Here is a 111,396-nt window from a genome sequence, read left to right as displayed (position 1 = left end):
TGGTTATTTTGTTATTGTCCTTGTCCATAGCACAACCACTACCTGTTAACAAGATTACAGGTAAACATTTTCAACCGTTGATTAGTTTTTGGAAAAGATGTTTATCCTTTTAAATGACACAATTTATGTCCTTTCAATCTCATAAAGAGATGAGATTCACACCTTTATTTTTTTTGTCAACTCTCTCTCCTCCTTTATCTATCTCTTTCTCTCTCGTAAGATGATACAATTTTACCTCCTTTAAACTGATACACATTTTTCTCTTAGTTTTTATTCCAAATCTACAGTCGTAAAAGCTTGGAGAATCCATACTCTACATATTTAGGAGCAATGAAAACAGCGTTTCCATCCACTAGGGCTAGCCTAGTGGTATGGGTGTGTGTAATAGGGTTTGTCTGAAAAACAACGTTTCTGTTTAGCTAAACGACAATATTTTTATAAAGTCATCTTAGGAGAGAAAATAGAAAGAAAAAAAAAGTTTTAAAGTGAACTTGTATTTAAATGTATAAACAAAAGTATGCATATAAAAATATATTCTTAGTTTAATTTAAAATATGTTATGATCTTAATCTATTAAAATTTAAAGATAAAATATGTTTTTATTTATGTAGTACATAGATAAATGCATTTTAAAAGAATATTGTTCAAGTAAATAAAAATAATTATATTTTATTTTATTTAACTTTAACTAAATCCTAATCGTATATCATTTAATCTTAAGGTGGTGTTTAGTTGGGAGCTTTTCAGCAGATATCTATGTTTCTCAAGTATGACTTTTAGAAACACCATGTTTGTTTCAACGTATTTTCACCAAAAACTCATCTATCCAATTTGTATGGATTTATGAGAAACATAGATATCCGCACTGTTTAGAAACCCAATCTGAAGGTGGAATTTTTTGGAAAACCGGTTATCTGGCTTTTAATGTACTGTTGATTTCATAAAGTTACTTAATTTTTTCAGTAAAGTTTTTCCCCACCAAACAACTTTTTTTTACATTTTTCTACCTATCTCACTTTATTTATCTTTCCAATCATTTATCTATCTATTACATTTCCCTACTATTCCAAAAAAATTTCCTCAACCAAACGCCCCCTAAGAGATGTTAGAGTGCTAAATAATAGTGGAAGTAAGCACCTTCAGAGTGATCTGATTGGCACATCTTTTTTTTTTTAAATAAAAATTTGCTTTTAAGCTAAAAATAAAAAAAATAAAATAAAAAACTAAAAACTATTTGGTGATTGTATAAAGCTATTCCTAGGGTTTTAAAGAGAGGAGATAAAATAATTTGTCATAAGAAGGTAATGGACAATTTAAATGTAAGTTTAGAATAAGAGTAAAATTGTAAAATAAGTATGAAGAATCCAAAAAGCTAACATACATCTTAAAAAAGAATATCCTTATAGGAGCTTTTAACTTTTATCTTTTTTCTTTATTATAATAAGAGTTTTTTTTTATAATAAAAGTTTTTACAAAATTATATTTGGTTAAACTTTTACTTTTAAGGAAAAAAAAGAAGCTGAAAATAATACATATCAAATATCCACTCAATATAACAACATCCTCGCAACAAGAATTAGATATCACTTTCAGGACGTGGTCAACAAATATGAATGATACAGTATTAATTGTTAGCTCTAAATTTCTCTGCATGGGGTTAGCCTGCCACTATATCAACATGTATATCTACAATTCAAAAGCTAGCATATTCTGTGCCTTGTTTTTCTCATTTATCATCATTACGTACGTGCAATCACATCAACCAAGTTGTTACATTCTTAATGATCATTCTTGAACCACAAATCTTCCATGTATTTTTTATATTTTTTATTTTTTATTTGTAGAAATCTTCCATGTATTTTGGTATGCTTGTTCTATATTTGAATCATTTGATCATAAGAAATATATATATATATAGTTCATCAACTAGGCAGAACTAATATGATCTATACCCAGTCCAAGTAAATATTGATGAGATTTTACTCTTATAAAATAGAGGCAAAATATTGATTAGATTTATATATCTCATGAATATTTAGCTTCATATATGACATGATTTAGTGTGCTGATCGTTTAGTACCCTAAACTAAAGGCTAATTAACTAATACATCAAGTTGCATTAGATTTTTGCCATGACAATGACAAGATTAGTTTATCCTGGTTAGCAAACTTCGGTTGCATATATATATATCATTGAAAATAGAAGACTTGATCCATCAAGTGGAGTTTTGAATGTGAACACCGAGATGAGACTATAGAGGTGGCAATAGCCCTCGTGAAACACAAATGGTAACCCACCATGCGTCTTCTATCGTGGAATTCAACTAGGAATCTTCTTTGTCATGCTTTAGAAGATTTTTGCGGCAACCTTTTCCCTCCTCAAAGATTCCAATACCATCTTCTCATCAATATTAATCGAAAGATCAATTTCAAGTAGACCTTGCATGGTGGGTTGGGTGTCCATGTTTGGGACCCTTCCACCACCAGAGGCACTTTAAAATGGAGGGGACTTTGTCACTCCCATGAACATGGATTCTAAAAGTGGTATATCTAATAAACGAAGAGAGAGAGACGCACGAAAACAGTAATATCAAAAACGGTTTTAATTGGGGAAGTGTTATTGTATGACGATTTTGTCAATGGTCCTGCCCTGCCCATTCAGGATATTCTCTGCATGAAGGAGCATATATCCCTGTAAGATAAGAGCACTTATCATTCATTAAATCATGGCTTAATGCAAGTTAGTCTTGCTTCCTGCGCGAGGCTTTTTATAGTTTTCTTCTTCATCAACTTACTACTATTACTTTACTTAATTACATTACATTCATTACATGAAAAATGTCTTCTATACCACCAGTTTCTGCAAGAGTTGTTTTAACTTAAAGGAGTGGTTTTGAGTTCTAGAGTCATTTTTTTTAAGTAGAAGTTACTTTTGAAATAAAATTACAAAAGATTTTAAAAAGTAAAGTTAAAAATTGTTTGATAATTATATAAAGTTGTTTTTGATAACTTTAAAGGAGAGAAGATAAAATAATTTGTTATTGGTATAGATTATTAGCGTAAAAATTTTTTATGAATACAAATTTAGACTAAGAGTAAAACTGTAAAATAAATATGAAGACTTTAAAATGCTGGCATATTTTTTTAAGAGATAGGATATTGTTACTATCAATTAGTGTTACTATCAATGTCATTATCAATTTATTTCACCGCTAGATCAATTATGTTAATTCAGCAGTTATAATATAAATTTTAACTTTTTTTCTTCATTATAAAAAAAAAATTATAATATAAATTTTTATATAATTAAGTTTGGTTAAGCTTATGTTTTTAGAGAGAAAAGAAGTTAAAAACTAGACATGTCAAACAAGCACCTAGTCTGGATAAAATTTGATTGGGAAAATTTTGTCACTTGTGATTCCAACTTACTCAAATCCAGATTAGTCGACACCAATTAGGTCATATACCAAATAATTTACGAGAAAAATGTTTATCTTTTTAAATGATATAATTTATATCTTTTTATTCTCACAAAGAGGTGGGACTCACATCTTTATTTTTTTTGTTGTCAACTCTCTCTCTTCCTTTATCTATATCTTTCTCTCTCTTAAAATGACACAACTTTACCTTCTTTAAAATGACACACACTTTTCTCATAATTTATATATAAAAAAATATCTTTTCCAGTTTGCAGCGGAGATTTGAAAAAATCGATTTTCATTATTTTTTTAAAATTAAAAAAATGCAAAAATTTAAGAAAATATATCTACCTGAAATAGTAATACAATATATCTTTTTAAAAAATTTAGAGAATAAATTTACCAAAAAAATTTCAACAAATAAAGTTGTTAGAAATTTCAAATTATTTATGTTGTTTTAAAAAAGGCTTTTATAAGAGTTATGTTGTAGGATGATTGTGTTATGTTATAGAGATTTGTTTTGCGTGTTGAAGATTTTTTTTGTTGCTGCGGGCCCCACAAAATGTTGTGTGTGTAGGAAACTTTTTGTGGTCATGTTAAATGATAGATGATAAACCCTTTAAAAAATTTCGGTTGATATTTTCTAAGGAAAATCCACTAGAAACCTCAAAATTAATGTATTTTTAATTTGTTGCTCTCCTTCTTCCAAAGTCCTCGGTTACGTGCATCCGACGTCATCGTTCTCCAAGCCCAATACAACATTTCCCTCTTCATTTAGGTATTTTTTGAATTAAAATTGGTTAAATATAACGGTATCTTTGTACATTGTTTTCATGATCTCCAAGAAGAGTTGAAAAGAAATAAAAATGACATTATAACGGGTAATAAAACGAGAATCTGTCTTTGGTTGTCATCGTAATCTTGGTTATCATTGTCCTTACTCTCTTCCTTTTCTCCCTCTGTCTCATCTTCCGATAATCGCCGTCGCAAAAAGATTTATGAATCAGATGTTTCATTATAGTTTTTATAAAAAAATAATGATAGAATAATAATTCTTCTAAGACTAATCTGTTAAAAAAAGAGAGTCATGCGAATGGTACACGTCACTATTTGCGGCGGCTAAATCAGGCTTAAATTTTCGGTGACTTGAAAACTATTTTTTTTAAGCTTTTTCCGGCGACTCGCATCTCTACCAGAAAATCTGTAAAAAATTATAAATATTTGTGGTATTTTTTTATTTTTTATTTGATGGATTTAGATTCCAAAAATTGATGAGTTTCTTAACGTGAGTATAGGTAGGTGTATAATTAATAGGAAATATTACTTTCTTTTTACATAAGATAATTTTTTTCTGTCTCTCTTACTTCGATTTTAGCACCTCATCTTTTTCTTTTTTTTTGTAATGGTGGGACTCACCTATTTTTTTCTACAACATAAGATAACTATCCTAGGTAAAAACAGAAAAATATAACCCATAATTAAAGGGAAAAGCTTTTCTTAATTTATAGGAATCAAAAAATTATCTCCTACTGAAATAAAATGGTAGGACCATCGTTTTATTTTTAAAAAATAATAAATTTGACACACAACTCAATGTATTTTCTGAAAAGACTTCTTCTCACATGTGAATGGAGAAAATTGTCATAATTTTTTTTTAGGTGAAGGAAAGGGCTTAACAGCCCAAAAAACAACTAAACAATATAAATGTCCCTAATGCTAGTAACAACACAAATATCAGCAAAAAATAAACAACTAAGCCCAGGAGGAACATGACTAAACTCCTTCTAAATAGAGTTCTGGCTGGGGCAAATCAAATGGTTGGCAAGCCAATCAGCACATTGATTTCCTTCACGGTGAATGTGTTGAGCCTTGAGATCCCAATCTTTATTCATCCAAGTCCAAATGCGAGTAACAATATGCGACTCTCGGACATCATTACCTTTACTGGTAAGCAGCGTGATCACCGAAGTGGAGTCACTTTCAATAATAAGTTTCCTAAACCCTTTGTTCCAAGCAAATTCCAAACCTTTCAGAATACCCCATAGTTCTGCTGGAAAAGCTGATACAATACCCACATGATAAGCAAAACCCCCTAGCCATTGACCATCAGATCCTCTACATAATCCTCCGCATGCAGCTACTCCTGGAGATCCTTTGGCTGCACCATCTGTATTTAACTTTATCAATCCATGATCTGGTGGCTGCCATGCAATATGTATCTGAGATAACATTCCAGCCTTCTTCTTGTTGCCTTTATCGCCAAAAGCTTGCTTGATATCCAAAGCCATGCATTGCACCTTACGCACAAGAAGAAAATCAGCAGATCCTTCCTTTCCGTGATAAACAACATTTCTATCATTCCACAACTCCCAACAAGTTAAAAGGAAAATTGTATATTAATTTAGACTGCTGGGTCCTGACCTATCGTTACATATGTTAGAAGACATCCAATCCACCCAATCCAAATCAGAGAAAGAAGCCTGCCACCTGGTTGATAGCATTTTATCCCACACTGTTTTTGCCACAACACAATCTCTCAATACGTGAAAGTCTGTCTCATATGCTCTAAGACATCGAGAACAGACAGGATTCGCGTTTGACCATTTCGCAGCCCATGCTCTTGTTGGCAATCTACGGTGCAGACATTTCCACATGAAAATCTTCACTCTCTCTGGACCCTTCCAATGCCAAAGAGCATTCCACACATGATCTGGAGTACTATGATTAACAAGTGGAGTACCTGATAGGCATCCTTAACTGTTATTGAACCATGACCGCCAATACTCCATCTTTCTACATTTGATCCGTCATTTACTGCAGGAGGGAGGAAACCAGTCACTATCTCTAAGATGTTATGCGGCAGGTAAGATTGAAGCATATTCACATCCCAACAGCCATGTGTATCTAGAACTTCATTAGTTTTCCTGGCTAGATCATTCCCACTAAGCTCCTTTATACATATGTAACTTCCAATGCCAAAGAGCATTCCTCACATACCATATTGCCATAATTAATTAACACTCTATGAGGATTTGAGTAACTTCCAATGGTCACTGACATGCTATAAGGATTTCGTCCTATAATTAATATCGGTTTTATTTTTCTTATGTCATATAAGATAAATCTTCTCTCCTACTCTTACAACAAATGATGGGACCCACTTTATTTTTTAAAAGAAAAAAGAAAAAACAGAGCACAGAAATCAAAGTGAGGGTAGGAGATAAAATTTTGTTTGTGTGATATAAGAGAAATAAAACCCAATATTTGCTTAGTTATAGAAGTTTTGATATTATAAAAAAAAATTCAACCTAAAAATTTAAACTGTTAGGAGAGGGTATATTAATAATTTTATAATATATTTCTCTACCATTAAAGATCTAATTTTATTTGGAGTTAATTCAATCTTAAATATCTCTGCGAGTTGACTTCTCTCGATATTTTCACAAGTTTTGACTTTTTGAGCCGGCTATGAGATTAAATCGAACTGCGAGACTAGTCAATGATGAAGATATTTAACCCCTCCCAAAGATGGTACGTGAGGATCGAACTGAGATCATTTTTTTTTCACTTATTCAACTCTCTTGCTACCAACTGAACTATCATATTTTGATTTAATTTCTAATTTTTCATTTTTATTATTGGACAAAGATTCTCTTTACATTAAAAATATGTTCCTTCATTTCCATGTATAATATATTCTCACGATGATTTTGACATATGTAACCATAAAGTGTGATTCCCTGTTTTAATTTATAATGCATAATTAAAAATTTATTAAAATAATTAACAACTAATAAATATTTAATTTCTTATTTTGATACTAAGCATAATAAAAAAAGGAAAATAATTGTCTTATGTTGAGATAATTTATCTTATATAATAGAAACAAAATAATAGGGTCTATTATTTAAAAAATAATAATAAATCCCACTATCTTATCTTTATTATATAAAATAATTATCTTATTCAATATAAGATAAATAGTTTCCATAAAAAAAATGGTGGCCATACGTAAAATAAAATTATTGAAGGTAAAAAAAAGATCGATAGGCAAAGAGCCGGGCGAGACTTGAAAAAGAGATTTTTGTCGAGATTTGATAATTTGATGTCCAAGACGATGATTTTAATTCCCTCTGCCGTAATCATCACGGAGGACTGTATGGTCAAAAAGATGCAGTTAGAAATAATTAGCACCAAATCGCAGCGTAGAGTGCTTTTTATTTCTTTTTAGATTATGGGCTTACACGCAACTTACTTGCGAGTTTTTACATGGACCTATCTAATCAGATTCATAATCCACTTTAAGAAAAACAATATCAAACTCTTGAGATATATAGTCTCATATTGATGGTATGACGTGCAACTAATGTGATCTTTATAAGGCTTTGGACACTCTCATTTTTTTAGCTAGCTTTTGCGTGATGGGATGTGTTAGAGAATAATATAAATCATTAAAAAGACCCTCACTCAACACCTTAAGGTATTGGGTTGAAGTAGTTCTTTATACGGTATCAGAGCTCTTGAATGACTATAAGGTCACAAGTTCGATCCTTACTGCCCCCACTTTAAAGTGAAATCAAAATAAAAAGCATAACCAAAAATTGGGCCTGTGCAATATTCATGCTTCTAACCCAATTGACTCTCGTGTGAGAGGGCGTGTTGAGATATACAATCTCACATTGGTGGTATGATGTGCAACTAATGTGACCTTTATAAGACCTTGAATACTCTCATCCTTTGAGCTAACTTTTGAGGTGATGTATCCCAAGTTTCTTTGCTCAAACTAAATTTACCAACGGAAATAGGATTTTGGTAGTTGTGCATATAAGCATATTAGTGCAAGTGTCATCATGAACTGGATATGGACTAACCTTTTCGTGTCAAAAGGTCCAAAACAAATAAGCAATAAAAAATCACTAGTGGGTTTTATCTTTGCTGCTAGCGAGCGTAAAAACGTGAGCAAAGCACGGAAAGGAGGAGGGATATTTCCAAATGATGGAAACTGGTAGGTTTGTTTTGGTTAAGAACTCCCTCTCTCTTTCTCTATCAAGCGCATTTCACTTATCCAAGCTAAGATTTGCTTCTATGTTAAAATATTATTTTAGAAAAAAATATTTATCATTTCAAATGACACAATTTTATATCATTTTTAATGAAACTACGTTGATTTGGTATTTTTTTATATCTTTTATTTTTTATAAAATTACACGAAAATACCGTACACTTTTTTTACCAGACATTTTTGTCATAGTTTTATTATATTCCACGATCTATTGTTTACCATACACTTTTTTTTCTAATACAAATGAGTGACCTAAAGTTTTTCCGGATGAATAAAAAAATGACAAAAAGAAATTTCAATCATTAAATTTCAAGTCTGTAAAATAAAAATATATTTAACATTAATCGCTCTATATTTTGAGTGCATTTAGATAAGTTTGGAAAATAAGTATTTTTGTGATTTTTTAAAAACATTTAAAAGATTTTTTAATTTATAGGAAATTTACTAATTAAATGATTTTTTTTATAAAATTTGGTCCAAATATTGTAAATTTTTTGAAACATATTTTTCAATTAAAATCACTTTTTTCTTAAGAAAAATTAACCAAACGTGCTGATAATTATCCCTTAAAATGCAATGGATTTTTGGAAAAGGACATAACATAGTCACTTTAGTATTTTGGACTTAGCGAAAATGACTAAACCTGTTCTACCGCTCCCGGAACCTGTCCGTGACACCACTATTTAACTCTCTAGCACTCCTGAAACTTACAGACATATAAAACATATTACAAATATAATTAAAAATTAATTATGTATTTTTACCTAACAACTTAAAACTTTTGGAAAGGTATTGTAAGAAATTTAGACTTTTAAAAAAGTTAATCACGAAACCTTCACGCCCAAAATGAACCTAAAGGTGGATAGAGATTTGAAAGGTAATGTGCAGCAGAAGAGCCTCAAAGAAAACCTTATTTGTTTATAGCAAAGATGCTGCGTCAATTACATCGATCATATTGATATTTGTGTGCTCTATCAAAGATTGATCAACTGCAGATACGAAGTGATGGATATGATGTTTGAATTACTTATGATTCATTTATAGGTGACCCACTCAGTGAACAGCGAAAGCAAAATTGATAGCTTTGGAACGGTAGTTGAAAGATATGCTAGAAATTAAAGTGGTAGAAATTATTTCCACCAAAAAGTGGTAGTAATTTTTTTCGTGGAAATAATTTCTAGCACTTTAATTTCAAGCATATCTTTCAAGTTTCAACTAGCGTTCCAAAGCTATCAGTTTTGCTTTTTCTGTTCACTGGGTCACCTATAAATAAATTAATATATATATATATTCACACAAAAAATTGAAATAGGTCTCACATTTTTTTGAGTGAGTAAAAAAAAAATTGTATCATGTAATATCATACTTTTATTTTTTATGATAAGATCAACTTACACTTGTATAAAAATAATAAGTCTTATATTAAATTTTAATCGTAATTTTTGTATATGTAACTGTTATAATTTATTAAAAATTAATAATTAATTAATAAATATAATCCAATAAATTATACTCATTAAATATACGAAAATGAACAATTAAAATTTGATATAATATTTGTTATTCTTAAGTTGATATAAGTTGATAATCCTCTTTATATATATATAGGTAAAATTATTTTCGCATCCGCTTTACGTACAGTAACAACGGGTGAAAGTATGGTTATGATTTCTTACATTTAATGTTTTGATCCTTTATATGGTTATGATTTCCTGCATTTAATACTTTCAAATATATATATGACAAGTATTTGATTATTGCACGTACAGCTATAGAAATATGACACCCATATATATATATATATAATACAATAAAAAAAAGTGTATATGTATATACACGGGGAAAAAAGCGGAACAAAGCATGTTAATCGTCTTTCAAACTTTCAGACTGTAACATAATATTTAACATTTTTTTTTTATATTTTATACACGTTGCAATGCTAATTAATATGAACCGTTCCTTTGGTAAGGTAAAGTTTTCATTCAAGTATTGACTCACCAAATACCATTCAGGTCTTAATGACAGAGACCGGGTGTCAGTCTGTGATTGAGTCATGCCTACCCCATTTATAAAGGCAGCTAGCTTGTAAGGTAATATCATCCAAGACTAGTCCAAGGGGCTCAACTTTGCATGCAGGGTCCAAAAGTTGGTCTTACAACTTTAAGGGTACATGTATATGCATATTAACCAAGTCATAATGTTAAGATTTAATCCCTTTCAGAACTATTAAAATTCCCCACTTTGAAGATGACTAAACATGAGCGACCAAAATGCTCATGCTGATCCGTGGGAACTAAGCAATATGAATGCAACCGTGAACATAAGTTTGGTTCTTGTGTCAAACCCAAGCTTTTCAACATCATGTTGGGGCATGGGGCGGAATAGCTAGCCCCCATCGGATGAATTCAACTGGTAATTGATTTGATTCCATTTCCGATTCCTTCTTTTTCAACATTTTAATCATCGCTGTTAGCATTGTGTCATGCAAACTTAAACCAACCAACATATCAGTGGATGTGTTTCATATAACATTATTATTACGCACTCATAATTTAAATTATTAATTGACTGCATGCTGCATCTCTTTTATTAAGTTGGCGTAAACTATAGTTGATTTACAAAGAAAATTAACCTTGATTATTCCGGGCAATTATGATTTACTTATTAATAAAGGAATAAATGGTACAATTGAGTAGCTTTTTTTCTTTATAAACAAAGGAGCGGCCCGCCCTAAAGACATTATAAAGCGGAAAAAAAAGGAACGAGGGAGTGATATAGAACTCTAGTAAATGAATTTGGGAAAAGTTCAAAAATCATCATTTTGCTTTGAAGTACTTACCTCTCTATATTTTTTTAATTATGATTTTTTTCATTCAAATTCATCCTTTAAACCATTTGAAATTAAATTAATCTACCTGTTTTATCTTTCTTAAAAGAAGAAAATGGATTTGGGATAAAAAAGAAAATAAGTAAATGAAATAAAAGTTCAAATATGTAGGACACTTACAACACTTATAAAAAGAAAAAATAGATTGAGAACAAAAAAGAAAAAAGAAAAAATAAGCCCAAATATATTAGAAACTTACAACAATAACAAAAAAGATTAAAAGTAAAAAAAAAAATAAAGAAATATAAAAAAGAAGAAGATCAAATGTGTCTAAATAAAGAAGAAGAAAATAAATTGAGGACAAAAAATAATAAAAGAAAAAATAAAACCAAATATGTTGAAAATTTAATACACTAATTTATTTTTATTTATTTATTTATTTATTTTTTTATTTTATTTTCTTCTAACGGTGATAGAAAAGACTAAAAAGTGAAAATAAAATAGAAGAAAAAAAATACCAAACATATCTAAAAACAAGAAAAAAAGAAGAAGAAAAAATTAAATCAAATATGTTGAAAACTTTTCAACAATGATTTCTTTTTTTTTCTATTTCTTTTATTTTTGGCTTTATTTATTTTTTGTCTTTATTTTATTTTTATTTGTGATTTAGACTATTTTATTTTATTTTATTTTAATATATTTGATCTTATACGTCAATTGCCAAATATATAATTTACTAAAATATATATATATATATATATATATATATATATATATATATATATATATATATATATATATTCATCTGTACCTATAAGCCCACATGACTGAGTAAAGATCTATTACGGGATTTGGCACAAAGGCATATACTAAATTAATTAGAAATGCATAATATATGTGATCAGCGGCTCAGAGCTGGAAACCACTCCTCTTAGCCAACAATGGGATAACATTAAACCTTCAAACTAAACCTCAGCCAAATAACCCACTGATAAGTCCATGAAATGGGACTTAAAATATATGGTTTTTATTGTGAAAATGTAAAGAAATATATACTCCATGTGTACTAGATACCCCAAATTGCATTGAGTTGAATGTTACTGATTTAAGTGCTAATGGGCTTTTATTTTATTTTTCAGGCCCACTTGTTGATATTGTCCAAGCAAAGAAAATTAGAAGACAAAGAAGTGGGCTGAATCTTTACAATACAAGTCAGAAGAGTCCAAGGAAAGAATAGAAGAACAAAAGAAGAAAAGAAATGGGCTGGACTTTGTGAGACAAGGCAAACGAGCCCAGTTAAAGAAGAAAGAAAAGAAAGAAAGGAAAGAGAAAGACTCAGAAGCGTGGAACTAAGGCTGAGACTTGCGAACCCTAGCACAGCCCCCGTGTGAGCAAACCCACCTCCATCCAACCACCATCTCAAACCGTCCATCTTGAGTCCCTTTTACAAATCGAACCACCAAGCTTCGTTCCTTGATTTCGGTCAAATCATCAAGCCTTAGTCCTCACCCATGGTCCTGTAAGTGAACGATTCAACTAAAACACTGACCCTAGCCATTTTTTGTTGAAACAGAAAATACCAATACTACTTGTAACTGATTGGGTGAGGTGTAGTTGGTTAGGAGTGTTGGCTGAAGCAATTTTTGGAGTGCGGTCACTACCCCTACAAAGGAATCGCACGGCTGGAAGAAGCGCGTGGATACTTGCTATGGTGTGAGGCCCAAAGCCCGTGCATGCAAAAAGAGGAAAGCTATATAAAGAGGAGGAATAGTGGATGTGAGCATCTTCTTCTTCTCCCTTCGTCTTATGTATTCTTTTCCTTTTATTTTTCTTTACTTTTCTGGTACTGTAATGAAGTTTATTTTTGGATTAAACATGTCAGTACAACACTGAGGCTATTCCAGTGATTAGGACCCGTGTTGTATTTTTACGCTTTCTGCACTTTAATTCCCTATAATTCTTAATTTCGTTTGCTGTTTGTAGCTCAACCCTTATGGGTATGAGCCAAACCTTTTAAGGTTGGGTATAGATACCCGAACCTCAGTAATGGATGATTGTCAATTATGTTTGTTAAACTTTGATTCTCAGTTGTTTAATACCATGCTTTGTAATTAAATATTCTGTCATTGAGGCCTGATGGTAGATATTATGTGAGGAAGTAGTCATTGAGAGGTGACTAATTCCGGAAATGTATTAAGCACATGAACTTGATTATGAGAACATTCAAGGGTTGTCACTCAGAGATGAGGGCAACCACCATGTAATTTTGGACTTGAAATGCATGAGTCCTTACTTCATTTAGCACAAAGATGTGTAAATGATTGTTTGGGATAAAATGGTTTTAAGATATTAAAATCAACAAGAAGTGTTCCGTTAACTAGGAATTAATTTTAATATTATGTAATTGACAATTACTCCATTGCTGTGGGAAAGGTAACCGAAGCCAACCTATTTTTCCAACTATTTTCACGAACAACATTTTTTTATTTCTCTGATTTTTAAATTTTTCAATCATCATTCTGATTTTACAAGTTGTTTTTGTTATCTAAAGATTCTTTTTACATCAGATACTTAAATTGTTTTCCTACTATTTTATTTTATCACTTAGCCCAAGAAATCAATTCTGAAAATCCTAAAAAAAATAAAGTTACTAGTCAGTAATATTTTAATTTAGTCTTGTGATTACTTTGCTTTTTTTTTTTTCTCTTTTTAGATTAGATTCAGTTTTAGCAATTGCAAATTTTAGTCAAGTTAAAAACGCCAAAGATCCTTGTGGGAACGATATTAGGGTCTCAAATACACCCTAAATTACTTGTTGTCGCGTATACTTGCGCGCATACTTGCATAACTGTTAGCAAGGCAACACCCACCATGAGGCATCCTGGAGGTGGAAGCATGCTTCGAGGACCTCACTAGTAAACCAATCAAAAGACTTTACAATCTAACCGCCATACAAAGGCAGTCATATGAACTTATAAGCAGGTCATACCACATATTATAGGTAAATAAAGATGCTGATATGATAATCTATCTCATATATAATCTATCTCTTTAATGACATCTTTCAGAAAAAATAAATAAGAAAATATTACTATTTAAAAGAAAATATTTTTCAAATTAAATTATCATTATTTAACTAGAAAACTTAAAATATAAAACCAAAGATCACGTATTTAATAGGGGCGTGTAGGGGTGAAAGTGGGCTGGGCCGAGCTTTGCCTCGAAAACCCCAAGTCTATGCCAAAATTTTTAATTTGGCCTGGCCTGAGCCTAATACGAGTCTAATTGTTAGCCTCACTTGACCCGTTAGCCTGTTAATTTTTAACTTTCAAGCAGAACCATTAATCAACTTCACAAAATACTCAAATTCTGTTGCTAAAACAAAAATCACAATTTAAACGTCCGAACAGAACAATGAATCACAACAAAACTAATCACAATCTGCATTTAAGTCACTTTCAAAAACAAAATGCTCAAACTAAATAACATATATTTCATCAGATCCAACAAACAAATCTATACTATGTAAATTAAAATAACTACATAAATCCAACAAACACATCATGATGCTTGTAGTAGCCAAAAACTTATTTTCATCTTCTCTCCCTACAAATACAATTCCAAGATTACATAAGTTGGCAAACAATTCGTAAATGTAGAAAACAAAAAACAAGAATAAAGAATAGAAACAAAAAAAAAATAAGATTAAGAAACAAAAAATCTTTTAATAGATTTATATAGGCAATCTCACATGTTGAGATGTTGGTTTTTCCTACATAAAAAATAAAGTCAAATTCCTATTAAAATTTAATCGAATATAATTAAATTATAAAATAATTTCAATTAATTAAATTTATACCTTTTGTTTTTTCTTCAAGTCATATCTATTACGTAGCCAATCTTCGTCGTATATTAAAGCTTGGATGATATCTTCAGCCAAATTAGAACGATAAGCATTAATAACTCTTCTTCCAGCACTAAATGTTGATTCTGAAGATACTGCAAAGATTGGTACAGATTTCACGCAACTCTCAAAGATAGTATTGGTGAGGGAACGAACCTAAAGCCCTTCCACCACGTACTTAGCTCACACGCACCAACTGAACTATTACCATTTGGTACTGCTATGAAGAATATTATTATTATTTTATTTAAAATAAATAATATGATATAGGCCGGCATGTAGGCTTATAGGCCCAGCATGTAAAAAAAAGTCTATCACCTATTTTCTAAATAGGCTTCTTTAAAAGCCCGAGCCTATTTTATTTGACTATATGTAATATGTCAAGTCCGACTTGATATAGGCTAGGTCGTAGGCTCTTGTAGGCCGGGCCGGCTCACTTTCACCCCTAGGGGCGTGTATAGAGCGCTTCACTTCGATTTTTAATTAAAAACCGAACCAAATCGATTTTTAATGTTTTAAAATTGGTTTTATTTTTTTCGAACGAGTTTGAAACCAATTTCAAAGCCGATTTATGGTTTAAAATCAGTTTTGATTTAAAATCTGTTAAAAAATAATTTTAAATTGAAACCGATTTATGATTTAAAACTAGTTTTGATTTAAAATCGATCTAAAATTCAAAATCGATTTTGTACTGGGTTTAAAATTTAAAATTGGTTTTGTAACCTGTTATGAATTAGCTTTAAATCAAAAATAATTTTTTCTTCTATGGAAAATTTATGTTTTTATGTGGAAATTGTATATTATGAGAAGACCCGTTTATGTGTATAAATAATATAAAATAGAAGAGAAAAAAGGTCATATATATATATATATAGGAAATTAATAATGTTAATATTATTTAACAAAGTATTCAGAAGATACTTGCTCCATTTCTCAGTTTGTTTTCAAAATAATTTTAAAAAATCAATTTTTATGAATCATGAATTGATATATATATATATATCCAGAAGAATTAAAAGCGGTTTGATTTCAAAACCATTTAAAAAACAAATTTTTATGAATCGAATTTATTTGATTTGATTAATTTAAATGACTTGCACACCCCTAGTTTTTAAATTTGAAAGAACCATATCTAAAAAAAATAAAAAAAGTATCCTAATTAAAGCACCATGGCACTGAAGCATCGTATTGGCCTACAAAATATATAGTACGGATTTGGACCACAACTGTTGCTGTTAATTTGCCACTTGTACTCAGTGCACATGTAGTGTTGGCGTCACTCTTTACAAATCAATCCTCTGCTGCATATGACCTTTATTTTCATAACATTATTTCTGAGGATGCTCCCTAAGACTAGAAAAGAAGAGATGGAAAGTATCAACTTTCAACTTTTAGCGAAATGTTATATATTTTTTACTATATTTGGCCAGAAGAAAATGCATAACACCAAACCAATAGTGAAAGCCGAATCTGTTCTTATTAAATGTATTTTGAAAGAAAGAGCTAATGAATAAATGAAAACTCTAATCATGCTTGAAACACTTATATACTAATTAATATTAAGTTAAAGTAATAGCACAATTCAACTGGTTATCCACACAGAGCTCAAAAACAAAATTCCTCCAGTCAGCGGAGAAGAAAGTGGCGAAGACGAGTCAAACGAGTCGACCCAAGAAGGAGCTGGTGTGAAGTGAAGATTCTCTCATGCACACAAAATCTGAAGTTTAGCTGTCAGGTGTGTACTTATTCGACCCAAAAGGATATATAGGAAGTCCGTGGAAACGCAATTAAGACCCCAACTGGCTTGGTCAGGGTGGTATCCGACCGGTTCATGCAGGCCGGGTCAGACCCAGTTTTGGTCTTGGCCTTATTTTGCTCGACCCTGCTTTTGTCATGTAATGCAATTAGTAAAGCATGGCTGTCAGATACATTATATCATGACTGCATTTTTATTTTACTTTTGAAAAAGAACAAATGGAAGATGTATCATACATCCATCTATCTATGCCTTTTCTTTTCCCTTTTAATTTTAGAAGGATGGTGGTCGCATTTCAAAAGAGAGAGAGAGAGAGAGGCATCATGTCTGTTAAAAAGCTAGGCGAGGAGGCTCATTTCAGCAACCAATCCGCATATTCTGCTTTGGGAGTGTGGGAACCTCAGTGGAAACACTTCATTACCTTTAATCCATTTAATTATAGTGGAAGCAGTGACTGCAAAATTTCTGCATACATATATGCACGGCTTTGTGAATATTTTAAAGTGAGTACTAGAAAAAGAAGCTAGAACAAGACTATAATATATTTTAAAGATTGGTCATCATATAATAAAAAAAAAAAAATGCATATATACTATACTTTGTAGTTTGTAATAACTTATTATTGAATTGGAAAAAAAGAAAAGAAAAAGTAGAGGACTGTGTAGGGTGGGGGAGTATGGTGGGGTTAAGGCTTTCATGGGGATGAGAACGCATGGGGTATCCACCACTCCACTCGTGCGCGCTATCTATCAATGGCGGCTCGGCTATTGCTCAATTATCATCATTAATGGCATGGTGTCAAAACTGAACCTGTACATGGTAGTAAGCCATTAGAATCGGTCTAATTAACGGTGAAGAATTTAAATAGGTTATATTAGATTATATATTTAATTCACACTAGTATATTAAAAAAAAAAAAAACATCCCTCACTATAGTTTTTTTTTTTTTTAACAAATTGAAGCTTTTAACACAAGTGCGGTGCGGGGTGTCTTGTCAGCGAAGGAGGGTGGAATAACAAAGAATGTGGGAGACAAGCAAAAACACACGAAGGCTATCAACAGTTTGACAAAACGTCTTTTTAGGGTGATTGTGGGTCATACCTATTTCTTCTATACTCTATTCCTTTCCCCACTCTCGCTCTCTCTCTTCACTATATTTATATCCTCACTCTTACACCTTCTCTTCATCACTTTTCTCCCTTTTTCCCACTAACCAAGACTACTAGCTAGCTAGCTAGCGTGTTAGGTACTAGTTCTTCACCAATGGCTGATTCAGGCTCAGCCTCTTCCAGGAGAATGTGGTGCTCCTTCCCCGAACGACTTCAGCTGCATGTGGCCATGTTGGCCCTGCAGTTTGGTTATGCTGGATTCCATGTGGTCTCAAGAGCTGCCCTTAACATGGGCGTTAGCAAACTTGTTTTCCCAGTTTACCGGAATATAATTGCTCTTCTCCTTTTACTTCCTTTTGCCTACTTCTTGGAAAAGTCAGTGCTCCTCCTCTAACAAATCAATTAATATAATATTGCCATTTCCATATATATAGTTAGTTGTACACATAAGTGTACAACATCAACATGGTTGTAAATCTTTCCAGTTATAGTACTCCTACCTTAATTAATTGATTGTCCATCTCTCTCTCAGCAACAGTTTGTTTTCCACTGTTTGTTTTTTTCTTTTGTCCAGGAAGGAGAGGCCTGCCATTACTCTAAATTTACTCCTACAGTTCTTTCTTCTGGCACTTGTCGGGTATGTACAATTTTTACACCACTTACAATTTAATTAGGTAATTGAAAAGAAAAGAAACGATAAACTAGAGGGAAACATCATATCACTGTTTTGTCTTTTTCAACAAAAATAAATAAATAAATAATAAAAGTAATTGAGAACCATAGGCTGATCAGGCTATTTTGCATTACACAGGATTACAGCCAACCAGGGCTTCTACTTGCTTGGCTTGGACAACACAACCCCAACCTTTGCATCAGCGATACAGAACTCTGTCCCAGCCATTACATTTCTCATGGCAGCCATACTCAGGCAAGTCCTTAATTAATTAATTAATTAAATGTGGTTCACTTATTGCATCACCCAACACAACAGGCACACAAATACAAAACATTTATATATAAACATACATTTACAATATTACAATTACAATTTCAGGATAGAGCAAGTGCGTCTGAACCGAAAGGATGGGGTAGCCAAGGTGGCGGGAACGTTATTCTGTGTAGCAGGGGCAACTGTAATTACACTATACAAGGGTCCAACGATATACAGCCCAATTCCACCTCTGAATTCAAACAACATCACAGCACAAGTATTTGGGTCAATCTCATCATCATCATCATCATCACTGGGAGATGCAAAGGAAAAGAACTGGACCCTTGGATGCCTCTACCTTATTGGGCATTGCTTGTCCTGGTCTGGTTGGCTCGTCTTGCAAGCACCAGTCCTGAAGAAGTACCCAGCTCGCCTCTCTGTCACTTCCTATACATGTTTCTTTGGTCTCATCCAATTCCTTGTTATTGCTTTGATCGTTGAAAGAGATGCTCAAGCTTGGATTTTCCACTCTGGTGGAGAAGTTTTCACTATTTTATACGCGGTTAGTATAGTAATTAACTATGTCTACTCATAATCCTGTCTTTGTAAAAACTTTTGCAGTTGCAGTAAAAGTTTATAAAAATTATTTGTATTTCTACTAAAATGATTTTAGAGTAAAATCTAAAGCGCGTAAAGAATAACTAATTTAATATGCAAAAATCTCTCTAGATGTTTCGAGTCTAACCTGAACAAAGATATATAATCGCTTTTTAAATTAGCTTAATTTTATACTGATAAAGAAATTTGTCTATATATATAAGTTGTATGTATGTGTTTAGTTGGGATATGATATATTGATATGTATTACTAAAATGGTTATGCGATAATGTTTTGTTTTGGAGATATATGGTGGTTGAGCCATATGTGCGTCTGTCTATATATGTATGTATATATATTGACAATGAAATGAGAGATAATTAAGTTAATAAGCTTTTTTTTAATTTTTAATTTTAAAATTGTAATATACATTATTGCAGGGAGTGGTGGCATCTGGAATAGCCTTCGCTGTACAGATATGGTGCATTGACAGAGGTGGCCCTGTGTTTGTTGCCGTATATCAGCCTGTTCAGACTCTTGCTGTCGCTATTATGGCTTCCTTTGCTTTAGGCGAAGAGTTCTACTTGGGCGGGTAATTAATTGGTCTTATCCTCTTCATTTTCTCTCTTTAATTTTCTTCATTCATTTTAGTTGTTTAATCTCCTTTGTTCATAGCATCGATCTGCAGATTTCTTTATCGAATCGACTCCTATAAAAACACACAATAATTTAATTTTCTATGCATGATAACATTGACAGTCCACCTTAATTATTGAGTGAGAAATGACGACGACCAAAAGCATCCAACAGTTGCAGGGTATACTTTTGGTTCACGATTATATTTTGAAAACGACAAATGAAATCCACCAAACAATAAGTAAGCTAGAGCTAAGGTAAAGTTGGGACCTTTCGGCGACGAAATACGAACGAACAGCTTTTAATAATTCCACGTTCCAGAGGGAGAGGGTTAATAATAAAGTTTAAAAAGTTATTATAGGATAGGATATTGAATGGAAGGTGCATATATGTACGTGTCTTGGTGTTTTATTCATCTTGTGATGTTATTATAGGATCATTGGGGCAGCATTGATCGTTGTGGGACTGTACCTAGTCTTGTGGGGTAAAAACGAAGAGAAGAAGTTTGCAAAGGAACAGCTTGCAATTGCATCCGCACCGGAGCATAGCAGCGTCAGCGTCAGGTCCTCAAGCCATGCCAAAGGATCACTTACTCAGCCTCTTCTCCCTTCATCAACCGAAAATGTCTGATCAAGAAAACCCTAACTTCAAGCTGGCACTCTATTTTCTCGGAGAGAGGGGAAAAAAATGAAACCAGTTATACATTACTACGTACTACTTTATGTCAGAAAGCTTGTGTGTATGTATGAAGAAGGGGTTTTCATCTTGTTCTTTTTTCTTTTCTTTTTTGGGTTAATTCAAATGCTTTCTTACTAGGATATTTAGAATGAGTTTTTTTTTTTTTTTTGTTATGGGAATGATTACAATGATGGATGTCACTTAAAAGTGGGGTTAGAGCCCGAAATCCCATGTGCTTTATATGTTAATTAATGGTTTGATTTACAAAAGAATATTATTTAAGCTATATGGTCACTGTCTCGAACGCAATGGAAGAGATCATTATTATGACATAGAAGGGAAGGTCATAGAGACCCACATAATTTCCCATAGGTGAATTCTTAACTTTTTTTTTTTTTTTTTTTGGGTACATAATTCTTAACTTGTTTCAAAAGCTGTCTAAGCATGAGGATTTTGATAAGTCATAATTGTCACACAAACGGAATCATCATTTCGGTCGGATTTAATCAATATCGCTAAGTTCTCATCATTACGTAGATTTTATCGACGATCACTTGATGAGGTGCATGCTGGTATAATCCAAAGCACTGAAGTACAAATAACCGAACCCACTTGTGTGTAGGTGTTAGAACGAATCTGCAAAATAGAATGATGAATTGAAGCATATATGTATGATGTGCATTAGCAATGGCCGACAGTATGAGACTGATTTTCTAGCAAGTTAAATCACATTTATCCTTGACTTGTTACAATTAAGTTTATAAATAGAAAGTTTGCATCTAATTACATTGTCTCCATTATGTCCATAGCATATAAGAAGACACGTAGAAACCTGACAAGCTAGCAGCTAAGGGCAAGGAAATAATACATGTTGGTTTAGAAGATACATCCGTGAGGCTACAAGCCAACAGCATGTCATCGTTAATACTTGTGAGGACAAGGACAAATTGACAAAGTTTCGGGTATAATTTAACTTTACTATGATATATATTCAATTAACTGATCCCTATACATCATTAAAGGGTATGAATCATTAGGATCCATTATCATATATATTGTGTTAATCCCGTTTCTTGAAAGCTTACTTTATTGACATTATCCGTCGATAATGCTTTTCCTTTTTTGATGATGCAAACGGCATCCCTTACTTTATTTTGCTCTTTTTCGACCCTTCTTTTTATCCATTGCTTTTGTAGCTGTGTCAAACTAGCAATGGTGTGAATGCGGGGACGGCCTAGGGGAAACGTATTAAAATATCTCTCCTTTTCTCAACCAAAAACACAAATATTTATAGCTCTCCTCTTTTTATATTTGAATTACCAAGGTAAGTGTAATTCACGTTTAGAAGGAAATGTCTGACATAATTATCAATTTAGTAATAATGAGAATTAATGATTAATTAAGGTTGTAGGATATAACTCAAAATTAGTCTCAAGCTTTTTATACACAATTTTTTTATAAATAATTATATCTGAATAAACCCTATAAATTAGTATACTAATTAAAAAAAATACTCAGACTTGTATACATTGAATAAAATATATATTTTTGACCAAACAAATAAATGATGCTTTGTTTACTTTCTACCAGCTGGAAAAAAAAAATAGTTCAAGACTCCACAACGTTATCAAATCATGTACTAAAGGAATTTAAAATACCTCATGTGCTTGAAGTATAATTTAAAACATGATAATTATTCTAGTGTGCTTGAAATTAAATATAATTAGTTTGTAAGAAAATGAGTTGAAATGTTAACAAATATTCAGAATGGCATAACCATTAACTATACACTATTGAAGATATTTCATATTTTATATAAAAGTGATTGTTTTAAAAGTATTTTTCAAAGGAAAAAAAGTGACACGTCACACTAGTATTAATACGAAACAATAGTTTTATGAAAAAAAAATCGATATTGTATATTTTGTTTTTTCCCCCTATGAAATATTGCTTGGACACCAAAATTTTATACCTGTGAATCTGTGATTATAATTACACTTGTTTGCAACTCTTAAAAGATAAAAAGAAACATTAAATAAATCATTACAATAACAAATTAATGACCGCAAAATAAGTTATTAATTAACTATTAGAAACGATTAAAATAAGTATAAAATTAATGGGGAAGGAAAATAACACTGTCTTTTTATTAGGAGCCTCTGACACATTTTTTTAAAAAATTTCAAACAAGAAGTTACTTTTAAGCTAAAGTTAAAAAAAAAATTAAAAAATAAAATACTAAATTATTTGGTGATTATATAAAAGAGGGAAGATAAAATAATTGTTATTAGGATGGACTATTGGAGCAAATGATAGAATTTATAAATATAAGTTTATAATAAAGGTAAAACTGTAAAATAAATATAAGAACTCCAAAAAACTGATATATATTTTTTAAAAAACTTATCCCAGGAGTTTTTAACTTTTAAATTTTTTTTTTGTTATAAAAAAACTCTTTTATAATAAAAGTTTTTATAAAATAAAAAAATTAAAATAACCGGACGCTACTATGTGAAACGCATGAATCGGCTTATTCAGGCCCTAAAAGCATTGAGCTCAATAAAGATTAGCCTGACTCAATGAAATTTGAGGGCCGATGAGTTAACCCACTGACCTTGAACCAATTATGTGGAAAACATAGGCCAGTTTCGTTTGCCAATTTCGAAACTGGACTCACTAGACAATGTGATTTGAGCCCAGTCCGTGAAAGTACGTAAGCAAAATGCGCCAACTGAGCATGCTAAGCTTAAATTGACAACTCTGCTTTTTACGTTAATGGATGACAAAAAATAAATAAATTATATTCACGGATCCCTTTAGGGAGTGTTTGGTAGAGGAAAAAAAAAAATTATCCGAGAATCACGATTTTCAGAAATATGATAAGAAAATGAGTTTTATGGGAATGTTACTAAAAAGTTGTTTGGTAGACTAACATATCCCCGAAAATATTGGGTTAATTTTCTTGATGCTATGTTTAGTTGTATTGAATTTTTCCTTACCATAGAAATCCTAAAATACCACCTCATGGATGGTATTCCTGGATGATTTTTTCAAAACAATTTACACACAAAATAAAATTCCGGAAAAATTAGATTCCCTGAAATTTTTTAAAAATCTTGTACCAAACGTGGATAAATAAGATTATCATTTTCAGTTTCCCGAAAATCTTAAAAAAATTCTTGTACCAAACGGCACCTTAGAAATAAATGCATTTTTCCTTACCAAAGAAAAAAAATTCCTATACGGGACGGATCATTCTAAAAAAAAAATCATAGGCAAAGAGTATCTAATAGCATGTTTGGTTTAAGAAATATTTTAGAAAAAGGTGAACTTTATACATATTTGAAAACATGAGACAAAGTAAAAATAAAATAGTATTTTTGTATTTTTTTGATAACAAAAAACAAAAACAGGAAGTTTTTTCTTAAATCAAATAATTCTAAAATTGTGGAAGATTAAAATTTTAAATGTAAGTAAGTAGGATTCCAAAGATGATCTCTCTAGTCCAAACCTAGATATTTGCACCCAAATACTTCACCTACTAAAAATAGTTTACAATAATTTTATCTTTTACTTGCAGAATTTCTTTCTCACCCTTTACGATGGAACTCTTTCAAGTGCTTGCTTGATACTTAAAAATTTCTCTTCCTTCTCAATTTATAGATAAACTTTAGCACAATTTTTCCAAGCCTAGATGAAAAAGAAAATAAACTAGGTGCAGGACTTTTGACCAAAATTATCTTGAACTATATGTATATCTAGAGCTAGTGGTGTAGTCACACTTATGCCCGCAGGTGCCTTGGCACCTGCTTGGTTTTAAATTCTTTTACTTATTATATATAAATATAATTAATTATAATTAACAAAGATTCAATTTATAATTTGGCACCACTTAAATAAATAATTATATTTATGTTTTTCGATCAGAAAATAAAATTCAATACCCAAACTTTTTTACCTAACCCATAAATTACGATCACTTTCAAAGTCCTAATTTGTGACTTACAAGTGCAATCAGATTTCTCTCAACCTTGTGTCTTGCTCCTTTTTTCGTTTGATTTGTTGCACAACTTGCTTGCTCCTGTGAGGCTTTGACTGAAATAGCAATGGCTGTGGTTGGCTACTTGGCTTGGGGTTTGGGCGCTTGCCTCTGCAATTTGTATATCTATTCAAAATGTGTTTGGTGTTTTGTGCTTTTAAGAAGGTGCTTGTGCTTTTTCTTTTTACTGAAAAAATTAGTGTCTTTTTATATGTTTGTTTTGATATATAATTATTGACAATTGTTCATTTCAATTTTCAATGTTATGTGACATTATTTAATATATAATTTAAATAAGTATGCTAGAATTTATAATAATTTTTTTTAGATTAATTTGTGTAATTACGATAAATATTTTCATAATTTGATATGTTCAAATTTTTTGACACCACCTAAACTTTTAGTCTGGCTCCGCCACAGTCTAGAGCTATGTGTATCTTAAGTCATGTATAGCCTACATTTAATTAAGGAGGAATAAAATACCTCGAACAAGACTAGGGGATGACAGATACATACTGTAGCATAAGGTCTATGTATGATATACTGACACTTCAAAAAATCAAACTTGTTGTATCCGACACACTTTAACACGCGTTACATAAACTTAAAAATTGATTTAAAGGTTATGTTGCGTTTTTAGTTTCAACTATTAGATTCGTTGGATTACGATTATTATTTATTGAATTTAATATAAATATTTATGATATCTAATATTTATTTGTAAAATTGATGAATATTATAAATTTAGCTTTATTTTTTTGTTAAATTATTAAATATTAAATATAACATAAATTACATAAATTAAAATTATTATTTAATATTAAAATATATTCTAATCTATCAAATCTAATATTTTTTAAAATTAATGTATGAAAATATTATTTCAATATCGGTACAACATGCACGCAGTCTTCGTTTATTGACTTTCTTTCATTGTGAATCGACAACTTATGTTGCACTGACACCGATACGGGATACGACACGACACGACACTCCGACACGTTAATTTTAAAAAATGTTAAATTCCGACACGCTGGACACGTTTTGATATTATATAATATTTTTAATTTTTGTAGTGTATATTATATTTAATATTCAATAATTTAACAAAAAAATAAAGCTAAACTTATAATACCTATCAATTTTGCAAAGAAACATAAGATATCTCCAATATTTATATTAAACTCAATAAAATAGTAATCGTAATTCAATGAATCTAATAGTTAGAACTCAAAATACAACACGTAACCTTTGAACTTTTTTTTTGAATATTTGCAATGAGTATTGGAGGGTCGAAAAGTATCGGATATGACACGTCAGAGATTTTAAAGTGTGTGTGCTTCATAGTTGATAACTATGTACACGATCTTAAGAGCTTCAATTCTAATTGGAACATGAATTTCGTATACTGTACGAAATACAGAGCCATTCACAGAAATTAAAAGAAAATGGCAAGGCGGTTTTCTTTAGACTTTTTTTCACAGATTGATTGATTAATGACTTTTCTTTTGTTACTTTGTTGATTCCCATGTTTCTTACATTCATTGCTTCTGCATAAAGTGCATATAACGTACGTCGAAATGTCTCGTTTAATCTTGATTTATTTACGAGTTTTATTAAGGGTTTTATAAGAGTTATATTGTAGGAAAAGTAATTGTGTAATGTTATAGAGATTCGTTTTGCGTGCCGTATTTTTCTTTTTTCTTCAAAAAATGTGGGTCCCACAAAATGTTATGTGTGTAGGAAAGTTTGTTGTGTCATGTTAAATGACAAATGCAAATCCCTTTTATTAATCTCGTGCGGTAAAAGGAAAACTCTTTCATGTTATAGAGACAATTATATGTGGAATTTTCTACTTATAAAATAAACAATAATAATAATATAGAAATTAATATATGTGTAGAGAGAAAAATACTCTCCTATAACATAAGAGTATTTTTTTTTTATACAAAATCTTGGTTTTTTTTTGTTAAGCAAAATCTTGGTTTGTTTATTTCCGTAATACTTGCAAAATCGTACATTTTATTTTCAGTGATTACAAATATCAATTCAAAATAAAATATTAATTATAAAATTATTACGACAAGATTTAAATTTTTTTTAGTATATAAGCCCCAATAATTGCTGTTCTACTGAAACTTTCACCCATGATCTTCATATTTATTTCATTTTGCATGTTCTCTTTCAATTCTTGAGAGTCGATTACCAGTATAACAAGAGATTTTTTAAAAACTGATTTTGGTATATGCTTAAATTTGAGTTAACTATAAATTTTTTTAAATATATACATCACCTCAATTATGTGAGTTATTAATATCTCTCACTTTAATTACATTATTAATATTATAGGTGAAATGATACACATTAGATTAAACAGGAAAAAAAGAGTAAGAAAATCTCTTACTCTATCTGCACCCAATAATTTTTCAAGAAAAAATAAGAGAAAACAGACATGTGATCTGACTAATATTTTTATTAAGTATGCTTAAAGAAATATTAAGTAATATTTTGGATCGTGATTGATAGATGAATTTATTTTTGTGGTCCCTCCTGTTTCGTTAAGATTGTTGTTTTAGGTAGATGCTGCTGACATTTGTCATCCTAGAAAAAGAATTAGGTAGTTTTGTTTTTGTTTTTTTTTTTATGCTTTTGTTAGTTTTTGTTTTGTTTTGTTTTATTTTATAATTTGCTGGTTTGTTTTTTCAGTTTCATGTATAAAAAAAGAAGAAGTAATATTTAGCAATAGTAGCAGGAGTATTTATTCCTTTCCTAAAAATAAGAAAAGATGGGACTTAAATGTCAATAATCATAAAAGGGTAAGTAAAATAAAAGAAGTCAATTTTATTTTTTTTAAATTTAGTAAAAAAATTGGTCAAAATTTTTGTCCCGTTGGCAATGGGTTACTTTCGAGACTTCAATCTCATCTCAGGTTAAGTTGACACACCGTTGACGGTTAGGTGTTAGCTAATGAGTGTTGGGTCAAAATTATCACTCTCTAGTCTTTTTTTTTTTTTTTTTTCAATTTACTTACTGGTGATTGGGTCTCCAGCAGTAATCTGATCATCATGACATGGTTTATGAAATTGAGGTTCAGGAAGCGGCGCGTGGCTCGAGCATATTCGAATATTCCTACACTCGCCATGCCAATTAATCTGCTTTCCTAATAGATCTTCTCTATGAGTATGAGTATGACTATATACAATTGTATCTTATTGTAGTGGTAACTAGCATTCGAATCAACAGAAAAAGAGATGGGGTTGATTTGGCATAGAGGGTTTGTTGGTGCTTTTCTGCTTATAGTCTTGGTTTTTCTTTTTAGCACTGGAGAGTTACGTTTCTGTATTGGTGGAAAGACCAGTACTTTTATGAGAAATGATTACTTGTCGTTGGATATGCCAATAGACAGTGATGTGTTCCGTGTGCCTCCTGGTTACAATGCTCCTCAGCAGGTAAGCCCATTTTTTAATCACTCTTTAAAAAGATAAGAGAGATAAAGAGAATAAGTAACCAAGTTCTAATTTCTCTTGAGGATGTGGATTTGGAAAGGTGCATATAACACAAGGAGATCATGTGGGGAAGGGTGTGATCATCTCTTGGATTACCCCAGATGAACCCGGCTCAAGTACCGTGATTTATTGGGCGGAAGACAGCAAATTCAAATGGCAAGCATATGGGTTTTTTCTTACCTACAAATACTTCAATTACACCTCTGGTTATATTCATCACTGCACTATTCAGAATCTGGAGGTGCGTGTCTCACTTCACTTGTCCTCCTCAATCTCACTTTTCTTAACTTAACAGCAGCCATTGGGTAATAGTAACTTATTCTCATTGCAAAGACAGCTTGACACCAAATATTACTATGAGGTTGGAATAGGGAATACCACTCGACAATTCTGGTTTAAAACTCCTCCTCCTGTTGGCCCTGATGTTCCTTATACATTTGGTCTCATTGGTAATTAACACTTCCTCCTGAAATGATTTTCGTTATCTGCTTCTATGCTTAACTAGCTTAACGTGCTGTGGCTATGAAATTTGTTAATTTGATGCATGACTCTACTAATTTTTTGCTGGAGAAACCTCTCATTATTGATCTTGAATTGTGTATACTTGATAATCTTACGTTCGCCTCCTTATAGGCTTCAAGGTGAAATGTACTCTAATATTCCTTGAAATGGATTATTGATCATGAAAGTGCACAAAGTTTACATACAAATGTAATTCTTTGTCAGAATGGAATCTTACTCTCTCAACCATAACATTATCGAGCAGGGGATTTAGGCCAAACTTATAATTCCAACAAGACGCTTACCCATTATGAATTAAGCCCAGCGAAAGGCCAGACAATACTGTATGTGGGGGATCTCTCTTATGCTGATGACTATCCATTTCATGACAACACGAGGTGGGATACCTGGGGAAGGTTCACTGAGAGAATTGCTGCCTATCAACCTTGGATTTGGACTGCAGGAAATCATGAAATTGATTTTGCTCCGGAACTTGTATGTGTTTAATACCTGAGTACTTGACTATGTTGTTTTCAAGTTGGACTTTCTGTGACTTGTTATTTGAATTGCTTTATTTCTATATATTGGAGGGCTCTTTTTTGATATTTATACACACTTGTGCAAAGTCTTTAATAATTAGACTTAAAACTACAGAGTTTTACTGCAGGGAGAAACTAGACCATTCAAGCCTTATACTTCTCGTTATCATGTACCGTACAAAGTATCAGATAGTACATCTCCATTGTGGTACTCTATCAAGAGAGCTTCAGCATACATCATTGTTATGTCTTCTTACTCAGCTTTTGGTAATATCTTTTGTTTTCAAAATTTCCTACTAGCTTTTGAATATCTGTTGTGCAATATTTGTCAAATAAATAGACAGTTTTGAATAGTGACTATAAAGAACCATTTCAACCCAAAAATTTAAAGGTGAGGTTATATTAATAGTTTTATATATTTCTAATAGTGACATTCTCTAATTTTTGTCAATTTGCATGATGCATAGTTTCTCCACAAACAGCTTAAGAAGGGAGAGGTTGTTTCTACCCAAACGGATAAACCTTTATAAAGGAATAATGAAATCAGGGATATTTTTTTCTTTAATGACTGCTGATAATTACTAGCAAAATGCGCTCATATATTTTAAGTTCATGTCAGATTGACTAAATATATCCCATAAGCCAAATAATTAACCCGGGGTCTATACCCCACCTCTCGAGTTGATATCTTTAGTCCTGTGAATATACTTGAATTAGTGTTTGTGGTTTATGCTATGTACGAAAATATGCTCATTATGCACAACTCAGGATCACAGATGCTCTCATGCACAAAGTAATTATATAGATTTGTGAAGATACAGATTTTCATTTTCTTGTTTTTCCCAAGGTAAATACACTCCTCAATACAAATGGCTTGAAAAGGAGTTACCCAAGGTGAACAGGACTGAAACACCATGGCTGATTGTTCTCATGCATTGTCCAATATATAGTAGTTATGTGACTCACTACATGGAAGGGGAGACCGTGAGAGTAATGTATGAGAAGTGGTTTGTGGAGTATAAAGTGGATGTTGTATTTGCTGGTCATGTTCACGCTTATGAACGATCTGTAAGTTATAAATTTCTTATTGTCCTTTACATCGTATTAGTTATATCACAAGCATGTGTATCACTGCATCTTCATGATCTTTCACAGAAGTTGAATGCTACCCTAGTTATATATGTTTTCTAGCTCTAGCAATACATCAAATGAAGTTGTCAAAGCAGAGTATTCAACAGCATAGCTCTCCTGCACTTTATCTTTATCAGTAAATGACAATCTGAGGCTCTGAGCAAATTGAATTCATGAAGGATGATATATGGAGATTGAAAACAATAATTTATGTAACCCCCTCCACCCCCTGTAGTTTTGTGTGTGGGGAACTTGCTTTCACCATTTCTTTGCTTTTGTTAATGTCTCCTCTCGGTTGACAGAATACGCAATGATTAGGAAAAAGGGATCCAAAGCAAAAGTTGAGACAATTATGGGTTAAAGTTGCTTTTTATGGCTTAAGAAGTTTGAGGAAATACACGACTACTTTCTTTTACTTACATAAGGAACAAACTCTTAAAACCACATACACTTTTGTTGCAGGAACACGACTACTTTCTTTTACTTACATAAGGAACAAACTCTTAAAACCACATACACTTTTGTTGCAGGAACGTGTATCAAATATTGCATATGATATTGTAAATGGGCTGTGCAGACCCATTAATGACCAATCTGCCCCAGTTTACATAACAATTGGAGATGGAGGAAATTTAGAAGGACTGGCTACTGAGTAAGTATATATATATATATATATATATATATTTTGTTTGTTGAAATAACTGAGTAAGTATATTAACTAGATATAGCATTGATCTCTATAACCTTATTATTATTATTATAGGTTTTCAGCATTTTAAATTTGTCTGCACTAGTTGACATCACAGTAAATTGTCTTTCAATGCTGCAGCATGACAGAGCCCCAGCCCAGCTACTCAGCATACCGAGAAGCCAGTTTCGGCCATGGGACTTTTGATATAAAGAACAGAACTCATGCCCACTTTAGTTGGAATCGTAATCAAGATGGATATGCGGTGGAGGCTGATTTTATATGGTTGCACAACAGATACTGGAGTCCCCCAGAAGAATCATCATCTCTTGCTATAAAATAATCGAGACAAGTAGTGTGGAATTAGTTGATGACGTGTAAACTACCTAGAATGTGTAATTAGTTGATGACGTGTAAACTACCTATGTATTACAATGCCCTAGGAATGGTTGGGACCATTTTATAGTTTGTCATATATATTAGTTTCTTCCCACGTAAATTTTTATATTCTGTCATAATTCAATGCAATTTTATTGTAGAATATAAATAAATGATACTAAATTAAAGAATAGACGATGTATACTATTTTCCACTTTCGGTTGAATTATGTGCTCAACATTTTCAAATATAGAAACCTAACAACTACTGCACCTAAAAAAAATCCTCTAGTTCCTTTTTAATATAATCCAAACAATCATTATCATTTTGATAAAATCTTTACCAATCTTAAAGCAATTGTCACTATACATTTTTTTTTTTTAGTTTATACCACCATACTTTGCCACAAGGTTTTTTTTAATAAATTTGAAGATTTTGTTCCCTTAAAATTTTATTTTGTGCAAATTTCGTGCAAGATTCACATTATTTATCTTTTGATTTAAGATTACTTTTTTTATTAAGATTTATTTTTTTCAAAAAATTATTTGTGATATACACTTAAATTTGATAACTACTTTGTATAAATTTTTTTTATAACTAATAGCTTTATAAATAAAAAACAATGCTAAAAGTGTTAGGCAAATTTTTTTTCAAACAATACTTGTTATTATTTTCCCCCCACGTGTCAACCCTTAAGATAGGATGACCAATTAATAACTTCAACCTACGTCATATTTCTTCACCCCAAGGATCTATTATATGTTGTTCATATTCTGCGAATTTTCAAGACATAATTCAAAATCATTTCATGAATATTGACAGTGCGTTCAAAGTGATCCTCATGATATTCTAAATCATCGTGCTCTATATAAACCAGGGGTGGTCATGAAGGTATTTTGTCAATCAAACTGTAAACTATGCACATAATTGGTTGTACAGTTGTCAAATATCTACAGTTGAAGATTAGTAGAGAAGAATTGAGTAATTTTTTTTGGGGAAAGTCACCAAATGGATCCATATACCTGATGCAGTAGGGCAATCTCTGAGAAAAAAAGTATTAGCTTATTACACTGTACTCTCCTGCTCTAGGATATGATCCATAATATTTTGCTTGTTTTGTTATTTTTGAAAGACATTGAAAAACTGTCCTTCATAAAATATAAAATATATGTATTTTATTAAATAAATAATGGAGTTAAAATATAAGCATGGTACTTAATAAAATAAGAAATGTAAGTATAATTTTTCAAACAGAAAGAATGTTTGAGCGTAATAAATATTAACTTCAGAAGAGTTTAGTATAATTACTTAAAGGGTTCCAAGTCCTCAGTTTAGCTCCCATTGGGCTTCTGATTTTTCATGTCTTCTTGTAATTTCTCACTATCTTTCAATAATTTGTCTAGTTTTTCCAATCAAATTAATTCTCTGATTACAAGAGTCTTCTTTTATAAAAAAAAATTATTTGTGATATACTTGAACTTGATAATCAGAATTTTATAAATAAAAATATTAGGAGAATTACTTTTAAAGAATTCTATTCTCCCATCGCTATCAACCTTGTCAATTACTCCCCACATTGTCTGTATTGATTTTTCTCCAATGGCCAACCCATAGGAGTGAAAGACAAATTAATAACGTTCACCATCATATTTTTTCACCCAAGAATCTGTTATATATATATATATATATATATGCTGTTCCCATTCTGCAAATTTTCAAGACATAATTCAGAATCAATTTATAATGAGCATTGGCAGGATGTTTACATCCTCGTGATATTTTCAAATCATCGTGCTGAATATGAAACTGCAGTTGCTCATGAATGTATCTTGTCAACGTGAATTACGCACACAATTGGTGACACAGTTGTCAAACATCTACTGTTTGAGATCAGTGGAGACAAATTGAGTAATTTCTTGAGGAATCACCAAATGAATCCATTTACTTGATGCAGTATGCCAATACTGTTTGTCAAACATCAAACTAAGAATTATGCACGTACATATCAAAAAACAAAAAAGAATTATGCACGTACTGGTGGCACAGTTGTCAAATATCTACTGTTGGAGATATGTGGAGAAGAACTGAGTAATTTTTTTGCGTAGTCACCAAATGAATCCATATATATAGTTGATGAAGTAGGGCAATCTTTGAGAAAAAAAATATTATCTAAGGTATTGTCCATGATACTTTCCTTGTGTTATTTAAACTGTTCTTGAAAGTATCCTACGTAAAGAATGGAAAGTATGTGCATTATCTTAAATAACAATGGTGTTAAAATATAAGCATGGTACTAATAATTAAACATGTAAGTCTATCATTTCAAGTAAAAACATATTGAGTGTAATAAACATTAACTTAAAAAAATTAATATAATTACCATTAAAAAGTTACAAATTAAAATGTTTCACTTAACAACAAAAGCATTGTCAAGAAAATAAATTCAGAACAAGACCCAAATATTTTTAAGCTTGATTTCACTTTTGAACCTCTATTTTGCTCAATATGCAATTTTATTTTCTTAATAATTTCCTGTTGCAATCGAATCTTATAATTTTTTCAATTAAAATTGAGGTCCCTCATTAACAAAAATAAATGAAATGACCAACAATATATATATATATATATATATATATATATATATGCATGCGAATTTAATCCATGTGAGTGCATTATTTTGTAATATTTTATATATATCATTTCATAGTTAAATTATTTATATCAAGAGATTTAATTAAATTAAAGTCACCAATGAATTTATTAAAGTATCAACACACTTGACTGTATAATAAAGGGACCTAATTTTTTTAATTAAAAAAATTAGGAAATTTAATTATTAAAAAAACCAAAGTCTTATATTAAGTATTGACAACCAATTCCTAAACAGCTACAATGAAGTTTTTGGCAACCTGTTTTGGCCAGTTGGTATTGATATAAGATTGCAAATTGCTTAAAAAGTAAGTATAAAACAACTTATATTAAGGATTAATTTAATTTGTAAATGAAATTTTATAATTTAAAAACTTTTTAAATAGAAATTGTTTTACTCTTAACGTCTGCACAACTCGTATATATGTGTGCAGAAATTCACACTAAGTCTTAGATTGAATTTAATTTTAATTACTAATTTTTAAATATTATTTTATTATTTAAAAACTTGAGATTAGGTATTTAGTGAGGTTAAATCTATCGCTGCTTTCCTCTGAGATAGGGCCAATAATTATCCATAAACTCAAATCTGAAAAATCAAAAGACACTTTTCTCCAAAACATTCTTAAAACAAAATAGTTTTATTTTTAAAATATTTTAAACAAAAATTGATTTACAACTCAACATAAATTTTTAAAAATAAGTTCGAGGTTAACCAAATTGATCAACATCTTTTTTTAAAAAATAAAATGTGCTTGAGGTAGTTATTATAGTAAAAAATAATCAAGGTCATGTTTATTCATTGTTTTGGGAAGTTATTTGTTTTTTTTTTTTTTTTTTTTTTTAAAAAAAGATATGGTTTTTAGAATAAAAAATGGGAGAACATAACAAAAAAGGGAGAAAAAAGAGAGAGGAGAATATCTAAAAGATGATGTTCTGATTCTGTTTTTTTTTGTGTTTTTATTCCATAAAAAATGAAAAATATGAAGAATAACTTGTTTTGATTAAAAAATTGTAATTCTCCCAAATCAAAACTCTAACCTGTTTCAGAACTGTTCTCTGTGAAGAAGATGAACATTCTCCCCTTCTTTGGCTCTGATTTCCCTGGCTTGTTTCGTTGGCTTTGATCGATCGAATTCCATAGTCTTTGTTCCCAGTTTGACATAGCTGATTTTCCATCACGTGACCATCGCATGCCCTAGCTGATTTTCCTTTCCCCCTTCTTTCTTTCTTTCCTTTTCTCTGATTTCCCTATTCTATTCACTCTCGCCTGTTTCTTTCTCCACCTTGATCGACTTTCACAAGTCTTTGTAGTGTAACTGAGTTCCCCTGTTCTCCCTCTTTGCCTTAATTAATCAACTTTCACAGTCTTCGTGGCCTAGCTGATTTTCCCACACATGCCCTAGCTAGCTGATTTTCCCTCACCTAACAGACAGTGCAGTGCCCTAATCTGAAATGATTGCCAGGTGGCTCGTTCTTGTCTTCGTGGCTCAATTTCAGGTTCCTTTATTTTATTTTATTTTTTTATATTAATTTCATTTCTCATTTCTCAAGGTTTGTGTGTATATCTCTATTTTTATTTTAGAGAGTATAATGACTTGAAAATTGATTTTAGAATAAGAGAATCGTCAAGTCAAATTCTGAATGACGGCTTAGATTCAACAAACTTAGAATGGAATCTTTACCTGCCTGAAAAGGAAAAAATATTTTAATAGATGACCCCATTGATTTACTAAATGGATCAAATCATGATAATTTTTAAAAAGAAAATATCCTAAACCAAACATAGGCAATAGGCATAAGACTTTTCCAATAATACACTCCATGCAACATTATTATACATAACATTACAAGTGCTTAATTTATTCATTATCAACACAACTGCACATAGGCAGCACGACTTATTTATAACTGCACGAAAGATACTTTACGAGCACTAGCACCATTTCTCAACACTATTAAGTAGCGAGGGCATTGACTACCACAACTCACGTAATATTACATATAATAATATTATTATTACTATAGAAGAACCACGTTAAAGTGCTATAGTAACTTCAGCACCGTGATCTTCTGAAGACTTAAAAACACACTATAATAACTATATATCTATATAATAGTTATATTGGAATAGATGCTCTCATCATGCCTAGCTATTTCTAGCTAGTCGTAACTGTGCATCATATTTGAAACGTGGGTAGCCCTCGAATACACACTATATATATGCATAATATATATATATATATATATATATATATATATATATATATATTATGCATATATATAGTACTAGATAACAGGTCCATGTATCATTAGAATCCTTTGTGACTTTCCCTTGATATCCATAGTGATGAGTGATTACATGCACCATGGAGTCTGCATAGGGTCCCAGACAGCCGCATCTGGTGGCAAGTTATCCGTTGCATAAACCCCAGCATCTGGTGGCAATGGCAAGTTACCAGTTGCATAAACCCCAGCCTCTGGCACGTTACCAGTTGCATAAACACCAGCATCTGCAGTTATGGGAAAATCTAGGGACATGTCAGTTTCTGCCCAGATGGAATCATCTAAAATTGGCAAGCCCTCATTCATGGAATCTTCTAAAATTGAAAAGTGATCATTCATGGAATCATCTAAAATTGGCAAGCCATCATTCATTGTCCCCCAAAATGGACAAAACTCCTCTTCCTTCTCCATGGGCTTTGCATAGGTTTCAATTGGCATGGGGTTGATTTCCAAGGGAAGAGACATGATGGAGTCACTGGTGTATATTGGTGCAACTCCAACTTGTTGAGAAGCCATGGAAACTGGTGGGTTGGTATTGAAAGTAGAAATATTGGTCATGTTTAAGTTGGGTTGAATCTGAGGCTGAGGATGAGGCTGGTTTAGGTTTTCTATTTGGACAATCTGATCAGGGCTAACAGAAGATGGTGGTGGTGGACATTGAGATTTTTCAGACACAGGGAGTTCTGGTAGATTGAGCTTAGCATCTGAGCCATAAAGCTTGCGTGCAGCAGCATCATAAGCCAAGGCAGCCTCATAGGAGGTCTCAAAAGTCCCAAGCCAGAGGCGAGCACCACGATTGGGTTCACGGATTTCAGCAACCCATTTTCCCCAAGTTCTCTGTCTCACACCTTTGTAGGTGCAACTTGCGTTTTCGGGGCCTCCTTTACCCCTCATACAACCCTTTCTGGAGCTGGCCTGTGCTGATTTCTTCAACTGCTTTTTCTCCTCAGTTCCCATGCCTGGTTTCTGCATTGTGATGTGTTAATTTGGTAGCACACTTATCAATAACGAGGGGGGGTTACAAAAGAAGAGATAAGCTAGCTCTTGGGCTTAGTGAGGGAATGAGGTCCATGGATATATATATTCTCTATTTATATTGCCAAAACAAGGCAAATAAATGAGAGTAAATACTCAAAAACGAGTCCCTGAAACGTGGCCTTTAGTGGTATTAAGCTGCTACTTGGCACGATGAACCAGACAGATAGTGTCCCTTATGAACCTCTTTGTTGATTTCTCTTATACACACTTGGCCTGCGCTTTTGTTGGCATAACAGCTCAGGTGGCAAACGGGCAAGAGCAAACAAAATTCTAAACTCAATTTTCCTTTTTTGATATTTTCCTTTTTGTGAAAGAATTTTTGTGATAGATGAAATGAATGTAGAACAAAAGTATATAAGATGAGACAAAAAGAGTAAAAGAAAATTAAAGCTGTGAGTCAGAGAAAGCGGTTGTTTGGATAATGATCTTTATATATATATATATATATATATATACATTGCTTTTTCCTTCATATGGATAATTTACATTTTGGAGTAATAGTGTTATTTTACCATTGGGTGTAGGCGGCGTCATTTGGAGTAAACGATTGAAGATAAGTGCGTGCGGGGGTTCCAAAACTGGGCACGTGACAATTAGCAACGAAGCATTCATCCGTGGGAAGAAAAAATCTCATGTGTTTCAAGTGAAGGACTTGGGAATCAGTAAATAGTAAAAAGGCAAAACCAGATCCAATGGATTAAGACACTAGAAGTACCAAATGGAACCTAGTTATGAGAGTTTTACCCAAATTAATTGATCGGCATTGTGCACCCTCTTTATTATTGGACACGTAATTCATTGCCCTACTGTTAGGTAGTGTGCCCTTGTCTTTGATGTTTGATGGGTAAAGAAAGAAAAGAGACCAAGGTTCCTCCAAGCCCCAGTTAGGAACACCCCTCCGAGAAGTCTAAATATAAAGAACCGTGCAGAACATCCTCAAAACAGAAAACAACTCATCATATGGATCTATGAATAACGTTACTATAATTGAATGAAAGTGCCAATATTGAAAAGCCAGATAATTTAGAACAAAACAAATACAAGCACCTCGGCTTAACAGAGGCCTATTGTATTCTGAACTATTGTTACAGGTTTTCTAGACTACCGTCAGCAACAACCTAGCTCCCCGAGTTGACCAAGAACTAAAGCCCCTTATAACAATTTTAAAAGGACAAAGTTTTATCTTACAGCAACAAAGCATGCTAATATACAGTGGCGCCAAACTGACCCTATTGCACAAAGTTCATAACACTATTTGTTTCCATTTTAAATTTTAGTTTTCCCATTTCTAAAAAATAGCAGATCAAAAATTGATAACATAAAATCATAGATCTAGAGCCACGGCAAATGTAGTGGCCAATGATTAGAAATTTTGGGCGAATTTTGATCACTCATTTAAATATTACAAAATTCAAACCAACTGGGATCAAAAGCTGTTTGTATAATCCTCATGTATATACTCAATTTGCATAAAGGAGACTGTATCTGTAACTATGAGAGGTCACTAATGATAATATCTTCCCAGGGAAGACAACACGTACTGGAAATTTTTCAGTGCAGTTGACTTTTTGTAAAGACACTTTACCTTCTCAGTGTCATCTCTAATCAGTAATCACATTTGTTGTCAAAGCCATATTATTTTTCCTTGCATCATCAGTTGCATGCTGTATGGCATTTCTAACTAGCATCTGGATAGGCAAAAAGAAAAATCCGAAGCAAGGGTGAATCGCACAATAATTACTAAAGATAAGAATATGCAACACTGGCAGTTAATATTCCAGACATAATATATGTAAAAGTGAACTCAATTTTCTAAATTATTCAGTTTATCACCAATCTAAATGGGTAAAAAATACTCCATCATAACAGTATAATGCACCAATATTATCACTTATGGATCAAATTATTCTAAAGCATCACTAGATCATAAAACAATAGATTACAAATTTACTTGTCATGAGGGAAAGCAGATTAGTTAACATTTCGTGAATATTCTATTCTCTCGCCCAGACAGTCAATATCGACGAGGAAAGAGGAGCAGAACGTTTCATATAATTTTCTAGCTCTTTTGACAGAACACTAGAAAATGTTTCTTCAATAAAATATACATAGTGAATATATAGTACAACTTATAGGCTTAGGAATGTACAAAGTCGGGTTAATCGTGCAATTTTGAGGTCAAAATTCCCATTGCATTCATCATCATTGTCTCCATCCTCGTCTCCATAGATCATTAAATCCCCTCCATCTTCATTGCCTGCCATAGGAAGGACAAGGGATCCATCAAAGTCCCTCTTATAAGAGCTATTCTTCCTTGGCTTTTACCTTGTGATTGTGACTCATCAAGAATTGTTTCGTAGCCATCCTTGCTAATCAAAATGTTTCTGCATGGGTTGTGCATCAATTGTGTTTTCTACCAGAAGATTCATAATTTAAGAACACAATTGGAATTTCGGAATTCATGACTATCATATACATTAATTGGATAAGTGATACTAACATTTATCCATAATGCGAAACGATGCTTTGATCTATGAAAGCCTTCTAGATAATTGAAATCTTTTCTCCGCCTCTATTACTTTTTTAATATGTTCTATATAGCACATAGGAGATATAAATGCACCATTTTCATCATGTAAATGCTACCATCAAGTAGTTACACAACTTTTATAAATTTTCATACTTTTCATTAAAATTATTCTTTCAGCCCTTTCATTAAATCACACACATTTTCTTTATACATGAATCAAATAAAGCCTTACATCCTCCCACAGTCCCACTTGACTTGGGTGATGTGGTAAAATATAATGCTATGATTTAATGAAAATCAATTATAAAGTGCAGAAATAAGGCTAAACTTTCATACATTAATTGCTTCATAATTCATAATAAGGAATAAAATCAATAAGAATCATGGTGATTCTACACATCCATTTGGATGAGATTTTTTTCTTCCCAAAATGCTACCTTTTTTAAAAATAAAAGTGCTGTTTAGATGCAACTTTTTAAAAAATAAAAATTAGAAAAGATAGTACTTCTTTTAAAAGTCAAGAGTTTTGACTTATAATAAAGTCAAAATTCTTTATTTAAAAGAGTTTTTATTTGTTTTTTTTAGGGATATTCTCACCCATTTGAATGAGACCGATTGCCTTCATGGCGTACAACATGAAAGTTTTTGTCACTCACCCCAAATTATTTCACCTATAGTTCGAACAAGAGACCTTTCGATTTTTATTTAAATATAAAATAATTTTGGCTTTAAAAAAATAAATCCTTTCAAAAAACAATCAATAGAAAGATTTTTTGCAAATCTCATTCGAAAGCCCTTCCTCATTGAACCTATCTTTCATACTATTTGAGTATACAAACATATAAATAAGTTAAGAAGCACCCTTTGATTTTAATAAAAATTACTTTTGGGCGAAAACAAAGTCCATGGGCACTTGTACTACATAACAATGAGCAAAGCTTTCAAAATCTCCATTTTGGGCTGCCCGTAGTGTTCAGAGAGCCTGCTTCTGTTGACATGAGACAATATAGCCCCCAGGATCACATGATTCAATGAAACGATATGACTTTGGCTGAAATTACGTGAAATTACGTGTGTTGGAGAACGCATTACAGTGCTTCATTGAAGTTGAAAATATTGATATCCTCCCCAGTCTAAAACAATAATAATAATATGATACGATCCAGTCCAAGCCTACTCAGGTATATAAAAGGGACAAGCACAGGAGGAATTGGGCTTCAACTAAAGGTGATCAGGGCCCAAATATCACTGAAGCAAAGGATGGTGACTCAGCAAATTCTGTTGCAACAAACTGAGTGCGCGCAAGGGAGTAAAGGGAAGGCTGAGGAGAGAGGGAGGGGGATCGAACAAAAAAGAGGAGAATTGAGACCTTGGGAGAGAGTGGAGCCTCTCCAATTGCTTCACATTATCTTTCTTTTCCTGCACTTTTTTGATTTACATTGTTGTGTTGTTTCCTGTTTGAAAGAGGAGCTTAATTGATCCTGATGGACAATTTGCCTCTGAGGATGAATTAGAAGTGTAATTGGAGCTTATCATTTTCAGTTATAATACAGATATGGACGTATTTCCTTCATAGAGCTGTGTTTCGTTTCTGATTTGAGTTGATTTACTGTTGATTGTGGTTGGTCTGTATCAATTCGTTGTTGGTCTGTATCATAATAATAACGAAATCATAAAATACTTATAAGATTAATTATATTCAGACAAAGCTTTCGTACACGCACAAAGTTTACAAATATACAAAAAAAAAAAAAAGTTTACAAATATACCAATCGCTGATACTTCCAACACCGACAAAAGAGATTGAAGTCACAACTCACAGAGTCACAGACACTAAAATTGTCTTCAACCTTCCGTTCACATCACATACATGTAACCAAATGATGCAGATGCACTTTACATCAAATATAAGAGCATGAGAATATATATACTTGGTTTTGGCTGCTCAACCTCACAATGGATTGAGCATAATCTAAATTAGGCAAAACTATGATGCTTGGTTTTGTTTGTCGGCTCAACCTCACAATGGATTGAAAATAATGAAAATTATGACGGGTGACATTAGGCCACAGATTAGAACAACTGCCTTAAAAGGAAGGACTATCACAATCCGGTATGGATTGCAAATTTCGCCATGGTCACTCATGGATCACTTATGCCTCACAAAAGTGGACGAAGACCATAAAGATCAAGATAGCTTGCCAATAAAGAATTTATAAATGAACAGGCATTCAAAAAAACTTTACACCCATGATCAAACCATACACTAATCCAATATTTGGCAACAAAGGCTTAACGTAAACGTGCTTCTTTCCCCAATTGACTCTGGATATTTGATAGTTCTCCATCAACTTTTGAGAAAATCCTTCAAGGAAAAGGGTGGAGGCCCATCCTACAAAGAGTAATGAAAGAATCAGATTGAACACGTGGTAATTTGTGCATAATATAGGAGTTACAGCTCCTTTCACACTAATGTCAATGTTGTGTGTTCTCATCTAAAAAGAGATGACCAATCCAAGGGTTTCTCAGTTAGAAATTGTGTCAAATCTTAAATTAGGTAAGCTATGCCCATTACCTTGCCGGCCTCTTGACTTAAGCACTGTCGTACCACTGTAGCCTGCTGTATTAGCCTCTCCATTGCTGTGTAACTCGGAAGTTTCAAGTGTGCTGGCAATCACCACCATAAAAAAAAAAAAACATATTTAATATGGTAGATACAAGTATAAAGATTTGCAATGAAATACATTAAAAACAAGGAAACATGCAGAAATCAAGTTAACCAACCAAGAATAGCTCGGTTCAAACTATCCGCAACCTGTTGCCGATAATCTAAGCTAAGCAAATGAAACATCGGGGATTTCTCTGGTTCCTTATAAGCAAGAAGAGCCATAAAGTCCTGCAACATTGGCAGCTTAATATTTATTCAATCTTAAGCATGTAAAAAAACACCTACACATATATTAACAACACCTTTATCCCAGATATATATATCACAAAAAAATAATGCAAGACTCAAACATACTTCGAGTTTTTCCATATATTTGGGCTCCTTTCCAAAAGGGCTCAACTTGGTCTGAGCAAACTCCAAAGCTTCTGTGCTGCCAATAAAATGAGATTCTATGAAAGCAGGAAGTTTACAGCATGTTCTCTTGGAGACAAAACTAATCTCTGCTCACCATTTCCTAGAGCAAACAAGCTCGACAAAATGAAGGCTTAGAAGATCAAACTCCAAATCCTTATTGTTCTCTAGAATATCCTGCGCCAGCTGTTCAGTTAGCTCAATAGCCTTAAGCGCATTTCCCTCGAGTGCAAAGTGAAAAATTCCTGAAAAATGAAATTTACCACGAAGGGGGTCTTTACAACTTATAATATTTTCCCAAAAAAAAAAGACAAATAACTTAATAGATATCAGGGGCATTTTCCCTGCACCCTCTGCCAACAGTTTGCAGACAAGTGGAGGAAATATAAAAAAAGTCAAGAGAAGCCTAATTGATATCTTCTAGTAAAAAATATTTGGAAGGAAAAAAGAATAATAAGAATTCAAATGTGTTTAAGACAAAAGTCAGCTGCCATTTCAAAGAGCAGAAGATGTTCTAGTATTAGAGCAAACAATGATACATGTTCTAGAATTAGAGCAAACAATGATACAACATCCTTCTATTAGGGGTTGACTAATCCAATGTGCATTTGTACATGATACAAAATTTTCCCATAATAGTTATAAACGAACATTTGATGCACACTAATCTTCCTGGGGAGCAAGCAAACAAAATATGATTAGGAACCAACCAAAAGTCATTAATTAACTTATACACTGAAAGATAACATAAAACCTACTTTTTCTTTTCTCCATGCCTTCCAAATAATCAGCTGGCTGCTTCATCCCAGTGCAAGCAATGAATGACTCTACTGATTCTTTGTAACAATTATGTATAAGATATGACAGAACAATATTGTGGATGTCATTATCATTTATAGCCTGCAAATTCAAGAGGCCAATAAAAATTACAGAACTTAGTCACATTTATTATGGCAATATAATTAATATAACCAGGAAAAAAACAATAATTGTCAATAGAAACCCAGTAGAGCATACTAAATGCGTTCAATCTCAGCTTAATAATGTTTTCTCTTTATTTTTATTTTTTGTTCAAAAAAAATTTGAGGAAGAAAGTGCAAACACCACTACCAAAAAGCATATTCTCAAGTTTTAAATCACTATTTACAATGTATGAAGACTAACAAACTTGCAATACCTCAGAAGGAATGAATTGAAATTGAATAAAACGAAGTAACTTAATGAGCTACGCCATAGCGAGAGCGCAGGAATAATATCATATTTCATGTTTTCAACCCCTCTTTAGTTCAATTTTCAGTATCAGAAGTTAGGGTTGGGGAAGAATATCTTTCAGTCAATAATTAATTGAAATATTTGCCATGGCGGGTCAAGGGTTTCGGATACAAAAATCACTTGACGGTGGCTACGAGTGATAGAAACCAATTGGGATACAAAGTATGTCACTGGAACCCTAACTATTCATTAAAAAAAATGTAATTAAATATTCAGAGTAAGAAAAGGGCAACAACGACGACGACGACGACAACAACATATTATCCACCGGCTAAATACTCATTAAAAATCTCCACCCCAATCTACAAGATAGGTCTTAACAGTAAGGAGTAGAGAAGAAGAATTGTAGTACAACAAGTAAAACAAAAAAAGGATATAAACATACAATGTTTTCGTATTGACGAGGATCGAGGTCCATGATTTGGTAGAAGACTGAGAGAAGGGCAATAATCAGATGCGGATACAACTAAAGGCGCCGCCAGTTAACAGTTTGCGCTGCCGTGGCTACAAAATGATCCGGTCCGATCCCTCCATTGCGATTGACAGCCAATTCCAATTCCAATTCCAATTCCACCGCCCAAGCACTTAACTCGTCTTGGCCGTAGGGTTGAAAGCGGGGGCTGGGCGAGCTTAGTGAAGTTTATGTAAAAAAAGTTAATTTCACATTGCCCAAAAAGTATTATTATTATCTTTTTTTTGGTAAATCCCAGAAGTATAATATAAATCTAAGTGTTAGTTTAATATTACTCATTTATAACAAAAATCAAATGATTTGGCCTAATTCATTAGCATTTAATCAATTTTATAAAATACTCAAATTCTGTTGTTAAAACAAAAATCACAATTTTAAAGTTTAAACAAAGGCTTTAATGTTTCTAAAGTGAATGTAGATAAGTTATTTACATTCGCTCCCAAAATGTTTTTGTTTTGAGTTAAAAAATTAAAAAATTATGATAAAAAATACTATTATAACCCTGAAATAAATTATAATTACAAAAATATCTTGATTTTCGTCTCAAAACGACATCGTTTTGGGCTCAATATAGATAAGTTACCTACATTGACGGTAGAAAAAGTGAACCCTTAAACAAAATCATGAATTACAACTACTTATCACAATCTGTATTTAAATTACTTTTAGAAGCAAAATATCCAAACTAAATCAATAAGTCCATATTATGTAAATTAAAATAACTTCATGAATCCAACAAATATATCATGATGCTTGTAATAGCCAAAAATTTTGGGAGAGTGACCAAAGTGCCATGCTTGGACAAAAAAATTACCAGACTACCACGCCAACAGTAAATTTTGTCAAAATACCACGCGACATAATCCACGCCACAGTAAGTTTGTCAAAATACCACGCGGCATAATTCGCTACACAGTGTAGCGAATTATGCATGCAAGTAATTCGCTATACAGTATAGCGAAAAATGCCAGATCAGAATGTACAGAACCAAAAATGCCACATGTCAAATTTTGAGAAATTTGCTACATAGGGTAGCGAATTTCTCAAAATTTGACATGTGACATTTTTGGTTCTGACGTGACATATTTCGCTACACAGTGTAGCGAATTATTGGCATTTTGGCAAAATTTACTGTTGGCGTGGCAATCTGGTAATTTTTTTGTCCAAACGTGACAAAATAGTCACTGTTCCAAAATTTTCTCATCATTTTCTCTCTCGTGCAAGTACAATTCTTCGACAAACAATTTGTAATTGTGGAAAACAAAAGAACAAAATTAAAAACAAAAATTTTTTTTATACCTTTTATTTTTTCTTCAAGCAATATTTATTACGTAGCTAATCTCCACCGTATATTAAAATTTGGATGGTATATTCAACCAAGTTAAAACGAAAAGCATCAATAACTCTTCCTCTAACATTAAATGTTGATTCTGATACTAGTGTAAAAATTGGTATAAATCATGTCACTCCCAAAAGTAGTATTGGTACAGGATCAAATCTAGGTCATTCCACCACCTACTCAGCTCACATACACCAACTGAATTATCACCATTTGATATTACTATAAATATTATTTAATTTAATTTAAAATATATAATACGATATAAGCCGGCACTATAGGTTTATAAGTCCCGTATATAAAAAAAAATTATTACCTATTTTTTAAATAGAATTTTTTAAAAATCTAAATTTATTATATTTGATTATATATAATAAGTTGAATCTGATATGATATAAATTAAGTCGTACTATAAACTGATATGCCACTTACACCCCTAGTCTTGGATACTCCTGTGCTGCTGCGAGTGATGCAGTAATTAATTTTGTGTAAATAGTTTAATTAGTCTCTAAAAGAGCAATAGGTCCATCATATTAGATTATTAGTACATAAAAGGTCTCCTAAAGTGCAATCTCTCCGTCTAAATAATGATCACCTCGTTATCCGTGGCACATTGAGGGCCAATGCTGTTTGAAATTGACACATACAAATCGTAAAATAGAAAAGAGAACCGGAACATAAAAATATCACCTTTGAAAAATCACATGGGCAGTATAAATGGTAGAAGACCACCCTAGATCAAGATGTTAGGATAAGATCACCTTTGATCTTATTCTTCAACTAATGAAGACCAAGTCTTTAGGAAGAGTTTGTTAATATCTTGTATCTGTATAGTTTGGTTAAGATAGTTTGTTTGTTCTCCATATAGTATTGTTACGATAGTATTAGTATTGTTACGATAGTTTGTTATCGTTTGTTTCAGTTTGTTATCGTTTGTATATATAATTGGCTATCTGCCACAAAGCAATACAACACTTATCATTCAATCCTTTCATACTTTTCTATATGGTATCAGTTTAACAGTAACGATCCAATTTCCCATGGCTGATTCAGATTCTTCCGCTGCCAATGACAACCACTGTGGTAAGCTATACCATGATGTCTCTAAATGTTACCAACTTCATGGCAAACCACCCTATGGTCGGGGTAGAGGACGTGGCAAACCCTATGACAAAAGGAACTACACAATTAGTTCTCCTGCACCACAAACCGCAGTTGCCATACCTACGTTTTCCAACCCGAATTTCGTTCCAAATCTGACTCCTGAGATTCTTCAGCAGATTGCCAACATGGTTGTCTCTCCCTCTACACCCTCTGCTAATACTACAACACTTTCTGGTAAGCACATTCCAAATTACACCTGGTTAGTGGATAGTGGTGCTTCTCAACACATGACTGGGAATCTTCAATTAATCTCGAATGTTGAATCCATTCCACCTACTTCCATAGGCTTACCAGATGGTGATCAACTCGTATCAGTTCAACGAGGAATTTTTCAGTTGACATCCAATATTATTCTTCAGGATGTGTTATATGTTCCACAATTAAAATGCAATCTTATCTCAGTTGCTCAATTACTTGCTGATACAAATTGCATTATTTCTTTTACTCACACTGGATGTGAATTGCAGGACCCCACAACGAGGATCAAGATTGGACTGGGTAGATTGCAGGCTGGTGTTTATGTGCATGACTCCTTAAATAAAAGATCCTCCCTTACTGCATGTACTGCTCAAAAACAACAGACTGCAGATATTTGGCATCGTCGCTTGGGTCATCCGTCGTTTCAGTCCTTGCATTTTCTCCCTTTTGTTACAATGAATAAACATAAGGAAATTTCTTCTTCAGTATGCGATATTTGCCTTAGAGCACAACAAACTCGCACTGTATTTCCTGTTAGCATTAATAAAACTACTTCATGTTTTGATCTTATTCATTGTGACATATGGGGTCCATATCAAACTGCTTCTTTAACTGGTGCAAGATATTTTTTAACTATTGTGGATGATTTTAGCCGAAATGTCTGGGTTTATTTAATGAAGACTAAAACTGAAACGTTCCAATACTTATCTCAGTTTCTCTTGATGGTTCGTACTCAGTTCAATGCCAATGTCAAAATAATACGATCCGACAATGGTTCAGAGTTCTGTGCTACTAATCTTCGTAAGGTTTACTCAGACATGGGGATTATACACCAAACATCATGTGTGGACACACCACAACAAAATGGACGAGTCGAACGGAAACACAGACACATTTTGAATGTAGCACGGGCACTACGCTTTCAAGCTCATCTTCCCATTGAATTTTGGGGAGAATGTGTTCTCACTGCTGTTCATCTAATCAACAGGACCCCGACACCTCTTCTTCAAGGACAGACTCCATTTGAACGCCTTTTTAATCGTACACCAAACTACGATCACATTCGTGTCTTCGGATGCCTTTGTTATGCTCATCCACGTCCCAAATTGTCAGACAAGTTTGCTGCAAGGTCAGTCCGATGCCTGTTTCTGGGATACCCTTTTGGCAAGAAAGGATGGAGGCTTTATAACCTTGATACACAGACCATATTTGTCTCTAAAGATGTGGTATTTGAAGAAACCATCTTTCCCTATGAAACCCAAACAGAAACTCCTACCAACATTGAAGTTTCCCAACTGATGCAGTCTCATGTTGAAGCAGAACCAACACCGGCTGCACACGACACATCTTCTTCCACTCAATCAGTTGATTGCGAAATTGCACCACATCCTACAACTCCTGCAGATGTTAACCAACGCTCTTTACCTTTGGTTGCACACTATGAACAGTCCATACTACCAGGAACTGTTACATCAGATAATCTAGTCGACCAACATGAACAGTCTCAAATACCATCAACTACTGCATCAGAAACTTTGGGTCGTGGTCATCGTTCTCGCCATCCTCCCAAATATCTCAAGGATTATACATGCACCAATGTCATAGCATATAATCCAGCAGCCTCTTCTACCTCCTCCAGTCTATCCTCAGGTATTCCTTATCCCATTGCTAACTTTGTTTCTTGTTCTAAATTTTCTCCCGAACATCAACAGTTTCTTGCTGCCATTTCTTCTGGAGTCGAACCTAAATCATTCAAAGAAGCTGTCACAGATGAACGATGGCGTTTAGCAATGCGAAAGGAAATTGATGCACTTGAGCAAAACAAAACATGGGAGCTTACTTCTTTGCCACCTGGTAAACGTGCAATCCCTTGTAAGTGGGTCTACCGCATCAAATACAATTCAGATGGTACTGTGGAGCGATTCAAAGCACGGCTGGTAATTGCTGGTAATAATCAAATACCTGGCGAAGATTACTTTGACACATATGCTCCTGTAGCAAAGATGGTTAGTGTGAGGACACTTCTGGCAGTAGCAGTTGCCAAGAAGTGGAAATTATACCAGTTAGATGTTACAAACGCCTTCTTACACGGAGATCTTAAAGAGGAAGTTTATATGCGAGTTCCTCAAGGCTTCCAGCATCACAAACCCCATCAAGTATGCCGCTTATATAAATCACTCTATGGATTGCGACAGTCCCCCATAAATTGGTTTGCTAAGTTGCGGTCATCTCTTGAGTCCTACGGTTTTACTCAATCTAAGGCTGATTATACTCTATTCACCTTACACAAGAATGGTCACTTCATCGCTCTTCTCATCTATGTTGATGATATTATCTTAACTGGGGATGATGCAACCACATGCAATGCTGTCAAAACTTTTCTCCACTCATGCTTCCATATCAAAGATTTGGGGATTTTAAAATATTTTCTTGGAATAGAAATGGCTCACAGTTCTTCTGGTCTCTTTCTAAGCCAACGAAAATATGCTCTCGACATATTGGAAGATACTGGCCTCCTTGCATGCAAACCTTGTGACTTTTCTCTTGAAACAAATCATAAACTTGCTATTACAGAAAGTCCCACTTTCTCGGATCCAGCAAGGTACAGAAGGCTCATAGGACGTCTAGTTTATCTGACTATTACCAGACCCGAGTTAAGCTACTCCGTCCATGTTTTATCGCAATTCATGCAGAATCCCACCGAAGCTCAATATGAAGCTGTTTTACGTATTTTGCGATACATAAAAGCTAACCCCGGTCAAGGATTACTGCTTCAATCAGAAAATGACCTTCTTCGAGCTTATTCTGATTCCGATTGGGCTAGCTGTCCACTTACCAGGCGATCAGTCACAGGCTATTTTATTATGTTAGGCACTTCCCCTATCTCTTGGAAAACAAAGAAACAGCCTACAGTGTCACGCTCCTCTGCAGAGGCTGAATATCGCGCAATGGCAGCAGCCACAGCTGAGTTATTATGGATCAAATCGTTCTTAAACTCTCTTGATGTTCCCCATTCACAGCCAATGCTTTTACATTGTGATAACCAATCTGCTATGCAAATAGCTGCTAATCCAGTGTTCCACGAACGCACCAAGCATATAGAAATCGATTGTCATTTTGTGCGAGATCATGTTTTACGAAATACAATCGCTACTTCTTATGTTCGTTCCGATCAGCAGATTGCAGACATTTTTACCAAAGCCCTTGGCATGAAGCAATTCGGTTTTCTTCGCAGCAAGTTGGGCATTTCTTCATTACATGCTCCAACTTGAGGGGGAGTGTTAGGATAAGATCACCTTTGATCTTATTCTTCAACTAATGAAGACCAAGTCTTTAGGAAGAGTTTGTTAATATCTTGTATCTGTATAGTTTGGTTAAGATAGTTTGTTTGTTCTCCATATAGTATTGTTACGATAGTATTAGTATTGTTACGATAGTTTGTTATCGTTTGTTTCAGTTTGTTGTCATTTGTATATATAATTGGCTATCTGCCACAAAGCAATACAACACTTATCATTCAATCCTTTCATACTTTTCTATACAAGACCACTTTAAATTTTTCCCTAGTTTTGCTGCAGTTCTTAGCCAAATCAATAAAAATAGCCAATAATTCATCATTAATTTTCAAAATATTGAACATAATCAACTCGACTTTTCCTATTCTACTTTCTTCACGCTTACCTAATGATCGAATTAGTAGCGGGAACTATAAATGCCAGCAACACGTGGGCAAAGGATGTTATGCTTGCGCGCAGCAAACAATTTCTTTTATATTGAAGAGATTATTCATGCGCCACACGAAATAGCGTGGTGACTATAATTTTTCTTTCACAAAAATATTTTTGCTCAGAATATAAGTTATTTATATTTATTTTTAAAATAAAATTATTTTGAAATTAAAAAATTATAATTATAAAGACTAAAATAATTTTAAAATAAATTAAAATTATAAAAATATTATAATTTTCATCTCAAAACGATATCGTATTAGACTTACTGCAGCAGATAACTTATATGTAATAATTACCGCAGCAAAAAAACGGATCCTTTTTTATAATAATTACTTTTATTCCGAAACGGATGGTCGAAAACATAAAAAACAAAAATTCATTTTCCTTTTTCCCCCATTTCCCTTGAATTAGACGCACGAAAGGAAGAGAGAGTTGATGGGTGGTGGTCGTAAAAAAAATAAATTATCGACAGCATCAAAAATCATCCAGTGGTTGTTGCATGTGCAAGTTCGGTGGGTAAAAGTCACCATGCCCATTGTCAAAGGTAAGCAGTTATACTCTGTAACTGGTAGTCTGTGAATCTTAATAATAAATTGACTAAAATCACTGTCTGTTTGTAGGATGATGAGTTGAATTGTCAATATTTTGCTTGGCTTTATAACTGAACCGACTGCATTGTAGCTCCTACAAATGAAAAAGAAATTTGATGGATGAATCTTATTTGCACGATTTGAAGTTTGCAAAGTGAAGTTAGAAGTCTAAAATTATGTGTAATAACAATGTGTATTCTTATGATGATGGTTTTTATGATAATGTGAGGGGTAGGTTTTGTTGTTGTTGTTGAAATAGGTACAACGGTATTATTAATAAGACATGTCTACTGGACTTTTCAATGTTTTTTTTGGATAGTAAAGTGCTTTTGTAATGACATTGAGAAAAATGGATTTGGTGCCCTATTGTTCCTGTACTTTGTGTAACAACATAAATGAAAGTGTGTTTGGATTTGGTGTCCCATTTTGATTTTGTATACTATGGTTCAAGTCTGTTTATCCTTTGTTTGGTTCATGGGATTTTGGCTCCTCCTTTTCCTTGGACAATAGAGCAAGAGACCTATGTAAAGCCAAAATAGTATGTTTGTTGATTGTTTCTTGGTAATATGATAATTGATAAAAGATTTTTGCTGGAGTTTAAAGACATATTATTAGCAATAAAGATTTAAGGATATATAATACATCCAATTAGCATTTTAGGATTTTTGAAGCTAAAACTAAATCCCAGTTTACTATGAAAATAGAACCTAATTTAAAACGTCACACATTCAAAGTTTAAGAGTAGATAAACCATTACAACAAAACTTATTTGCACTATTTCTGCAGAACCTATGCAATGCTCCATACCAGATGTGGGCTACATAATAAACCAGAGTTTACAAAAGCAAACTTACATAAGAACCTATGCAAAAGACCCTATAGAAGCAAATGTTCATAACAACGCATGCAGAAAGTTTGCCATTTTGGAAAATCAAACCTTGAGAACAACACATGTAGAAATGGGCCAATGGCACAAGGAATATGCTATTTTCATAGATACAAGACATGCAAAACAACACTTACACACCAGACCCAGACCCGGGTAACACAAAACTTGCACGCTTGTAAGAGACCTAAACCAGACTTGCATACTTATAATAGTCCTAAACTAGACTTGAACACTTATACCAGACCTAAATCAGACATCCAAAAATGACATGATATGAAGAATTGCCTTGTAGACTTAATATCTCCAACCAAACCATTTCCGCATGTTTACACAAATACAGAACTATATTTCTAGCTTACATGAATATCCATGTCAAAATAAGAACAGAATAAGAGCATAAGTGGCTTAGCAAAATGGAACTGCCTTCATTGCAACCATATTTGGTCTTACAAGTATCTAACAGATCTTCATCAAAACCATTTACAAAAAATTAAACTAGTATGGTATCCATGTAATATATATATAAGGCTAGATACATTATAAAAAATACTGTCTTATATTCTTCTTTGGTTAAGCAGGTCTGAGTCCTGGTATTGGAATTAACCTCATGAACCTTGATGCTGTAGTTGGGCTTACTGATTGCATTGTTTCTATATTAACAGATTCACGGGTAGCAGAACTAATTTTGCTGGTATTGGCAACTTAAGCTTCATGTCCCTTTCAATTTGCAGCTCTCTATTGTGGTTGTCTTAAACGTACAGGCTTAATTGGTGGTGGCCTTAAACCTTCAAGCCTAGTTGGTGGTGGCCTCCAACTAACAGGCAATGCATTGCATATGGTGAAATCAATTGCAGTTAATTGAACCAAATAGTGCCTCTAACAAGGTTAGCCTGCAATACAATACAAAAACATATTTAGTTACATGTCTGTTAAAAGAAATGTTCCACAATAGAGAAGCATCTTTTGAAGAAGATGATGTACCTTCACAAACCTTACTTAGCATCAACGGAACGGAACGGATTTTTGGGGATGAAAACAGGTTTGATTTTCAAAATTTTAGGACGTGTATGACAACCATTTTATTTTCTAGCACTATTTCTGAAAAGAAACAATTCTTTTCTATTTCTGTGCCTTGGAACAGTTTCTGAGAAAAAAAAATGTGTTTGATAACATGTTCTATTTTTGTTTTGAGAATGAGAATTATGTTTGATAACACAACAAATAATATAATAAAAAATAATTCCTATTAAATATAAGAAATTTCGGATCATCACTTTCTTTTCCATATGGTATGGTTGTGGTGGTGGTGGTGGTGGTTGTGACGGAAGTTGCTGCGGCGATGGCAGTGGTAATGGTGGCGGTGGCGGTAATGGTAGGGATGGTGGTGGTGGAGGTGACAGCAGTGGCTGCGACAATGGTGGTGGCGGTTGTGGTTGGTGGCGGCGACAATGGTAGCAGTGGCATGGTGATGGTGGTTGTGAGGCCATCATGGTGGTGGTGGTGGTGGTAGTGGTATGTAGGTGACAGTGGTGATGATGGTGGCGATGGTGGTGGCGGCAGCGATGGCGTGGTGATGGTAGTGGCGGGGGTGGTGGCGGCAGCGATGATGGTGACAGTAGTGGCTGCGACAATGGTAGTGGTGATTTGTGGTGGTGGTGGTGGCGTAGTGATGGCGATGGTGGTGACGGCAGTGGTTGCGATGATGGTGGTGGAGATTGATGACAGTAGTGGTGGTGACGGTGATAGTGGTGGTGGTGGTAGTTGTGGTGGTGGTGACAGTGACATGGTGGTAGTGATGGGTGGAGGTGGTGGTGATGGTGGCGGTGGCATCGTGGTGGTGGGGGTGGTGACGACGGCACTAGTGGTACGACGGTGGCGGCGATCGTGTCGAGATAATGGTGGTGATGGTGGTGGTGGTAGAGGTGGAGAGTGATTGAGAGAAATAAGTGTTTCTCATTTTGTGCCCGAGAACAAAAAAATAGAAATTTTTTGATTCTTTTTTTCTGTTTTCCAACACAAAAATTAAATCAGTTCATCCCGGGAACAAAAAAATAAATCGATTTTACCAAACGAGTTTTCTATCCAATTCTATTCCCGAGAATAAAAATTAAAAAAAAAAAAAAATTTCCGGCAAGGTAGTTATGCACATCCTATTGTGTTTTGCTTGAAATCTGAGTGAGGGGTTTTAGGTCATCCTTTGTTGGAAAAATTTGGTGGGGAAATGGGAGAGGGAAAATAAAATGTTATCTTTGACCTTACATTTACAAAACATGTGTCTAATAGGGAATTAATATTCTGATGTTAAAATTTCACATTAACTCATATGTAAAATAAGTGAAGGAGAAGCAGCAGGAAATTCAGTAAACATGTGCATTTAATGTGACATTTGACGTGTATCTGACTTTTATTAATGTGGGTACTAATTGCATTATATATCCACGCATTACCGATTTGAATTTTGTAGATGTGAAAAATGGTCACGTGATCATATTATTTATTTGATCATAATTATTTATGAATTTTCTAGTTCTCATGTTAAATGAGAATTGAGATATTATGTTGTAAAAACAAAAAAATATGTGAGACCCATATGTTAGAAAAAATTATGTGTAAGTCTCGTGTTAGCATAGAAAAATCAAAAAATGTATAAAAAGATTTCAGTTCTCATTTTAAACGACAATTATAAAACTCATCGTTTATTTAAAAATTATATATATATATATATATATATATATATATATATATATATATATATTTAATTGTGATCAAATAACATAATTAATAATGATCACTTTTTTCCACCAGTCCCACGGATTACACTTCTAAGAAATTCGAGAACAATTTTTAATCATTCAAAAACTATGACCAAGCCACGTATCTCACTTGTACAAAATTATTTACTCAGTTAATTTTAGTTGGTTGGATGATCCATATTGAAAAGGCAGGTAGCTTGACCTCGCTTATCCCTGTTTTTTAGGAATCCAAACTCGCTTTCCCCAAAAACCATGAATTGTTTGCGTACCCTTTTACAATTGGTGGCTCTGATTTTCCTTTTCACTCTTTTGTCTTTGGCCTCTGCCTCCGACACCTCTGAAGTCTTCGAAAGCTGGTGCAAGGAACATGGCAAAACATACTCTTCCGAAGAAGAGAAACGCTACAGGTTCAAAGTGTTCGAGGACAACTATGCCTTTGTCGCCCAACACAATCAAATTGGAAATTCTAGTTACACCCTCTCCCTCAACGCTTTCGCCGATCTCACCCACCATGAATTCAAGGCCTCTCGTCTCGGTTTGTCCCCTTCCTTGCTTAGATTCAACCGTGTCCAGGATCAACAACCCGATCACCATTTGAATGTTCCTTCTGAGTTTGATTGGAGAAAGAGCGGCGCGGTTACTCCGGTCAAAGACCAAGGAAGCTGTGGTATTTGCTATCTACTATTTTCCCTTTTTATTAAAAAAATGATTTTACTTCCTTAATATTGATAATTAATAGAATAAATATCTCTATTTTTTTAGCAAAGATAAATATCTCTCTTGAATCTTGATACTTTATTACCGAGTTCAATAAATGATCAGTATCCGCCTCTGCCTTTTACAATGTTGACATCAAACTGAAAGAGAAGAAGGAAAAAAAAAAATATGTTTGCATTTTTTGTGCTAAAAGGTCTGACTTGAATGTTAGACAATATTGATCTAGCTTTTGGAGTGGTAAACTCAAGTCCATAATGGCAAAAACTTTTTTCCCTGACCCATCTCAAATTGGACTAGTCGCGAAGTGATGTACCGATTGGAATATCTCAAAATAAAAATAAAAATGGTAGACAATGTTTTAGTGTTAGAAGAAGAAGGTGTGTGTCCCAGGTTATGCTGGGTTGTTAGGACTTATAAGTACTAATACTAGTACTATATGCATAAATACACGAACGATTGACAAATTACTATAATCTGATCAGCTGATTCTAATTACCTAAACTTGTAATTATCAATGTAATTTGTGATGGTAGAGAGTAAATATATATGTACACGAGATGGAATTCAGTTAGTGATAACCCTAAATGTATATTATGTAGGTGCTTGTTGGTCGTTCTCTGCTACAGGTGCTATTGAAGGTATAAATAAGATTGTCACTGGGTCTCTTGTAAGCCTTTCTGAACAAGAACTGGTAGATTGTGATAGAACCTACAACAGCGGTTGTGATGGGGGTCTCATGACCTATGCTTACCAATTTGTCATTGATAACAATGGGATTGACACTGAGGAAGATTATCCATATCAAGGTCGTGATAGTTCTTGCGATAAGAACAAGGTATTTGCATGTTTTTCTACCATTCCCCCTAAAAAATGTTGAATTGTTAAGTTTTGTAGTCTATCAAAATGCTTGTAAATTATCTTGTCATTCCTTTTTTCTCCTTTCTGTTTATTGGTTTTGCCAAGATCAGTAAGTTTGTCTGTATTCACTTTTTTCCTACACCTATTCTACAGTTAAGAAGGCATGTTGTTACAATTGATGGTTACACTGATGTGCCACCAAGTAACGAGAAAAAACTACTAAAGGCTGTTGCATCCCAGCCTGTGAGCGTGGGCATATGTGGTAGTGATAGAGCTTTCCAGTTATACTCAAAGGTTGGTCCCAGTGGTCAATATTAACATAGGTTCGCCAATTATTGATTGCAATAAGATGCTGATCTTATTTCTGTATCAGGGTATCTTTACCGGGCCATGTTCAACTTCTTTGGATCATGCAGTGTTGATTGTAGGATATGGTTCAGAAAATGGTGTAGATTATTGGATTGTAAAGAACTCATGGGGATCATCTTGGGGAATGAATGGTTACATACACATGATACGAAACAGTGGCAATTCCCAAGGACTATGTGGAATCAACATGTTAGCTTCATATCCTACCAAGACCAGTCCTAACCCTCCTACCCCACCTCCCCCAGGTCCTACAAAATGTAGTCTGTTTACTTACTGTTCAGAAGGGGAAACATGTTGCTGTGCTAGGCGCCTTCTTGGAATATGCTTTTCATGGAAATGCTGTGGGTTAACTTCTGCTGTGTGTTGTAAGGACAAGCGCTACTGTTGCCCCCAAGATTATCCTGTTTGTGATACAAGAAGGGGCCAATGTCTTAAGGTTTATATGAACTGCTTCCTTCCTATACGTGTCATAAATAAATGATCTAATGGTGTGTAAACTGAGTAATGGATTTGTCGACATATATGTTCTAATCAAATCTATTTGATTATGCATGAGTTTTAAAATCAACAATTTTAAGCTGCTTACCATGTTGCTGGCTGCATTTTTTTGTTTATGCTTACTGACTGTCTATATTCTTCCAGAGAATTGCAAATGGAACGACAACAATGGCATCTGAGAAAGAGGGCTCTTTCCGTAAGCCAAGAGGATGGGAATCTCATTAAGGTTTTATGTTTTACGTCATCCATTTGTATTATTCAGCCATTCTAGTTGCTCTCCTGTTTGTATTACTAGTATCCGTTTACGGTTCAAAAGCAAACAAATTTTGACGAATGGATTATATTCATTATGGTATGGGGATATTGATAGGGTAGGGAATGTGCGTACAATCCGAGTGTAATACTGCAGAGTACACATCTATGTTTTGGTATGTATTCTTGCCCACAGGCCACAGCTTTATTAGCATAAAGTTGTTAATACGAGAATGTGACTTATGAAGACAATTCTTGTAATAACTTGCTTCTTAAGTTCGTGGGACTAGAGACAAGGACAAGAATGTGGTATATACTGCCCCAAGAAACAGCCCCGAGGCCTCTCCTAGAGCCTGTTCTGTCTCAAGTTAGATTACAATTGCAGATGATGTGTTGTGATTTTCAAGATTGGTGAAAATGGGATGAATAATTGTGTTCATTTCGGTTGTTTATGGCATACTTGGATTAATAGTTTACATATTGTTGGATGATGAAATATGTGAAATAGTGGTGTTTATTAAGGAGACAGGTGGTGGCAAATTATTGTGCCCAAATAATAGGTAGACAGTCAAAAGAAGTGTGTCTGCACGCAGTTAGAAAAATAAGGATTTCAAGAATTATCTGTAAGGTTTAATTCTTTATTTATCGAAGGATTTACTTGATCATGGATAAGGGTCATTTTTCAAGGTTGATGGGCCCATTACCTGGCTTCAAAACAAAGACCCCAAACCCCAGTTTGTAGTGAACTACTTGAATTTTGAAGAAAAAAAATTATGGATAATTTCAATTTTAAAAATAATACTGATTTAATGAAATCTTCAAACAAATTATCGAAATAATGTAGTCAATTGCGCATATGGTAGGTGCGCGCTCCTAGTTTTGCATACAAGGATAATGTCCAACTACAACTACTACATGGCAACCCACTATGAGTTGCGTATCATCCTTGTGTGCAACTAATTATGTGCGCAACTAGTTGCATGGTATATTAAGGTCAAACCAACCCCACCTCTTTCATTTCACAACGTCTACCATGTCTCTAAATTTTTTCTCTTGGAGCTCTCTCTCGAGTAAGTCATCTAACCCTCTATCTAATTTTTTCAGTTATAGTAATAGGTATATAGACTAGGATATTGATAATTATGTATAATATGATAGTGATAATTAAGTATAATTAGGGTAGTGATCAATATGTAAAATACGGCATTGATAAATATATGTAGGCAGGGTAATAATGATTATTTTTAGGTAAAATAGTGTTAATTATATTTATGATGTGTAGTAATAACAAATAGTATTTAGTAATTAATACAAAGTGAAAATAATTAGTTAATAATTTATATATTTATCAGAAGTTTAATTACTAAAATAAATATCTTTTGGTAGATTAATTTTGAATTAGGGACATGGTTTTCTCCATTTTCCTCTTCATTATCGAATCATTCTTCTGAGCACTTTTATGATGATGGTTTCCATCAAGGTTGCATTGTCATGATTAGGGGTGATAAATGAGCTAGGGGCCTTTGGCTCGGCTCGTGAAGGCCTAAGCTTACATGCCTAATATTGATTGTTGGAATCAGGCTTGAACTTGTATAAAAGCTCGTTTAGTAAAGAGGCCTCAGACTCCAATTTAAAAGCTCGGCCTTGGAGCTTCTCAGACTGGCCTAGTATATTAATTTTTATTTATATTTTTTATACTATTTGTAATAGCCTTCTCTCTTCTCTCAATCCATTTCACCCTTATTTTATTAGTTAAACAGACTTTTTGAATGATTTTGTTCTATATTATGTTGTTTGGATATACGTTGAATTTATGAATATTTATGGAATTACTAGTGTTGTTGATTGTATATTCTATTTGGATAAATTTTTGTTGTCTTATTTTTTTTAACAAGCTAACAGGCTAAATCAAGCTTTTATTTTTTGTAAATAAGGCAGACCACAGGTCGATAATTATATTCATAACAGGTAACAGACTTAGTAAGGCCGACACATTTAAACACAGGCTTAATCTTTTAAGACCAAAGCTTAGCTCGACCCGTTAACATGATCCCAGAGAATACACTTTATTAAGGTGGCACACGCAGAGGAAAAATATGTCGCAGGCCGCATAGAACGACAGCTAGACGAGGATTCTAAAGGTCCTACGAGCACAGTATGGTGATGTGGAAGCCTAATAACATCTCGAAGATGGTTGCCGATCACTTGACTCAAGCCAAATTTATTGGGACAGTGGCCAAAGTGTCACTATTAGATAAAAAAACACACCAAAATGTCACGCCAACAGTAAATTTTCTCAAAATGCCACGTGGCATATTTCGCTACACTGTGTAGCGAAATATGTGTACAAATAATTCGCTACACGGTGTAGCGAAATATGCCGCATCAGAATGCACAGAACCAAAAAAGCCACATGTCAGACAGAGAGAATTTCGTTATACTGTGTAGGAAATTCTCCCTGTTTGACACGTGGCATTTTTTGTTCTGATGTGGCATATTTCGCTATATCGTGTAGCGAATTATTGCACACATATTTCGCTACACAATGTAGCAAAATATGCCACGTGACATTTTGACAAAATTTACTGTTAGCATGATATTTTGGTGTTTTTTTTTTTCTCAATAGTGACACTTTGACCGCTGTTCCGAATTTATTCGTGTGGCCCCCATGATTGAACTAATTACATTAATTAGTTGCACACATACCTAATGCGCAACTCACGGGAACTTGTTAACTGTCATGTACGCAACTAATTACGCACTAGACATGTCCGCAACCGGATGTATTAGTTCGATAAAATGTTAGTTTTCCATCAAATGGGTAAACTTTTTTTTAATTGCAATTATATGGTTTTTTTTCTCCCTTAATTTCGTTCTCAAATAATATGATTGCCAATAGATTTTGCTCGAGAATTTGAGTGTTAAACTAAAAACTTTTCCATTAGGTAAAACCATAATTTGCAAGAGAGTATAATTCAAACATGTCAATTTAAACTAAAAATGAACAATTTTGTGAAGAACAAGAATGCTAAATGTCACAAAGCCTATCGTGACTTCTGTACGAATAGTTTTAATGGAAACGTTTATTTCCAAGATGTACATCTTCCACTTTTTACTTGCCAAGATTTCCATCCTCATTTTATTTTATCAGGACCACCGATTATATGGAGTACGTGAAGCAATTTTCGTACCAAGGAGCATTACTTTTTTAAGAAATCAATCACAGCTAACCAAGCAGAACATGTTTGCCAGACGCACAAGCATTTGCTTATATTTTTTATATACAACTAAAATCAATAACGCATGAACGCAGGTGCATCGTGTAATCTGATAGGAATCCTGCTATAAGAGTTTATCCTAGGAAGCAATCCTGAAGAGGCCGAACAGAATTCAATTGATAACTTAAGTATTGACGGGAAGGATGCAGAAGTAAGAGCAATATCTGAGTGACCCGGCATCTAGAAATTGGGATTTGGTATTGGATGTTGGGAAGGACTAAGCTAACTGCTCTTGATCTACCTTTCTTTTTTCTGTTTCTATACGTTCATTCTTCATTACCTATAACCTGTCTCCGTTTGTATCGCAATCTTCGGTATTGCTAAATTGCTACTTTTTTAGGGTTATTAATGCAAGAATCATTCGGTTTACTTTTTGATTCTCATATTTTCCTTGATTGATATCTATCATAATCCCTGCCCCCAAAAAAAGAAATAGCAAAGGCTCTTGTGCCTTTTTCATGTGTCCACATTCTTGACAGAAAATATCAACTGTTTATGTTACTTGCCTGATGCAAGCTTTTGCAGAAACATGCCTCAGTTGTAATCAGACATGAGTAACCAAAACAATAGAAACCGTCAAAACCCTTATACAGCGTCCGATAAAATCAGGTGAAAAAGCCAGATCTGTATTGTATCTAATGGCCACAATGATAACTCATCCCACAGTCAAACACTTGCTCCAATCAGCCAGTGAAAACTAAGCAAAATATGCGTCCCAGATGATTTGGTTCCAGTAGCTCCAGTTATTTTTATTTTTATTTTTATTTAAAATGTTCATGAGCCTATCCCTCAAACTGAAACGAGTTATTTCTGCATTCAATCTTTAAACTAAAAATTGTCTCAATATTCCAATACTTGCAATTGCAGAACTGCAAAATCCAAATAAATTTGGCAAAGCCAAAGCCAATTAGCATTCATAACAATTTACATTTACTGAGAATACCAGTGATTTAATGAGGTAGTATCAACAAGTATTAGGTCTAACCCCATTTACTAGCCATAAACATCAGCAACACAGGACTTGGGAAAGAAATCTCAATCTTAGTGTATGCATTTGTTCTAAAGCAGATTATGCAGCTGACTGTCAGTGTCAGGTAGCGATATTACACAGAATCAATGTTTTCAGCAAGCTGATTTAAAATTGATAGGGTGGAAAATAGGATCCTATTAGTATGTGCCCACTGCCCAGTACAACTAATGAATTGATTTAACTCACAAGGTTCATTCCATAAAGCCACTTCACGGTGTCAATCATGATAAACATTCTCAATTAGTTTGTTGTTTGGTTCCAAGGAAAGCGCTAATACCATTTACAGTAAGGGCAATTTTAGTTCCCAAGAACAATATGGAGGAGGAGTTTGACGACCAAAAACACATACAATAAGTTGCAGAAATCATTTTATAAGTCTGATATAAAATTAGAAATTCTAACTAGTCTTTTAAATTATGCGCTTATGAATTCTTACTTATTTGGTTTAAAGGTTCAGAAACAGAAGATGCCCCACAAGACTAAAAGTGAATAATAACTATTAAGGTAGTGATAGTCCCGGGTCATGCCAATTAAGATAGGCGCAAAAAGGAACATCTTTTAGCTTGAGTTGATTTTCTAAAAGGGTTCAGATTCGCAAACCAAGAGAAAGAGGAGCATTCGCAAATTGTATCTACTATCAAGTATCAGAGTATATAAAATGTATCACAAAATCAAATAACTAGAAGCATATGAAAATGCTTACACCTTGCGTGTTGTTTCTGATATGGAATCCCAAAGGCATTGCATTTGCATTTGCATTTGCATCAAGAAGAGGAAGAAGAAGAAGAAGAAGAAGGGAAGACATCTTTGACAGCAGAGGCAGCAGTGAGGTAATTAAGCGTATTCCTTAAGGTTTCCTTCTCCCTCATCAATCTGGCTGCAGTGTCCTCTAATTCAAGAAGAGCTTGTTGCTCTCTCGGTGCACCCTCGAAAGTGCTTCCAACAAAGAACGAAAACGGCGTCGGGAACAAGTTCCTCCTCAAATCCCCAACCTCCTTCTCCGGTTTCCCACCCAACCGATTCGATAACCGAATAACGTCCTTCATGTAGGTCTCCACCTCGTTGGCCAAACCGTCCAGGTCGAGCTCCTTCGAAGGAGAAGGCCTATCCTCGAGCCACGTCACCTCAGCCACCAGGTACGGCTTCGTCCGAACCACGTTCGTCACGCGGAACCGCTCCTGCCCTTTGCAGATTAAGAAGAACCGGTCATCCACGAGCCGTTCGTGCTTGATGACTTCTCCCACGCAGCCCACGTCGGCGGTTCCCGAAACGGCGTCGCTGTAGAGAACCCCGAAGCGTAGATCCGTGTGGAGGAGAGTGTGCATCATTATCCGGTAACGGAACTCGAAGATCTGGAGAGGAAGGATTGCGCCGGGGAAGAGGACCAGAGGGAGAGGGAAGAGAGGGAGTTCGACGACGTCGTCGGACTTGGGGGAGTTGGTGTGGTGCTTCTCCGAGAATGAGGAGGCGGAGCATCGGAGGATGGAATTGGACTTCCGGCGGTGGTGGAGAACACGAAGATGCTGCGGTGTTGTTGATGATAGGAATTTAGGGTTTAAGAAGAGTGTATTTGGGTTTAAAGAAGGGTTGTGATTGTGAGGTAGAGATGAAGTTGAAGGTGAAGGGATGATCTGTGGGAATGCCATTTCCAATATGAAATTTTAGAGTATAGTATTGGAAACCATTTAATTTTGTGTTGTTAATTTAATAAGCGTGCGATTGTGTTGCTGCTGACTTCACACTCCGAATGGCGAGCGAAGCTACTGAAATGAAATCTGTGTCCAATATCAAATACACGGAAATGGTGATTTTGGGTGATTTTTAATCACAAGCGGGAGAGTATGTGGATGAGATAAAGACTAAAGAGGATTAAGCACAAAGAGAGAAGAAATATGGTTCGTGGTTCTGGATATTCCACGTGAGAATCCTATTTTATGGACAATGGAGATCGAGCTTGATATCAAGCCCAAATACATCATCCTCTTCGGCCCAACGGCCCAAATAAAATTTGACCTAAACCGAACCTTTCAATCAAATTATTAAATAATAACTAGGTCGGTCATACAAAGCAGTCATTGTCTCTGACGAAGGGCAATGCGTCACGAATATATGGACAACGCAACAAAGGCGTGTCGGCCAAATTTTTTTTTTTTAACATTTTGTGGATAAAGACAGACATATGACCAAGTTTTCAGTAATTGGAAAATCCTATATATAAGACGGAGGGAGGCGACTTGATTGATAGATATAGTTAAGACTTAAGCGAAGCGAGAAAAGATTTGAAGTTAGAGGGAGAAAGAGAAGAATGGCTGAGATCGAGGGACAAGTTATCGGTATCCACACGGTGGAGGCATGGAACGAACAGATCCAGAAGGGAAATGAATCCAACAAACTCGTTAGTACCCCCAAACTTCACCTTCATTTTTATTTTATTTTTTTTCTTCTGTTATTATATCGATCCGGGTTTATTAGGGTTTTCAAATTCCTTTATCGTTTCCTGCCTTTCAAGGGGCCAATTTTTGTGACCAACCTCAACTCTGGATTCCTTTGTACATAGAGATAGATTTGTTAATTTTGCGAACCGTTTTGGGGTTATCTCTCTTAAATTGTGAGGCTAAGTTATTTTGTCAAATTTTCCTAATTAATCAACACAGAATTATCAGGTTTTTCCTGAAATTTGTGGAGAAGTGCTAGACTGCTACTCTTTACTCTTTCTTGGAAATTAGCATGGTGGATGCTTTTCAGATTTTTCTAAATGAGATGAGGACGTAGCTAATAGTATGGTCCATCATGGATAAGATAATTCCTAGATTATCTATTCCTACGAAATCGGTGCTGGTCGGTTGAACATGGTACCAGCATGAAGATCGTTGTCCCTCTGATATTTTCATCCCCTATTAGTCAATGTATAAATTTGATTCTTGCCCTGTTTTCTCCTGTCTCTGGATTCTTAATTAATATGCATGTTTGGCTTTTTAAAATCCGATCACATTTTGCAACATGTTCATTTTGTATCCAAATTGCAACGTTTGAGAACACCTTCATCTTTTTTTTATGGTGATCTAACATCAGTATTTACTTGGCACTTTTCTTAGTGGCATTGTTTTGAAATCTTCAATTAGCCTGAAGTTACACCATTGTTCTTAAAAATTTTAGCTGCCTCGTTTTGTGATTTAGTCTGTTATTGACGATCGAAGCATTGTTGGCATGATTTATGATTCTCTATAACTGTTAATCAATACTGAAAGGAAATTACATTAATAGATTGTGGTGGATTTTACTGCTTCTTGGTGCGGCCCGTGCCGATTCATTTCCCCAATTCTAGCAGAGATAGCTAAAAAGCTGCCAAATGTCACCTTCCTCAAGGTGGATGTGGATGAGTTGAAGGTGAGCATATCTAAATCTACCGGGATGATATTATTTTATGAGTAAATACCCTTTTTAGTCCCTAACAAAAATCACGGTCTCCACTTTAGTCTCTTACAAAAATAAATTAGTCAGTTAGTCCCTAACAAATTCGAAGAGACAAAAGTGGGGATCATGTTTTTTTGTTAGGGATAAAAAATGGTCTTTACTCTTATTTTATTTTTATTTCCAAATCCTAAAGTGTATGAAGATTATTTCTTTAACTAAGAATCCTGCATTCACCGTGATTCCTTCAGACTGTTTCTGAGGAGTGGGGTGTTGAGTCTATGCCAACCTTCCTGTTCTTGAAAGAAGGCAAGCTAGTGGACAAGGTTGTGGGTGCTAAGAAGGAAGAGCTGCAACTGACAATAGCAAAGCATGCAACTGCAACTGCTGCTGCTTGAAGTATCATTTGAATATGTTGAGAATAGATTGCTGTTTTTGAGTCAGTTTGCAGTTTACTGTTTTTGAGTGAGTTTGCTTTATTTCGGTATTGGGTTTAGATGGGAATAGATCATTCTCAGGTTAAAATTTTACATGAATTTTAACGTAAAGGATCCTTTCCCGAGTTTGGATTGAGTCAGATTGTATTATTTCAGTATGGGATTGGACTAGGGTGTATATATAAATAAGATCGTTGAACTATTGTTAATGAAACGAGCAATATGATAAGCAACTAACTTGCATTAGCAAGTGGTTACTATATATATGAAAATATTTAGCGTTGTGCGTCTTAATTTTATCATCCCGTGGCATTGCTAACTGCTATTCATTGTTCAAAATCAGCAGCAGGGTATAATGGCGGCACACTGATTTAAAGTTAGAATCTACTGCTGCAAAATAAAAAGATTGTTTTTGGAATTTTATGAATGGAAAGCAACCCCTCGCTTCTTCGACAAACCCATCCGTGATTGTTTCCTTCGATGGGTCGTGTACTAACATATTGAGAGAATAAATCACAAATCATATGGGGTCATATTTTAATAAGTTGGGGGCGATAGCGTGCATTTAAAACTGACCAAAGACTCAGAACTAGTGATAATTATTGGAATGAACCTGAAGAATTTCATAATTTATATCAAGTGGTGGGCTATGGATTGTATATATTCGGGTGATATGTGATTGTGATTGTTATTAACAAATCACAGGCTGACGCCTAGAAAAAGGTTGAAGAATCATAATTGGCAGCACGATGGCATTGGATTATAGTGGAAATTTCGACACGAACGATGGATAGAAGCAACATGACTGCAGCACAATAGATTATATATCACATGAAAACATTTGGGTTATATGAAATGATGGTCTAGCTGGGGAAAATGTTATTTCTTTAAATAACAATGATCATTGCCAATTAAGCATGCCTCTTGCTAAATATAAACTTCCCAATCACAAGTACTCTCTTCACTGTATGGTCAGTCGCTGAAGTGGAGGCTATACACAAGTACTCTCTTCCTGACAAGATGACTGGTGAGCAAAACAGTTGCCGAGCATGCAACTGCTGCTGCACGAGTCTAGGAATATCATTCATATGGGGTCATCAATGAGGATCGCGTGGATAAATGGTTGCTTTCACATATTGCTTAAACCGCTTTAACTGGTAATGATTGAAACTAGTGACATTTTGATGATTGAATGGCAACTACAAACATACGTGCATGTACCTATGTACATACATTTTATAAATAAATGAACGAAAGAACCTCTCTTAAGATTGTAATTTTCTTTCTTCCAAGTAGATACATTGTCATGTTGAAAATAAATACACAAATCATCGTGGCAACATCTTTTGTGTCAATCACGGTGGTCCATTTTGAGGCAAGATCAAGAAGAGAAAGAGACCATAGAATTAGGGATAAACACATCTAACCCTGAAGGGATGAATTTCCACGTACCAACTGAAGTTGATTTATTGCGAAGTTATGATAACTTATTGCTTCAAAGCTACCCTCGTTTCAAGCAATGCCAACTAAAGCCAGAGAATTCACAAGTGGACGTACAATGTCTTGTTCCCGTTCTTTAATTCTTTGAATTCACTAGCTGCTGGAGTATGTACCATTCTCTTTACTAGAGATATTTTCCAAGGATTTCCTCCTAATTCTTCTAACACCACTATCAAGTTCTTTGTTGGCTTTAGCCAGGACCTTGGAATGTGATACCTGCGAAATTCCAACAGCAAACGGGTAAATATGTATATTCTTCATTATTGGCCTCTGATATAGAATAATACATAGTGGCATTGGATCTAGGACATTTTACCAAAAAAAGTCGTGTCATCATCATGACACACACACACACACATATATATATATATAGAGAGAGAGAGAGAGAGAGAGAAATGCAGATGCTACTTGACACAACCAAAGGCAAATATTTCACACACACACACACATATATATAGAGAGTAATGCTACTTGACACATTTAAAGGCAAATATTCAAAATAACACACCCCTCCGCACAATATTTTATCACTTTGCACATGACATTGAGATCTGACAGACTGTAAAAGTTCAATGGCTCTCTGATTGTACCATTTTCCTAGAAATAAAGAAGTAAGGTTGAAGTTAAATCTTTTAGAGAAAAGCAGTACCATTGCTGAGTGGGTTGTCCACAACCAAGTTGGCATTCTACAGGCCGGAATGTCCCAGAATAGCTGCAAGAATTACAGTCACCCTTTGCATGAGCCATCCAATATCTTCCTATGCTCTGCCCGTTTATCCATACTTGACCCTTTCCCATACTTCCCAGGTCCAAAGCCAATGGTTCGTTTCCCTCAGGTGCGTTGAAATAAGCCTGGAGGTTCCAAGTTGATGGTAAGCATCTAGTTAAATACTGCAGCATATCTTGTTATTAGCCAGTAGTAACTGCTCTTACCTTGTGCCATTTCAATTCCGACCTGCTTTGTGTAGCCAGTGACTCTTGGACCCAATCAACAGATGAGACACCATTTGGAGAAGCCAAATTCATAGCCTCTCCTTTTAGGCCAACCTGTTGGAGAAGATACAGTAATTAGAAAAGAATTTCTCGTCATATTAATTGAAACTTATGAACACATAAATTTTTGTGTATTTTTCTGTGAGCGTTGTACCTGATATGACCATTTATTCCACGTCAAATCTTTCTGTCCGTGGTCAAGACCATGGAGCAAAACTGGACCAGTGATCCCTGTATTCCACGTTTCATAATGCCGGCCAACATTCTTCCGATGAAAAATGGAAAAAGGAAAGAGCAAAATCAATCAGTGACTAACGACTTATTTGCCAAGCAAATTGAAACACTTGAAGTAGCACAAGCAGCAAGGCACTAAGTACTAACTGGTAATCCGACGGTCATGCTGAGAAGCGCAATTTTATTTGTTCCAGCGTGTAGGTTGATAGGCCCATTAAATGTGCAAGTTCTCTGTTCTCTTGTCCCAAAGGCTGACCCTGTAAGAGCAATCATTTATCTTCATTCACCTCAAAATCAATCAATATAAGAACTACCATGTTTAACTGCATATCTTCGTACCTGAAAATTGCCCATTAACAAACACATGAACGGCATGCCCAGCAGACTGCACGCTAATGCTGGGTTTGTATCCTCCTCGAATAAATGATTCTGATGAACTTATGTCAACACTGCGGCATGGCAACAAGAAATCAGTTAAGGTTTCAAATGCTGAACGTAGGATAATAGAATCTATCCCACAAAGAATTTAAATTTGAAAGATGTCAAAAATGGCCAAGTTCAGGAACTTCTTGCAAACTAAAACAAGCAAATTTCTTCTGCTAGAATCTGCATACTGTTACAAACTTACAAAAGCCATTGAGGAATTTACTGTTTTGTCATTGTACAAATAACCCGAACGAATTCTAAAATATTTCATAGCTGTTTGAAAATCTAGGAGATAACCTTTATATCGAGCAACTTACTTGGTTATGTACCATAGATAGTCACTGGTGTCTCTGGTAACGTTCAGCTGTTCTAAGAGTCCAGCAGCTGTAATCCTTGAACTTTCGGCCATAGAAGATAGATCTTCATCATAGGTCTCCCATGAGAACAACTTAGAACTGATGGGAAGCATTTTTACCTGTGAAGTTTGAACTCTCACCTTCATGAAGACATAACACTCCAATCAATTACTTGATGCAAAGGGCAAGGCTGATAAGAAATAAATACTGATGGACAACAAAATTTTACATCACATTTATTTGACATAGCGCAAAAGGTCCCTTGAAATATTCTTACTTTTGCAGTATTAAATACAGAAGTTCTGCAATCAGGAAGGATGCTTATGGACCAAGGAGGCAAGTCATAGGGCCTGTTATTGAACATCACCCTCGCACCAGATTGTGCATGATAGTTTGCTAGAAAAGCTGCACATGTTCCTGTCCCTGACGAGAATACATGAGCCTGGAAAATCATAAAGCACATAGAGAAAAGAAGGTAATTGTTACCACAAAGACTAGTTTATCATAAACAAGCACGAAACTAGAAGAGGGTAATTGCTTCATCTGGGAGACAACTCACCTGCTGAAAAGTTCCTAATGATGTAACAGTAGGATCCGAAGAAACCAAAGCATGCTCACATTGCTTGATAGCTTTATGAAGCTCCTTCAAATGACTATATTTTGGTTGCCTGATCAAGCCTAAACACAGTGAAGTGCTCAATTGCAACATGCTCGTATACGTTAGGATGGAACAATATATAACATTAAACTATCTTAAGGCCACAACAGGTGGAAACAAAATCCAGTCTCAATTCACCCTTGCGCGCGTGTCTAATGGGGAAAAGAGAGAGGTCATATTCATCTATACTTTAACTGGAGAATTATGAGGCATTATTTCATGGGCTTGGTTGTCGTTTAAAAACATGAATTCACAGCTTAGTAAACTATATCTGTACTGCTCCAGTTAGATGACTAGTTAATAATGGAGGAAACAAAATAATGAATCTTCTCATTATCAGCATGTTTTTCTCACCATATTCATCAATTGGAGCGTCATAGTCATAGCTTGTAGTGATGAACGGGCCTCCAGCAGATCGTCCAAAGTTAGTCCCTCCATGGTACTATCATTTTTCAATAATCACAGGTGAAAATTCAGATTTTAAAGTAAGGCAACAAGAAGAACCACCAAGCCTTGTCCCACTAGTGAGGTTATTTGTTGTTAAATTGGGAAATAAACCATAGAAGGTGACTAACCATGTAATAATTCACATATGAGCCACCCTTTTGTATGAAACGAGCAACTGCAAATGCTAGATCCTGAACTGGTCGCTGGTGAATTGGGCCACCAAATTCTGTAAACCTTATGATCATGGGGAGTAGAAAAAAGATTTTAGAACAAAAGGGTAAAGAAATTAAAGAGCCGTATCTAAAGCTACAGAACCAACTTCAAACATGATACAATATATAGCTTACCAGCCACTCCAAGACTCAGTCCACAGGTTAGGCTTGTATGGTTTATTTGGAGAGAAATCATCACAGTAAAAACCGTTGCATGAATTTATCTGTAGTGGGAATTCGATGGATCATATTCAACCCTTAATAAAAATACAGTGATGATGAACTTAAAGAAAGAACTTGAGACCAAACAAAATCTGTTGTTGAAGTCAATCCCCGTGAAGTGTGACAACTGAAGCAAATGAATCAACCAAGAGAATGAGAGGGCTCACCACAGGATCTGGGGCATCATTTTCCTTGCACATCACCCAGGGGACTCCTGTACCCAATCCAACAGCCATACTTGCAGCCCAGTTTATGTATGCATGACCAGCAGTTCCCATTGCCCCGCTCTCAGGTCCGAACTCGTTCTCAATCTAGAAAACACAACAGAAGTGGAGTTAAAAAAAAAAAAGGTTAAGATTTCATCTTGAAGTAGTGATTATTAGTATGAATGCGCAAGTGCCAGATCCACTCCAAGGTTTTACACTCTAGGTTTTTGAGTATTTATTCGGTTATGCCATATATTGAAAGGAACTGTATACCTGAGAAAGAATAATTGGACCACCCTGAGATTGAAACAACTTTTCACCCTTCATCATCTGGACAATTTTCTGGGTGAAACCTTGCATTGCCGCCTGAAAATAAAAACAGCAATGTCAGATTATTCAAGACTTGAGTCAACAGGGAAAAATCATGTCAATGAAATTAAAAGTTAAACCTTGAAAGGCTCATTATCCGTTCTGAAGCTTATGCCAGGAACATACTTCAACCAAACAGGAATTCCTCTACAGCAACAAAAAATGTGATTGTGAATCACAATAAGCCTACATACTAAGCAGCTAAACAAGAAATCTTGCGGATATAAACGAAAATGGTATATATTCAACAACAACAAAAAATGGAAGCTGCATGTACCCAAAGTTCCACTCAGCGCATACATAAGGTCCAATGCGAAGATTGGCATAAAGCCCCACCTTCTGCACTGTCTTAATGAACCGCACTAGATCATATCTTCCTTCAAAATTGTACTGCAACCCATCATCAGAAAAATAATAAAGAACCCAAAAAATAAAAAAATAAAAAATAAAAAAGAATCTTTATTTTTTTATAATGAGATTGGTTCATGGAGATAAAGGAAGATCCAATGCAGTACATTGCCAGGAGATGGTTCATGAACATCCCAGAAGACATAAGTGTCTATGACATCAAGACCTCCGTGTTTTGCCTTCCCAATTAGATCCTCCCACATCTACATGTTACAGAAATCACACATTTGTAACAAACAACAAAAGAAGAAGCTTGAAACACAAATCTAGAGGGAATGGCTAAAAAGTGAAGAAAATGGAAGACATACCTCAGGGGTGCTTCTGGGATAGTGAATTGAACCGGAGATGAGGACTCTCCTTTGGCCATTGATGAGAAGGGCCTTTCTATCGTAGGTTACGTTGCAATGGATAAGCTCAGAACCCATGAACAAGACCATGAAAAACAATACTAAAAGCTTAGAAAGTGAATTGATTTCCATGTCTCTTCAATTAACCTCAATTCTGTAGCTAGCTGAGTGGAGGGAAATATTTTGAAAACAAGAACAACCTTATATGTTGCCTATGCATCTGAAACTAAAACACTCGACAGCAGCTCCCATTGTGCTACTACTGTTCTCCAGTGGCTACTTTAATAATTATTGTTGTCTGTTTCGGGAAGTGTATATTCATTGGAATTCATTTTATTTTTGTTCTTATTTTTCTTTGGGAAGCCCATTGGCATTGCTGATGCTCATGCTACCAAAGGACGTTGCTACTATTTTAATTTGAAGAAGATCATCATGCTTTGCGAGTCCAATTCCCTTTACAGTTTGCCTTTGGAGCTGATTTCTTCCTTTTCTTAATTATTTTTATATTTTTCTAATATTGTTTAATTTATTTTAAATATATGTGATTGCAATGAACTTTTTTTTTTTTTCAACAAATTCATATATATTTTAATAAATGTATACGCATTCTACAGTACAAAAAGTCTCTCATTACTCTCTTTCTTTGAAAAGGTCATCCTTTTATATCGTGTGCTTGCGGAGTGTGGACCCGTACCCCTGCCCTCTGTGCGCTAGCTTCGTTTGCATGTCTCCCTCCCACATAGCCTCACTTTGTGTTGTGGACATTTGTACTAGTTCTGAAATATCTACTTTTTTTTATCGAGGAGCTGTAAAAAAACAAAATTTCTATCTTGTGAAGTAAATCAAAAAATATTTAACTTTTATTGATTTGGATCATTAAATTGTACATGAGGTTGGAACATATTAAACATGTCGTCGACCGGATGACACTACCGCTAAATCTTTGAAAAGTGGTATATGCACCAAAAAAGTTTATTATAAACTCCTCACAAAACTTAAATATAATTTTGAACGATTATGTTTTCTTATAATTGAGGTTATTTAGGATGGGTTTCCAAGAAAAATATTTTATATGTCTTATTTATTTTAGAAATATTTTTTATAAAAGTTAAAGATATTTAAAAAAAAAAAATAGTTTTGACTTCTGTTTTTTTTTAGAAACAGGAACAGACTTTTTCTGAGAATTTTTTTTTAAAAAAAAAATAATTTTTTGAGAAAGAAAAAATATACATCTAAAGGGACTCTTAATAGCTAGCTTCATTGATCATTATGTAATTACCTTAAATAATGAGATATTTAAAATGGGGAAAAATAGAATTTTGAATAAATTATTTAAGGAATATTCAATATTTCTATTAAGTCTTTACAAAAATATAAGAATTTGAGCATCTGGCAAAAATGCTTGAAGAATGACAATAGTACTATCTAAAACAAAGAATATTCTTATAATTAGAAAGAATAATAATAATAATAATAATAATAATAACCCTTGTCATATCTCATGAAGTGTTTGACTTTTAGCTTCTTCCAAAATTAAATACTTCTTACAAGGATTACTGTCCTAATAACGGGCGTTAGGTCAAATTAAGCCTATAACTTTATTTTTAATTTGTAAGGGTGGTCGATGTAAGATTATTTATTTTAAGATTTAAACCTTTATTTATTTAAAAATATAATTCCTTGTCGCTGTGCCTAATTCCTAAACTCTTATTGTTCAGCGAGATTGATTACAAGAGAACATAATTCCTAAATCTGTTTAGCCTGGTTTTTTTTATCTTAAAAATTACTTTAAAATTAATGTTAAAAATAAGTTATTAAAAATTAAGTTAGAATAAAACTGAATTTGTTTGATATTTAATCCATATGTCGTTTATTGAAAATTTGGTCCATAATGTTTGAGTTACCTTGATGATATTCGGGGTTAAAATTTATGAGAATAAATATTGTATATTGAGGCAATGTTAGCACTTCTATCTCATAAAATAACCCTCTACGTTTAAACATTTGTTCATCGAAAAATTAACGATGGAGATTAATAAAATGAATGAGGTTAGAAAATTATCCCGGAGTAAGAGGTCGTCACCGGAGCAGAAGTTCATATTTGAAAACAATAAATGTATATCTTGTTGTCATTAATTATTATTATTATTATTATTATTATTATTATTATTATTATTATGTAAATTAACGTCCAAAATCTCATGGATAATATGATATGGAAAACTTGCCAGGAGACACCGTGTTTATCGCCGTTTGTCTCCCAGGATTGCTTCGAAGTTTATGAATCCTTGTTCCTGCAACTTTTAGATGTTACTTACCGTTTACGTCGGGGCGAAACGTTTAATTCCTTAGATTAGATGAGATGGGTCAAGGTGAGTGCATCATTATTCTCCCCTATATTATGCCACATAGGATACTTATGATTATAAATTTAATAGCCGTAGGGCCATTCAAACCAGAAGATAACAATGTATCATCACCTACTCCACCCACTTTTTTTTTTCCCCCTTTCTCCAATATTTCGGTAAAAGAAAGTGCACCACCACTTGTTCATTGATTTTGTGTGTGTGTTTTTTTAAAGCTCACCACAAAATAGAGAGACAGAAACAAATGATAAAAAAAATATAGGCGCGCTTGTATAATTTTTTTTTTTTTTAAAAAAAAAGTCTATAATATAATTTATCTAAAATTCTATAAAGAGCTTGAGAGATTATAATCTAAATTGAAATAATTTAAATTTAAATTATTTCAATTTGAAAGAACTAATTACTTATTATAAAGAATTTGAACAATTTTAATGAAAAATATTTTTTCTTAAATAAATAAAGGCAAGCAAACCCTTCAAAAATCAGAAGAGTTCGCAAAAATACATAGCACCCTTAACACTCTAAATAATTTTTTTTTAATCCTTTCCAAAAGAAGAAGGTAGAATTATAAGTGTAATTTGGTTATTCCAAGGCTTTTGGTGGAAAAGGAATAACCCAAATAAGTTGAAAGAGGTAAACGAATTTAGTTTATTTCATCAATAGAATATTCAGAAGATATGCTATTTAAGAATTTATTTTTGAATTGTTTGAGTGAGTACAGATGCATTATATTGTTTTAAGGAGAGAAAATAATTAAATAATTAATAAAACATATCTAGTTCAGTTGTCAAGTTGGGGATGTAGCTCAGATGGTAGAGCGCTCGCTTAGCATGCGAGAGGTACGGGGATCGATACCCCGCATCTCCATTTGTTTTTTTTATAAATTCCTAATGTTTTTCGGGTATTAGGTTGTCCATTGATAAAATGAAAGGCCAGATACCATAGGCCCAGAGAGTTTATTGAAAATGGAAAAAATGTATGTGAGGCCTATCTGGTTGTCAAGTATCTCCTAGACTAGTAGTAATCACTTCGAGCCATTCGCACATCCTCTCATAAAACAAAACCCACGCACAAGTTAAATTGTCAAGGAAGAAGAAGCCAATAATATGGTCAGCAAAAATATCCCCCAATGTACGAATTGGACTGGGTAAGGTTGTAAAAGTGGGCTCCATGGTTCTGGGCCCATTGTTACTTTAAAACAGTGGGCTATGCAAATGACATTGGACATGCTGACATGGTGGTAGAGTCAACAGGTATTGAACATTGAAGCGTCGGGGTTTTGAATAATGGCTTTGTTTATGCCTATAGCCCTATTGTTCTATTATTAGCGCTAACGCGACATAAACCAAATGTGTAACAAAATGTGTACCTGGCGTGAAATGTTCAATGTATGCTGTTAGCAATTTTAAGGGACAGTAAAAATATCATTTCAACCTTATATGCGAATTAATAGTTTTATATTAATAATTTTATATAATACATAGGTTCTATTTGAAGTTTTATAATATTTAATTATTTATTAATAGAATTAATGCGGTGATAATTAAATTTATGACCAAATGGTCACTCAGGTTCTGAGCCATAAAAAAAATCAATTCAACTAAAAAATTTAAAAATTTAATATTTTTACTTTTACTGCAGAAAGTGAATGGGTCCTACTAATATTTTCTCTATTTTTTTTATAATGGTATACAATCATTTTTATATAACTGTGGAAGAATAAATATTTGTGCCGCAAGAGTATAAATATGATCCCTAAAGTTTAAATTATTATATAAAGATTAATTAATAATTTTATATTATATTTCTTCACCCAAATCAATCTAAATTTTCGAGGAGACACAATTATAATTTGTTCTTTTAGATCAATCCAAATGTTATCCACCTCACCCCCTCCCCCCCTCCAAATAAAAACAAAGAAGAACACGCCACAAACACACTAACAAAAAATTAATATAAGGCTTAACCAAAAAAGTCAATAATGTATAACTTCTTGTTGTATACATTTATATATGTTCAGTCCGAATCATTTAGATTGGTTGAGATATTTCTTCTTATTTTCTTCCAACGATGGTGGAAGATGGTGGATGGAAATTCCTATTCCTCCTCATGTGTTGTTATATATATATATATATATATATATATATATGAAGAATATCTTCTCTTACACACATTATAAATATGTGCATCCCATTGAAAAAAGAGAGAAAAAAATATAACTAGACCCACATATTTATTGTGCGCTTAGGAGAAAAAATTCTTTTCATTTAACATGAAAAGTCTTTAACCCATTATTAAAATGCCTCCTTTTTTGGGTTGCTTAATACAGCTGAACCAGATTTTATATTCACGTAACCCATGGGATCCATAAAATATAATGTGAACGTCTTTAGATTCTTAGGGGACTAATTATTGGATAATACTTGACCTACAGGACAACAAATTGAAGATTGGTGGTTGCATTTATTTCTTTTAGCCTTGCTCTCTTGTCATGTACATACATAAGGTAAGCATGAATATTATTAGATCAAATAAATAAGATATCTGATTGACATGAAAATGACGTGTTTGTCGAGTGATTATGCTTCTTCTTTTTTAAATAAAAGATTATGGGTTTTTTTGTTATTAATTAAGTCTTTATATATAAAAATTAAGAGTTTTAGAAGATCACCAGGATCTTTGATAGCAAAAGACAAGTTACTCCCTTTATTATATGATTTGTTTAAAGAAATTTACAATTCAAGTACCTTCGGCTGTGAGAAATAGGAATATTTATTCTTGTTTTGACAGTATTAGTGGAACAAATGAGTCCAAAATAATCAGCACAGAAACTCAAAAGGGTCAGATTTGCCAACTGCATGCAACGACATGTACATCTTCATTAATTAATTGGGTCACATTTTTATTTTATTTTTTTTAATAGCCACCCGAGTTACCTTTTTTTAGGTGAATTGAACTTTGCATATCTCCATAAATTTAAACTTTTTGAGCCGATTGTAAAGAATCAATTAAATCAAAAACCTTAAGATATTAAGTGAGAACTTATTTAATGGTTTATATTATTCTCTAACACATTTTCTCAAATTATAAAATCTATCTCAAATTGAATTTAGTCAGGTCATGAGACTTATCCCGAATTAGAATTTAGTCACAGTTAAAATTCTTCGTCCCTTTTCAAAAGATATATCTTATGAGAATCAAACTTAAATATAATTTTCTCCGTGCCTAGTCAACCTGTGTTGCTGGATTTATAGGCTCTAAACAGAGTTTAGAGATTTCAGTAATGTCCTATGTATTTCATAGGCCTTTAAACTAAATAAATGGTCCTATAAAATTGGGGTATAGAACAAGATCTTTCCTAAATCCTTGTCTATTGATCATGCTTCCCTTTCTTCTCTTTCTATTATAGGGAAGCAGTTTCATGAATCGGCCCTAAGGCATGATTCTGAAGAAGGATGAGAAAGCGGACATGCTGGTGAAGTTTTATTAAAAAAGATTCTCTCTGTCAAAGATCATTACTTTGGCAAAGAAGAGCTACACCCATTGGGTTGGGTTATCATTTTTTTGGTGGAACTAATAAATAAGATTTCCTTATAAAGCCAAACACTAGTATGATCAATCACTTGGCCAGTACGTTCTCATAAAAATTAGGCAAAGTTGCCCACTAAGTTTTGGAATTCATGAGTAACCTTCACGTAGTCACATGGATAAAGTTTGCAAGTTGATGAAACATTCAAGAACGATGAAACAGACAGCTAAAACTCCTTTAACAACATACTTTAGTAGACCTAAGTGAATAAAAATTACGGTAGATGTTGATTTCCATGGCACAAATGGCCCTACATTTTATGCGTATATTCTACCATCCATCATATATAAAAACTATGTGAGTGTGACAAAAATCGACCCAATACAAATCACTTGGCTTATTATTAGGATTAAATCAGTAGCTGAAGGATTCAAAAAGCTTGCACTATTATCCAATTTGGTAATGGTTCGTGATGTGGCCATAATTGGTGGTTGATTGTATTCCGTTCATGGCTTTATTTCATTTTATTTTTTATATAAATGATAATATTGAGGTTGGAACTTATAATTTCATTCAAATTTAAATGAACATTAAAAGAAAAAAAACAAATCTAAATGAACAAAGCAGTGAAATTGAGCTCCGTGCCCTCGTTTTTGAGACCCTAGTTCCTTTGGTAGTGCCATAAAGCTCTGCGACTGCTAGGATCGTGATTCGTAATCGTATAATGACAGGAGGAGAATAACGGTCTATAATTAATTAAGGGACACCAGGTGATTGCTTGGATGGGCATATATTACAACATCACTAGGCATGGAAAGGAGCTTTGACTTAAACAGGCACAGCTTATCTTTTTAATTAATGCAACGCGTGATACTTGATGTAAGTATTTTTGAAAGTTTACCCTAACAATTCTAAAAACTTGAAGGTTTATTACATATTAAGTTTTAAAAGGTCAAGGTGTGTCACGTTTAATTGAAATCAAATAAAAGTAGTCTATAAATCATATTATATATATTAACAGACCAATCAATTTTAAAAGTGTTTTTCAAATGACTAAAATACAACTTATTTAACTAAGCTTTTTGAAATGTTTTAGCTTACTTTATTTTTTTTAACCAAGTCAGATCAATGATTAAACATTGCCAAATTGTAAGCTCTTGACAAACCATCTGCCTATAATTCTATGCGTACCTACACGCATGCTTTTGTTTCTCGCACATGGAAATACTCTTCAATCTCTACCATCTGAACACTTCTTAAAATGGCAATAATATCCACACCCACCCGCACGCTACAAATATTTTTAATGCCCGGCATGATTTGGGACGGGTTATAGTCCTTTACTTTCACAAGATGAGTTGAGTAGGTTCTAAGTCATCCCCTCTTTTCCTTTTTATATGTTTGCACTCTTACGTCTATAACACACGTGTATATAGAAAATATATTCACATATATTAGTATAGTATATTTGGAATTATTTTGCATAATATCTTATTTCACTGAATTGATTTTTTTTTTTTGGTAAATTCACTAAATTGATTTTATTCTACAGTCATTATGATTTTCTTATTAAAGCTAGTTACGTTAGTGTATATACTAATTAATTGAGCGGGAGTGGGTAGATAATATATAATATAGCTTTTTGGAAATTTATGCGAATTTGATATGAATTTTTATCACAAAAGTTCGTAAGGACTGCGTGGTAAAATAAGAGTTTTTTTTTAATGAAGTTTTTGAGTGGAAAGGAAATGTGTAGGAGGGCAGGATTGCACTCCATCTCTTGTTTAGTATGAGTTTGTTGATGGAAAGGGGCCGTCAAAGAGAACATTCTCGGTACGTCTTACTATTTTTTATAATTTGCCTCTTTCATAGAAAGGAAGTGAATATAGATTACACAGAAAAACAAGAAAGGAAGTGACAAAATGCATTACTTTTGTGAAACCAAACAAAAAAAGATAGTCTTTTCCCTTAAATAATACTAAGCAATGAGAGATATAACTCCTCCATGTTTCTCCTTTTCTTTTATATATTCTATCACATTCATTTCTTTTTCTTTTCCTCCATGATACCAAATAGATCTTAAGAGTTCCTGTTGAGTTGGGGAAATCGAACACCACAAATATAGAAGAAAAAAAAATCAGCACTCACTCACACACACAAAAATCAGAACTTGATAATTTGATAAAAAAAGATTTCAGTTTCTTACTTAGTAATGACTTTTTATTAATTATTAATTTTTTATTATGAAAAAGCAATCACAATAAGTAATGATACCAGTACTCGTAGTTGGTCGTTGTGGTTTTAATTCGTGCAATGTTAATTGTGAATTGAGTAACGAAGAAGATCAGGTGACCATAGTATACTATATATGCTCCTATGCCAGGTTGGAAAGAAAACAAAGAACGAGGGGCATATTTTTTTCATGTATATGGTGATTTATCCCCTCCGGCTTCATAAAATTGTAATTACTTGATAAATAAAAGTATAAAACTTTCCCTTTTGATCATAACCCTACGCCCACGAATCTAAAACTACTTTGGGTTAAATGATGCTTTTCTTTTTTGTTAAAAAAAATGTAGTTAGGGTAATTTCATATATATATATATATATATATATATGCAATTTGATCTCGTACAAACATGAGTCCTTACACAAAAGGTAACACTAAGCATACACAGCATATACTTGCATAAATAATATATCTGTAAGATTGACATACTAATAATAATAATAGGACGATGCATAATAAATTTTACAAACAAATGTCGAGACAATAACCACACAAGGATTGTTCGTATAGGTCACTTGGAACTGAGCTGTAAATGTGATGAAAAGCATTAAACAATGGTTTCTTAGCTATCTCCTTATGTTCCGGCTGCTTTAGATATTTCTTTTTTTAAACCTTTCTAAAGCCTATGTGGCCGAACCCCTTGAGTCACGACTCACCATGGGACTCTAGAAAAAGCAGGCCTACCTTAATAAACAATTAAAAAGAAAAATGTAAAAAGTGGGAGAAAACCTAATCTCAGTAAGGAATATTTGGCATTATGGGAAGAAAAAGAAGCTGATTCCTCTCTGTACTTTGTCACGTTAATATAACTTGTTTGTTGCATGGCACTTGCTGCTTGAGGGGCTTTGTGTTCAAAGTGGCATTTTCCAATTACTTTGCAGAGAGGGACACACAAGTTTAGTCACAAAAATAGGATGCTTTAACTTAAAAGATAGATTCTAACTAAAAGAAAAGACATTGCATGTAACGAGTATCATGGAAAAGATACAGATATTAATTAGGGAAAACTATTTCTCCTTTGAAAAGAATATAAGTTTATTTCATTTCACCCTTTATTATTATTATGTACTCTGAAAAATAAATAGTTATAATATTAGTTGTTGTTTTTTTCTTTTCAGAAACTTTAACTTTGTCGGATATTGCGGAGAGAAAAAAAAAATAACTTTCGGATTATAACTATGTACTCCCTTAAGTACATAATTATAAAGGATGAAAAGACATAAACTTATATCCTTTAAAAAGAGACACACTAAACCCTATTAATTAACTTACAACTAATAAAAAATAAACAAATATTGTAATGTTTCGAGAGAGAACGCGCGCGTGTATGCACATGCAAAGACCTGAGACCTAACTAAAGTCCTCCCAGCCCATGGCAATTTTTAGATTAAATCAGTAAAAGAAAAAGTGAAAAAGAAAGCTCCCTGTCGTATTTATAAACACTAGGCAGCATTAAGCACGAGTCTTAATTAGAATTTGTCTATTACTCTTGCATTTTCATAATTTAATGGAAAATAATAATGCACGATGAATTAACTGTCAAATATGAAAAAAGACAACGTGGACATGGCATTTTAAAATGATAGTAAGTTGTTGTTGAGCTGAAGTTATTGAATATTATGAGCGGTAAAAGACATAAGTTTAAAGTTATGTCCAAATCAGATCGAATTGCACCTTTGCAACTTTTTCATGGAAACTAATCCGCTTATTACATTTTTTTTTATAATAATTTAAACAGAAATTTTTTTGTGCAACTGCATATTAGTTATCTGCATTTACTTTCACGATGTCGTTTTTGGATTGAAAGATTAAAAAATTATAATTATAAAGACTATAAAAACCCTTAATAAATTCAAATTACAAAAATATCATGATTTTCACTCCAAAACAACGTCGTATTGAACTTACCGCAGATAACTTATCTGCAATAACTGCAGAAAAAATGAACTCTAATTTAAAATTCTCTTAATAATTTTCTTAATTACGTAATGAAAGTACTGAATTTTTTATATTTTCAAAATACTTAACAAAAATTCTTTTTTATTTAATACGCTCCCTGTTTCATTTTATGTGCCATTTTGGTAAAAATAATTTGGTCCATTATAAGCGACTTACTTACATACCAATAAAACATTAATTGTTATTTTACTAGTCCTACTCTAATATAGTAGAGAAGATAGTACGACAACATAAAGTGAAATAATTAAATGCTAGAGATTAAATAAAGGTCATTTAGTAAAAGATTTTCATAATGAAAACTTTGTTTTATGTTTCTTAATTATATTATCTTGCACCAAAATGGCACTTAAAATAAATTAGAGGGAAGAATTTTTTTCATTAAGTTTTAAAGTAATATTTGAAAAATATTTTAAGAATATATAACATTTTTTTTTTATAATAAACAAAATAGAGTAGCTATTCGCTATATTAAACCATATATAATGTATAATGGACAATTTTTTATTTTTTTAGGAATTGAAATTCAAATGTGAGTAGAAATTCTCATATTAATTAAAAATAATCAAGTGAATATTATATAAGTACAAAAGATCAATTAATCTATAGTCTTAAAATTTGAGGTTAAGATATGTTGTCAGCTCACATGTTGTGATTTGACATTTGACTTACGGGTGAATGTATCCTTTGTAAAGAATTTTGTGTTATTTTGAGATATTATAGCGAATAATTTAAATAACTTTTTGTAACACCCCGTATATATCCGGTAATGTTATCATATCATCATATTAAGATGTGCTTAATTAAAAATGCAGAATATCTTTTTCTTTTCAATTATGACATCATTAATCATTACTAACTTGCTTACTTACTCAATTAATAAAACATTGCCTGTATGTAAATTGCAAAAGACAGCTAACTGAAATACCTCATTAATTAAACAACATAAATATGTCTCTAGTCACGGAACTACAACACGTAGACCGGACAAACTAACAGTTTATACAACTCCACCCAAAAGTACTAACAGCAAGTGGCATGGACAAACCCCATGCTCACACAAATAAGGCAACAAGCCCAACATAGTCTCAACAACAACATCATAATAAAATAAAGCTAAAAGCATAACATCAGCAGATAGATCCAGCATTCAACATGTCAACATATAAACAGCAATAATCATCAACTAAGCTCTGGCCTCCTGCCACCAAAGGCATCAGCCCCCAAATTACCTGAACCTGAAATAAGCGTCCCCAAACGTGGGGTGAGATCTCTAAACAAGAAATCTCAGTAAGGCAAGGGGTCCTCAAGGATCTTCCACCCCAAGCTCACTTACATGTGCAATATAAGTTCCAAAAGCAGTTTAACAATATCATTTTCAAAATAGTGCAATGCAACAGATAATCATGTCATGTGTGCCAATTCTATTCTACTGATCAGAGAAATGCAGGATACGTCTATTACCCACACAATATGCAAGACGCTACTTGCACCCACCCACGGGCTCACCATCTTGTATGACGCTACATATTCAGGCTTACCGACTAAGTGGAAACAACACATACATATTATAAGCATTGCACATATCAGCTCAAAAGCATTCCAAAATATCCAAAGCATGTAACACAGCATGCATATAAACCATTCCCCCATGGGGTATGGTGGAACCACAACATGGCTAAACCGAAGACACGAAAGCTTACCTTGCAAGCTAACTATCCAAGCCAAGAGTCCTCACAAGCTCAAGGCCCACAAACAGCACAATCACAATCTGTTTATAATAGAAATATCATCAATAACCATACTTTAAAGGTTCATTTCATTATGACAACATTTCCTTATTCGATTGCATCGTTTCTAGTTCATAATTATCAAGTATTAAGTCCCATAATTAAAGGCATCATTGTTTTCCAACAGTAATACAACCTTCCTAGGCCATCATGCCCAAAAGGGGACTAACCCACGCATAAAATTGGTTTCTGGTCATTTTCACAGGTGGTAATCAATTACCAAGGATATGATAATCGATTACTGAACTAGGTAACCGATTACCAAAAACAGGGTAATAGATTACTGAACTAGGTAACCGATTACCAAAAAAAGGTAATCGATTACCACACGGGCAAAACAGAATTCTGCAGAATTTTTCTGCACAATCCGAAGCAAAACTGTCTCCCATTGATCCAAGGTTCAGTTTTGACCCAAAACAGAAGTTCATTAACACTCAATAACCCTAGATTAACAACCTTAAGCTTGAATGATTAAGGTTATCTCATTTCATAACATAAACAAGCTATTTTCAAGAAAATTTAAAGGGAAGTTCAAGGTATACCAATGGGGTCCAAACTCAGCAACAAAGAAGGCTCTTAGAGCTCTCCAACAAGGCTCAAAGATGCTGACTTTAAGGAACCACAAAAATACAACACAAGGTGGGTTCTTTCTCTTCAAAGATCACACTTTGAAGCACCAAATGCCATGACAATGGCCTTTCCAAGAAAAACTCACCAACTCAGCCCACAAAACCCCACAAACCAGTGGCCAAAACTCAGAACAAGGTCCCCTACTAGCACCCAAGGCAAGCCCTCACTCACACAAGGTAATAAGGTATAGAGAAACAAGGAATAAAAAAGGTTTCTTGAAGCTTTTGCTATGGAGGAAGAAGGTGGCAAAGGAGAAACTGACCAGTAGCCAAAGGAGGTCCAAAAACTCACCTAGGAGGTTTGCATTCTGACCTAGGGCATTGTGCCCCTAGCTTATATAGGCTCACTTAAGTTAAAACACACAGTAATAGCATTAATAGCTACGCTTATTATTTTAATCTCAAACTTAGGATTCTGAACCTAGCCATTTTTCTAGTATTTTTCTTATTTTTATATTATTTTTCGCAACACTTTTTCGGTACGCGTTTTAACACTGAAAGTATTAGTTCCGATACCAATTCTCATTATTTTGACTTCAAACTTGTTTTACAAGTCCTATATATTATTCTAGGAATATTCATGTACTTAATATAATTTTCGGGGATACTTCATCGGTACGCATTTATACCGAGTAGCAAAACCGGTATCTGCACTTTTCGTCCGAAAAGCGACTTTCAACATTAATACTCACTTACTATAATTATTAGAGCCTCATAATAATTATTAAGGTCAATTATGAAATTATTTTCTAATTTCACATAATTAATTAATTAACTTCCTTAATTAACGGTGCGAGTTCTTACACTTTTTAAATCTTAGTTTATAGTTTACATTTTGTAAACATGGATGCATTAATTGTCTATCCCAAGAAGTGATGGGTAAGTCACCATTAAATGCACAATTTATAAACAATCTATATCCACCAGCTTGTTTGCAATTCTCGGCTCTCAGGTTGCACTTTTTGCGCTGGAACGATTTTGCCATATGAAATAATTAAAATAAAGTTGATTTTGATATTTTTCTTGTTCATATGTCATACATTTGAACTTCGGAGAATATATAGGTGTTCCGACCTCCCAGTTAGATATCCTAACGTGACTTACTATGTATAAGGTTGGAATATCTCTCTCACTTTTTTCCTGCACAACAATCGTTGCATGCTGACAATGGCTGCATAATGTCTTGCCCAGGCAAGGCCATGCTCTGTTGATCTGGCTCGCTCTCCCACACCTATAAGCCTAGCCCTAACTACTAATACACTATTTTTACCATCGAAGATCGCATACTGTACACTTACTGTATGAGTTGTTATGCTGCTAATTTAGAGAGCCACAATAGCCGTAATACACATTCCTCCCTTTATATATAGTACGTCTCTGAGAAACTCTATAGTGCCTTGGTATATACCATTGCCCTTAAGAGTACTCTTGTATCAAGATATACTTAATCCTCCATGGGACACGTACTGATTCTCTATCACCACAAACAGTTCAATATGATATTGTTTGATGGTTGTTATCTTGAAAGAATGTCATATTCTAGTAGAGCCAATGAATACTTAGAGTATTTATTTATCGGTAGTTCAATTAGTTGGCCCAAAGTTTTTTTTTTTTTTTTAAACAATAGAAGTTTAAGTGGGGTTAGACACTGGTATCCCAAAGCTATTCTTTTGATATGTGTCATTGTACTTGTAATTAATTAATTAATAATTTACAATTATACTAAAATATACAATTTCCTTGAAATGTAAGATAAATGGAAACAATTTAGTTTGTATCACAATCTAAGTCTGCCTATTATATACTGCACCCCGTAAATCCTTGAACGATTAGTGGGCATTTTATTTATTTATTGTTCTATAATATGATGGAACTGCACATATATCACAACCTTTGCTTCTTAATTATATTCTTAAAATCAATACTTCTTGATTGATTATAAAGTGTGCAATGTGGATAACAAAGGCGCATGATTCATCTTTTTACTATTAGCGTGAAAGGGAGAGATTATGTGCAGTTGCTTTAAACATCAATGCTGCATCAGATTAAAAATGCTGAACACAATATTTAAAATATTAGAAGATTACCACTCTACACTTCTGTTATTAATATATTCTGCATAAAAAAATTTAAAATATTTTTAACCATTTCATATTATGTATTTCAATCAATTTGAAAAATAAACAACACATAATTTTACCATTTATTATTATTTATGATTATTATTATTATTTTGAATATTTCACGTATTCATTTCTTCTCCATTTAAGATATGTTAATTATTATTTTTCACTTTATTTACCGTTGACTTTGTTTATTCTGCAACGTTTTATTCATTAAAAGTAGTTTTTAATTTTTTATCCATTCCTTTTTATTGGTAAATCTTAACTAGAATTATTATTATACATGTAATAAAAAATCTTCTTGCATAAGCTTAATTACCTTAAATTGTGTGAGAGAGATTTAAATTTAACATAAAAAATGAGAGACTAATCATATTTAAAAATAAATAGAGAATTCAAAAAATGAATAATTATTTTGAAAAAAAGAAAGATATAATGTTCAGGTGTTATTTCTTTTCTTTTCTTTTCTTTTTTCGGCCCGGGGTAATTCGAAGGGTAATATAGAAATGAATATGTCGGTTGGTACGATAAATATAAAAATTCAGCAATTATTTGAAAATAATATATATATATATATATATATATATATATATATATATATTTATTTATTTATTTAAAAAAAGTAGTTACTCCAGAACATGGGCTGAATGCAGAGGAAAACAATTATGAACACAGAAAATAAGTAGAGTTATATGAAATCTGCAAACTGGCCACTCGCAGAAAATGACTAAGAGGATCTGCTTGTTCCTTTCAATGCTAAAAGGTCACAAGATCTTTACGAAAGATTTTGAGATAGATTTTACCCTTGTTTATTTCTGACCAAAAGATAAGATGAAAAGGAACATGTTGCCCTTTGGTAAACATATTGTAATAACGAGCAGTGTATAACGTAACTGAGCATTTGACGAGATACGACAACAGATAAATTTAGTCAGTGACCCAGGGGACTCTGATACCAGTTGTTAATATATAATTTGTTATATATATGACTCAATTATTGACCTACAATTTGTTTCTAGTAGCTTTTATATACTGTATAGGAAGGAAATCTCGCTGCAATAATGAGAGGACCAGATTCAGCAGCATATTGTATTTGTGTGGTATGAAAGATCGTTGCATATATTTCCTATCGACATGACAAGACTCATAGTATGTTTTCAGCAGAAAGGGAATGAAAATGCCAATTTTGTGTATGCTATTCTCCGAGCAAAGCCTGGCCCGGCGGAATATATATGTATATGTTCTCATCATGAACATTATAGACTTTTTTTTAAAAGGAACGGAAAAAAAAAAAGACAGACAGACAATCAAACAAATAAGGTTAACATTTGTGTGGTTTTAATGTTTGTGGGGTTAATATTACTGTGTTTAAAAAGGATTAACATTTCTTATATTATAAGAGATAAAATTATTTTTGATATACACATAAAGATGTATGAAACCTATATAAAATCATATAAAGAAAAAAGCTCCACGTACTTTTATATATATATAAAAGATAATTTTATTTTCAAAAATATTAAGTCCTATTTAAAATTATCTTACATTATCACACAAGATGGTACATGTGATTAAGGAGCTTGTCCTTAGGTTTGTCTTCTCCATGTGTGTGGGTTTGAGACTCCATTAAGCGACTTAAAGCCCTGTGTTGGTAGAGTACTATTATGTTCAAGGAGATCCACTGAACCTGAAGCCTACAACTATCTTAAAGGGACATTTGTTACGGTAGGAATTTTTTTTGTCCGGAAATCTCGATTTTTAAAAATTTAATTTTTATATCTAGTTTATGATAATATCTAAAAATTAAAAATTTTAAAAAATTTAAGCTTTTCGAAAATCCAAAAAAATGCCAGCGTATCAAAACTCGCCCCAAAGTAATCCTTTGCCAGACATTTGGGGGGTGTTTGGTTCAAGTTTCTGGAGAGAATTACCGGTAATCCTTCTTTGGTAAATGTAATTACCACGTTTGGTAGAAGGAATAAATTACGATTCCCGGATATCCAAAGATTACCGGTAATTTGATTTATAAAGAAAAGTCACTATTCATATTACCAAAAATAATATGGTAATTCGGAATACCAATCAGAATACCAATTAAAGGGAAAACACAACAATAAATTTTGAGACAAAAATAACCCAATACACATAAAAATCTAGACCCAATCTATCAATTACAAAAGTAAAAATAGTTTGGGGTTATTTTTATAAAATAACCTCATATTCCAAGTCATATTTCGTTCTAAACCAAACATGGAATCAGTAATTTTTACCCAGTATTCCCGGTAATATTTTGGCGAACCAAACACATCTTTCGTAAGATTCCAAGTAAACTCAATTTCTACTGAATTTCCATTAATCATGATTCCCGGTCACCAAAAAATTCCTCCTGTACCAAACACACCCTTGAAGTCCTGGGCATGTCTCTGGCAGCAATATAGAGTACTTTTCCTTACTGCCAGTTTTAGTTATCAAAAAAAATAATTGTCTTACACTGTTCGTCTAGTCTTATCATTGTTGGGAAGAAAGAATTTTACAATGTTTCAGATTTCCAGAATACTCCAAAATTTCAAATATATATTTACGAGTTCAGTATTTCTTATATTGTAAGAGATAATTTTATCTTCTATATATATATAATAAAAGTGTGTAGAGTTCATGTTAAGTCGAGAAAAGAGAAAAAATATATAAATTTCACAAACTTTTATATGTTGTAAGAGAAAAAATTATAGGGTTTTATAATAGTTATGTTGTAGGAAAAGTGATTGTGTAATGTTATAGAGATTCGTTTTGCGTGCTGTAATTTTTTTTTCCTTCAAAAAGTGTGGATCCCACAAAATGTTATGTTTGTAGGAAAGTTTGTTGTGTCATGTTAAATGACAAATGCAAACTCTAAAATTATATCATATAATATGAAAGACATTACACCCTATATTTATAAGGGTTGAAACTTATTAATAAAACCTAATCATGTGTATTTTTTTTAATTTTTTTTAACTAAGGAGGGAAAACCCCCGAGTATTCATATGTATTTACATTAACTTAAATTATACTTCAACAAATATTTTATAATTAAAATCTTACTGAATTTTTTAAAATGAATTTTTTTCAAAAAAGTTAGTCAAACCAAACATGCACTCTTCCCTCTATTTTGTAATTATTTCTGGCAATAAGAGATAAAGGCAATTGTGAACATGTAATCGCCTGTAAATTCTAAACATTAAATGAGTTAAAAAAATTAAGTTATAAAATAGTAATAAATTAAATAAAAATCTATGTTAGGGTAGAGTATAGGAACTTTCGTAGAACTATTAAAATCGGACAGTACGTTCTCTCTCTCTATATATATATATTTGGATTTCAGAGAAGGCTGGGCAATGCATTAGATAGAGGCTGTTTTTTCATTTTATTTCCGTGCGTGGTAAGTTGGAATTGGTATAGAAAAATAGTTGGATGAGTCTGGGTTTGGTTAGCACGCAATTGAGATTAAATTGGAATTTCCAATGCGTAATGCAGAGTAAATTAATATAATCTCCAAACATCCCCTTGCTCATTGAGATTGTCGCGTGCGTAGAGCTTTAATTAAAATAATATAGTCCATATATATTAAATAAAGTCTATAACTACGTACCTCCATGCAATCTAGGCCTTAGATTCTATGATTTTCTAAATTTGGGACCCTTGAGAGTTGGGGATAGCTAAGTTTCATTTGAAATGGGAACATAATTCAGTGATTATGACCTTATGATTAATATACAGCTAGCATATAGCAGACATGTACATCTGCTTATGTTGAGTGTTGATGATTGCTACAAGTGCCTAATTAAACTAACAATAATAAAAGAGAGGCAAAAAGAAATAGCCTAGAAGAGCAGAGAGAGAGAGAGAGAATATGCGTTTGGTTTTTTGCTTTGCATTTGCACCCGAACTTGACAAGGATCGTCTCTGCGCCCACGTGAACAATCCTTCGATTGTGTCCCCACACAGATCCTCCGTATCCATACGTGGACCCTCCCACCCCTTCTCATAAGGACAGCCCCTTAGATAATCACAGCCTCTACTCTACCCTTTCTCTACTCGATCAAAAAAATCTTTCTTTTAATTTCTCCCTTAATTTTTCATTTAATTGACTAATTAATTCGATTAAGTTAGATATATAAGATTATACAAAAATATAAAAGTTTTCTGCTGCTGCGTACTTATATGTTTCGGTTTGGTCCTTTGTAAGGCTAGAATTTGAGCAGAGGACGTAAAAAGAAGGACCCAATAAATGCAGTATTCCACAATCAGGCACGTGTCTGGTCACTCCTCTCACGTGAAGATCCACGTGCCTTTACTCTGGGCTTCAGTTTCTCGTGGTTGTCTGTCCGTCCGTCCTATAAATTGAGAGCCGGTATCTTAAATCCTAACTCACAGTAATGACTCTGACTCACGTTGATCACAATTCACAGCACTCACGCACTTTCTTTTTCATGCCATGACATGACACCCTTCTCTTTCTTTTCTTTCTGAGATTCTCCTCCTATACAGTACTAGATAGGCAATAGATAAAGAGTACCCTTATTGTTAGATCGACTCTTTTACATTTCTTTCTGTATACGTGTTCTTACACACATCCACTACTAAATTGCAAGCAGAGATTTAAAAAAAGCAAAAAGAAAGGTATAGCCCTAGCTAGGGGAAGAAGGAGTGTGATGAGAAATTAAAAAGAAGAAAGTGAGAGAAGCAGAGGACACACTGCAGGGAGAATCTTTTATGTTTGTGCATGTTGCGTACAAAATCTTTAAAGCGAAATCCTGCTTACGTTAATCCACGACTCCCCACACCACAACACTGCTCCAAGATTTTGTTCTCTTTCTCTTGAGCTTCCCAACATTCTTCGATTCCCTCATTCACTTTCCTTATCCAATATATATAACTCATCATCGTAATCGTAGTACAGTACCATGCATCTCTATTTCTATATTTATTAAATTAATTAAGATTCAATGGCCATCAACAACAACAAGCTTCTTCTATTAACATTCGCCGTATGCCGTTTAATAGTAACGGTTGGGTTAACGGTGGTGGTCCCAACGGAGCTGCTCCGTGTAGGACTTGACGGTCAACTCAGCGTTGACACGTCAGAACTCGAAGCGGCTTCGGAAGATTTCGGCAAGTTAAGCAGAGGAGAGCCTTCGGCGGTTCTACACCCTGTTTCGGCGAAGGACGTGGCACGGCTGGTGCAAGCGGCGTATGAGTCAACTTCCGGCGGGTTCGCGGTGTCGGCGAGAGGTCACGGACATTCAATAAATGGACAAGCCCTGCTGCCCCTGATGATAAAAGAGAAAAAATGGATGAAAGGGGTTGTTATTGAAATGGGGAAATTAGGTGGTGACGGTGACGGTGACGGTGACGGTGACGGACCAGCTCGCGTGCGGGAGAAAGAAATGTATGTTGATGTGTGGGGTGGGGAATTGTGGATAGATGTGTTGAGGGCCACACTGGATTATGGGCTCGCACCTATGTCTTGGACCGATTACTTGTATTTGTCCGTGGGTGGAACCCTATCCAACGCTGGGATTAGTGGACAAACCTTCAATCACGGTCCTCAGATCAACAATGTTTATGAGCTCGACGTCGTTACAGGTTCACCCCTTATAACATTAATTATATATTCACATATATATTTATTCATATTTCTCAATTTAATTAGTCATGGATTATTAATTCATTTCTCTTGACCATATATTCTTCATTGTTAAAATTATTTAATGTTAATTTGTGCTGACTAATATTGTTCTTCCCGGCCAAAAGAATATTAAAGTTCTCTAATTTCATGGCATTGTGCATGTACAAATCAAATTACTGATCATTTGTCTTTAGTGTCGTTAATTAATTAGTTATTATGCCGATGTGTACTTGTGTGACAACAGGAAAGGGTGAGCTGTTGACGTGTTCAGAAGATCGTAACTCGGAGCTGTTCCATGCTGTTCTTGGTGGTCTTGGACAATTTGGAATCATCACGAGGGCTAGAATTGCTCTCGAACCGGCTCCTCACAGAGTATGTATCTCTCTCTCTCTCTCCTAATACGTACTTTATTTGTCTCCTTTTCTTACACACGCATATACAGTGAATTCGTCCTTTCTTTCTTTGTAAGCCACTAGTTTCACAATCTTGGGATTCTTGTCCTCCCTCATACTTATATTTTGTCATTAACTATAATATTACTCACTTCAATAAATAATTATGACATATTAAATCTTGTATATATATATATGAATTTAATGTTTCTAAAATGAATGTAGATAAGTTATTTACATTCGCCGTTAAAACAATGTCATTTTGAGTTGAAAAATTAAAAAATTATAATGAAAAAAACTATTATAACTCTGAAATAAATTATAATTACAAAAATTCCCCTCAAAACGACGTTGTTTTGGGCACAATATAGATAAATTATCTACATTGACCGTAAAAAAAGCAAACCATATATATATATATAGATTAATATTTCTCATATTATAATAAATAAAATTATTTTTTATACATACATAAAAAATACGTGAAATTTATAAAAAAAAAATTCTCTTCTTTTTATATAAATCTACAGGAATTCTACATACTTTTTTTTTATATGAAATAAAATTATCTTATACATGATAAATATTTTTTTGTATAGATATACATGATAAATATTAATTTCATATATATAAATATATATATATATTATGATATTAATACAAAAAATATTTTCTAATGCATACGCTATAATATTTTTTAAAAGCAAATAAGTGTAAATAAACAGCGGAAAATAAGTGGGTTCAAGATGGTTTCCATTGGTTGATAGGTGTGGTTCATGATACGCCTTTTTCTAGGAAATCTTTTTTCGCGTCAGCGACAAAACCTAAAAAGGGTCGTTTTCGAGGGAATGGTTTGGGTACTCTTCTTCTAATAATATAAAGCTGGCAATCTTGTTTACGTGTTTCCTTCCTGGCCCACTCTCAATTTTATTTAATTTCTGTTAACAGACTCGGTTAACGAAAATTATGACTTGTGACTGACTCATGAGTTACAACAGTAACCTATCGTCTATTTAATATTAAAATTTCATTACTGTTAGATATATAATATATAGAGAGATCAAAACATTGGAAATTAAAGAAAAATATAGATAAAAGTGTGAATTTAAATGAAATAAATTTTTTTTTAGAGTAAAGTATTTTTTAGGTTCTCAACAAAAATTACGGGATTCAGTTTAATCTCTTAAAAAAAAAAGTTTACTTGTGATTTTTCTAAAATTCAAAATAGATTCAGTTAGTTGAAATTGTGATCCTTTTAAAATTCAAAGAAGATTCACGTTAGTTCCTCGACAAGACTAATATGAACCTATTTTAAATTTCAGAGAAACTACAACTTAGACTTTTTTTTTTTTCTAAGAGATAAATTAGATCCGGTGATATTTTTTGATGATCCAAAATGTTGTTTACTCTTTTTTGTATTTAAGAAAAAAGAATACCGAGTCGAGGAATTCTGTTGTGCCAAAAAAAATCCATAATATATCATCAATATTCAACAGGTTCGTTGGATAAGAGTTCTGTACTCCAACTTTTCAACCTTTTGTAAGGACCAGGAGTTTCTCATCTCTCTGCATGGGAAACCAGCGAGCCAGAAGTTCGACTATGTTGAGGGTTTTGTGATAGTGGATGAAGGGCTTATCAATAATTGGAGATCATCCTTCTTTTCACCTAGTAACCCTGTTAAAATCAGTTCCCTAAATGCTGATGGAGGTGTTTTATACTGCTTGGAGATTACCAAAAATTACCACCAAGGGAATGATGATTCTGTTGATGAGGTACACACCCAACCCCTTGTTTGTATTGTGTGGCAGTCACTTAAAGTTCCTTCAATTATTACTATTAATATATTATTTGTTAGACCCCTTGGTGCATTAAGACACTGAAATATTGATGTTACATTAATTTTTCTCAAGTAAATGTTACGTTATTTTATTTTATTTTTGGTAAACAAATGTTACCTTATTTAGTGTATTAAAAAGTATACTCAAGTTTGAAACATTAAGTTTGCACAAGAATCATTCTACCAATAGCTAGCTAGTGATGTATGTGTCTTCAAAATTATGGCATGTGCAAGCAGTATTTGATCGAATAATAAATTATATATTTAGTTCGTGTTTAGATTAGCTTACTTTAAGGGCTAAAATTAAAAACTTTTTAAGATAATTAAAAAAACAAATATTTGTCTAAAAAAATCATTTTCTAAACATATTACAAGATATATCATCTCTCTTATATAAGTCATTTAACTAATTAAGAATGTGAAAATGTGCATAATTTAAACAATTCGAAAAAGTTATATTATTAGGATCCATAATTTTATCGATCTAAATTCTAATGACTTGTATAGATATGTGTGAGAGAGAGAGAATAATTAGGTCATCTGACTTCGTCGTCCAGTTTGTGACTTTTGCAATACATATAGGCCTCCAGAGATCTGATAGGATATATAGGGAAACATGAAAGAATAAAATGGCATTGATTTGCTTAACTGATTGATAGAAAGCTGTTTAACGATGCACAAAATAAAGCAGAATATTTAATACCAGCTGTTTTACCCCATTAAACTTTAACATTTAATTATTAGTTAGACTAGTCCCTCTATCTTAACGTTCTACCTTTAAAGGAACTAGTCACATTCTGAAACATAGTTAATTGTGCATTTAAGTAAGATTAATTTTATCAAAATAATACTTTTACATATATCAAATCTCACAACTACTTTTGTATCATTGTGCTGATATGATTCTTTGTTTTTGCTCAAATTTTGAAAATCACATTTCCATTTGAATTCTATCACCAACTAAATCTTTTATTTTATTTTTTTGTTTATAATGTAAACCTTGCTTCTCCCTGCATCGTTGTCCTCGTATATGATTATTCTCTGTAAAATAGACCAGTTTGTAGTTGCACAAGAGAAAGCAATAAAACATACACAAGGAAACATGAGGAAGATCTTGTGTAATCTACCATCTCGATTCAATCGCAAGACCGAAGGCAACCTTTAGAATAGTTTATTAGAGATTTTAATTAGTTTAAACTATACTATACTATCGGTCCACCAAATTATTCTCTTAATTCTTGCCAAGGCTAACTACTTAAAATAATGGGGTTCTTCCTGCTGACAAAAGCAGCGTCTACCTTAGTTAGCTAGCTAACAGCTTTCATTATCATTTATAGCTATTTAATTTGCATGTGACTGTGCGTATTTTAAATATAATACATTATAATTTCTTGGTGGCTTTGACTGTTCTGCATTGCTTTTACATTGGCAACGATGATAAAGACAGTATGAAAGATTTTAATAGTTTGAACTTCTTTATGCTGCAGGAAATACAGGCTCTATTGAAAAAGTTAGAGTTTATACCAACATCGATCTTCACAACGGATCTGCCTTATATGGATTTTCTGGACCGTGTACATAAGGCAGAGCTCAAACTTAGATCCAAGGGTTTATGGGACGTCCCGCATCCATGGCTCAACCTTTTTGTTCCAAAATCAAGGATTGCAGACTTCGACAAGGGTGTGTTCAAGGGCATTCTGGGGAATAAAACAAGTGGGCCTATCCTCATCTACCCTATGAACAAAAACAAGTAAGTTTATTTGAGTCCTTGCCAATTGCCATCCTATATATTGTTTCACTTATCATATTCATGCATGTCCTACCTTGTCTTATATATATAGAATAAAACAACTGTGATGCTTGCAGTCATGCATAGATCCCCCTCATAAGCGACATGTTTGTTGCTGACAACGTCTCATTGGGTGTCAGTGTTAAGGTCCATTATCCCCCATCTTTCTTTTCCCACTTTATTAATTGAGTTATAGGAAATTAAGAAGAAAGAATGAAAGAAGGACCCTACGAAAGAGAGGAAAACTTAATACATATATTCCACAACGAATATTGCCAATAATTATGGAACTTATAATAATGTGTAAAGATTCTCAACAACTGATTGACAGGTAGAATTGTTGTCGGAAAAGATTAGGGAATAGAACCTCTGTGTGTGTGTATATATATATATATATATATATATGAGTTTGTATTAATCCCAATGATTAATAGAAAAATGAGTTTCTTTCTAATTAAGTTAATTATAATAATTATCCAGGTCCTCAATAATTCCTGAATTGACTGACATTTGTTTTGAAATAAAGAAGATAAAGATCACGACGTCGTAGAGTAATCAAGAACTAAAGATTAACCGTAGCTAAAACTAAAGAGTGCTTACCCCAAAATCGAAAATGTGGAAAGAACAACTATAGCGATGTGCATGTAGTAGGAAGAGGATGAAGACACGAGGGTTGTAGACCACGCAGCAGATGAAAATCTGCATTAAAGCCAGCTAGGAAGTGCTACGCTCTTTTTCTTTGTTCGACCAGAAGCAAACAAAAACGGATGGCCACGATCATCCAACTGGGAAGATTCTGCTGTCAGAAGATCTTCGATGGGGACCCACTCCTACAATTGTTGTTGGGATGACCTGTTCTGTCCTGTCCTGTTTTATAACCTAGTTCCATAGACACCGCCGTATGTACACCCAATCCTCGTCCTGGTCAATACGCATAAGTATATCATGATTCCATCCATCTATCTATTTTTTTCACTATCTGTATAAAAAATATCTAAATTCATGTAATGATAATGAATTCATAAACAAAAATAAAAAATAAAATCCAAGTACATAAAAGAATAATGAAATTCCAGTATTCCATCCACCTTGGCCTCCATCGGTCTCTGACAAGTCAAACCATTGTTAACAACGTAGAAAGTAAAGCCCAGCGACTACTGTCTGTCTACTAGTACCATGTTGCATCATTGCATGCATGAAAAGAAAAATCCAAAACATGTTTTTGCTGATGGGCGTGGTGATGTGATAATTGTGGTAGGTGGGACCATCGGAGCTCGGTGGTGACACCAGACGAGGAGGTGTTTTACCTGGTGGCATTTCTGAGATCAGCTTTGGATACTGAGACAGTGGAGTACCTGACTAATCAGAACCGTCAGATTCTGAGATTCTGTCATGATTCGGAGATCAAGGTGAAACAGTACCTGCCCCATTACACAACACAACAGGAGTGGATGGACCACTTTGGAGATAAGTGGACCCAATTCTATGCCAGGAAGATGCAATTCGACCCCCGCCGAATCTTAGCCACAGGCCAGCGAATATTTCAATTTGAGCCTTCCAACACCAACACCAACGATGATATGACAAAAAAACTGGAAATAGATAAACAGGGGAACGGAATGTTGTTAAGTAGTTAGTTTAGGGCGTAAACAATAAACGGTGTTGTACTATCATGGTTTTGAATTACAAAGCAGAAAAAGAAAAAGGAATTACAGGGAGGGTTTTTCTTTTCTTTTTTCTTTTTTCTTTTTTAACGGTATGGTTGGTTGAGGGGGTAGCTATCTGAGTGAGATTACAGGGGTGAAAATGTTGATGGAGTTGGGTTATAGGTGGGACTCAATCTCAGGGAATGGTGGGGCCTGCCGAGGGGAAAATGCCAATATGCACATGACATGTCGCAGAGTGGCGCCCGTGATCCCGACCGACCGTCTGATTTGGTTGTTATGTCCACAAACACGCAGCTGTTTCCAGTTTCTCTCTCTCTCTCTGAATATTCAGCATTTTCACTATCTGTGCCTTTTAAAAGAATGAAGAAGGCTTTCCGCTTTTATTACCCATCCAAATTCCTTGTACATAAATTCTTCCAGATATATTAGAATTCTCTGTCTTTTACTCTTTTAGCTAAGAGAAACGAGTATTGTATATCAGAACATTTAATATGGAAACCGGGACGTCCCACTATGTAAATTTCATATAACATTTACTGAATGATAATATTTTACCTATGTATTTTCACAATATTTAATTACATTGACTCTTCATAAAACAAAGTCTTCCGTATTTATTAATAATGATAATAAGTTAATCACAATGAAGGGAACCTTTTGTTTTATTTTTATTTTTTTTTTGGTGGTAAGGGAACAGTTTTTTGTTTATGAAATTTAAGGATGTCTTCGAAAGTTCGGAACAGTGATCATTTTGTCAAGTCTCGCCAAATTATTTACTAGATTATCACGCCAACAGTAAAAAATTTCGGAATGCCACGTTCCATAATTCGCTACACTGTGCAGCGAAATATGTTTGTAAATAATTCGCTATACAGTGTAGCGAATTATGCCATATCAGGCTACACAGTCAGCAGTAATAACACGTGTCAAGCAGGCAGTAATACAAGCATAATTCGCTACACAGTGTAGCAAATTACTGCCCGCTTGACACGTGTCATTTTTGCTGACTGTGCAGTCTGACATGACATAATTTGCTACACTGTGTAGCGAATTATTTGCAAACATATTTCGCTGCACATTGTAGCAAATTATACCGCGCGGCATTCCGGAAATTTTTACTGTTAACGTGACAGCCTGATAAATAATTTACTGAAGTGTGACAAAATGGTCACTATTCCAGAAAGTTCAATCCCACCCGGGCCACCTCTATGCACTTGATGGGTCTTATTTATCGGCATATTCATTAGAGCTGTCAGCTAGCTAACGAATCATCATAAAACTTCAAGGGCCCGTAATCAAAGCTCAATGATCCATTTATTCATCAGGAAATACCAGTTTATTCTAGATTATAATTGGGAAAATGTCATACAAAAGTTCATAATATAAACTAAAATAATGATTTATGCATAAAACATTGAAAGTGTTATTATATGTAAACTTGTTTTTCTTTTTTCTTTTCAAAAATAAAAAATTCTAGCACAATACAACACAAACAATGATGTCATGGCTTCAAAAAAAAAAAAAAAATAGAATTTCTAAATGTTTATACACAGCCATACTGTTGGTATACTATTTTAAGAGGAGAACGAATAACGGAACCCAATTCGTACCAAATACGGGATAGCAAGTGGGGATTTGTAAAAATACCACCATCTTCAGCTGACAGCTCCGCTTGTCTTGATCGAAAACTAGAACAAAGCTTACATACCAAAGGGACATGCATGAGAATGATGGGACTCGGGTATTAACAGATGTAGCATAGTTCTCCTATATGGTTGTCGATTGTCAGACCAAAGGAATTTACTAAATTACTAGGTTATATGTATTCACATTTTACATCAGCAGAATCCAAAACCATGCACTCTGTACGCAATCAAGACAAGTTGGGCAGCTAAATAAAACAGTGGTTCACCACAATCATATTAAGTTGCAGAAGCAGATTGGATAGAAAAGCAAATGAAGAATTCAGCTGTATCCTTTTCCTCGCCAGAACGACCGGACAGCCCATTCCCAGCTACCTTGCCCAGAGTAGCCAATTTAAAATCAATTATGTTGTCCTATTGGAGAGTGTTCTAAAGACCCGTACAATGGGGAGCCAAGGCAACAATGTGGACGCTCAGTACACTAACCCAGTCATTCTTAATATGATCGGTGCTTCCACAGCAGTGGTAAACCATTCCTGCAGCTGGAATCCCATCGCAATCCCAGTTTAAGGAGTAAGCAACAGAGACAACTAAACGATGCCTTCTCTTGTTAATTACAGACTACTCTATGCTTTATGAGAACTATAAAAGGGCCGACCCAGTTCAAATACCCACTTCGTGAGTGTCTGGGGAAGGGAATACTCTAGGCAGTCTTTCCCCTGCTTTTTGCAGAGAGGCTGATTCGGACCCGCGACCTGACACACCACGACAAGCAAGCTTACCGCTGAGCCAAGCCGGCCCTTCCACCTTAACCAGAACAAAAAATGGCATGGATCAAACACCAGCACAGTAATGTCAAACTTACCTACAGGAATTATCTGCATTAATTAGAATCACCTTCCACTTCAAGCTGCTTCCCAAATTTTGTTAATGCAAGTGAATATATAGTTTTTCTACTCACTGATGTTCTGCCGGCAACCAATTTGACAGCCTAAATATACAACAGCGGTCAGAATTAATGAACAAATGCATTGAAATTAAGAAGTTATTAAACGTTGAAAAGTTAAAATACTGGAATAAAGAAGAAAAAGATTTAGATCATGTGTAATGCATTGAGAATGAAGACGGAAAAGGTTCCATAACTGAACGAGATTTTTTCACAAATATGATGAGGCAACATCAATTAAATGGAAGAAAAAAATGGAGGACCACTTTAGCTCAAAATGATTATTTGCCCATTGTATGGACATAAACTTTTCTCTCTTGCCACTTTTCTTTTAACTTTAAACCTGGATAAATTAATGATCACTTTTGCAAAGCCATGCAGAACCACGTGTCCAAATCCACATCCATTTTCATCAGCTTGACCAGCTTAAATCATGGACAATCCATGATTGGTTTTTTATCTATACCAAGCTTCAGCGCAAACTAAATTTGAAGGTGTCCAAATATAAGGAAGCTATTACCGTGGAAAGACTATTGCCACTTGCAATCAATTCTCTTAGTTCACTCTCAAGCTCAACGTCTGATGGAGGTTCAACTTTAGAATTTGCTTGCCCTTCAATCAATATGGTAAGTTCTCCCTTTGGCTGACGAATCGAAAATACTTCCTTGGCTTCACCAAGAGTACCACGCCAAAACTACAGAAGCAATATCCTCTAGGTCAGTAAAAAAAAAAGAACCTAAGAGAACAAGATATACTGCATATCGATTGAGCACACTGTTAACGAAATTCAACAGAACAGAAGCATTCTGATGGGTTGCTAATAACTTGCATAACTGTGCGCTCAAGAAGCCACAAACACAAAGTCACACATCCTCAGCCTTGCCCCTCATAATACTACACAGTGTGTTTAAGTTAAGGCCAACATCAGATATAAAAATAGCAATTTCAAATCCTGGAATCAGGCATACTGCAGTAACCGTAGTTAAGGAATAGTAAAAAAATTTAGCAAGACATAAAAAGAAATATTTTTTCATGAGAAAAATAGTTAGCTCACATGCATGGCAAGGAAGAAGGCTATAACAAGACACCATTACTATGATAAACTTTATTTAATTTATCCCATTGTTGTGACATATAAAAAGGAAAAAAAAAAAACTAATGGCCTCTTAATTCTTATTAACACAGATTAAGTGAAAAGTAGTTATAGAATTAACAGCCTCAAAATAACCATAATAGAAATAAGATAATTAACCAATGTAAAGTAAGTTTTAAACTGCTGAATACTGACTTGTGATTGTGAGGGATAAGTGCTAAACTTACCTCTTCATGTAACTTAGTTATTTCCCGAGCAATAACACATCGCCTGCAATACCATCAAATTGAAGAGTCAACCAACCAATGACTCAAAAAAAAAAAAAAAAAAAAACTCAGAAAAGATCTATGAATCAGCCAAAAAACGCCAATAAACCGGATAACATAATATGGATTCTCAGTTTTGGGGCATTAGTACATAGGATGAATCAAAATTCATGCCAGAGTTGAATGATAAAATAAACAAACAAGTTATGGACTTATGGTACAGAAACTCAATGATTAATATATCACAACACAAAAAAAAAAAAATCAATGGATTTTCCAACTGCAAGATTTAAAAGTGGGAGACAAGAAGGATACTGATTAGAAGAAAAGGTTTACAAGCATATAGTACTTTTATTCGTCAAACTAAGCATTATAAGTTATAACATCGTGGTTTAGCCAAACTCTCAGTACCTTGCATTACCAAAAATTGAAATACTCTCTTCTAGAAACTGAGAGAGCTTGTGAGGAGGAACATAAAATATTTGTGTTGTTGTTTGATCCGCTGAAACCATGAGTCTTTTTCTTCTTGATCCCGAATGTTTTGGAAGGAAACCAACTACAGAAATATAAGTTGTGACAGTCATGTTAGGTCCCAAAATACCATAAATGCCAAAGTTTCCAAAGAAGCCAGTTAATTACCAAATGTAAATTCATCAGTAGGTAAACCCGAGGCAGAAAGAGCTGATACCAAAGCACAGGGCCCAGGGATTGGAACAACAGGGATATTTTCATTAACACATAATTTGGCCTGCATTAATATTTGATAAGCTTTATGATGAAAATTATAAATAATAATAAAATAATCTACAAATAGAAATGTTGACAAGAATAAATAAGCATAGCAACAGCATACTTACCAATTCCATACCAGGATCACTGATGCCTGGCGTTCCAGCATCACTTATAAGTGCCACAATCTCACCCTGCTTCAACCTCTTCAACACAACCTGTTCCCTTTGTGATTCATTGAATCTGTGATAACTCATCTGAAGATCTAGAGAAGAGTATTAGAATTATAAGTTGATTGGTTGCAAGATGGGGGGAAAAAGAAGAAGCTTACAAGGGGTGTTTTGATATTATAGTGATGAAGCAACTTCCCAGAGTGCCTCGTGTCCTCTGAGAGTATAACATCTGCTGAGTTCAGCACGCGGATAGCCCTGCGCATCCACAAACAACAAACAAAGTGTGCTAATTGTTAAACAGTAAACAAACAAGTGAAGAAGAGGATTAGGAAAATATAAATGTACCATACCTGAAGGTGATATCTTCGAGGTTTCCAATTGGTGTTCCTACTAGATAAAGACCAGGTTTCAGAGATTGCGAGCGACGATTATCCACTTCGTGTCCCTACGAGTGGAAACTCAAACACAGTGAGTATTGCAAGAAATGAAATGGAATGAATTAACCCTAGGCATTGCGTCGAAATGAAATTTACAGATTGTTGAGGAAGATGGACGCCGGAGCTGGAGCAGAATGATAGAAGGGAAAAGGTAAGTTGCTTTCGAATGGGAATGCAAATTCCACTGTTACCACCGAAATGGAACGGAACTGGTGCGGCCACAGAAATCGCCATCCAAGGCAATCGCCGAATCAACATTTTTCCTTCTTCGAAAATCGAAACACTCCCAACTCAACACAGATACCTTCCATCAAGGCCCAATGGTGCACCGCAACATCGTTCCCATTTTTATTTTATTTTTTCTTAAACGGGTAAAAGCCCAGGCTGTGTACCAAAAAAAAAAGCCCAGGTTCCCATCTCTTGTATTATTCGTTTTTAGTGACCAACATACGTCTATAAAGAATTGCAATATTTATTCATACTATAACGCAAAAATATACCATAATACCTTTTGTGTTGTGAATTATTTTACCTTCAATAAAATTGAAATATATGAAGGAATATGAGTTACTGGATTTTTCTATTTTTCTACCTTCAACAATATTTTGTAACCTGTTTCAGTTGGAAAGAAAAATCTAGAGATTTATGTTATCCCTTGAGTTACTTTTGTTCGGTACTTATACCATTTTGTTCGGTACTTTAACAATATAAGAAAGTACAATTCTTTTAGTGCCGTCGTATACCTTATTTTTTCAGCAAATGAAACGTATCACTAGTGTTAATATCAATACCAATGCCGATATTTTTATGTTAAAACTGCCTTACTAAAATGTATCATATTTCTTTAACAAATAGTTAGGTCAGTGAAATTATTTTTATCACGATTTTTCTAATTTTATTGAGTGTGCCTAAATCATTTGTTTTGGATGAATAATATGTTCTAATCATTTTCGTAATCATGTGTATACTGCAATAGGCATTAGTGGAATCATCTAATATGCACTTTTATTTGAATTTTTATAATCCATAAGCTTTTGGAGAGAATATACTAGCCAAATTGTTGAATATGAGGATAGATATAGAATGATGGCCACATAGGTTGTTGACTAAACAAGTTTTAGAGATTTCAAAAGTATTTTAAAACTCTGATAGATATGAATTTTGGTTACCAGGCCATCAATTCGAGTGATTATTTAGATCGGTCATGCACTTAACTCGGTTTAGTCTGGTTGACCCGATCGAGTCTCAGTGGGTTAAACGACACTCGGTTGACTCTTTTTTTTGGAAAATTGACCCATTATTTTTAAGTCTGCTTCTTATTCAAACAAAAGGGGGGGGGAGGGAAGTCTTAAGTAAGCTGGACCTGCATCATGAGCTTGAAATTGAAACAAGATTGTATAAACAATTTGATTTTTCAACTTAGAAAAATAAAAAAGAAACAAAGCTCTGGTTGGGAGCCAATTTTTTATCACTCCCCAGTTGTACATTCATACTTTTCTTCCTATTAATATATTTTGTAATTGAAAAAGGCCTATATTTTATGAAAGTATTTGGATAATTGGTATTGTCGTTGTTTTCATCATTTATGCTTTTATACTTATAAAGAAATATCCATAGTGCAGTAATTTTTATATCACATTTGCTCTGTATCGTTTCAAAGTGCATAAAATCTTAGAGATGATGATCTTATTTTGTCTCACTTTTTTACTAGCTTATGATGGCCGTTGATTTCCAAGATCCACTTTTAACATTGATTCACAGATTTCTTATACCTCTCTGATGGGGTTAGACTCAGGAGAGATGATGAAATGCGCCAATTTTACATAATCTAGTTAATATTAGTCTTTTATTTTTATGCATTTAGTTAATAACTTAATATTATTCTTTTATTTTTATGCATTCCAATTACCTTTATGGAGATTTGATTAAAAAATTGTAAATTATGCAAACTGTTAAGATAAAAAATATAATGCTGTCATTTTTTGTTGCACATAGAGATAACATTATTCTTTCATTTATACCATTTATTACCATTCACTTTCTTCGTATTATTATAAGTAATATATTTATATTTTTAAAATATGTCAATAGTATATCTGGTTGAACCAATAATCAGTGACTCAATATCTCGACTGAGTCGATGACCGATCCGAGTTTTAAAACACTGGATTTGAATAGAGTTTGTACGCTTTTTTTTGGAAACATTTTAATGGTTCATCGTTTCACGACTAGTCCGATTCTGGGCGGGATCAGGATTAAGGCTTTAAATTTGTCTAGAATGTGATACTCGGGAGGATTGAACACATGTTTTCACAATCACTTATTCAGCTCTCATGCACTAACTAAACTACCATCATTTGGTTGTTTGTACTTTTTTTGAGCTTGAGCGTTTTTGTCCTCCCAACAATCTCGCTTAGTCGTTATTTTGGGTCAATATCATTAGGGGTGTTCGCGGTCTGAATTGGATCGGTTTTGGAAGCAAAAATCATCTGATCCAATCCTTTCGGTTTGATCATATAATCATCCATTTGGTTTGAATTTTTTTTCAAATCCAATCCAATTTTTTCCGGTTTGGATTGGATCGTTTTTCGATTTTTTCATGATTATTGTGCAAATAACATCTTTTGTATATATTGGCTGTGTAAATTTATTTATTTTTTTAAATCAAAAGCATCGATAAACAATAATTTTTTTTTTTTAACAATGAGATATGAAACACTACATAGATGAAATTTTGTTGATGAGATGTGGCTAGATTTTTTTTTTGGGTTTAGTTGATGGGTTAATGGATCTTGGATTTAGAAATTTTTTGGCTATGATTGAAAAAGACCCAAGTAGGTAGAGGGAAATTAATATGTTGGTTCGGTTTAGATTGGATCGATTTTCATCAACCAATCCGAAAACCGATCCAATCCAATTAAAATTTGCAAAAAAAAAAATCGATTTTCGATTTTTCGGTTCGGTCATCGTGGTTTGAATCGGTTGATGAACACCCCTAAATATCATGGTTTGGGCTATAGAAGTATTTTAGATTGTAAATAACATCTTGATTTTTTATTTTTTTTATTTTCTTTAATTTTTTTTACTAATAACACATGGATCTTTTCATACAAACCCATGATCCCATGAATATGTAACTGCATTTCAATGTTTTTTGCGTTGTTTAGTTAGATAGTTATTCTCCATATTGTTTAGTTGGGTAGTTATTTTCCATATTGTTTAGTTAGGTAGTTACTTTCCATTTTTTTTTACTATTTCTGTTTCAGTTGTAATTTTATTTAAAGACCCATTATGAATGAAAAGATATCAGAAAATTGCTCCATTTAATTTATTTTTTCTCCTTTCCTTAGTCTTATTCTTTTTGCTAAAAAGGAACCTAACATCTTTCCTCTGTGATCTTGATCACATTGCACTCTTATAGTTGCCTATATTTATATGAATACCCTTGGGTATGCATATTTTTTATACTGTTCTTCATCTTGATATACATACTAATTTAAACGTTTGGAGTCTTCGCATATGCAACACCCTATTTTGTCCTTACAGCCTTAGAGAGAATTTTATAGCAACATTCATAAACCATCCATCAAGAGGACCATAAACAACACCAGCAAACAGTTCACATAATATCGCCTATTTTATAATAAAATCTTTTAAAACTACTATCATGTAATAGTCTTTGTGGTGAGAAATAAGTGAGTGCCCTAAAACCAATCCTTTAAAAAAAACCTCTATTTGCCTTTCAAATTCTCAAACATATCACGAATATAATAATAAATATTAAGGAATAACATTTATGCTTCCATGGCAGAAAGAAAATTGCCACAGAGAGTAAATGAAAGAGAGAGAAACTGATTAAATGATGGACCTATTCCATTTTCACTATCGGAACCAGACTTTTTTTTTCTGCCACAGATTTAGAAATGATATTCCCCAAATATTACTAAGGTAACTTATTCAATAAATACCAGTTAAGTAACTTATTTCTGTGTTGATTTGGCCACCCATTAAAGAAGTGGGAGACAACACTTTTTTTTAATTATAATTGCAAACTTCAAGCAAATGTGAAACTTTTACTACATTTATTGTCGGAAACTTCGAATGTACATGTCGTGATTAGGGATGATAGTTTTTAACACAATACGAGAAATTCATGATCAGATGAACTCGTTTTGAATTTGTGTTGTGTTCGTATTGGCAAAAACAGTCACCAAAAAATAATGTCGTATTACATATTAACCTCCAAACATGAAATTGACTCGCACTAATCTTTTTACAGTTTATTTGTATCTAATTCGCATAATAAGCTATGCACTTTGAGGTTGGCATGTTGTTAGTGTTGTGTCGTATCATGTCAATCCATATAATAAGTGACACACTTTGAGATTGGTGAGTTATTAATATCATATCGTGTCAACATGCAAAATAAATGGATTGTGTTCATGTAGAAGGTTTTAACTTATTTTTTAATTTGTATCATATTTGTATTGATTATAGGGGCATGTTATATTTACAAACTTTTTTGTTTACAAACTCTTACAAACTATACTTAGTACGACCAATCATACTTTAATCATGCAGTGTATGACCGGTCTACTTAGTGTAATTTGTAAAAAAAGTTTGTAAACGAATCATATCCCTTAATTATATTTGTGTTAAATTCATATCGTATCGTGTCAATCCGAATTTTCATCCCTAACAATGATGGTGTAAAATTGTAATTAGGAGCCCTAGAGATCCAATCTTACAAACAAATTACTATTGTCTATCATCCTTTCGTTGAAATAAAAGATTTCCATATAAATGAAATTCCAAGACGGGTACAAAAACTAATAACGAAATGTGGGAAGAAGCTTAGGGAATCCCAATTCAATTTGAAGATCACCAAACTATTTTTTTAATCGTGAATCATAAATTGTATGAATCGTAAAATTCAGAAAGATATTGAAAAATAACTTAAAATATATCATATAAATTATATTTAATGCACAATGAAATAATTTTAAACTAGGAACTATAAATTGGAAAAATAATTTAACATATGTCTAAAAAAACAAAATCATAAGTGATAATTCATAATTGAACTATATAAAGTGACTACATGAAGTTCATGTTTCTAAAGAACAAAAACATAGCAATGATATAATGAAATAAGGTGCATTTAGAGTGAATAAGAGACTATATGAAACCTCTAATGAAACAACTAAATAAAATGCATAGAGTGAGTGGTTTTGCATAATAAATGTTTTGGTTGAGGTAAGGTTATCTCTATGATAGTGAGATAACACCCATACACAAAGAGATAGTCTGGAAGATCTAACATTAGCCAGCCTCAACGACATTGTTTGTGCAGAGGAGAGCAGTTCTTGAAGAGGATCAAACACGAGGAGATAATGCATAGATCTGCGCAACAAGAGATAAATATAAAACGATGATGATCCGTCGCAGCTCAAACCGCAAAGGGCTAAATGCTTTCGCGGATCGAATTGCTCCTACAAGGCCCACATTCAAAGCCTTAACTATGAAGAAAAGACCCCAAGTCAACAAAGGGTGCTTCTACAAACTTTCTGACCAAGCAAACGCAACCTCTGCAATACCTTATATCAAGACCACCCACAAGGACCAAAGAAAAAAACGTGTCACCTCACAACTTGCAAGCTGGTCATCTCTCCACCAAGTTGGACATCTCTCTACCATAAATATGAATGTGTTAACCCAAACGTACTCATCTTCTTCAACAATAATAAATCTGCTTACATAAAATCTGACTTGAGCGTCGAGTGTCTTGCAGGTACACACTCTCCTTATTTCAGTGAAGACCCATAGGTTAAAACTGCACCAAACTATTTGTGTAGAAGAAAATCACATGATCAACCTAGATAATAATAATTATGATGATCAGTGATAATTCATAATTGAACTATATAAAGTGACTAAATGAAGCTCATGTTTCTAAAGAACAAAAACATAGCAATGATATAATGAAATAAGGTGCATTTAGAGTGAATAAGTGACTGTATGAAACCTCTAATGAAACAACTAAATAAAATGCATAGAGTGAGTGATTGTATGAAACCTTATTTTAGAAGAATGAAAACATGACAACGAAATAATCAATTAAAACACATTCAATTATGTTTCTTTAGTTCCTTTTGATATAACAACTTAAGTTTATTAGGTTTTTCAATTTCTTTTATGCCAATTAATGAAATATATAAGAAAAAATATCGAATCATTGAATCATATTGGTAATATAGAATCACAGTGATCCATACATGTACCATATAATCAAAGTAATCTCTAATTTTTCATATAATACGAAGGGATTTCCATTTGTCATTTAACATTATGGCACGCAAAACGAATCTCTATAACATTACACAATCATTTTTCCTACAACATAGCTTTTATAAAACCATAATACGAATAGTTGACTTGATAAATTAATCATACAATTTAAATAGTGAATTGTACTATTTCTATAACTACGGAGGGAAGTGTTGCTCTATATATCTGGAGAGTCCATACCGTTTGAAAAGAAACAAGACTGAAGGAACTTCTACGATTCCATCTCAAACACTCAATGGCATTGCACAATTGCATATAAACTTAATTATGATATATATATATATATATATATTCTGCACATAACACAGTTCCTCGAGAATCCTGTAAAGCAGCCATCCAAATAGCATGAATACCATAATCTTCTTATAAAGTGCCGTTTGATACACGGATTTTTTGCGGAATCTCGAGAAACTGAAATTTTTGAAATTTTAAATTTTCAGATATTATCGTAAATTAAATGTAAAAATCATATTTTTGAAAATCAAGATTTCCGGACAAATAAAAATTTATCCTGTGCCAAACGTCCCCAAATGAATTCGTGCGTTGCGAGATATAAGTTGGAGATAATTTTATTTTATTTTTTATTTTTGAAAATAGAGATATAACTCTTTTACAGTTATACATCGCTATCTCTGGTTGTCAATATGGATACAAATAATAATAATTAAAAAAAAAGATCAAGTGCCAATAAAGATAACAAAACAGCGGCGGTAAACATAAAGTAGATACGTGAAAGCGATATTAAATCTTTATATCAAAATAAGTGTGAATATTAAAATCCACTATAAAATATGAATCTTGCATCG

The 111,396-nt window shown here is 33.5% G+C and overlaps 9 protein-coding genes and 1 non-coding gene across 17 annotated transcripts; 5 read left to right on the top strand and 5 right to left on the bottom strand.

Moving 5' to 3' along the window:
* Positions 1–18,180: 18,180 nt before the first annotated feature.
* Positions 18,181–31,858, top strand: LOC133295878 (purple acid phosphatase-like). Of its 6 annotated transcripts, XM_061494752.1 has the most exons (12): positions 18,181–18,452; positions 18,652–18,714; positions 18,889–19,005; positions 19,132–19,591; positions 28,288–28,407; positions 28,505–28,705; positions 28,802–28,913; positions 29,231–29,460; positions 29,633–29,771; positions 30,352–30,572; positions 31,166–31,287; positions 31,465–31,857. In XM_061494752.1, the coding sequence occupies exons 1-12, from the start codon at positions 18,232–18,234 to the stop codon at positions 31,664–31,666; spliced, it is 2,208 nt and encodes a 735-aa protein (XP_061350736.1). In that variant the 5' UTR covers positions 18,181–18,231; the 3' UTR covers positions 31,667–31,857. The 6 variants fall into 6 exon arrangements, with proteins under 6 accessions (XP_061350736.1, XP_061350738.1, XP_061350740.1 ...); XM_061494757.1 differs by lacking the exons at positions 18,181–18,452; positions 18,652–18,714; positions 18,889–19,005; positions 19,132–19,591; positions 28,802–28,913 and having other exon boundaries at positions 28,068–28,407; positions 29,263–29,460; positions 29,688–29,771; positions 30,387–30,572; positions 31,465–31,858; XM_061494753.1 differs by lacking the exons at positions 18,181–18,452; positions 18,652–18,714; positions 18,889–19,005; positions 19,132–19,591; positions 28,802–28,913 and having other exon boundaries at positions 28,068–28,407; positions 28,505–28,730; positions 29,219–29,460; positions 31,465–31,856.
* Positions 31,859–36,708: 4,850 nt separating this feature from the next.
* On the bottom strand, positions 36,709–37,608 carry LOC133295846 (ethylene-responsive transcription factor CRF3-like). Its single transcript, XM_061494707.1, has one exon. It carries the CDS (start codon positions 37,606–37,608, stop codon positions 36,709–36,711), a length of 900 nt encoding a protein of 299 aa, XP_061350691.1.
* A 4,304-nt stretch (positions 37,609–41,912) lies between these two features.
* On the bottom strand, positions 41,913–45,189 carry LOC133295921 (uncharacterized). Its single transcript, XM_061494847.1, has 7 exons — positions 44,941–45,189; positions 44,042–44,183; positions 43,381–43,528; positions 43,227–43,302; positions 42,989–43,100; positions 42,780–42,871; positions 41,913–42,596 (listed from the first exon to the last, which is right to left on the bottom strand). Exons 1-7 carry the CDS (start codon positions 44,971–44,973, stop codon positions 42,552–42,554), a joined length of 648 nt encoding a protein of 215 aa, XP_061350831.1. The 5' UTR covers positions 44,974–45,189; the 3' UTR covers positions 41,913–42,551.
* Positions 45,190–55,833: 10,644 nt separating this feature from the next.
* On the top strand, positions 55,834–59,030 carry LOC133295856 (zingipain-2). Its single transcript, XM_061494720.1, has 5 exons — positions 55,834–56,358; positions 57,008–57,243; positions 57,420–57,560; positions 57,640–58,071; positions 58,278–59,030. The coding sequence occupies exons 1-5, from the start codon at positions 55,944–55,946 to the stop codon at positions 58,356–58,358; spliced, it is 1,305 nt and encodes a 434-aa protein (XP_061350704.1). The 5' UTR covers positions 55,834–55,943; the 3' UTR covers positions 58,359–59,030.
* A 4,220-nt stretch (positions 59,031–63,250) lies between these two features.
* Positions 63,251–64,516, bottom strand: LOC133295927 (uncharacterized). Its single transcript, XM_061494856.1, has one exon. It carries the CDS (start codon positions 64,337–64,339, stop codon positions 63,458–63,460), a length of 882 nt encoding a protein of 293 aa, XP_061350840.1. The 5' UTR covers positions 64,340–64,516; the 3' UTR covers positions 63,251–63,457.
* A 386-nt stretch (positions 64,517–64,902) lies between these two features.
* Positions 64,903–66,843, top strand: LOC133295862 (thioredoxin H-type-like). Its single transcript, XM_061494727.1, has 3 exons — positions 64,903–65,088; positions 65,958–66,080; positions 66,356–66,843. The coding sequence occupies exons 1-3, from the start codon at positions 64,999–65,001 to the stop codon at positions 66,500–66,502; spliced, it is 360 nt and encodes a 119-aa protein (XP_061350711.1). The 5' UTR covers positions 64,903–64,998; the 3' UTR covers positions 66,503–66,843.
* Positions 66,844–68,082: 1,239 nt separating this feature from the next.
* LOC133295845 (beta-galactosidase 5-like) lies at positions 68,083–73,051 on the bottom strand. The gene is made up of 18 exons (XM_061494706.1): positions 72,881–73,051; positions 72,680–72,775; positions 72,442–72,554; positions 72,245–72,311; positions 72,069–72,161; positions 71,757–71,900; positions 71,503–71,591; positions 71,284–71,389; positions 71,063–71,150; positions 70,610–70,728; positions 70,328–70,492; positions 70,012–70,190; positions 69,608–69,717; positions 69,416–69,525; positions 69,189–69,299; positions 68,975–69,088; positions 68,691–68,893; positions 68,083–68,257 (listed from the first exon to the last, which is right to left on the bottom strand). Exons 1-18 carry the CDS (start codon positions 73,049–73,051, stop codon positions 68,083–68,085), a joined length of 2,253 nt encoding a protein of 750 aa, XP_061350690.1.
* Positions 73,052–76,079: 3,028 nt separating this feature from the next.
* Positions 76,080–76,152, top strand: TRNAA-AGC (transfer RNA alanine (anticodon AGC)). Its single transcript has one exon. It is a non-coding gene; the product is annotated as a tRNA-Ala (tRNA).
* Positions 76,153–92,587: 16,435 nt separating this feature from the next.
* On the top strand, positions 92,588–99,290 carry LOC133295879 (cytokinin dehydrogenase 5). Its single transcript, XM_061494759.1, has 5 exons — positions 92,588–93,227; positions 93,515–93,642; positions 95,159–95,434; positions 96,987–97,249; positions 98,547–99,290. Exons 1-5 carry the CDS (start codon positions 92,588–92,590, stop codon positions 98,923–98,925), a joined length of 1,686 nt encoding a protein of 561 aa, XP_061350743.1. The 3' UTR covers positions 98,926–99,290.
* A 1,091-nt stretch (positions 99,291–100,381) lies between these two features.
* Positions 100,382–104,549, bottom strand: LOC133295908 (uncharacterized). Of its 3 annotated transcripts, none has more exons than XM_061494819.1 (10): positions 104,339–104,549; positions 104,156–104,250; positions 103,964–104,060; positions 103,761–103,889; positions 103,543–103,651; positions 103,315–103,459; positions 102,865–102,907; positions 102,065–102,238; positions 101,464–101,589; positions 100,382–101,353 (listed from the first exon to the last, which is right to left on the bottom strand). In XM_061494819.1, exons 1-9 carry the CDS (start codon positions 104,498–104,500, stop codon positions 101,482–101,484), a joined length of 1,062 nt encoding a protein of 353 aa, XP_061350803.1. In that variant the 5' UTR covers positions 104,501–104,549; the 3' UTR covers positions 100,382–101,353; positions 101,464–101,481. The 3 variants fall into 3 exon arrangements, with proteins under 3 accessions (XP_061350803.1, XP_061350804.1, XP_061350802.1); XM_061494820.1 differs by having other exon boundaries at positions 100,382–101,140; XM_061494818.1 differs by having other exon boundaries at positions 100,382–101,405; positions 101,496–101,589.
* Positions 104,550–111,396: the final 6,847 nt, after the last annotated feature.

Source organism: Gastrolobium bilobum, unplaced genomic scaffold (assembly GCF_033153095.1).
Source record: "Gastrolobium bilobum isolate Gb01-03AN ecotype WA unplaced genomic scaffold, APGP_CSIRO_Gbil_v1 utg2195, whole genome shotgun sequence".
NCBI lineage: Eukaryota > Viridiplantae > Streptophyta > Magnoliopsida > Fabales > Fabaceae > Gastrolobium > Gastrolobium bilobum.
The sequence above is the reverse complement of the archived record's forward strand: the minus strand, read 5'-3'. Positions and strand labels throughout refer to the sequence as shown.

Excerpts from the sequence above, each read along its gene's own strand:
- LOC133295878 (XM_061494752.1), top strand. The coding sequence starts at position 18,232 with ATGGCTGATTCAGGCTCAGCCTCTTCCAGGAGAATGTGGTGCTCCTTC. Across the intron at positions 29,772-30,351 it reads GTCTTCTTACTCAGCTTTTG|GTAAATACACTCCTCAATAC; the intron begins GTAATATCTTTT and ends GTTTTTCCCAAG. Across the intron at positions 30,573-31,165 it reads TTCACGCTTATGAACGATCT|GAACGTGTATCAAATATTGC; the intron begins GTAAGTTATAAA and ends CTTTTGTTGCAG.
- LOC133295846 (XM_061494707.1), bottom strand. The coding sequence starts at position 37,608 with ATGCAGAAACCAGGCATGGGAACTGAGGAGAAAAAGCAGTTGAAGAAA.
- LOC133295921 (XM_061494847.1), bottom strand. The coding sequence starts at position 44,973 with ATGGACCTCGATCCTCGTCAATACGAAAACATT. Across the intron at positions 43,101-43,226 it reads AATATATGGAAAAACTCGAA|GACTTTATGGCTCTTCTTGC; the intron begins GTATGTTTGAGT and ends CCAATGTTGCAG. Across the intron at positions 42,597-42,779 it reads TAAGTCAAGAGGCCGGCAAG|GATGGGCCTCCACCCTTTTC; the intron begins GTAATGGGCATA and ends TACTCTTTGTAG.
- LOC133295856 (XM_061494720.1), top strand. The coding sequence starts at position 55,944 with ATGAATTGTTTGCGTACCCTTTTACAATTGGTGGCTCTGATTTTCCTT. Across the intron at positions 56,359-57,007 it reads CAAAGACCAAGGAAGCTGTG|GTGCTTGTTGGTCGTTCTCT; the intron begins GTATTTGCTATC and ends TATATTATGTAG. Across the intron at positions 57,244-57,419 it reads GTTCTTGCGATAAGAACAAG|TTAAGAAGGCATGTTGTTAC; the intron begins GTATTTGCATGT and ends CCTATTCTACAG.
- LOC133295927 (XM_061494856.1), bottom strand. The coding sequence starts at position 64,339 with ATGGCATTCCCACAGATCATCCCTTCACCTTCAACTTCATCTCTACCT.
- LOC133295862 (XM_061494727.1), top strand. The coding sequence starts at position 64,999 with ATGGCTGAGATCGAGGGACAAGTTATCGGTATCCACACGGTGGAGGCA. Across the intron at positions 65,089-65,957 it reads GAAATGAATCCAACAAACTC|ATTGTGGTGGATTTTACTGC; the intron begins GTTAGTACCCCC and ends TTACATTAATAG. Across the intron at positions 66,081-66,355 it reads TGGATGTGGATGAGTTGAAG|ACTGTTTCTGAGGAGTGGGG; the intron begins GTGAGCATATCT and ends TGATTCCTTCAG.
- LOC133295845 (XM_061494706.1), bottom strand. The coding sequence starts at position 73,051 with ATGGAAATCAATTCACTTTCTAAGCTTTTAGTATTGTTTTTCATGGTC. Across the intron at positions 71,901-72,068 it reads GTCCAATTATTCTTTCTCAG|ATTGAGAACGAGTTCGGACC; the intron begins GTATACAGTTCC and ends TGTGTTTTCTAG. Across the intron at positions 71,592-71,756 it reads ATGATGCCCCAGATCCTGTG|ATAAATTCATGCAACGGTTT; the intron begins GTGAGCCCTCTC and ends TTCCCACTACAG.
- LOC133295879 (XM_061494759.1), top strand. The coding sequence starts at position 92,588 with ATGGCCATCAACAACAACAAGCTTCTTCTATTAACATTCGCCGTATGC. Across the intron at positions 93,643-95,158 it reads TCGAACCGGCTCCTCACAGA|GTTCGTTGGATAAGAGTTCT; the intron begins GTATGTATCTCT and ends AATATTCAACAG. Across the intron at positions 97,250-98,546 it reads TACCCTATGAACAAAAACAA|GTGGGACCATCGGAGCTCGG; the intron begins GTAAGTTTATTT and ends TAATTGTGGTAG.
- LOC133295908 (XM_061494818.1), bottom strand. The coding sequence starts at position 104,500 with ATGTTGATTCGGCGATTGCCTTGGATGGCGATTTCTGTGGCCGCACCA. Across the intron at positions 103,652-103,760 it reads GTGATCCTGGTATGGAATTG|GCCAAATTATGTGTTAATGA; the intron begins GTAAGTATGCTG and ends ATATTAATGCAG. Across the intron at positions 102,239-102,864 it reads TAACTAAGTTACATGAAGAG|TTTTGGCGTGGTACTCTTGG; the intron begins GTAAGTTTAGCA and ends TTGCTTCTGTAG.